General features: G+C 39.6%; 2 protein-coding genes across 2 annotated transcripts; one reads left to right on the top strand and one right to left on the bottom strand.

Annotated features, from left to right (window-relative positions):
* Positions 1 to 10863: 10863 nt before the first annotated feature.
* Positions 10864 to 109523, top strand: LOC308076893 (uncharacterized protein; the record flags this gene model as incomplete). Its single annotated transcript, XM_080417411.1, has 5 exons — positions 10864 to 11293; positions 11947 to 12078; positions 21369 to 21510; positions 109167 to 109305; positions 109506 to 109523. The coding sequence occupies exons 1-5, from the start codon at positions 10999 to 11001 to the stop codon at positions 109521 to 109523; spliced, it is 726 nt and encodes a 241-aa protein (XP_080273537.1). The 5' UTR covers positions 10864 to 10998.
* Positions 109524 to 129337: 19814 nt separating this feature from the next.
* On the bottom strand, positions 129338 to 133191 carry LOC308077263 (uncharacterized protein). Its single transcript, XM_080417884.1, has 5 exons — positions 133160 to 133191; positions 132189 to 132275; positions 131632 to 131714; positions 130893 to 131093; positions 129338 to 129779 (listed from the first exon to the last, which is right to left on the bottom strand). Exons 2-4 carry the CDS (start codon positions 132256 to 132258, stop codon positions 130911 to 130913), a joined length of 336 nt encoding a protein of 111 aa, XP_080274010.1. The 5' UTR covers positions 132259 to 132275; positions 133160 to 133191; the 3' UTR covers positions 129338 to 129779; positions 130893 to 130910.
* Positions 133192 to 144179: the final 10988 nt, after the last annotated feature.

The raw sequence follows: 144179 nt of genomic DNA on the forward strand, positions 1-144179 counted from the left end.
CATTTTATGTCACATCATATTAATGCATTATGTCATAATGTTTTAATGGGTGAAAGAAAGCTAATGTGGGGTTTTGATGAAGTGTTTTTTATAAGCACCATGTTGCATCTTATAGTGATTCTCAAACTGTGGGCTGGGGCCCACTGGTGGGCAGCGAGGGTGTTGCAATTGGGCCCAAAAATAATTGCCAAAACAAAGACTTTAATGATAATTTTTTTTAAAGAACAAAAAAAACTACTGTAAAATGTGTTTTCACCATCAATTTATTGACCATTCAAATAAACATGCTCTGAAAATGTAGATGAAAGCTACACTTTCATGTTTTTCAACCGGGCCCTGATCCATACAAAGACACTGTTCTCTATGACGTTTTTTTTTTATCATTATTTTGTATTTAAAGGGGTAGTTCACCCCGAACATGAATTTGTTTTCTATGGATTAGTCACCCCATGGAGAGTTTTTTTTGTTTTTGTCGCATTCCTAAACCAATAATTTGATGACCGGCAGCGGTTCCGGTAGGAGTCACAAAGAGTCTCCTTTGTATCTCCTACCGGAACCGCTGTCTACCGGTCCGCTGGTAATCAAATCAAAACAGATTATATTGAAAAATATTTATACTTAACTACTCTATAATCTTTGCTGTTGTATGAACATTAGCAAGTGTGACACACTGTAACTGATATTATAATAAATAATACATACTTGTTTCATTTTCCACAGTGAAGGCGAAAGTGGCGTGAGTTGACTGAAAAATATTATGCATCCATAAATTATGAATTACTCATAAATCCATTAAAAAAGCATATTTCACAATATTATTGATGGCATTTATATAATAATTTGATCCACCTTACATTTCAGGAAATATGCGAAGGGTAAGTGCACGTTATGTTACGTAATTTTTTCATGCATTCTAGATTTCAATATCCTTCCTTGGAAACGAGCTATCCTTTTAACATTGTATAATTGTATTGAGAGTCGCTGCTTTTGACACGTTCAAAGAAAGACACTGTGAGAGAAAGTCAGGGTGCGGTTTTGCTAGCCTTAGATCAAGACTATCGTAGATGTGTTTTATCGATTTTTTATTTGTTTTCTCTCTACGAGAGTCTTAGCGTTGTGAGCTTGTAGATCTGCCTTTTTCAAACATTTTTGTACTTTTACTTTTGGTTGCCTACTTTAAGTACATTTTGATGGCAAAACTTTTGTACGTTTACTCGAGTACATTTTTAATTCTGGACTTTAACTTGTAAGGGCGCGCTCCCACCAAGAGTTGGCTGGCCGCTGTTAAACGCAGGTTGTGCGCGGCCACAGTTTTTTGCAGCCAGCGGATTCTAAAAAACGGGAGTGTCGCGCCTGTCACTCACTTTCAGGACCCTCCCCGTAGCCCGCACTGCCTGCTGCCTTGAGCACCATGTTGCTTCCTGAGTCTTGAGACAGTCCGCCTTCCACTCACCCGATTGGACAGAGGGAGAAAATCGGCTCCTGCCTCCAGCAGTTTTATGCTTTGTCGCGGAGAGCAGATAAACGCAAGGTCTGCGCGACAAGCGGAAAAATCTGCTCTTGCGTGAATCAACGCATTTGCATTGACAATGCATTGGCAGATTCTGCAAACAGCGGCCAGCCAACTCTTGGTGGGAGCGCGCCCTAACAGAGTATTTCTATATTGCAGTATTGTTACTTTAACTGAAATAAATAATTTGAGTACTTTTCTAGTGATTAATCTATATGCTTATTTCATTTTTCCACGTATCAAGAACATCCCTGGTAAGTATTCTCAAAACTATACTCTATTAATTCCTCATAAATTCCTTCAAAGAATTTCATTTTACAATATTATTGATACTGTGTGTATTCATAAGATGTGTGTTACATTACATTTTAGGATCTTCCAAGGATAAGGTAATGGCGATATTATATTATGCTATGTTAATGTTGTAGCTCATATACATGTACATGTTTTTTTTTAGAATAGATTAGAGCACAGAATTATAAAGTTCAACTTTAGTTATAGTTAATTTTTAGATTCAGATTTGTATTACTAAACATACATTAACCACTTACGGTCCATATATATTTGAAAAAATATATTTGAAATGGGACATTCTGCATAATGATTACTTTCTACTTTTGGTACTTTAAGTACATTTTGATACCAATACTCTTACTCATACATTAATTGAAAGTTCATTATCTTTTGTACAATATTGTTAATATGTATAACAATATGATCTGCATTACATTTTAGGAAAGAACTTGCAATAAGAAAGTTCAGGCCCTGAAGACAGGTAACGCATCTGTGTCATTTTAACATTTATTTGGCTATTAAAAAATAGCAGATATTCAAGCTCATAGGCGCCATGAGCTTGTAGATCTCCTGTTTTTAGAAATGGTGGAAAATTTGTGCAAATCTTATATATACATTTTTAACTCAAATATTTGCTTCTGGGGGTCCCTGGAACAAAATATTTTGGGATGGGGGGGGTCTCCGTGGACAAATACGTATCATTTTGGGTGGTCCTTGACATGAAAAAAGTTTGAGAAACACAATATTATAGCAACATAAGTAAAAAGAAATATAAAATAAAAACTGTTTTTATTTTACATTGTAGAATCCCCCAAAACAAAGATTTGACTTGAAAATGTTCGCTTTAAAAGAACATAATATATTCAAAGATTTGCACAAATTTTCACGATTAAAAAAATAATAATAGCAGATCTACAAGCTTGTAGATTTGCTATTCTTTGAATAGCCCAAAGTATAAAATAATTTAGATAGCTAAACATCTAATGACACAGTATTGAATGGGTTAATGATAATAAGACATTTATAGGTGTTGTTTGTGTACATTTTCTACAGGACGACTGGACTCTTCCTCCACACTTCAACACCTCACTCACACTCCTCTTCATCATCATCATCGTCATCATCTCTGATCTATCCTGGTTATCCTCATCTTCACCATTAAAGGGATAGTTCACCCAAAAAAATAATAATCTATGGATTAGTCACCCCATGGAGACTTGAATTCATGGATACTTTTTCTGTTTCTGTCGCATTCCTAAGACAATGATTTGATGACCTTGGATTCCAGTCTCCATGTAATCGATAGAAGAAAAAAAAAACTATCCCTTTAATCAATCGGGGGAAAAAATAATAAATCAACATCATGTGATTATTGAGTTGACCTTTCATGATGTGATGTGATGACTGTGTGTCTCAGTGAGCTTATATTAAACTTTACCTGAAGCATTATTTACATGTGATGTGTGTTCAGTGGTGTAAAATAACTAAGTGCTTTTACTCAAGTACTGTACTTAAGTAGAGTTTTGAGGATTATTTTTTTTACTTTACTGGAGTATTTCCAATTTTCAGTACTTTTACTTGTAATAATAATCAAAATCTACAACGATTATTATTACAAAACATGTATTACCCACTTCAGCCCTATATGCAATTCGGCCATTTGAAAATATCACAATGCGTCACATCGCGACGCAATGTGAACTTGTAGATCTGCTATTTTCAAAAGATTTAAATGCATTTGAAAACTTGAAATGGGACATTCTGCATAACGAGTACTTTCTGCTTTTGGTACTTTAAATACATTTTGATACCAATACTTTTGTACTTTTACTCAAGTGAATTTCGATGAGTACTTCTACATTGCAGTATGGATACTTTTATTTAAGAAAAACAAATGTGAGTACTTTTTCCACCACTGTGTGTGTCCACCATGCTCACAGTCACAACCTCTTCAGGGTCAGGGGGGCCCGCACTTGATCATCTCAAAAGTTGTTGGCGGCCCACTCACCTTACCACTTAACCGTGGTGGGCCGCATGCATTTTCATGATCAATCAATCGACATTGTGTCCTGGCTTGTAAAAAGGTCAACGCTGGTAAATCCTAGCCTCGCGTGGCCAGACTATATCACTGCGTGGATATGAGTCTGGTGCTTCTATGAGGAAGATTCTTTTCCAAGGGGCGGGATCGAAATAATGGCTCTGGACACAATTGGTTAGACCCAGAGCCGTATCAGAGAGTTCTGACACTAGCGTCGACTCCCATTGTAAGAATGGAATGCGGAAGTGCTCTGTCTATCTCAATGAGATAGTTCCAATGTTTGGAACTATAGCCTAAAGGAGCCCGCTTTCTCGGCCGAGATCAAAGCGTGTCGTTACTCTCTTTTCTACACTCTGGTTAGACCTACAACCAACTACCAATTACAGTCTCCCATATTTGAATACTGGGCCCTGATTGGTCACCCCAGACTGCGGGAGCAGGAAATGAATTCACAACGGAGCGGGGCCAGTTCTTAAGAGGATATCTCTTCTTAAACCCACTTAAGAAGTTTTTAAGAAGATTTCGGTATACTCCAATGTTTGATCTGTGATCTGTTCTTAGGTAAGAACAGAATCTACACACACTGAAGAGCACTCTTAGGGTGGCCTTTGAGTTCTTAAGTCTGACGTGTTCATGCAAAAATAAATTATTCTCGAAGTTTCTTCAATTCTACAGTTGTATAATATAGGATTTAAATTATAATAATATTTATATCATATCTTTAGAGCAGTGGTTCTCAAAGTGTGGTCTGGGGACCCCCAGGGGTCCTTGAGGGAGTTCCAGGGGGTCCACAGCAAACAAGGAACAGTTTAATCACTTTAACCCTATTTTATACTTTGTTTGAAAATAGCCGAAAAAGCTCAGAACACGTCCCATTACTCCCACACTCCCACCCCCATATCCCCGACATTCGCCACCCCCCCATTTTCCCGTCCCCTTCCTACCTGAAAGTCCCCCTATACCCACCCGTCACACCCATCCCCATACCCCCCACACAGCCCCCTACACCCCTCCTTGCACCACCATATCACCCACCACACCCCTATTTCCACCCCATTACATATTAATGGTGTGTGTGTGTGTGTGTGTGTGTGTGTGTGTGTGTGTGTGTGTGTGTGTGTGTGTGTGTGTGTGTGTGTGTGTGTGTGTGTGTGTGTGTGTGTGTGTGTGTGTGTGTGTGTGTGTGTGTGTGTGTCTTCCTCCTAGCCAAGTCCTAAGCACAAGCACTTTGTTCAGTTTTAGACCTGTGATAATGTAATGCATTGGGTATGTAGGGGTGGGTGACCTCTCACTTGTCTTTTTAGTTTGTTCTCTGTTTTGTTAATTGAAAGTTGGATTTTGTGTTTATTTTGGAAGTTATGGTCCCCACCCTGTAAAATAAATCCTGAACTCTTAGGATTTTAACCCTGTATGGCCTGTCTGAATTGGGAGTTGGGTAGGAGGGAGTCCATTTTTATGTTACACCTGGTGACCCCGAGGCCGGGTCGTAACACAGTGAGGAGACGGGTTGAAGACATCAAGGCCTTTGTTATAGTCCATGAGCCAGACAAGATTTCATTATCGAAAGAGTGGGCAAAACCATACCTATATTAAATTGTTCATAGGGTCAATACGAGTAAATAAATATATGATAACCTCTCCACAGGAGCAGCTTTTTCATGGTTATCACACATTTTGTTATTTTCCCCATACGTACATGACAGGTGAAAAAATTACAAAATTTTAAAAAGAGTTATCATAATGAAACTTCCTGAGTTGATTACTTACATGAAGACAATGATTTATCGTATTACAAGTTTTCTGAAATTGTATATTTAAATATGCAAATTAGGCATTTAGTCCATGAGCCAGAGCCCCAAAATTGAGCCAGATATTGAATATTCCCTTGTTAAAAACCTTTTACTCCAACATCTTAACAAAATTAAATAAGTATGTTGACTCTGGCTTTGTCCAATGTTCCAATGTTGATTCTGGAAAGTTATGCAAATGTGGGCATATTTTCCTAATGCCTAATTTGCATATTTAAATATACAATTTCAGAAAACTTGTAATACGATAAATCATTGTTTTCATGTAAGTAATCAACTCAGGAAGTTTCATTACGATAACTCTTTTTAAAATGTAATTTTTTTCACCTGTCATGTACGTATGGGGAAAATAACAAAATGTGTGATAACCATGAAAAAGCTGCTCCTGTGGAAAGGTTATCATATATTTATTTACTCGTATTGACCCTATGAACAATTTAATATAGGTTTGGTTTTGCCCACTCTTTCGATAATCATTGCTCAATTTTGGGGCTCTGGCTCATGGACTATTAAGGAGTATCGGTCTGATGACTTTTTTTCAAATGTCCCTGGGAGATTCCATGAAGGACTGAATAACTTCCGGTTCAAAAACAAAGTCGAAAAGCCAATGAACATGGGGAGGAAGATGAGGAAGCTGGCTGTGGACATGGACTGCTGGGATGTCTTTGCTGGTCTGAAACCAGTGTTGTAATGTGCACCAAATGTTTAGCTGCATTTCAAGCAAAAATAATTTGCACATCAATGACTTTCTTTTTGGAATTAATGATGACCAATGCAGCAAAGTTCAGTACAAATACGAACACCTTTATTTTTAAGAGAAAATAAAAACTGTAATAAAGAAATCTTAAAGATAATATTTACAGATTATTGACATTTTATTTACATTCAATATCTTTCGAAAAGATCTGTTATTTAACCAATTTGGCTGTCGCAAAATGAACAGCAACCCTCCCGTTCACAAGCATTTTTGTAGTCACTCATGCCTGCAATGTGCAAGTAGTTGAATACACATTTTCTAATGCAGCTTCCAGCCTCTATCTGCTTCAGCATGTCAATGTAATTGCCATCTATGAATGCCTTGCTGACTGAACCTGGGTATAGTATTGTGGTGGCCTTTCCGACGCCACCATCCCTAGCGCAGCGGCCAAGTTCTTGCCAGTATGACAAAATGTCACTCGCCGGTCCCCAGTGCAGGACGTAGCGCACATCTGCCTGGACTCCTAGTCCGAACGCCACTGTGGCAACCACACACCTCACGCTCACATGGCTTTCAGATGAGACGAATGCAGAAAGAATCCTCTCCTGGCTCTCTACATCAATGTGGCTGTGGAACATGTCCACAAACCTGGTGAAAACTGTGTGCTCCTCAGAGCTCCAGGCGTCATTCCCCAGCTGGTCCATTATCTGCCTAAAGGCCGTTCTGACAGCACTCATGGTCCTTTAAAAAAAAAAGAGTTTCATTGATAATATTTGAAGCTGTTATGTTCTTATAAGAAATTATGTGACCTCTGAAGTTTATCCACTTCAATAGTCTAATATTGAAGACAGCTTACAGTTGGTAGGCAAGGTATTCATTTTCAGTTTATTTTATTAAACCATACATATTCAAATTTAAGTAAAATGTCATATACCTGCAGAAGATGATCACCTTCCCAGCCTTCTTTCCTTGCCGTAGGTGAGGCACAAGCCAGTCTGCTGCCTCAGTGACGTCTTTAGACTGCGTTCTTAGTAGTTCTAGGAAAATGTTTGGCCTGTGTGGATAAAACATAGAAAAATATGATTTCAGGTATCATAATGAAAAAAAGTATTATCTAATTTTTGTAAACCTTCAAACTACACTAGTCACACAAAATAATATACATAAAGAAGGTACGTAATGTTAACCCCATTTCCATACCTGTCTGGAAGGGTGGCAACCATCTTCACTTTAGCATGTTGGATACGGAGGAGCATCAGGATCTCTGTCACCATCTTCTGTGTGACTGTGGCCGTCAGTAACAATACTGGTGCATTGCTAATGAGACTCCTCACAGAAGATCTTTAAGTAGTCTTCTCTAAACGTCCCCCTGATTTGGGAAAGAAATATTAAAGTGGACTTTACGCAGCTATTGATCAGGTATATTGGCTAATATTGCACCATGGAGAGACCTGACCCTTCAACATTAAGCCTTAGCCACACAGACTTCTCAGATATGAGGAGATTAAGTTATCTTTCCATCTGGTTAGCTAGTTATATCAACTTCCATCTACTCTACTTTGATCTCCAGGTTGTCCAGTTTTTACAAAATGAAGGCCATCTAGATTTCCCTTAGTATATTGAACTTGAATAATCTTTCAGGACTTTTCAGATCTTACCAACTTGTTAAAGGGATATTTCACTTTCAAAAAAACATTTGGTGATTTTATCGTCTACTCAGGCTTTTGTGAACACCACAGACAGTTTTTAAGTTGCTTGATTCAATATTTAGATATTAGATATTCATTTTATCAGACTTTTTACCCCTTATTACCCCTTCCTATACAAACCCATTGTAACTTCAAACTCCATTTTTAACATGTTAGATTCATCAAAAACACCCGTCCTTGGTTCTGGTGACTCATACCGCCCCCCTAATACGCGAGGGGGCCGTGTTTTTTCAATTATTTTTTTCATTTATTTTTAATATTTTTGGGGAGAAATTAAAATAATAAAATACAATAACAAATTAAAATAAAATAAATGAATATAATTCTCGGAAAAACATGAATTAAACATGAATCTAATATAATAATAATAATAATAATAATGCATTTTATTTGTAACGCACTTTATATTTGAAGCAAATCTCAAAGTGCTACAGGATTAAAAACATAAAAAGAAAGAGAAAACAACAATAATAGTAAAACAGTGAAAAGAATAAACTTCAGATCAAGTCAGCAGGCACAGTAGAAGTTTAAAAAGATAAAACAACTACATCTCTATCTATGCAAATGCCTTGTTAAAAAGGAAGGTTTTTAGGCCCTTTTTAAAAGTGTCAATCGACTGTGGTGCTCTCAGATGGTCCGGGAGGGCATTCCACAGTCGAGGAGCAGCTGAGCAGAAGGTCCGATCCCCCATGGTGCGGAGATTTGTTGTGCGGGGCTCCAGTACGTTTGAGTTTCTGGAGCGGAGTGAGCGGGTGGAGCGGGTGGAGTTCGGGGGTTTGATGAGTTCCTTTAGGTAGGAGGGGGCATTGCTGTAGATGCACTGATGAGACATGGTTAAAATGGAGTTTGAAGTTACAATGGGTTTGTATAGGAAGGGGGCGTGTCTGATAAAATGAATATCAAATATCTAAATACTGAATAGAGCAACTTAAAAACTGTCTGGGGGGCTCACAAAGGCTTGAGTAGATGATACAATCACCAAAAGTTTTTTTGAACGTGAAATATCCCTTTAAGCAGTGGACCTCATCCAGCGCAAAGAGGCAGATCTTCTTTTTGTTCTTGATGAACCAATCCTTCCACTTAATGTCCACTGCTACCTCAGGGGACATGAACACTAGGTTCATTTTGCAGTCCAGAACACCTAAAATGCATATCATATAAACAGATTCAGATTTTTTTTTAAATAACAAGTGGCCAATAATCATATTAATAATACTCACTTACTTTGCTTCTCGTCCTTGGAAGTGTCACTGGTGACTGCAGCACACTTGATGCCAAAGTCTGTCCAGCGGCGCACCTGGTCCATCATGAGGGCCTTCAGTGGACTGATAAAAATTGTTATATGTTGTTGCTCTGGATGCACCTGAAACGTGCATGCATATTACATGAAACAATGAATGTTATTGATCAATTTACATGACAAACATTAGAAAATAATCAAGAACTAATGGTTTGCCAAAAATCATGGAAAAGAAGAAGGAAGTCCGCACACTGTTCTCAAGCTCCAAGAGACTCACTCTTTTATTTTTGCAACGTTTCGACCTTCTAGGTCTTCATCAGGTAAATATTATAATGACAGACAAAAGCATCATATATACACACAAACATTGGCTAATGATGATGTACAACACCTGGGAGTCAGGAGGAGCAAAAAACACCCTACTCCAATCCCAGGGACAAAAAAACCTGTCTACACCCCTCTGGGGAGTGTTCAATGCATGGGCAGAAAATAGACTTTTCACATTTAATTAAACATATTAGACACTAATGCGTTTCAGATTTTTTTTAAAAACAGAGATGATTTGAATCAAATATTTAGGAAAAGTCATGAAAGGGGAACTTCCTCAGAGCTTCATGAGAGAAGATAATCCACTTTAAATTCTCAAAATCGGCCAGAATGACGGGTTAGTCACGCCAGTGTTAATTGAATATAGGACCACAATGGACACAAGTTGAAGTTCCCCTGGTTATCCTTTTAGCCTAAATGTCTGACCCCGTAGATTTTCTGTCTAATAAAGTATTCAATTCAATCAACCAATCAATCAATAAGTTCGATAGTTCTTTTGTATATCACAATGTAACATTTTAATGACAAACCTATCTTAACCACACTTCGCGTCCATATTTTTGGCAAACTGTCCACCACTGTCTAAAAGTGAACAGGAAAAAAAGTTGAAATATGGATATAAAGTTTCTCTCCAATACAACAGAGACATGTACATTTAATTTCATGTCTCTGTTGTTTTTCAAAGGAAAGTTTAAGGCAGTCCATCCATCCATTCATCTAATCTTTATTCAGTAACAGTTACACACCTCCTCCACCAGGTGGCGAAAGGCAACAGTGCCTGGATTCTTATGCGATCCTACTGCGCACGCTTGAAACAGGTTGACACAGGGTAACCTCGCGTCACCAGTCTTTAGACACAGGGAAGTAAATCCGTGTCGTTTATTTACAGCGAAATGGTGGAATTGGGGAACTTCTTTGTTGAGATCCTCAACTTTGGAACAGCTTTACACATTATATAAGTATATTACAGTAGGAACAGAGAGCTTTACACATTATATAAGTATATTACAGTAGGAACAGAGAGCTTTACACATTATATAAGTATTCACGGTAGGAACAGAGAGCTTTAGGAACAGAGAGCTTTACACATTATATAAGTATATTACGGTAGGAACAGAGAGCTTTACACATTATATAAGTATATTACAGTAGGAACAGAGGGCTTTACACATTATATAAGTATATTACAGTAGGAACAGAGAGCTTTACACATTATATAAGTATATTATGGTAGGAACAGAGAGCTTTACACATTATATAAGTATATTACAGTAGGAACAGAGAGCTTTACACATTATATAAGTATATTACAGTAGGAACAGAGATCTAGAGCTTTACACATTATATTACAGTAGGAACAGAGAGCTTGGTGAAAATGTCTCATAAAGGAGGTAAAATGTGTCAAATGGAGTATGTACAGCTGTCGATAAATGAACACATGACGTCGGTGGGTGAGGAGATATTGTGTGTTTTGGAAAAACAGCGTCGTGTTGATGTTTGTAGTGTGAAGCTTAATGTCAGAGTGTTTGTGTTGGAGCGCCTCAGTGCGGCTGCAGAGTTCATGTGCAACCTCTTCCAGAGAGAGATAGAGACACTAGAAACTCTGCTGGAGACACGAAACAAACTGCTGGACGTGATGCTACAGCCACACATCAAACTACACAGAGCAGGTTGGTTCATGTTTCATGTCAAACACATGTTTACATACGTTCAACACGAGTTAACGTGTGTTTTCTCATTTGAACGGGTGCGCGATGTCTACACTTCAGTAGGAATAAACAATATATGTTAGCCACTCAAAGAAACAAAGACGGTTTTAAGGTGTTGAAAGTGTACTTCCCACGTTGGAGAGACTCTCAGACCCCCATCTTTTGTGTAAAATGCAGAAAAGTGGCCAGAAAATAAAATTATTTTACTGAACGGAGAAATGTCACTCCAGTGAGCATCTAGTACAGATCTGTCAATGGCATTTTTCTATTACCTACGCCACCTACGATCTGTAGGTGGCGCACTTGAGTGAATACAACATTTGTCTGGTGGAATATTGTATTTTCTGCCGAAAAAGTAGTAGAGTAGGCTTTCAACACCGTAACGCCGCCATTGTTTCTGTGAGTAACGAACATGTATTGTTATTTTTACAGAAGTGTAGAGTAGACCTGTTCAAATGAGAAAAACGCATACAGACGCATAGGGTTAAGGAGAACTCCTAACGCTATGGACCAGAGCTAGTTCCATACAAGCTTAGCTACAAGTAGCTATATTACTAGCTTAACTACACTTTGAGTCATGGTGCTGATACTGCCTCTTCTGTCTGTGTGTAAAGAGGTTTCATCTGAATCTGAGGAGAGGAGGAGCCCCAGTCTGGTCCAGGAGGAACCACAACCTCCACAGATTAAACAGGAAGAGGAGGCTGCTGAGTCAACATGGACATTGCTACATAGGAACACTCTCTCAGGTAAAATAAATGAATAATAATAATGATAATATTAATAATAGTATAACTTAAGTACTAATCTAACCCCATTATTAGCCCATAGAGGCTGCTCAAATGGGTGTAGGTTCAGAAACAAAGCAAAGTTTACATTTATTTTACACATACGTATGCCCATGCCTACATACATAACAGGTACAATTTAATGAATGTTTATATATCAGAATCAGAATCAGAATCAGTTTTATTGTCACATCACAGGTTTACAAGGTAAAAGAGTGGGTGAAATTCTTTTTTGTACATCGTTCCCATCGCAACGTTAGTTTCCATAGAAAGAAGAGGGGGGGGGGAGAAGAAGAGGGTGGGGGGTAAGTGGGAAGGAGATCAAAACAAGAGAGCAACAGAAGGCCAGACAAGTTATCTACATATTTACAAATTACCTGAGATAATAAAAACTAAAAAAAAACTAAACTAAGGTGCCTGAGCATAGCAGCAATGTATTGTATACTGTGCATGTTATACTTATACTGTGCATGATAGACAATGGACGTTAAGGTGCTTAGAGGAAAAGGAGCACAATAAAAAAAGACCAAAAAAAAGTCAGTGCGTTATACAAGGGATTAAGGTGCAAAAGGTCAGTGCGTGTCCACCTAGAGTGGACTGACCCTAGTATAATCCGCAAGTAGCTCCATGAGAGAGTGCAACAAAAAGTCATTTGTACCTGGTGTAGTCCACAGGTGTGTCCGAGGGGGGGCTAAAGTCCAAGTCATTGTCCCTGGTACAATCCACAGGTGTGTTCAGGAAGAGCCAGAAAAGAAAAGGCTGCTGAACAAGGCCTATGCCTCATCCAGGCTTATTCCCCATTCAGCATTCTGACAGCAGCCGGATTGAAACTACACCAATACCTGGTGGTGGAACTCTTGATACTGCGGTAGAGCCCCTTGCCCGGTCGCGGTCGTTGTAGGGGGTTGAACAGTCTGTGACTTGGGTGGTGCTTGTCCTTGATGATGCGCTTGGCTTTGAGCACGCACCGCTTTTTGTACAGTTCCTGGAGCGCTGGGAGCTCGATTCCCATTATCCGCTCTGCCGATCGCACTACTCGTTGTAGGCTGATCTTTTCTCGGGCAGTGCAGTTCCCGTACCAGGCCGTGACACAGCCTGTTAGGATGCCTTCGACAGAACTGTTGTAGTACAGCCTGAGGATGCGACGTCCTACTCCGAGCTTCTTCAGGCGGCGGAGCCAGTACAGTCGCTGCTGAGCCTTTTTCCTCACGTGTGTGGAGTGCGTCTCCCATTTGAGGTCCTCCTCGATGTGTACTCCGAGGAACTTGAACTCGCTGACCCTTTCCACTGCAGCACCGTCGATGAGGATGGGCGCATGGTCTCTCCGCGGCCTCCTGAAGTCCACGATCAGTTCTTTGGTCTTGTCGACGTTAAGAGAGAGGTTGTTCTCCCGGCACCAGCGTGCTAGTGATTTGATCTCCTCTCTGTAGTCAGACTCGTCGTTGTTGACGATTCGGCCTATCACTGTCGTGTCGTCCGCGTACTTTATGATGGTGTTGGAGACATGTGTGGCTATGCAGTCATACGTGTACAGGGAGTAGAGGAGGGGGCTCAGCACGCATCCCTGGGGTGCTCCGGTGTTGAGGGTCAGGGGGTCGGATGTGATGCTGCCCATTCTCACCACCTGATGTCGGTTGGACAAGAAGTCCTGTATCCAGTCGCACATGCTTGGGTGTAGCCCTAGGTCTCTGAGCTTTTTGTCAAGTATTGCTGGGACAATGGTGTTGAATGCTGAGCTGTAGTCCACGAACAGCATACGTACATATTTGTCCTTCAGCAGCTTGTTGTCCATGTGCGAGAGGACGGTGTGGAGAGCCATGGCAATAGCGTCGTCGGTGGATCTGTTTTTGCGGTATGCATACTGCCACGGATCCAGCGAGGCAGGTAGCGTGGAGCTGATGTATTCCCTCACCAGTTTCTCGAAACACTTGCTGACGATCGGGGTGAGAGCAACAGGTCTCCAGTCGTTCAGGCATGTCACTTTGGCCTTTTTGGGAATGGGCACAATGGTTGACATTTTGAACCCTGCAGGGACCACAGCCAGGGAGAGGGAGAGGTTAAAGATGTCAGCGAAGACACCCGCCAGCTGGTCTGCACATGTCTTAAGGACCCGGCCTGGAATCCCATCAGGTCCGGCTGCCTTGTGGATGTTGACCCGTGTGAAGGCTGTACGCACTTCTCTCTCCGAGATGGTTAGAGGGTTGTCCTCTGCTGGTGCTGCTGATGGCCCCGCTTGGCTGCCGCGGTTGGAGCTGATCTCAAACCGGCCGTAGAAAGTGTTCAGTTCGTTGGGGAGGCAGGCAGGCGGGTTCACCTCGCTTCTGGTTCTTGTTTTGCAGTCTGTCAAGGTGTGTACCGCCTGCCATGTGCTCCTGATGTCGCCATTGCTGAGTTTGTCTTGCATCTTTTTTGTGTAGGCCTTTTTCGCCTTCCTGATGGCGCTGTTTAGGGCCGCGCGCGTCGTGTTGCGCGTTTCCACGTCGCCAGATTTGAAACCAGCATCCCGTTCATGCAGATGTGCACGTACTCCGCTGTCCATCCATGGTTTCTGATTGGGATAGATCCGAACTGTCTTTTTTGGGACTATGTCATCTATGCACTTACTGATAAAGCCAGTGACTGAGTCTGAGAGTTCGTTGATGTTATTCCCAGCGGCGTTCTTAAACATCCCCCAGTCAGTCTGGTAGAAGCAGGATTGTAGCATAGCGTCTGTGTCCTCAGACCAGATTCGGATTTCCTTCTCAACGACCGGCTCCCTTTTTAGCCTCTGTTTGTAGGCAGGTAGCAGCTGGATGGCGTCGTGGTCAGAGCTTCCTAGCGGTGGGCGTCGGAGGGCTTTGTATCCATCCTTGAAGGGCGTGTAGCAGTGGTCAAGAATATTGTCACCACGGGTACTGCAGGCGACATGCTGGTGGAATTTGGGAAAGACCTTTTTTAAGTCTGTCCGGTTGAAGTCGCCTAGGCAGATGACTGCGCAGTCCGGGTGGCGATTTTCTTGTGCACTGATCGCCTGGTGTAATTCCCTCATAGCTGTGTCCTTATTGGCTCCAGGATGAATGTAAACAACGGCTACAATCACAATGCTGAAGTCGCGTGGTAGGTAGAAAGGACGGCAGGCTATGATTAAAAGTTCAAGGTCTGGTGAGCAGTGACTATCTAGGATTTTAACATCTTTGCACCAGTTGTTGTTGATCAAGGCACAAACTCCCCCCCCACGTTGCTTACCGCTTAGTACAGTGTCTCTGTCTTTTCTATACACGGTGAAACCAGGGGGAGTGATGGAAGAATCAGATGCTAACTCCGTTAGCCACGTCTCTGTTAGCACAACAATACAATTGCTCCTCGTCTCTGCGTTGTATTTAACGCGCGCCAGTAAGTCGTCCATAGTGGTCACAGTTCTTGATTCACACAGAGATCTAACGTTCGCTAGCAGGATTGAAGGCAGTGCAGGTTTATATCCACGTTTTGTTGTCCTTACGAGGAGACCTGCTCTTGTCCCTCGACGCCACGGTCTTTTTCGTCGCCTCGGGTAACTTTCTGTTCCTGCCGGAACAAAGGGAACCCCTCCCCCCTCCCAGCCGAGTGGAAGGTTTTCAGCGAAAAAGTCCGGAATTCTGTGTGTAATCGCTGTGCTAATGTCCATAAGTGCTTGTCTGTCATAACTCCTTAGACACGCGACGGTGTAGGGAAAAAGGAGAAGGCTAAAAAATACTAAAAAGATGGAAAAACGTTGCGATGTTACAGAGCGCGTACGGATGCGGCCGTCTTTCATGGCGCTCCCAGTATCCCAGTATATATGAACTCTCCTGAACCGTGCACCATGCAGGTAAAGAAACTACTTGTTGACACTTAAGTTGTAAATGGGGCATGTATATAGCGCCTTTATCCAAGGTGCTTTACATTCATCCATTCACACATACATTCATACACAGCTGGCGGAGGAAAATCTGTTCAGGTGTCTAGTCTCTAGGGCTATCCCTGACTCAGGAATTATCTAGTCGAATTGTTCAGGATTTTAATGTGAATATTCGATTCAATTGCAAGTGTTTCAGTGCTGATTTAGAGCACATTGAAGTGCAACATTTAGACGCAATGAATCCGTTAACTACATGATGGCAGACTGCTTATTTTAAATGACAACAATCCCTCAGACTGCAGACGGTCTACATACAATGCTACTGTATCAAAGAGCTATGTTGCACACCCAGGAGTCGCTGGTGCAAGACAAAATAAATACCAGTAAAGAGAAAAGACTGAAATGTTGTGTACCTGATAATTGCACAGTCAACCTTTTATCAGAGGTACAGCTGCGTGCGAACGTCTCTTTACCACAGCGCTACTTTTGCTAGCGTGAGATAATTAACACTACTCCCCTAATTATTCAAGGTTCAAGGAGTTTAACACACTTCCATATGGTAAACATTGTTTAAGTCACAGGGGCATAATGATAATAAAACTTTATTTGTATAGCACTTTTTAAACAATGTTACAAAGTGCTTGAACAATCAAAACTGCAATCAACAACAACAATACAATCAATAATAGTAATATATTAAGTTTACAATAGAACAGAAATAACGATCAAGATTTATTTCAAGGAGTTAAAAAGGCCATTCTGTAGAAATGGGTTTTTAAGAGCGATTTAAAACTATCCTTACTTTTCTTATGCATTTTAGCTTTTAATTTAATATTAACATTAAAAGTATGTTTGCTGCATTGCAGGATATGTTTTTGTTCCAACAATTACTAGAGGGAGAAAGGGTGAAATAATCAAATATAACAGGGAGATTTAGTCACCCCAGCGCATTAACAGAGACACTTCAGTAGGTCCTCTTTGCTATGACATATACTGTCCCGTGATTAACAACATGTAATATGCTTTAAAATAGCTTTTTTTTTACCTCTGTTGTGCGGCATGACATTGATAAGGCACAAAATCTGGACAAAAGTGATTCAAGTTTTTAAATCTTTTCTGGGTCCAAAATATATTAGAGCTCTTCACAGGTCCCAAACAACGGACCTGAACCGAAATGGACCTGTGAATTCTGATCCGATTCCGAGCCGCTCCGAGATTTTTTTCAAATAACAAAACCAAACCCGGGTGGACCCGTGACAATTTCATCCAATTCCGAGCCGACTTTTTTTTTTTTACGGACCCGGACCCTAATTCGACCGGTAAAATTTGTTCCAAAACCCGGAGATTTTACAGACCCGACCCTGCAGACACCCCTTCAAAAAAGCTAAATAAATATGCTCAGGCGCAGAGGTATTATTTTAATATGCGGGACAAAAGGTTTTCTTTGTAAATAAACGTGACTTTATGAAATAATAGCGGACCTATTGACCAATTACCATTTTATGATTAAAGCTAACAACTCGAACGCAGCTAAATGCTCAGCGTGCATTTTTCAGTGGTGTTAAGTAACTAAGTACATTTACTCAAGTACTGTACTGTAGATACATTTTGAGGATTTTTTTACTTTACTGGAGAATTTCCAATTTTCCGTACTTTTACTCCTACTCCACTACATCTCAGAGACAAATATTGTACTTTTACTCCACTACAATTATATGGAAACTTAATAGTTACTAGTTACTTTGCAGATATAAATTATTACATTATAAAACATACATTAACCACTTTAGCCCAATTTTATACCTAGGCTATTTGAAAGTAGCATCTACAAGCTCACAACGCGACACGTTGTGAGCTTGTAGACTACAAAATTAACCAAACACTTTTTTTTTTACACAATCCGAGTTATATGCTGAGGATTTGGCTGTGCTGTTCATTCATAGATAGCCTTAACCTGTCACCTGAAATTTACCTTAGTCTGTTTCCGTACAGAAAACCGCGCAAAATGTCAAAGACACTTTTATTGATGGTCAGCAACAAAACAAATAGGCCTTCTCTTAGAGTCTAAGAGAAGGCCTACCTTCTCTTAGAGTCTAAGAGAAGGCCTACCTTCTCTTAGAGTCTAAGAGAAGGCCTATTTGTCTAAGACTTAGACAATTAGTGCAAACTTGAGTGAGAATGTATTTTGTGCAAACTTGCATTGTAGTACTGTGGCAAATATCCCAAGACAAAAAGGGGGCACAACGAAAATATCCCTTGCTTGTCTGCACTAAATGTAATAATCGTTGTAAACATCAATACAAAACATCAATAACGAACAATAACATTAATAACTAACAAACAAACAATAATGAATAAACAAACAACGATAACCAAATCAACATTGTAAATGGCATGATTTTAAGCATGAATAGCCAACACCCAACAGGCCAAATACGCAATAAAACTGTAGGTCAGTTAGGTCGCTTAATAATGGCAGTGCGCATTTACAGTAACGTTTGTTGTTAAAAGAAAAAAAATCCTTCATTAATGAATACAATATAGCCTAATTTTAAAATAAATTAACAAATAGAACTAAGCAAAACACACATATATATAAATCAATACCTATTAAGCAACCATTAGTTAGCCTATAGTAGCTACACAATTCACATATTGCTGTTAAGGAACAGTATGGCATTCACACTGGAAGTGCTGAGACAGGTCCGACGATTCTCCAGCGTGCGACCAGTGATACTGAACGCCGATTCACAACTCGCACTCGATGCCGGCACGTAGAGGATTTTTCGTGCCAGTTGTCCCATAGATGGAAACAGATGTTTGTTATGTTTCCAAAAGTCAAGATGGAAACAGATGTTTGTTATGTTTCCAAAAGTCAAGAATGTCTCCATCATTCAGCGTTGTGCTTTACATAGCACTCGACCTTGTCTTGCGCCGTTTCGACGCTGCCATCCTGAATGTCAGCCCACTGGTTGAAGAGCGGCCCTGGCGGTGTTGCTGCTGCTGGTTCTGGAGGTGCTGGCCCAGCGCCAGCGATCTCCTCCACCTCGTCCTCTTCTTGCTGAATGAATGAATGAATTGATTAATCCGTGGCTCACAGTGGCTCACACCTACAAAATAGAATACAATAGAATTAACATAATCAAATAACAACACTAAATAGGCCTAAATATAGGTTCCTAAGTCCCCCAGTCCTACACCTAGAATAGAATAGATAGAATTAACCAAATAACACAAATAAACTAGAAAAAGTGCTCCTCGGTCTCCGCCAGGTCAGGTACGTTATTGTGGCCTCCTGGTGGCCAATGTGAAAAGGGTGCCATTTATTTCACAGCAATCGGACACTGCATTCATGATTTGAGGCATTTTGTTTGTTCCAAACATGTGTTTTGCTAAATTAGACCTGCTGGTGGCGCTATAACAGGCCAATGTGAAAAGGGTGGCATTTCTTCCTCGGCCTAGTGGGAATGAAATGTGCGTATGAAATTTCACGTAAATCGCAAGCTGCGTGCATAATTTGAGGCATGGGTTTTGCACAAATCGGCCTCCTAGTGGCGCTATAACAGGCCTATGTGAAAAGATTGGGGCAGAGTTACTGAATTGGCATCCAGTGAGTTTGTGTGCACAGTTTCGCACCGACCGGGCCAACGGTGCCGGAGATTAGGACGGACGGACGGACGGATGGACGGACGGTGCAAAACATCTCTGGCGGAGACAATAACACATACAGAAATTAGGAATGAGTTAGACATGAAAAGGGATATAGGTTACATCTCACCTGCGCTTCAGTATCTCAAGAGGTACTGGATCAGCTGGGGTGATTTGACAATGGTTGATAAGCGTGGTTTTCCAGAGGGCCACCAAGTTGACAGTAGAATAGTTTGATTCACTAAACTCTTCGGTAGACTGCTTGAAAGGTTGCAGAAACCGTATAAGCATCTGAAGTGTGTCTTTGGATATACGACTGCTTGGTCAATACAGGCTCTTACTTGCTGCACATCTTCCTCGTCATCACCATCACCTTCCGTAGACTTCCTGAATGTGTGCTTCAGCACAGTATTCAACACGTGTGCCACACAGCTGTTGTACGTCCACTGGGCGAGGGCTGCCTGTATATTTGCTGCTTGGTCACTGACAAACATCAGTCTCTTGATCTCTTCTGGGGTAAGACCAAATTCACTCAGTTGCTTGAGCAATTCCCCTTGGGTTTACGGCCGTCTTCTTTGCACCGAGTGGGAATGCACATGTACATATTATGATCTTACTATTAAACTCCCAGTTGTCATCTATGTAATGCAGCGTGATACAGGTATAGCTGACCTTCCTAAAGTCGTCCGTCCATGTCTGTAGATGCCCCACATGCCAGTCCATCGGCTATGGCTTTCTTAATCACTGGCAGGAGCTCTGCTCTGAGACTGTCATATTTCTTCTGTGTGAAACGAGACACTGTCACGCTAGAGGGAAGAAAGTCTTTCACATCACACTGACCTTGTTGTGTGCCTGTGTCCAGGCACAAAGTTATAGAGAAAGATAGACAGACACTCATGGACACTTTAACCTATGGCCTCCCGCCATATTGAGGCTTCGAGCCTATACAGGCCTTGAAACCTCAATAACAGTGAGAATATCAGATCGACATGCTCACGTGGACAATTGTAGATCTGCTATTTTCACTACGTTTGTGCAACACTATTGTGTGATGAATTAGAACATACATTTACATAAAAGTATGTACAGTTTAAATAGAAGAAATAGAAGCTGTTGAACAGAAACAAATGTTGTTGTTTTTTCTCCAAAGTAGCGTCTGAGTTGACAAATGATACCAGACACATGTATGATCTAGGGCTGGGCCTTCATATCAATATCACTATTATTTATACTTGTTTCTCTGCTGCCGGTGCCATGCCTATGCCCCTGCTTTCTTATTGGCTTCCACCTATGGATGGGGGAGGGCCTGCTTTTTTATTGGCTCCCACCTGTAGGTGGGGGAGGGCCTGCTTTCTTATTGGCTCCCACCTATAGAGGGGGGAGGGGCTGGCCATGTTAATTAGGTGTGTGTGTGTGTGTGTGTGTGTGTGTGTGTGTGTGTGTGTGTGTGTGTGTGTGTGTGTGTGTGTGTGTGTGTGTGTGTGTGTGTGTGTGTGTGTGTGTGTGTGTGTGTGTGTGCATTGTCCCTGTTATTCTATAGGGCAAGGGCTGCCCTGTGACAGTAGCACTTGATTGTATCTGTAACTCCTAAATTGTAATTTATTTTCAACACTGATGTTGTTGAATGCACTGAATTACTCGACGACACTGCAAATACGTTTAATTACTCAGTGTAATGTTTTTGAAGAAAAAAAAGGAGTAAAGTAAAAATATTTCATGTTTGCTTTCATATGACCTTTTGATCTAGACTCCCTGCACCTCCCTGTGTGTAAAGAGGAGGTCTCCCCTGAAGAGGAGAGGAGCCCCGGTCTGGTCAAGGAGGAACCAGAGCCTCCACACATTAAAGAGGAGCAGGAGGAGCTCCTTCAAAGACCAGAAGAGGTTGACAGGCCAATGCTGACATTACTAGAAGTGAAAAGTGAAGAGAAAAGTGAAGATGATGATGGTGAGGACAGAGACACAGAGCCTGTAGCCAGCACCTCAACTCAACACATGAAAACACAAGCTGATGTAGAGGACTGTGGGACATCACAACCAACTAGTGATGACCAGCTCCTCTCTTCACACCGTTCTGAATCTGAAATCACTGAAGACAGCGATGAGTGGGAGACCAGTGTAGATCAGTCACCTTTAAACACACTGAAGTCACACAAGACACACCATGTGGAAGGACAGAGTTTGTCTTTGAGCAACATGTCCCAGGACCTGAAATCATCGAAAGAAACTCACTCCATGCAGAGTCACACAGGGAAGAAACGTTTTAGTTGTACAGTCTGTTCCAAACTGTTTAATCTAAAGGGAAATATGAAGAAGCACATGATGACACATACGATGTCCCAGGACCTGAAATCATCGAAAGAAACTCACTCCATGCAGAGTCACACAGGGAAGAAATGTTTTAGTTGTACAGTCTGTTCCAAACTGTTTAATCGAAAGGGAAATATGAAGCAGCACATGATGACACATACAATGTCCCAGGACCTGAAATCATCGAAAGAAACTCACTCCATGCAGAGTCACACAGGGAAGAAATGTTTTAGTTGTACAGTCTGTTCCAAACTGTTTAATCGAAAGGGAAATATGAAGAAGCACATGATGACACATACGATGTCCCAGGACCTGAAATCATCGAAAGAAACTCACTCCATGCAGAGTCACACAGGGAAGAAACGTTTTAGTTGTACAGTCTGTTCCAAACTGTTTAATCTAAAGGGAAATATGAAGAAGCACATGATGACACATACGGGGGAAAAGCCATTTACTTGTGAAGTTTGTGGTCAGGGCTGTATTCACAAGGGCCATCTAAAAGCACACATGAGGTCTCATACGGGGGAAAGGCCATTTACCTGTGAAGTGTGTAGTAAAGTCTTTAAGTACTTGCGGAATCTACAATCACACATGAAGAGCCACACAGGGGAAAAGTCCTTTACTTGTAAAGTCTGTAGCCACGGTTGTTTTCGAAAGAGTGATCTAAAAAGACACATGATGACTCATACAGGCGAAAAGCCATTCACTTGTAAAGTTTGTAGCAAAGGATTTGGTGACAAACATAATCTAAAACAACACATGAGGACCCATACAGGAGAAAAGCCCTATATTTGTACTATTTGTAGCAACGGCTTTCGTTACAGTGGTAATCTAAAAAAACATGTGAGGACTCATACAGGGGGAAAAACCCTTTAGTTGCAGTTTGTGACAAACACTTTGGTCCAAATGCACAGATAGATTCATACTGGAGCTGTTAGTTGAACAGAAAGAATAGTTTTATCAAAGGAGCATCTGAGTTGACAAATGATATCAGACACATGTATGATCTAGGGCTGGGCCTTATGACTTCATATCAATATCACCATTATTCATAACTTTTGTCTCGATTATGATTTACTCGAGTGCCAGAAATAATTAATGAATTAAGTCAGCCAGTGCCAGCATTTTTGAGCATTTGTACTGACCTTTCAAGAGCCATAGAATATTTCGCTCTTGGACGATCGACACACGAGTGTCGGAAAAGACGGAGGAGTGTCTCTGCTTCCATCGGAGACAGAAAAGCGCGTCACCACGAACTCATCATTTTAAAAGAAAAAAAAACATAATAATGAAAATAGCAGATCTACAAGCTCACAACGCCACCATTTTACAATGAAGTATATTAAATTGTTAAGGGGTTAACCTCTTTATATAATTGGTCCTCTCTAATGCTCATTAAAATATGGCACCATTTTTGTCTACTCTGCCTGTGTCTCAGAGGAGTCCTATGGACAGTTCAGAAACCTGCCTAACAGTGGCATAAATCTAAGGCAGGTTTGGTAGGTTCTAATTTCTCAAGACAGATTCCAGAGTGCCGCATCTAAATCTGTCGGCAGGTCCGATTAGAATTTCTCGAGACTGTCCTTTAAGTGGGCGGGCCTTTGACCAGGAAGCAAACCGTGCTTTATACCCAATCAAGTGTAGTGGTCGGGATTTACATGTGTGTGTTCACTGTCTAATATCTTCCCTCTGGAAACAAACCCTCACAGCTGTCACAGGTCCATTTGGTTACACTTCCAGAGGTAAATTAACACTGTAACACAGGAGGGGTCCCTCCCTGTGTATATTTTATAGGGGTGTAACGATACAGTAGCTGTATCGATGCATCAATTTTAATTTCAACAATCCAACTATAATTGATATGCCAACAGTAACGTATCGTATTGGTGTTGCAATGCAAATAATTGATTGTATCGATGCTAAGTACGTGTGCGTTGTATTTAGCACTTTTAAGAAATAAATAGAGAAAGAGGGGTTTAATCGATAAACGTGTGTAGACTCTGTGTTCATGTCAATGTGCGAGTTTGTCCATATGTGCTCAAATACAATTTTCACGTTCTGTCCACTCCACCTGTCTGTTTCTCTCTTTGTCTTAATCCAGTACCTGGCCTGTAGACCTGTTTGCAATTTGGTGTTAGGTGAATTACTCACTTGAACTGAGTCAATGGGTCCATATACGTACATGAAAAATCACAGAGGTGCTTGTCCGTCCGCCATAGTGCCACGAATGGCGCAATGGCCAAATCAAATATGGCCGCCATCGGCTATGATGAAAATACAACTTTTTTGTTTTTTTGTGTATATGCATTATGTAATACCTCCATTTTCACTAATTGAGGTGTGTGGACTTGAAAGGTCATGGTCAAGGTCATTTTGCTATTCCGAAGACCTTGGCCATAGCGTGGCCATTGTTAGGAGTATATTTAAGTTGGTTCTATGTTGCTGCTTTGTGAATGTAATGTAATGAATGAAGTTACCATAAACACATTACATAGATAGTTCACCTCAAACTATCTCTAGACTGAGAGAACGAGCCCAATCGATGGTCTTTAAGGTCCCCCCCGGCCTGTGCACGGAGCACGCTGACGTCACCAAATTTAGAGCGACGCCCCTCTGCACTCTGATTGGTTAGGAGATAACAAGGTCCTAAGACCATCGTTCCTGCATGGCTCCCCCAGGCTTTTTTTCTTTTGTAACAAAAAAAAAAAGCATGGGTTTCCGAGGCTAAACTATCTCTGATATGAAAGTAAAATATACATCTAATTTTCAACGGTCATCACTGCTAACCATTTCTCATGTCCTGCTTTCATTTACATTTACAATAAACAACTCGAGTCATGTCCTTGTGTGGATGAGTCTCTCTCATCTCAATCATGTTATTTAAGCAGAGCCATTAAGATGTATAGGCCATTCAAGTTCCTATTTCACACGATTGCTCCAAATTCCTTCAGAAAAATACAACCTGGTGTGGTAAAGGAATAACTGCTTGCTATATTCTGTTCATAGTCTTTATTGTACATCACAACATCTTCATTTATTTCAAGGTCTTAAGAAATATCTCCCTCACCCACTTCACACCTGCACTGCAACATGCCTTTTGTCTTGTGAATGATCGCTTATCTGTCTTTAGAAAAGGACCTATATCCATGCAAATGTGGTCATTGATTGATTACATGATGTGTCACTGTCTCACCTAACATACATAACATACATTGCAGGTGTAAATCCTAGTGGTGGTGGGCTACTAGATAATGACACATGACTGCTGAAGTTACCATACATAGTTCACCTCAAACTATCTCGGATTTGAAAAGTACAATTTAAACCACATTCAGAACCATTGAAATATATAGGCCATTCAAGTTCCTATAGAAACCTCAACTGTACATGTTATTCATTTTCCGAATTCCTTCAGAACAACAAGCTGGTGTGCTGAAGGAACAATTGCTTGCTATATTGTGGTTATAGGGTGTCATTGTACATAACATCATCTTAATTTATTCGGCAAAATATATCATGTTCTATATAAGTACAAGGTATGTTATTGCTTCCCTAACACCAAGTGTCTTCCATGTGATTTCATTAAATTGCCAGAAACACAGTAAACCAACACATTACAAGCTGCATCTTGACTTTAAATGTATATTACAAACAAGTCAAAAGACACAGCCTACAGAAATAGTCCATTGTGAGTGTATAGAGGGTCCACTGTTATAGATTAGAAGTAGCCACAGTATAGTGGTACTAGTAGTAGTCTACTAGTACTAGTAGTAGCCTACTAGTACTAGTAGTAATCATTCAATTGTTCAACCATTTACTAGTGTGTGCAAACTTTGTTCAGAACACTACCCAATGACTTTGAATGGTCGTTATGACGAGATAAAGATAGGATATATTTGAAAACTAAATTATTGAATAGCATTAAGATCATGTGATGTATAATCACACATAAACAGAATAACAAGCAGTTGTTTCTTCACCAAAGCTGCTTCTACCTGGTTCTGTTGTTCTGAAGGAATTTGGAGCAATCATGTGCAAATGAGGTTTCTACAAGAAAATGACGTAGAGGAGACTCTAACACATATGGACATGAATAGAATTGTTAATTGTACATGTAAATGACAGCAGGACATGTAGAATGGATAGCAGTGTCCTTTACAGAAAAATAAATGTGTAGTTTGGGGTTGTGTTTATAGTAACTATAGTCATAATATTCAATCATCAATCAATCAAGGTTTATTTATATAGCACATTTCACATGACAGAATCAAACAAAGTGCTGTACAGGTAAAAACACACAACAAAGAGCAAACAATGCAAAGTAAGCAGATGTAACAAACAAAGATTAAGTGCAAGTAAAAACAAATCAACCATTAGCACCAGTCGATGGAGAGGCAGGGATACATCAGATGGCACTATAAGCCAGGGAGAAAAAATGAGTCTTTAGTTGGGATTTAAAGGTAGCTAGCGACTGGGCCGCTTTGATATGCAGGGGCAGAATATTCCAGAGCCTGGGGGCAGCCACTGCAAAGGCCCGGTCACCCCTGGTTTTTTTCGTGGGTGTTGCCGGCACCTCCAGCAGTAGCTGGTCAGCCGACCTCAAGGCTCTGAGTGGAGAATGATTGGAAATTAGATCGGCAAGGGACGGGGGTGCCAAGCCATTTCGAATTTTAAAAACGAACATTACATTTTTAAAATCTATTCGAAAACGGACAGGGAGCCAATGGAGTGAGGCTAAAACTGGAGTGATGTGGTCACGCTTCTTTGTCCCAGTGAGGAGACGGGCAGCAGCGTTTTGGACCAACTGCAGGCGCCTCAGCAATGATTGGTCAATGCCTATATATAAAGAATTGCAATAATCCAGTCTTGACGAAATAAAAGCATGGATGACCCTCTCGAGGTCATGTTGCGAGAGATAGGGCTTGATCTTGGCTAGGAGTCTGAGGTGAAAGAAGCTGGTTTTAACGACCGAGCTAACCTGTTTATCTAGTTTGAGTGCTGAATCTAGAGTGACACCAAGATTTTTTACAGAGGAGCGATTATAGGTGCTAAGGGGACCAAGGATGACGGGTGGAGGAATGGTAGAATCGGGGCCGAAAATTATGATTTCTGTCTTGCTGTCGTTTAAATTAAGAAAATTTGAGCTCATCCAAGATTTGATGTCTGCTAGGCAGTCCTGTAGTAATTGTGATGGGTTATGATCTGGGTTATTATCTTTTGGTTTAAGGGGCAGATAAATTTGGATGTCATCGGCGAAGCAATGAAAAGATATATTATGTTTGGCTATGATTTCACCTAGGGGAAGTATATATAATAAAAAGAGTATGGGGCCCAGGATTGAGCCTTGAGGGACTCCACAGGTCAGAGGGGCCATAGAGGATGAGAATTCCCCAAGTTTGACGGAAAAACTCCTATTTGTTAAATAAGATTTAAACCACTGTAAGGCGGTGCCAGTAATGCCTACATTATATTTGAGACGCGCTAATAAAATTTTGTGGTCTACCGTGTCAAAAGCGGCTGTCAAGTCAAGCATAACCAGGACAGCTGGGCTGCCAGAGTCTACAGTTAAAAGAAGGTCATTAAAAACTCTTAAGAGTGCCGATTCTGTGCTGTGACCTGATCTAAAACCGGACTGAAATTTTTCATATTCTACTTATTGCACACACACACCTAAAGATACGGAACATTTAACTATTAAATAGTATAATGTTTAGTGCACTAACTAGTGGCTTCGTCAGACACCAACTTACTGGGATTGTATCAGTATTACCTTGAAAAATCTTCAAATAAGAAAAAAAGAGAAAAAAAGAATCAAGAAGGGTTTATTTGCCACTCACTTAGTACAATAAGTGAAATATTGACAGGGCATGTTCAGAGAAGACAGTGATAACACAACAATGCAATATAACAACTAGGTGTAATGACGTTAGACATGCCATTATATATAAGGAAACAATAACCAATAAGTACAGTTACAAAAGCAGATATGCTAAACCTATTTATGACAGGTATGGCATCTATAGCAGCAATCAGGAATAAATAAGAAGTCAGAAACCATACATATATAAAGAAATTTAAACCTGTAGCTTTTCTAATCATTACTTTGAAAGCTACATGCACTATGTGTGTGTTAACAAATTATTAAATAGTGGTCTTCAAAAGACAAGAAGGTGGCCGCACACACTGGTAGCCAAAGTGCCAATTTAATTATAAGACACAGAGTTCAGACACCATAGTTTTTTTTTGCATCCAATAATAAAACATTGGCACTTTGGCTACCATTGTGTGCTTGTCTCTTATGTATTATTACTATTTAGTTAATTTGCTTTCGTCACCACTACAAGGATTTTGGTGTGAGTAGATTCTCGTGCACAGTGTTAACACACTAGTTTCCACACATCTATAACAACATTATAACGACAACAATGTGCAAATGAAGTTTCTATAGAGAAATGAATAACAAAAGGACGTAGAGAGAGACTCTCACACATGAGGACATTGATAGAGTTAATTGTATACGGATAGCAGTGTCCTTACAGAAAATAAATGTGTCGTTTGGAGTTGTGTTTATAGTGACTACAGTCAGGAATATAGCCATTATATAAGGAAACAATAGCCAATAAGTACAGTTACAAAACCAGGTATGCTAAACCTATTTAAGACAGGCATGGTATCTATAGCAGCAATCAGCAATATAAAATAAGTCAGAAGTCCTGTGTGAATTCTCTGGTTTGTTTTAAGGTTGGACATCATAGAGAAGTGTTGTCCGCACTGGTCTAAGTTTTCTCTCCAGTGTGAATTCTCTGGTGTGTTTTAAGGCTGGACTTTTGAGAGAAGTGTTGTCCACACTGGTCACATCCATAGGGTTTCTCTCCAGTGTGAAATTTCAGGTGTGTTTTAAGGTGGACCAATCGAGAGAAGCGTTGTCCACACTGGTCACATCCATATGGTTTCTCTCCAGTGTGCATTCTTTGGTGTCTTTTAAGGTCAGACATTCGAGAGAAGTGTTGTCCACACTGATCACATCCATAGGGTTTCTCTCCAGTGTGAATATGTCGGTGTCTTTTCAGGTTGGACAATATAGAGAAGTGTTGACCACAATGATCACATCCATATGGTTTCTCTCCAGTGTGAATTCTCTGGTGTTGTTTAAGGCTGGAAATTTGAGAGAAGTGTTGACCACACTGGTCACATCCATAGGGTTTCTCTTCTGTGTGAATTAGCTGGTGTGTTTTAAGGGTGGACATCAAAGAGAAGTGTTGGCCACACTGGTCACATCCATATGGTTTCTCTCCAGTGTGAATTCTCTGGTGTGTTTTAAGGTTGGTCATTCGAGAAAAGTGTTGACCACACTGATCACATCCATAGGGTTTCTCTCCAGTGTGAATTACCCTGTGTCTTTCCAGGCCGGGCATTTGAGAGAAGTGCTGTCCACACTGATCACATCCATAGGGGTTTTCTCCAGTGTGAATTTGCTGGTGTGTTTTAAGGTTGCCCATGTGAGAGAAGTGTTGTCCACACTGGTCACATCCATGGGGTTTCTCCCCAGTGTGAATTTTCTGGTGTTTTTTAAGCTGGTTCCTTTGAGAGAAGTGTTGTCCACACTGATCACATCCATAGGGTTTCTCTCCAGTGTGAATTCTCTGATGTCTTGAAAACTCATGACATGAAACTGAAGTGCTGTCCACACTGATCACAGCAATGTCGTTTTGTTTTAGTCAAGCTTCTTTGTTCATTCATTGCTGGTAGCACCGGGAAGCCAGACTGATGATTCAACACTGGATTGCAGAAATACAAAGGAAATATGAGAGGTGGGAATAGAGTACAAAATGTATAACTTAATTACATTAAGCTGTTCCATAGAAAATTGGAAGTTAACCACCATCCAACCATGAATGATAATGTGTAATATATACACATATTGACAAAGCAGCAATAAAGAGCAGAAATAACCTACAGCAAAGCTACAGGTCAAATTAAAATGAAACACAAAGTATAAGATTGAGACACAAAGTATAAGATTGAGACAAGTAGTGTGGCTGCTTAATTTAAAACTTGAAAAGTAAAGTAATAAAACATTAACCTACAGCAAAGCTACAGGTCAAATTAAAATGAAACACAAAGTGTAAGATTGAGACACAAAGTATAAGATTGAGACAATTAGTGCGGCTGCTTAATTTAAAACTTGAAAAGTAAAGTAATAAAACATTTTTGCGACAGAGCAGGGAAATTAAAACTAGAAAGGAGGTAGAGAAAGTAACACACCATTTTCTTTGGATCCTTCCTGTTCAGAAGAACTGTCCCTGGTTGGGTTGAGAGAGTTCATCTTCCACTGAATTCTGGAGTCCACAGGGACTTGTACCACTTCTTTCGGACCAGAGGACATTATTACACCCCGTTAATACTTATACTACCTGCCAATCTTTAATTTGAGCAAAATACACCTTTTACCCACCACCAACCTACTATTGGAATGACTACTGAAATCAACCAAACAAACTTAATTAATTAGCAAAAAAAAAACACAAGCACAACCGAGCACCCAATTCATGTCATGATTTGGATCCGACCCAAACCATCACATAAATTGGACCGGACGAGCCCCCAAATTATGTTACAACCCGTGAGGTCTAGGGTAAGAGTCGTACCATAATTGACGGAAACAACAACATTTGTAAATATAGTGAATTTATTAACCAAAATATTGGATAAATGTGTGATATAATGGCTTGGACATGAAATAGATGAAACACAAAGTAATACAACACAAAGGAACTAACAGGCTAACCAATAACAAAAGATAACTATAACTAAACAAACGGAGGACTCCGCGTAGGGTTTGTCAAGGCACCATAGTCATTTGGTAGGTGGCGGGGGAAAAGAGGAATGGAACTCCGCTAGCACCTATAGAGTGCAGTTGCTTCCCCCCTGGCTAGCAAAGGTAGACTGAGGCTTTATAGACAAGCACCGGCTGCTCAGCTGGTCGTTGCAATGGCGACAAGGTGAGAGGACCAATCGGTAGGGGCGATCACTCCCCATATGACGATCCGGCCGCAGACCACGCCCCGTGCCAAGGAATGAATGAATGGTTCACTGAGGCTTTCAATGAGGCAATCAAGCCGACGCCCAGCACTCCCATTCATGACCTAAGGACTTTCAACTCCATGGAATAAACACACAGACACACACACAGTGGCAGCACGATACCTTAACAAATAATAACACTAATAACAATAATAATAATACCGAGAGGACAAGTTGCAAGTTGAGGAGGCGCTCAGCTCCGAACTCTCAAAAATCTGTACTTGGCTTACCGATAACAAACTGTCACTACATCTTGGAAAAACTGAATCCATTCTCTTTGGGACCAAACATTCCCTCAGACAGATGGATGTAAATGATTTCAAGGTCAAAGTCGATGGCACAATTATCTCTAGCAAAGAAGAGATTACCTATTTGGGTTGTATCCTTGACAAATACCTGACAGGTGAAAGCATGGCCACAAAGGTGGTCAAAAGAGTTAACCAGAGAACCAAATTTACTCCAACACCTCAGTGTCACTGAAGACTAAGCTTCAAACCTCCAAAACAAACTGATTCGGTTACTCCTCGGATTGGGGCCCATGACACACCTTTCTCCCACCCATTTTGCCAGCCTAGGCTGGCTCAGGGTGGAAGACAGGGTTAAACAACTAAAAATGGGACTGGCCTTCAAAATTGTAAATGCAAATTTGCCCGATATGCCCCCTATTCCTGCATATCTGAGTAAATACCTCCAAAAGGTTAGCGACACCCACAGTCACAATACCAGGGGGAGCGTTAACAACAATTTGGTACCACCCACCCATAAAACAAACATGGGCAAATTCTCCTTCTACAGCACTGCCACCCAGGATTGGAATAGTCTAACTCCATCCCTCAAAAAATGCAGTTCGCTGGGCTCATTTAAAAGAGCCTTAAAAAAAAATCACCTTTCATGTGGCCAAAGGAGGTAGTACCATTTTCCCGTTAGACAGCAGACCCCCCCCTGTTCTTGTACATATCTTTTTCCCCCTCTTTTTTTTTTTTTGTTGTACATAGTGATATTTTTTTTGCTGTTTTTTTGTAATGATATTCGAACTGTGGTGTCACTATATATGTATATGAATTGAATAGCAAGGCCCTCATTGGAAACAAGTCCGCAAGGACTTTTATGAACGGACCTGTTAGACAAAGTATTTTAAATGTAACTGTGCTGTTTTAAATTTTTTGCATTGTCCTTCTGTCGTTTTTTTTTTTACAACTTATCTCCAGTCAAGCTGATTGCAAGACACACGCAGGTATCAACAAATCCTCGTCGCCACTTTGTTGTATCTCCTTAGTACATCCAACACTCTGTATACAACAAATAAGACGGAGCGTTGTTCCCAATGTAATGGTCTTTATTCACCTCAGGTCAGGTCTGTACTGGCTGAGATGCCTTGGCTTGCGTTTGCACCACAGGTGTCAATCATGGTGATTACAGCACCACAGGTGTCAATAATGGTAATGACAGTAATCACAATATATGACATTGTTAATAGTACGTAATATGTAAATGGCAGCAGGACATGTAGAATGGTAAATGGCAGCAGGACATGTAAATTCTTCATACAAGAAAGAAGGAGGACAAAATAATAGAGAAAGTTTTATTTGTTCAGCAAAGACAGTGATAACACAACAATATAATATAACAACTAGGTGTAATGAAGTTAAACATACCATGATGACAGGTATGGACAGAGTACAGAAACCGTAGTTTTTTTGTGTCCTATAATATTGGCACTTTGGATACCACAGTGTGGTCGCCTATTGAAGACCACTATTTAGTTTATTCTGCCGTGGGCCACCACTACGAGGACTTTGGTGTGAGTAGCATTGTCATGCACAGTATTAACACACTAGTGTCCAAAACATCTATAGTGACAATGCTAATATACATGTAATAGGTTCATAACAGCTCAGCAGACTTAATAAACAACTGCTTAAAAGAACAACAATGGGTCATCATGTTGCATGTTTCTGATCCTTTCTAATGAAGCACTTGTCACACTGTTCACAATGAATTTGTACTGATGTGTACATGCATTACTTTTTAGGCTGCTTAACCGAGTAAAATTAATTCAGTGTTGACCAAATTAGGATTTCCCTCCAGTGTGAATTCTCTTGTGTGTTTTAAGGTGGGCTGTTTGAGAGAAGTGTTGTCCACACTGGTCACATCCATATGGTTTTTCTCCAGTGTGAATTCTCTGGTGATTTTTAAGGGTGGACATTTGAGAGAAGTGTTGTCCACACTGGTCACATCCATAGGGTTTCTCTCCAGTGTGAATTCTCTGGTGTGTTTTAAGGTGGCCCATTCGAGAGAAGTGTTGACCACACTGATCACATCCATAGGGTTTCTCTCCAGTGTGAATTACCTTGTGTGTTTCCAGGCTGGACATTACAGCGAAGTGCTGTCCACACTGATCACATCCATAGGGTTTCTCTCCTCTCCAGTGTGAATTTTCTGATGTGTTTTAAGGGTGGACATCACAGAGAAGTGTTGTCCACACTGGTCACACCCATATGGTTTCTCTCCAGTGTGAATTCTCTGGTGTGTTTTAAGGTGGCCCATTCGAGAGAAGTGTTGACCACACTGATCACATCCATAGGGTTTCTCTCCAGTGTGAATTCTCTGGTGTGTTTTAAGGTGGCCCATTCGAGAGAAGTGTTGACCACAATGATCACATCCATAGGGTTTCTCTCCAGTGTGAATTACCTTGTGTCTTTCCAGGCTGGACATTACAGCGAAGTGCTGTCCACACTGATCACATCCATAGGGTTTCTCTCCAGTGTGAATTCTCTGGTGTGTTTTAAGGTGGCCCATTCGAGAGAAGTGTTGTCCACACTGGTCACACCCATGGGGTTTCTCCCCAGTGTGAATTCTCTGGTGTGTTTTAAGGTTGGTCATTCGAGAGAAGTGTTGACCACACTGATCACATCCATAGGGTTTCTCATCTGTGTGAATTAGCTGGTGTGTTTTAAGGGTGGACATCACAGCGAAGTGTTGGCCACAATGGTCACATCCATATGGTTTCTCTCCAGTTTGAATTTTCTGGTGTTTTTTAAGCTGGGCCATTTGAGAGAAGTGTTGTCCACACTGGTCACATCCATAGGGTTTCTCTCCAGTGTGAATTCTCTGATGTCTTTTAAGTTTGGACATGAAACTGAAGTGCTGTCCACACTGATCACAGCAGTGTTGTTTTGTTTTAGTCAAGCTTCTTTGTTCATTCATTGCTGGTAGCACCGGGAAGCCAGACTGATGATTCAACACTGGATTGCAGAAATACAAAGGAAATTTGAGAGGTGGGAATAGAGTACAAATGTATAACTTAATTACATTAGGCTGTTCCATAGAAAATTGGAAGCTATATAGAGCAGAAATAACCTACAGCAAAGCTACTAGTCAAATTAAAATGAAACGCAAAGTATAAGATTGAGACACAAAGTATAAGATTGAGACACAAAGTATAAGATTGAGACAAGTAGTGCAGCTGCTTAATCTAAAACTTGAAAAGTAAAGTAATACAACATTAACCTACAGCAAAGCTACAGGTCAAATTAAAATGAAACACAAAGTATAAGATTGAGACACAAAGTATAAGATTGAGACAAGTAGTGCGGCTGCTTAATTTAAAACTTGAAAAGTAAAGTAATAAAACATTTTTGCGACAGAGCAGGGAAATTAAAACTAGAAAGGAGGTAAAGAAAGTAACATACCATTTTCTTTGGGTCCTTCCTGTTCCCTGGTTGGGTTGAGAGAGTTCATCTTCCACTGAATTCTGGAGTCCACAGTCAGATATGATCAGAAATGATTGATATCCTGGAGGAGTTGTGGATCAACTACAACTACAAACTCTTCTTATACTAGAGAGCCTGGGGTGGAGCCAGTAACTGCTTTGAATGATTGGACAAAGAGAACAATACAGCCACCTCTCCACCAATCACAACCTAACATACTTCTACATGGCTGTACGTGTGCTCCACCCCTCCCCCAGACATCCAACCTTCTAGAAACGGTTGACTTTCTGTTACAAGAGAACCAAGAGCATCCATTTGTGGATGAATTGATTTGTAATCTTCATGTAATTCAAATATGTCTTAATTCCTATAAGATTAATATAAAATTAATGACACCCTGTATTTATTTATTTATTATGAATGCATATATGAAATGCATGTAGAGTAAACAGACGCTCATTATCTTCAAACCTCAACAATGCTGTATTCACTCATGAATTAATATATGAGTGAATTGGAAATATTTCTCTCATCTGGGGTTCATCATGTTCTGCTTATTAACCCTTGTCATGGTGATAGGTCAAGGTGCAACAGCTGACCAAATTAGATGTTTTATTGCAAAGGTTCACATTTGCATTTATCTGTCAAAGTTGTTTTCATTGAAGTATATTTAAGTTGGTTCTATGTTGCTGCTTTGTGAATGTAATGTAATGAATGAAGTTACCATAAACACATTACATAGATAGTTCACCTCAAACTATCTCTGATATGAAAAGTAAAATATACATCTAATTTTCAACGGTCATCACTGCTAACCATTTATCATGACCTGCTTTCATTTACATTTACAATAAACAACTCGAGTCATGTCCCTGTGTGGATGAGTCTCTCTCATCTCAATCTTGTTATTCAAGCATAGCCATTAAGATAGATATGCCATTCAAGTTCCTATTTCACACGATTGTTCCAAATTCCTTCAGAAAAATACGACCTGGTGTGGTGAAGGAATAAATGCTTGCTATATTCTGTGTATAGTCTTTATTGTACATCACAACATCTTCATTTATTTCAAGGTCTTTAGAAATATCCCCCTCACCCACTTCACATCTGCACTGCAACATTCCTTTTGTCTTGTGAATGATCGCTTATCTGTCTTTAGAAAAGGACCTATATCCATGCAAATGTGGTCATTGATTACATGATGTGTCACTGTCTCACCAGGTGGCCCTGGTGTGTGAACAACTGACAGGAATAATGTGATCCTAAATAACAGCCTTTTGTGGATTAACATGGTCATATTTTTCAGAAGAACATATTGGAATGTTAAAGTTACACACATGTATACATGGACTATTTAGGGGAAATCAAGGAAGGGGAGTCATCTGAGAGCGTCATGCTCAAAGTTAAATGAGTTCTGTCAGTTCTGTCAAACATCTTTCAGTTTGACCTTAATGTATTTCACTTCCGTCCTCTTCTCTTTTGGCCTTTAGTCTGGTCTGATTCTCTGCAGAACTGTTGTTATTGTTGTACACAATTGTGTCTCTCACATAACATACATTGCAGGTTTAAATAGTGGTGGTGGGCTACTAGATAATGAAACATGGTTGCTGAAGTTACCATACATAGTTCACCCACATGATTGCTGAAGTTACCATAAATAGTTCACCTCAAACTATCTCAGATTTGAAAAGTACAATTTAAACCACATTCAGAACCATTGAAATATATAGGCCATTCAAGTTCCTATAGAAACCTCAATTGTTCATGTTATTCATTTTCCGAATTCCTTCAGAACAACAAGCTGGTGTGCTGAAGGAACAATTGCTTGCTATATTGTGGTTATAGTGTGTCATTGTACATAACATCATCTTAATTTATTCGGCAAAATAGATTATGTTCTATATAAGTACAAGGTATGTTATTGCTTCCCTAACACCAAGTGTCTTCCATGTGATTACATTAAATTGCCAGAAACACAGTAAACCAACACATTAAAAGCTGCATCTTGACTTTAAATGTGTATTACAAACAAGTCAAAAGACACATCCTACATAAATAGTCCATTGTGAGTGTATAGAGGGTCCACTGTTATAGATTAGAAGTAGTCACAGTATAGCAGTACTAGTAGTACTAGTACTAGTAGTAATCATTCAATTGTTCAACCATTTACTATTGTGTGCAAACTTTGTTCAGAACACTACCCAATGACTTTGGATGGTCGTTCTGATGAGATAAAGATATGATATATTTGAAAACTAAATGATTGAATAGCATTAAGATCATGTGATGTATAATCACACATAAACAGAATAAGAAGCAGTTGTTTCTTCACCAAAGCTGCTTCTACCTGGTTCTGTTGTTCTGAAGGAATTTGGAGCAATCATGTGCAAATTAGTTCTCTACAAGAAAATGACGTAGAGGAGACTCTCACACATATGGACGTGAATAGAATTGTTAATTGTACATGTAAACGACAGCAGGACATGTAGAATGGATAGCAGTGTCCTTTACAGAAAAATAAATGTGTAGGGTTTATAGTAACTACAGTCATAATATTGCACACACACCTAAATATACAGAACATTGAATTATTAAATAGTATAATGTTTAGTGCACTAACTAGTGGCACCGTCAGATACCAACTTACTGGGATTGTATCATTATTACCTTGAAACAAATTCAAACAAGAAAAAAAGAATCAAGAATCAATCAAGAAGGGTTTATTTGTCACTCACTTAGTACATTAAGTGAAATATTGACAGGGCATTTTCAGAGAAGACAGTGATAACACAACAATGCAATATAACAACTAGGTAGGTGTAATGAAGTTAAACATGCCATTATATATAAGGAAACAATAGCCAATAAGTACAGTTACAAAAGCAGATATGCTAAACCTATTTATGACAGGTATGGCATCTATAGCAGCAATCAGGAATAATTAAGAAGTCAGAAACCATACATATATAAAGCAATTTAAACCTGTGCTTTTCTAATCATTACTTTGAAACTACATGCACTATGTGTGTGTTAACACATTATTAAATAGTGGTCAAAAGACAAGGAGGTGGCCGCACACACTGGTAGCCAAAGTGCCAATTTAATTATAAGACACAGAGTTCAGAAACCATAGGTTTTTTTTGCATTCAGACTTAATAAACAACTGCTTAAAAGAACAACAATGGGTCACCATGTTGCATGTTTCTGGTCCTTTCTAATGAAGCGATTGTCACACTGTTCACAATAATGTTTCATTGGTATGTGCCTGCATGACATTTTAGGCTTAACTGAGTAACATTAATTCCAAATTGACCAAATTAGGATTTCAATCCTGTGTGAATTCTCTGGTGTTTATTAAGGGTGGCCATTAGAGAAGTGTTGACCACACCGGTCACATCTGTAGGCTGTGAATTACTGTGTGATTCACAACCGTAAGGTTTCTCTCCAGTGTGAATTATCTGGTGTTTTTTAAGGGTGGACATTGTAGAGAAGTGTTGTCCACACTGATGACACCCACAGGGTTTCTCTCCAGTGTGAATATTTCGGTGTCTTTTAAGGTTGGACAATATAGAGAAGTGTTGACCACAATGATCACATCCATAAGGTTTCTCTCTAGTATGAATTCTCTGGTGTTGTTTAAGGTTGGACAATATAGAGAAGTGTTGACCACAATGATCACATCCATAAGGTTTCTCTCTAGTGTGAATTCTCTGGTGTTGTTTAAGGTTGGACAATATAGAGAAGTGTTGACCACAATGATCACATCCATAAGGTTTCTCTCTAGTGTGAATTCTCTGGTGTTGTTTAAGGCTGGAAATGTGAGAGAAGTGTTGACCACACTGGTCACATCCATAAGGTTTCTCTCCAGTGTGAATTCTCTGGTGTGTTTTAAGGTTGGTCATTCGAGAGAAGTGTTGACCACACTGATCACATCCATAGGGTTTCTCTCCAGTGTGAATTACCTTGTGTCTTTCCAGGCCGGGCATTTGAGAGAAGTGCTGTCCACACTGGTCACATCCATAGGGTTTCTCTCCAGTGTGAATTCTCTGATGTCTTTTAAGTTTGGACATGCAACTGAAGTGCTGTCCACACTGATCACAGCAGTGTTGTTTTTTGTTTTAGTCAAGCTTCTTTGTTCATTCATTGCTGGTAGCACAGGGAAGCCAGACTGATGATTCAACACTGGATTGCAGAAATACAAAGGAAAGATGAGAGGTGGGAATACGGAGAAGCTGTTCCATTATATATATATATATATATATATATATATATATATATATATATATATATATATATATATATATATACAGAGCATGGAAATCAAAACTAGAAAGGCGGTAGAGAAAGTAACATACCATTTTCTTTGGGTCCCTCCTGTTCAACAGAACTGTCCCTGGTTGGGTTGAGAGAGTTCATCTTCCACTGAATTCTGGAGTCCACAGTCAGATATGATCAGAAATGATTGATATCCTGGAGGAGTTGTGGATCAACTACAACTACAAACTCTTCTTATACTAGAGAGCCTGGGGTGGAGCCAGTAACTGCTTTGAATGATTGGACAAAGAGAACAATACAGCCACCTCTCCACCAATCACAACCTAACGTACTTCTACATGGCCGTACGTGTGCTCCACCCCTCTCTCCTCCCCCAGACATCCAACCTTCTAGAAACTGTTGACTTTCTGTTACAAGAGAACCAAGAGCATCCATTTGTGGATGAATTGATTTGTAATCTTCATGTAATTCAAATATGTCTTAATTCCTATAAGATTAATATAAAATTAATGACACCCTGTATATATGAATGCATATATTATGAAATGCATGTAGAGTAAACAGACACTCATTATCTTCAGACCTCAACAATGGTGTATTCACTCATTAATGAATATATGAGTGAATTGGAAATATTTCTCTCATCGGGGGTTCATCATGTTCTGCTTATTAACCCTTGTCATGGTGATAGGTCAAGGTGCAATAGCTGACCAAAATAGATGTTTTATTGTAAAGGTTCACATTTTCATTTATCTGTCAAAGTTGTTTTCATTGAAGTATATTTAAGTTGGTTATTTGTTGCTGCTTAGTGAATGTAATGTAATGAATGAAGTTACCATAAACACATTACATAGATAGTTCACCTCAAACTATCTCTGATATGAAAAGTAAAATATACATCTAATTTTCAACGGTCATCACTGCTAATCATTTCTCATGTCCTGCTTTCATTTACATTTACAATAAACAACTCGAGTCATGTCCTTGTGTGGATGAGTCTCTCTCATCTCAATCTTGTTATTCAAGCAGAGCCATTAAGATAGATAGGCCATTCAAGTTCCTATTTCACACGATTGCTCCAAATTCCTTCAGAAAAATACAACCTGGTGTGGTGAAGGAATAACTGCTTGCTATATTTTGTTCATAGTCTTTATTGTACATCACAACATCTTCATTTATTTCAAGGTCTTTAGAAATATCTCCCTCACCCACTTCACACCTGCACTGCAACATTCCTTTTGTCTTGTGAATGATCGCTTATCTGCCTTTAGAAAAGGACCTATATCCATGCAAATGTGATAATTGATTACATGATGTGTCACTGTCTCACCAGGTGGCCCTGGTGTGTGAACAACTGACAGGAATAATGTGACCCCAAATAACAGGCTTTTGTGGATTAACATGGTCATATTTTTGGAATTTTGGAATGTTAAAGTTACACACATGTATACATGGACTATTTAGGGGAAATAAAGGAAGGGGGGCCATCTGAGAGCGTCATGCTCAAAGTTAAATGAGTTCTGTCAGTTCTGTCAAACATCTGTCAGTTTGACCTTAATGTATTTCACTTGAGTCCTCTTCTCTTTTGGCCTTTAGTCTGGTCTGATTCTCTGCAGAACTGTTGTTATTGTTGTACACAATTGTGTCTCTCACATAACATACATTGCAGGTGTAAATCCTAGTGGTGGTGGGCTACTAGATAATGACACATGATTGCTGAAGTTACCATACATAGTTCACCCACATGATTGCTGAAGTTACCATAAATAGTTCACCTCAAACTATCTCAGATTTGAAAAGTACAATTTAAACCACATTCAGAACCATTGAAATATATAGGCCATTCAAGTTCCTATAGAAACCTCAATTGTTCATGTTATTCATTTTCCGAATTCCTTCAGAACAACAAGCTGGTGTGCTGAAGGAACAATTGCTTGCTATATTGTGGTTATAGTGTGTCATTGTACATAACATCATCTTAATTTATTCGGCAAAATAGATTATGTTCTATATAAGTACAAGGTATGTTATTGCTTCCCTAACACCAAGTGTCTTCCATGTGATTACATTAAATTGCCAGAAACACAGTAAACCAACACATTAAAAGCTGCATCTTGACTTTAAATGTGTATTACAAACAAGTCAAAAGACACATCCTACATAAATAGTCCATTGTGAGTGTATAGAGGGTCCACTGTTATAGATTAGAAGTAGTCACAGTATAGCAGTACTAGTAGTACTAGTACTAGTAGTAATCATTCAATTGTTCAACCATTTACTATTGTGTGCAAACTTTGTTCAGAACACTACCCAATGACTTTGGATGGTCGTTCTGATGAGATAAAGATATGATATATTTGAAAACTAAATGATTGAATAGCATTAAGATCATGTGATGTATAATCACACATAAACAGAATAAGAAGCAGTTGTTTCTTCACCAAAGCTGCTTCTACCTGGTTCTGTTGTTCTGAAGGAATTTGGAGCAATCATGTGCAAATTAGTTACTCTACAAGAAAATGACGTAGAGGAGACTCTCACACATATGGACGTGAATAGAATTGTTAATTGTACATGTAAACGACAGCAGGACATGTAGAATGGATAGCAGTGTCCTTTACAGAAAAATAAATGTGTAGTTTGGGGTTTATAGTAACTACAGTCATAATATTGCACACACACCTAAATATACAGAACATTGAATTATTAAATAGTATAATGTTTAGTGCACTAACTAGTGGCACCGTCAGATACCAACTTACTGGGATTGTATCATTATTACCTTGAAACAAATTCAAACAAGAAAAAAAGAATCAAGAATCAATCAAGAAGGGTTTATTTGTCACTCACTTAGTACATTAAGTGAAATATTGACAGGGCATTTTCAGAGAAGACAGTGATAACACAACAATGCAATATAACAACTAGGTAGGTGTAATGAAGTTAAACATGCCATTATATATAAGGAAACAATAGCCAATAAGTACAGTTACAAAAGCAGATATGCTAAACCTATTTATGACAGGTATGGCATCTATAGCAGCAATCAGGAATAATTAAGAAGTCAGAAACCATACATATATAAAGCAATTTAAACCTGTGCTTTTCTAATCATTACTTTGAAACTACATGCACTATGTGTGTGTTAACAAATTATTAAATAGTGGTCAAAAGACAAGAAGGTGGCCGCACACACTGGTAGCCAAAGTGCCAATTTAATTATAAGACACAGAGTTCAGAAACCATAGGGTTTTTTTGCATTCAGACTTAATAAACAACTGCTTAAAAGAACAACAATGGGTCACCATGTTGCATGTTTCTGGTCCTTTCTAATGAAGCGATTGTCACACTGTTCACAATAATGTTTCATTGGTATGTGCCTGCATGACATTTTAGGCTTAACTGAGTAACATTAATTCCAAATTGACCAAATTAGGATTTCAATCCTGTGTGAATTCTCTGGTGTTTTTTAAGGGTGGCCATTAGAGAAGTGTTGACCACACCGGTCACATCTGTAGGCTGTGAATTACTGTGTGATTCACAACCGTAAGGTTTCTCTCCAGTGTGAATTATCTGGTGTTTTTTAAGGGTGGACATTGTAGAGAAGTGTTGTCCACACTGATGACACCCACAGGGTTTCTCTCCAGTGTGAATATTTCGGTGTCTTTTAAGGTTGGACAATATAGAGAAGTGTTGACCACAATGATCACATCCATAAGGTTTCTCTCTAGTATGAATTCTCTGGTGTTGTTTAAGGTTGGACAATATAGAGAAGTGTTGACCACAATGATCACATCCATAAGGTTTCTCTCTAGTGTGAATTCTCTGGTGTTGTTTAAGGTTGGACAATATAGAGAAGTGTTGACCACAATGATCACATCCATAAGGTTTCTCTCTAGTGTGAATTCTCTGGTGTTGTTTAAGGCTGGAAATGTGAGAGAAGTGTTGACCACACTGGTCACATCCATAAGGTTTCTCTCCAGTGTGAATTCTCTGGTGTGTTTTAAGGTTGGTCATTCGAGAGAAGTGTTGACCACACTGATCACATCCATAGGGTTTCTCTCCAGTGTGAATTACCTTGTGTCTTTCCAGGCCGGGCATTTGAGAGAAGTGCTGTCCACACTGGTCACATCCATAGGGTTTCTCTCCAGTGTGAATTCTCTGATGTCTTTTAAGTTTGGACATGCAACTGAAGTGCTGTCCACACTGATCACAGCAGTGTTGTTTTGTTTTAGTCAAGCTTCTTTGTTCATTCATTGCTGGTAGCACAGGGAAGCCAGACTGATGATTCAACACTGGATTGCAGAAATACAAAGGAAAGATGAGAGGTGGGAATACGGAGAAGCTGTTCCATTATATGTATATATATATATATATATATATATATATATATATATATATATATATATATATATATATATATATATATATATATATATATATATATATATATACAGAGCATGGAAATCAAAACTAGAAAGGCGGTAGAGAAAGTAACATACCATTTTCTTTGGGTCCCTCCTGTTCAACAGAACTGTCCCTGGTTGGGTTGAGAGAGTTCATCTTCCACTGAATTCTGGAGTCCACAGTCAGATATGATCAGAAATGATTGATATCCTGGAGGAGTTGTGGATCAACTACAACTACAAACTCTTCTTATACTAGAGAGCCTGGGGTGGAGCCAGTAACTGCTTTGAATGATTGGACAAAGAGAACAATACAGCCACCTCTCCACCAATCACAACCTAACGTACTTCTACATGGCCGTACGTGTGCTCCACCCCTCTCTCCTCCCCCAGACATCCAACCTTCTAGAAACTGTTGACTTTCTGTTACAAGAGAACCAAGAGCATCCATTTGTGGATGAATTGATTTGTAATCTTCATGTAATTCAAATATGTCTTAATTCCTATAAGATTAATATAAAATTAATGACACCCTGTATATATGAATGCATATATTATGAAATGCATGTAGAGTAAACAGACACTCATTATCTTCAGACCTCAACAATGGTGTATTCACTCATTAATGAATATATGAGTGAATTGGAAATATTTCTCTCATCGGGGGTTCATCATGTTCTGCTTATTAACCCTTGTCATGGTGATAGGTCAAGGTGCAATAGCTGACCAAAATAGATGTTTTATTGTAAAGGTTCACATTTTCATTTATCTGTCAAAGTTGTTTTCATTGAAGTATATTTAAGTTGGTTATTTGTTGCTGCTTAGTGAATGTAATGTAATGAATGAAGTTACCATAAACACATTACATAGATAGTTCACCTCAAACTATCTCTGATATGAAAAGTAAAATATACATCTAATTTTCAACGGTCATCACTGCTAATCATTTCTCATGTCCTGCTTTCATTTACATTTACAATAAACAACTCGAGTCATGTCCTTGTGTGGATGAGTCTCTCTCATCTCAATCTTGTTATTCAAGCAGAGCCATTAAGATAGATAGGCCATTCAAGTTCCTATTTCACACGATTGCTCCAAATTCCTTCAGAAAAATACAACCTGGTGTGGTGAAGGAATAACTGCTTGCTATATTTTGTTCATAGTCTTTATTGTACATCACAACATCTTCATTTATTTCAAGGTCTTTAGAAATATCTCCCTCACCCACTTCACACCTGCACTGCAACATTCCTTTTGTCTTGTGAATGATCGCTTATCTGCCTTTAGAAAAGGACCTATATCCATGCAAATGTGATAATTGATTACATGATGTGCCACTGTCTCACCAGGTGGCCCTGGTGTGTGAACAACTGACAGGAATAATGTGACCCCAAATAACAGGCTTTTGTGGATTAACATGGTCATATTTTTGGAATTTTGGAATGTTAAAGTTACACACATGTATACATGGACTATTTAGGGGAAATAAAGGAAGGGGGGCCATCTGAGAGCGTCATGCTCAAAGTTAAATGAGTTCTGTCAGTTCTGTCAAACATCTGTCAGTTTGACCTTAATGTATTTCACTTGAGTCCTCTTCTCTTTTGGCCTTTAGTCTGGTCTGATTCTCTGCAGAACTGTTGTTATTGTTGTACACAATTGTGTCTCTCACATAACATACATTGCAGGTGTAAATCCTAGTGGTGGTGGGCTACTAGATAATGACACATGATTGCTGAAGTTACCATACATAGTTCACCCACATGATTGCTGAAGTTACCATACATAGTTCACCTCAAACTATCTCGGATTTGAAAAGTACAATTTAAACCACATTCAGAGCATTGAAATATTTAGGCCATTCAAGTTCCTATAAACCTCAATTGTACATGTTATTAATTTTCAGAATTCCTTCAGAACAACAAGCTGGTGTGCTGAAGGAACAATTGCTTGCTATATTGTGGTTATAGTGTATCATTGTACATAACATCATCTTACTTTATTCGGCAAAATAGATTATGTTCTATATAAGTACAAGGTATGTTATTGCTTCCCTAACACCAAGTTTCTTCCATGTGATTACATTAAATTGCCAGAAACACATTAAACCAACACATTACATGCTACACATTACAAGCTGCATCTTGACTTTAAATGTGTATTACAAACAAGTCAAAAGACACAGCCTACATAAATAGTCCATTGTGAGTGTATAGAGGGTCCACTGTTATAGATTAGAAGTAGTCACAGTATAGCAGTACAAGTAGTACTAGTACTAGTAGTAATCATTCAATTGTTCAACCATTTACTATTGTGTGCAAACTTTGTTCAGAACACTACCCAATTACTTTGAATGGTCGTTATGACGAGATAAAGGTAGGACATTTGAAAACTAAATGATTAAATAGCATTAAGATCATGTGATGTATAATCACACATAAACAGAATAACAAGCAGTTGTTTCTACGTGGTTCTGTTGTTCTGAAGGAATTTGGAGCAATCATGTGCAAATGAGGTTTCTACAAGAAAATGACGTAGAGGAGACTCTCACACATGGACGTAGAATTGTTAATTGTACATGTAAATGACAGCAGGACATGTAGAATGGATAGCATTGTCCTTTACAGAAAAATAAATGTGTAGTTTGGGGTTTATAGTAACTACAGTCATAATATTGCACACACACCTAAATATACAGAACATTGAATTATTAAATAGTATAATGTTTAGTGCACTAACTAGTGGCACCGTCAGATACCAACTTACTGGGATTGTATCATTATTACCTTGAAACAAATTCAAACAAGAAAAAAAGAATCAAGAATCAATCAAGAAGGGTTTATTTGTCACTCACTTAGTACATTAAGTGAAATATTGACAGGGCATTTTCAGAGAAGACAGTGATAACACAACAATGCAATATAACAACTAGGTAGGTGTAATGAAGTTAAACATGCCATTATATATAAGGAAACAATAGCCAATAAGTACAGTTACAAAAGCAGATATGCTAAACCTATTTATGACAGGTATGGCATCTATAGCAGCAATCAGGAATAATTAAGAAGTCAGAAACCATACATATATAAAGCAATTTAAACCTGTGCTTTTCTAATCATTACTTTGAAACTACATGCACTATGTGTGTGTTAACAAATTATTAAATAGTGGTCAAAAGACAAGAAGGTGGCCGCACACACTGGTAGCCAAAGTGCCAATTTAATTATAAGACACAGAGTTCAGAAACCATAGGGTTTTTTTGCATTCAGACTTAATAAACAACTGCTTAAAAGAACAACAATGGGTCACCATGTTGCATGTTTCTGGTCCTTTCTAATGAAGCGATTGTCACACTGTTCACAATAATGTTTCATTGGTATGTGCCTGCATGACATTTTAGGCTTAACTGAGTAACATTAATTCCAAATTGACCAAATTAGGATTTCAATCCTGTGTGAATTCTCTGGTGTTTTTTAAGGGTGGCCATTAGAGAAGTGTTGACCACACCGGTCACATCTGTAGGCTGTGAATTACTGTGTGATTCACAACCGTAAGGTTTCTCTCCAGTGTGAATTATCTGGTGTTTTTTAAGGGTGGACATTGTAGAGAAGTGTTGTCCACACTGATGACACCCACAGGGTTTCTCTCCAGTGTGAATATTTCGGTGTCTTTTAAGGTTGGACAATATAGAGAAGTGTTGACCACAATGATCACATCCATAAGGTTTCTCTCTAGTATGAATTCTCTGGTGTTGTTTAAGGTTGGACAATATAGAGAAGTGTTGACCACAATGATCACATCCATAAGGTTTCTCTCTAGTGTGAATTCTCTGGTGTTGTTTAAGGTTGGACAATATAGAGAAGTGTTGACCACAATGATCACATCCATAAGGTTTCTCTCTAGTGTGAATTCTCTGGTGTTGTTTAAGGCTGGAAATGTGAGAGAAGTGTTGACCACACTGGTCACATCCATAAGGTTTCTCTCCAGTGTGAATTCTCTGGTGTGTTTTAAGGTTGGTCATTCGAGAGAAGTGTTGACCACACTGATCACATCCATAGGGTTTCTCTCCAGTGTGAATTACCTTGTGTCTTTCCAGGCCGGGCATTTGAGAGAAGTGCTGTCCACACTGGTCACATCCATAGGGTTTCTCTCCAGTGTGAATTCTCTGATGTCTTTTAAGTTTGGACATGCAACTGAAGTGCTGTCCACACTGATCACAGCAGTGTTGTTTTGTTTTAGTCAAGCTTCTTTGTTCATTCATTGCTGGTAGCACAGGGAAGCCAGACTGATGATTCAACACTGGATTGCAGAAATACAAAGGAAAGATGAGAGGTGGGAATACGGAGAAGCTGTTCCATTATATATATATATATATATATATATATATATATATATATATATATATATATATACACAGAGCATGGAAATCAAAACTAGAAAGGCGGTAGAGAAAGTAACATACCATTTTCTTTGGGTCCCTCCTGTTCAACAGAACTGTCCCTGGTTGGGTTGAGAGAGTTCATCTTCCACTGAATTCTGGAGTCCACAGTCAGATATGATCAGAAATGATTGATATCCTGGAGGAGTTGTGGATCAACTACAACTACAAACTCTTCTTATACTAGAGAGCCTGGGGTGGAGCCAGTAACTGCTTTGAATGATTGGACAAAGAGAACAATACAGCCACCTCTCCACCAATCACAACCTAACGTACTTCTACATGGCCGTACGTGTGCTCCACCCCTCTCTCCTCCCCCAGACATCCAACCTTCTAGAAACTGTTGACTTTCTGTTACAAGAGAACCAAGAGCATCCATTTGTGGATGAATTGATTTGTAATCTTCATGTAATTCAAATATGTCTTAATTCCTATAAGATTAATATAAAATTAATGACACCCTGTATATATGAATGCATATATTATGAAATGCATGTAGAGTAAACAGACACTCATTATCTTCAGACCTCAACAATGGTGTATTCACTCATTAATGAATATATGAGTGAATTGGAAATATTTCTCTCATCGGGGGTTCATCATGTTCTGCTTATTAACCCTTGTCATGGTGATAGGTCAAGGTGCAATAGCTGACCAAAATAGATGTTTTATTGTAAAGGTTCACATTTTCATTTATCTGTCAAAGTTGTTTTCATTGAAGTATATTTAAGTTGGTTATTTGTTGCTGCTTAGTGAATGTAATGTAATGAATGAAGTTACCATAAACACATTACATAGATAGTTCACCTCAAACTATCTCTGATATGAAAAGTAAAATATACATCTAATTTTCAACGGTCATCACTGCTAATCATTTCTCATGTCCTGCTTTCATTTACATTTACAATAAACAACTCGAGTCATGTCCTTGTGTGGATGAGTCTCTCTCATCTCAATCTTGTTATTCAAGCAGAGCCATTAAGATAGATAGGCCATTCAAGTTCCTATTTCACACGATTGCTCCAAATTCCTTCAGAAAAATACAACCTGGTGTGGTGAAGGAATAACTGCTTGCTATATTTTGTTCATAGTCTTTATTGTACATCACAACATCTTCATTTATTTCAAGGTCTTTAGAAATATCTCCCTCACCCACTTCACACCTGCACTGCAACATTCCTTTTGTCTTGTGAATGATCGCTTATCTGCCTTTAGAAAAGGACCTATATCCATGCAAATGTGATAATTGATTACATGATGTGCCACTGTCTCACCAGGTGGCCCTGGTGTGTGAACAACTGACAGGAATAATGTGACCCCAAATAACAGGCTTTTGTGGATTAACATGGTCATATTTTTGGAATTTTGGAATGTTAAAGTTACACACATGTATACATGGACTATTTAGGGGAAATAAAGGAAGGGGGGCCATCTGAGAGCGTCATGCTCAAAGTTAAATGAGTTCTGTCAGTTCTGTCAAACATCTGTCAGTTTGACCTTAATGTATTTCACTTGAGTCCTCTTCTCTTTTGGCCTTTAGTCTGGTCTGATTCTCTGCAGAACTGTTGTTATTGTTGTACACAATTGTGTCTCTCACATAACATACATTGCAGGTGTAAATCCTAGTGGTGGTGGGCTACTAGATAATGACACATGATTGCTGAAGTTACCATACATAGTTCACCCACATGATTGCTGAAGTTACCATACATAGTTCACCTCAAACTATCTCGGATTTGAAAAGTACAATTTAAACCACATTCAGAGCATTGAAATATTTAGGCCATTCAAGTTCCTATAAACCTCAATTGTACATGTTATTAATTTTCAGAATTCCTTCAGAACAACAAGCTGGTGTGCTGAAGGAACAATTGCTTGCTATATTGTGGTTATAGTGTATCATTGTACATAACATCATCTTACTTTATTCGGCAAAATAGATTATGTTCTATATAAGTACAAGGTATGTTATTGCTTCCCTAACACCAAGTTTCTTCCATGTGATTACATTAAATTGCCAGAAACACATTAAACCAACACATTACATGCTACACATTACAAGCTGCATCTTGACTTTAAATGTGTATTACAAACAAGTCAAAAGACACAGCCTACATAAATAGTCCATTGTGAGTGTATAGAGGGTCCACTGTTATAGATTAGAAGTAGTCACAGTATAGCAGTACAAGTAGTACTAGTACTAGTAGTAATCATTCAATTGTTCAACCATTTACTATTGTGTGCAAACTTTGTTCAGAACACTACCCAATTACTTTGAATGGTCGTTATGACGAGATAAAGGTAGGACATTTGAAAACTAAATGATTAAATAGCATTAAGATCATGTGATGTATAATCACACATAAACAGAATAACAAGCAGTTGTTTCTACGTGGTTCTGTTGTTCTGAAGGAATTTGGAGCAATCATGTGCAAATGAGGTTTCTACAAGAAAATGACGTAGAGGAGACTCTCACACATGGACGTAGAATTGTTAATTGTACATGTAAATGACAGCAGGACATGTAGAATGGATAGCATTGTCCTTTACAGAAAAATAAATGTGTAGTTTGGGGTTTATAGTAACTACAGTCATAATATTGCACACACACCTAAATATACAGAACATTGAATTATTAAATAGTATAATGTTTAGTGCACTAACTAGTGGCACCGTCAGATACCAACTTACTGGGATTGTATCATTATTACCTTGAAACAAATTCAAACAAGAAAAAAAGAATCAAGAATCAATCAAGAAGGGTTTATTTGTCACTCACTTAGTACATTAAGTGAAATATTGACAGGGCATTTTCAGAGAAGACAGTGATAACACAACAATGCAATATAACAACTAGGTAGGTGTAATGAAGTTAAACATGCCATTATATATAAGGAAACAATAGCCAATAAGTACAGTTACAAAAGCAGATATGCTAAACCTATTTATGACAGGTATGGCATCTATAGCAGCAATCAGGAATAATTAAGAAGTCAGAAACCATACATATATAAAGCAATTTAAACCTGTGCTTTTCTAATCATTACTTTGAAACTACATGCACTATGTGTGTGTTAACAAATTATTAAATAGTGGTCAAAAGACAAGAAGGTGGCCGCACACACTGGTAGCCAAAGTGCCAATTTAATTATAAGACACAGAGTTCAGAAACCATAGGGTTTTTTTGCATTCAGACTTAATAAACAACTGCTTAAAAGAACAACAATGGGTCACCATGTTGCATGTTTCTGGTCCTTTCTAATGAAGCGATTGTCACACTGTTCACAATAATGTTTCATTGGTATGTGCCTGCATGACATTTTAGGCTTAACTGAGTAACATTAATTCCAAATTGACCAAATTAGGATTTCAATCCTGTGTGAATTCTCTGGTGTTTTTTAAGGGTGGCCATTAGAGAAGTGTTGACCACACCGGTCACATCTGTAGGCTGTGAATTACTGTGTGATTCACAACCGTAAGGTTTCTCTCCAGTGTGAATTATCTGGTGTTTTTTAAGGGTGGACATTGTAGAGAAGTGTTGTCCACACTGATGACACCCACAGGGTTTCTCTCCAGTGTGAATATTTCGGTGTCTTTTAAGGTTGGACAATATAGAGAAGTGTTGACCACAATGATCACATCCATAAGGTTTCTCTCTAGTATGAATTCTCTGGTGTTGTTTAAGGTTGGACAATATAGAGAAGTGTTGACCACAATGATCACATCCATAAGGTTTCTCTCTAGTGTGAATTCTCTGGTGTTGTTTAAGGTTGGACAATATAGAGAAGTGTTGACCACAATGATCACATCCATAAGGTTTCTCTCTAGTGTGAATTCTCTGGTGTTGTTTAAGGCTGGAAATGTGAGAGAAGTGTTGACCACACTGGTCACATCCATAAGGTTTCTCTCCAGTGTGAATTCTCTGGTGTGTTTTAAGGTTGGTCATTCGAGAGAAGTGTTGACCACACTGATCACATCCATAGGGTTTCTCTCCAGTGTGAATTACCTTGTGTCTTTCCAGGCCGGGCATTTGAGAGAAGTGCTGTCCACACTGGTCACATCCATAGGGTTTCTCTCCAGTGTGAATTCTCTGATGTCTTTTAAGTTTGGACATGCAACTGAAGTGCTGTCCACACTGATCACAGCAGTGTTGTTTTGTTTTAGTCAAGCTTCTTTGTTCATTCATTGCTGGTAGCACAGGGAAGCCAGACTGATGATTCAACACTGGATTGCAGAAATACAAAGGAAAGATGAGAGGTGGGAATACGGAGAAGCTGTTCCATTATATATATATATATATATATATATATATATATATATATATATATATATATATACACAGAGCATGGAAATCAAAGGAAATCAGCATGGAAATCAAAACTAGAAAGGCGGTAGAGAAAGTAACATACCATTTTCTTTGGGTCCCTCCTGTTCAACAGAACTGTCCCTGGTTGGGTTGAGAGAGTTCATCTTCCACTGAATTCTGGAGTCCACAGTCAGATATGATCAGAAATGATTGATATCCTGGAGGAGTTGTGGATCAACTACAACTACAAACTCTTCTTATACTAGAGAGCCTGGGGTGGAGCCAGTAACTGCTTTGAATGATTGGACAAAGAGAACAATACAGCCACCTCTCCACCAATCACAACCTAACGTACTTCTACATGGCCGTACGTGTGCTCCACCCCTCTCTCCTCCCCCAGACATCCAACCTTCTAGAAACTGTTGACTTTCTGTTACAAGAGAACCAAGAGCATCCATTTGTGGATGAATTGATTTGTAATCTTCATGTAATTCAAATATGTCTTAATTCCTATAAGATTAATATAAAATTAATGACACCCTGTATATATGAATGCATATATTATGAAATGCATGTAGAGTAAACAGACACTCATTATCTTCAGACCTCAACAATGGTGTATTCACTCATTAATGAATATATGAGTGAATTGGAAATATTTCTCTCATCGGGGGTTCATCATGTTCTGCTTATTAACCCTTGTCATGGTGATAGGTCAAGGTGCAATAGCTGACCAAAATAGATGTTTTATTGTAAAGGTTCACATTTTCATTTATCTGTCAAAGTTGTTTTCATTGAAGTATATTTAAGTTGGTTATTTGTTGCTGCTTAGTGAATGTAATGTAATGAATGAAGTTACCATAAACACATTACATAGATAGTTCACCTCAAACTATCTCTGATATGAAAAGTAAAATATACATCTAATTTTCAACGGTCATCACTGCTAATCATTTCTCATGTCCTGCTTTCATTTACATTTACAATAAACAACTCGAGTCATGTCCTTGTGTGGATGAGTCTCTCTCATCTCAATCTTGTTATTCAAGCAGAGCCATTAAGATAGATAGGCCATTCAAGTTCCTATTTCACACGATTGCTCCAAATTCCTTCAGAAAAATACAACCTGGTGTGGTGAAGGAATAACTGCTTGCTATATTTTGTTCATAGTCTTTATTGTACATCACAACATCTTCATTTATTTCAAGGTCTTTAGAAATATCTCCCTCACCCACTTCACACCTGCACTGCAACATTCCTTTTGTCTTGTGAATGATCGCTTATCTGCCTTTAGAAAAGGACCTATATCCATGCAAATGTGATAATTGATTACATGATGTGCCACTGTCTCACCAGGTGGCCCTGGTGTGTGAACAACTGACAGGAATAATGTGACCCCAAATAACAGGCTTTTGTGGATTAACATGGTCATATTTTTGGAATTTTGGAATGTTAAAGTTACACACATGTATACATGGACTATTTAGGGGAAATAAAGGAAGGGGGGCCATCTGAGAGCGTCATGCTCAAAGTTAAATGAGTTCTGTCAGTTCTGTCAAACATCTGTCAGTTTGACCTTAATGTATTTCACTTGAGTCCTCTTCTCTTTTGGCCTTTAGTCTGGTCTGATTCTCTGCAGAACTGTTGTTATTGTTGTACACAATTGTGTCTCTCACATAACATACATTGCAGGTGTAAATCCTAGTGGTGGTGGGCTACTAGATAATGACACATGATTGCTGAAGTTACCATACATAGTTCACCCACATGATTGCTGAAGTTACCATACATAGTTCACCTCAAACTATCTCGGATTTGAAAAGTACAATTTAAACCACATTCAGAGCATTGAAATATTTAGGCCATTCAAGTTCCTATAAACCTCAATTGTACATGTTATTAATTTTCAGAATTCCTTCAGAACAACAAGCTGGTGTGCTGAAGGAACAATTGCTTGCTATATTGTGGTTATAGTGTATCATTGTACATAACATCATCTTACTTTATTCGGCAAAATAGATTATGTTCTATATAAGTACAAGGTATGTTATTGCTTCCCTAACACCAAGTTTCTTCCATGTGATTACATTAAATTGCCAGAAACACATTAAACCAACACATTACATGCTACACATTACAAGCTGCATCTTGACTTTAAATGTGTATTACAAACAAGTCAAAAGACACAGCCTACATAAATAGTCCATTGTGAGTGTATAGAGGGTCCACTGTTATAGATTAGAAGTAGTCACAGTATAGCAGTACAAGTAGTACTAGTACTAGTAGTAATCATTCAATTGTTCAACCATTTACTATTGTGTGCAAACTTTGTTCAGAACACTACCCAATTACTTTGAATGGTCGGTATGACGAGATAAAGGTAGGACATTTGAAAACTAAATGATTAAATAGCATTAAGATCATGTGATGTATAATCACACATAAACAGAATAACAAGCAGTTGTTTCTACGTGGTTCTGTTGTTCTGAAGGAATTTGGAGCAATCATGTGCAAATGAGGTTTCTACAAGAAAATGACGTAGAGGAGACTCTCACACATATGGACGTAGAATTGTTAATTGTACATGTAAATGACAGCAGGACATGTAGAATGGATAGCATTGTCCTTTACAGAAAAATAAATGTGTAGTTTGGGGTTTATAGTAACTACAGTCATAATATTGCACACACACCTAAATATACAGAACATTGAATTATTAAATAGTATAATGTTTAGTGCACTAACTAGTGGCGCCGTCAGATACCAACTTACTGGGATTGTACCATTATTACCTTGAAACAAATTCAAACAAGAAAAAAAGAATCAAGAATCAATCAAGAAGGGTTTATTTGTCACTCACTTAGTACATTAAGTGAAATATTGACAGGGCATTTTCAGAGAAGACAGTGATAACACAACAATGCAATATAACAACTAGGTAGGTGTAATGAAGTTAAACATGCCATTATATATAAGGAAACAATAGCCAATAAGTACAGTTACAAAAGCAGATATGCTAAACCTATTTATGACAGGTATGGCATCTATAGCAGCAATCAGGAATAATTAAGAAGTCAGAAACCATACATATATAAAGCAATTTAAACCTGTGCTTTTCTAATCATTACTTTGAAACTACATGCACTATGTGTGTGTTAACAAATTATTAAATAGTGGTCAAAAGACAAGAAGGTGGCCGCACACACTGGTAGCCAAAGTGCCAATTTAATTATAAGACACAGAGTTCAGAAACCATAGGTTTTTTTTGCATTCAGACTTAATAAACAACTGCTTAAAAGAACAACAATGGGTCACCATGTTGCATGTTTCTGGTCCTTTCTAATGAAGCGATTGTCACACTGTTCACAATAATGTTTCATTGGTATGTGCCTGCATGACATTTTAGGCTTAACTGAGTAACATTAATTCCAAATTGACCAAATTAGGATTTCAATCCTGTGTGAATTCTCTGGTGTTTTTTAAGGGTGGCCATTAGAGAAGTGTTGACCACACCGGTCACATCTGTAGGCTGTGAATTACTGTGTGATTCACAACCGTAAGGTTTCTCTCCAGTGTGAATTATCTGGTGTTTTTTAAGGGTGGACATTGTAGAGAAGTGTTGTCCACACTGATGACACCCACAGGGTTTCTCTCCAGTGTGAATATTTCGGTGTCTTTTAAGGTTGGACAATATAGAGAAGTGTTGACCACAATGATCACATCCATAAGGTTTCTCTCTAGTATGAATTCTCTGGTGTTGTTTAAGGTTGGACAATATAGAGAAGTGTTGACCACAATGATCACATCCATAAGGTTTCTCTCTAGTGTGAATTCTCTGGTGTTGTTTAAGGTTGGACAATATAGAGAAGTGTTGACCACAATGATCACATCCATAAGGTTTCTCTCTAGTGTGAATTCTCTGGTGTTGTTTAAGGCTGGAAATGTGAGAGAAGTGTTGACCACACTGGTCACATCCATAAGGTTTCTCTCCAGTGTGAATTCTCTGGTGTGTTTTAAGGTTGGTCATTCGAGAGAAGTGTTGACCACACTGATCACATCCATAGGGTTTCTCTCCAGTGTGAATTACCTTGTGTCTTTCCAGGCCGGGCATTTGAGAGAAGTGCTGTCCACACTGGTCACATCCATAGGGTTTCTCTCCAGTGTGAATTCTCTGATGTCTTTTAAGTTTGGACATGCAACTGAAGTGCTGTCCACACTGATCACAGCAGTGTTGTTTTGTTTTAGTCAAGCTTCTTTGTTCATTCATTGATGGTAGCACAGGGAAGCCAGACTGATGATTCAACACTGGATTGCAGAAATACAAAGGAAAGATGAGAGGTGGGAATACGGAGAAGCTGTTCCATTATATATATATATATATATATATATATATATATATATATATATATATATATATATATATATATATATATATATATATATATATATATATATATATATATACAGAGCATGGAAATCAAAACTAGAAAGGCGGTAGAGAAAGTAACATACCATTTTCTTTGGGTCCCTCCTGTTCAACAGAACTGTCCCTGGTTGGGTTGAGAGAGTTCATCTTCCACTGAATTCTGGAGTCCACAGTCAGATATGATCAGAAATGATTGATATCCTGGAGGAGTTGTGGATCAACTACAACTACAAACTCTTCTTATACTAGAGAGCCTGGGGTGGAGCCAGTAACTGCTTTGAATGATTGGACAAAGAGAACAATACAGCCACCTCTCCACCAATCACAACCTAACGTACTTCTACATGGCCGTACGTGTGCTCCACCCCTCTCTCCTCCCCCAGACATCCAACCTTCTAGAAACTGTTGACTTTCTGTTACAAGAGAACCAAGAGCATCCATTTGTGGATGAATTGATTTGTAATCTTCATGTAATTCAAATATGTCTTAATTCCTATAAGATTAATATAAAATTAATGACACCCTGTATATATGAATGCATATATTATGAAATGCATGTAGAGTAAACAGACACTCATTATCTTCAGACCTCAACAATGGTGTATTCACTCATTAATGAATATATGAGTGAATTGGAAATATTTCTCTCATCGGGGGTTCATCATGTTCTGCTTATTAACCCTTGTCATGGTGATAGGTCAAGGTGCAATAGCTGACCAAAATAGTTGTTTTATTGTAAAGGTTCACATTTTCATTTATCTGTCAAAGTTGTTTTCATTGAAGTATATTTAAGTTGGTTATTTGTTGCTGCTTAGTGAATGTAATGTAATGAATGAAGTTACCATAAACACATTACATAGATAGTTCACCTCAAACTATCTCTGATATGAAAAGTAAAATATACATCTAATTTTCAACGGTCATCACTGCTAATCATTTCTCATGTCCTGCTTTCATTTACATTTACAATAAACAACTCGAGTCATGTCCTTGTGTGGATGAGTCTCTCTCATCTCAATCTTGTTATTCAAGCAGAGCCATTAAGATAGATAGGCCATTCAAGTTCCTATTTCACACGATTGCTCCAAATTCCTTCAGAAAAATACAACCTGGTGTGGTGAAGGAATAACTGCTTGCTATATTTTGTTCATAGTCTTTATTGTACATCACAACATCTTCATTTATTTCAAGGTCTTTAGAAATATCTCCCTCACCCACTTCACACCTGCACTGCAACATTCCTTTTGTCTTGTGAATGATCGCTTATCTGCCTTTAGAAAAGGACCTATATCCATGCAAATGTGATAATTGATTACATGATGTGTCACTGTCTCACCAGGTGGCCCTGGTGTGTGAACAACTGACAGGAATAATGTGACCCCAAATAACAGGCTTTTGTGGATTAACATGGTCATATTTTTGGAATTTTGGAATGTTAAAGTTACACACATGTATACATGGACTATTTAGGGGAAATAAAGGAAGGGGGGCCATCTGAGAGCGTCATGCTCAAAGTTAAATGAGTTGTGTCAGTTCTGTCAAACATCTGTCAGTTTGACCTTAATGTATTTCACTTGAGTCCTCTTCTCTTTTGGCCTTTAGTCTGGTCTGATTCTCTGCAGAACTGTTGTTATTGTTGTACACAATTGTGTCTCTCACATAACATACATTGCAGGTGTAAATCCTAGTGGTGGTGGGCTACTAGATAATGACACATGATTGCTGAAGTTACCATACATAGTTCACCCACATGATTGCTGAAGTTACCATACATAGTTCACCTCAAACTATCTCGGATTTGAAAAGTACAATTTAAACCACATTCAGAGCATTGAAATATTTAGGCCATTCAAGTTCCTATAAACTTCAATTGTACATGTTATTAATTTTCAGAATTCCTTCAGAACAACAAGCTGGTGTGCTGAAGGAACAATTGCTTGCTATATTGTGGTTATAGTGTATCATTGTACATAACATCATCTTACTTTATTCGGCAAAATAGATTATGTTCTATATAAGTACAAGGTATGTTATTGCTTCCCTAACACCAAGTTTCTTCCATGTGATTACATTAAATTGCCAGAAACACATTAAACCAACACATTACATGCTACACATTACAAGCTGCATCTTGACTTTAAATGTGTATTACAAACAAGTCAAAAGACACAGCCTACATAAATAGTCCATTGTGAGTGTATAGAGGGTCCACTGTTATAGATTAGAAGTAGTCACAGTATAGCAGTACAAGTAGTACTAGTACTAGTAGTAATCATTCAATTGTTCAACCATTTACTATTGTGTGCAAACTTTGTTCAGAACACTACCCAATTACTTTGAATGGTCGTTATGACGAGATAAAGGTAGGACATTTGAAAACTAAATGATTAAATAGCATTAAGATCATGTGATGTATAATCACACATAAACAGAATAATAAGCAGTTGTTTCTACGTGGTTCTGTTGTTCTGAAGGAATTTGGAGCAATCATGTGCAAATGAGGTTTCTACAAGAAAATGACGTAGAGGAGACTCTCACACATATGGACGTAGAATTGTTAATTGTACATGTAAATGACAGCAGGACATGTAGAATGGATAGCATTGTCCTTTACAGAAAAATAAATGTGTAGTTTGGGGTTTATAGTAACTACAGTCATAATATTGCACACACACCTAAATATACAGAACATTGAATTATTAAATAGTATAATGTTTAGTGCACTAACTAGTGGCGCCGTCAGATACCAACTTACTGGGATTGTATCATTATTACCTTGAAACAAATTCAAACAAGAAAAAAAGAATCAAGAATCAATCAAGAAGGGTTTATTTGTCACTCACTTAGTACATTAAGTGAAATATTGACAGGGCATTTTCAGAGAAGACAGTGATAACACAACAATGCAATATAACAACTAGGTAGGTGTAATGAAGTTGAACATGCCATTATATATAAGGAAACAATAGCCAATAAGTACAGTTACAAAAGCAGATATGCTAAACCTATTTATGACAGGTATGGCATCTATAGCAGCAATCAGGAATAATTAAGAAGTCAGAAACCATACATATATAAAGCAATTTAAACCTGTGCTTTTCTAATCATTACTTTGAAACTACATGCACTATGTGTGTGTTAACAAATTATTAAATAGTGGTCAAAAGACAAGAAGGTGGCCGCACACACTGGTAGCCAAAGTGCCAATTTAATTATAAGACACAGAGTTCAGAAACCATAGGTTTTTTTTGCATTCAGACTTAATAAACAACTGCTTAAAAGAACAACAATGGGTCACCATGTTGCATGTTTCTGGTCCTTTCTAATGAAGCGATTGTCACACTGTTCACAATAATGTTTCATTGGTATGTGCCTGCATGACATTTTAGGCTTAACTGAGTAACATTAATTCCAAATTGACCAAATTAGGATTTCAATCCTGTGTGAATTCTCTGGTGTTTTTTAAGGGTGGCCATTAGAGAAGTGTTGACCACACCGGTCACATCTGTAGGCTGTGAATTACTGTGTGATTCACAACCGTAAGGTTTCTCTCCAGTGTGAATTATCTGGTGTTTTTTAAGGGTGGACAATATAGAGAAGTGTTGTCCACACTGATGACACCCACAGGGTTTCTCTCCAGTGTGAATATTTCGGTGTCTTTTAAGGTTGGACAATATAGAGAAGTGTTGACCACAATGATCACATCCATAAGGTTTCTCTCTAGTGTGAATTCTCTGGTGTTGTTTAAGGTTGGACAATATAGAGAAGTGTTGACCACAATGATCACATCCATAAGGTTTCTCTCTAGTGTGAATTCTCTGGTGTTGTTTAAGGCTGGAAATGTGAGAGAAGTGTTGACCACACTGGTCACATCCATAAGGTTTCTCTCCAGTGTGAATTCTCTGGTGTGTTTTAAGGTTGGTCATTCGAGAGAAGTGTTGACCACACTGATCACATCCATAGGGTTTCTCTCCAGTGTGAATTACCTTGTGTCTTTCCAGGCCGGGCATTTGAGAGAAGTGCTGTCCACACTGGTCACATCCATAGGGTTTCTCTCCAGTGTGAATTCTCTGATGTCTTTTAAGTTTGGACATGCAACTGAAGTGCTGTCCACACTGATCACAGCAGTGTTGTTTTGTTTTAGTCAAGCTTCTTTGTTCATTCATTGATGGTAGCACAGGGAAGCCAGACTGATGATTCAACACTGGATTGCAGAAATACAAAGGAAAGATGAGAGGTGGGAATACGGAGAAGCTGTTCCATTATATGTATATATATATATATATATATATATATATATACAGAGCATGGAAATCAAAACTAGAAAGGCGGTAGAGAAAGTAACATACCATTTTCTTTGGGTCCCTCCTGTTCAACAGAACTGTCCCTGGTTGGGTTGAGAGAGTTCATCTTCCACTGAATTCTGGAGTCCACAGTCAGATATGATCAGAAATGATTGATATCCTGGAGGAGTTGTGGATCAACTACAACTACAAACTCTTCTTATACTAGAGAGCCTGGGGTGGAGCCAGTAACTGCTTTGAATGATTGGACAAAGAGAACAATACAGCCACCTCTCCACCAATCACAACCTAACGTACTTCTACATGGCCGTACGTGTGCTCCACCCCTCTCTCCTCCCCCAGACATCCAACCTTCTAGAAACTGTTGACTTTCTGTTACAAGAGAACCAAGAGCATCCATTTGTGGATGAATTGATTTGTAATCTTCATGTAATTCAAATATGTCTTAATTCCTATAAGATTAATATAAAATTAATGACACCCTGTATATATGAATGCATATATTATGAAATGCATGTAGAGTAAACAGACACTCATTATCTTCAGACCTCAACAATGGTGTATTCACTCATTAATGAATATATGAGTGAATTGGAAATATTTCTCTCATCGGGGGTTCATCATGTTCTGCTTATTAACCCTTGTCATGGTGATAGGTCAAGGTGCAATAGCTGACCAAAATAGATGTTTTATTGTAAAGGTTCACATTTTCATTTATCTGTCAAAGTTGTTTTCATTGAAGTATATTTAAGTTGGTTATTTGTTGCTGCTTAGTGAATGTAATGTAATGAATGAAGTTACCATAAACACATTACATAGATAGTTCACCTCAAACTATCTCTGATATGAAAAGTAAAATATACATCTAATTTTCAACGGTCATCACTGCTAATCATTTCTCATGTCCTGCTTTCATTTACATTTAACTCTCAACTCTCTCACATCTGCACTGCAACATTCCTTTTGTCTTGTGAATGATCGCTTATCTGTCTTTAGAAAAGGACCTATATCCAAGCAAATGTGGTCATTGATTACATGATGTGTCACTGTCTCACCAGGTGGCCCTGGTGTGTGAACAACTGACAGGAATAATGTGATCCTAAATAACAGCCTTTTGTGGATTAACATGGTCATATTTTTCAGAAGAACATATTGGAATGTTAAAGTTACACACATGTATACATGGACTATTTAGGGGAAATCAAGGAAGGGGAGTCATCTGAGAGCGTCATGCTCAAAGTTAAATGAGTTCTGTCAGTTCTGTCAAACATCTTTCAGTTTGACCTTAATGTATTTCACTTCCGTCCTCTTCTCTTTTGGCCTTTAGTCTGGTCTGATTCTCTGCAGAACTGTTGTTATTGTTGTACACAATTGTGTCTCTCACATAACATACATTGCAGGTTTAAATAGTGGTGGTGGGCTACTAGATAATGAAACATGGTTGCTGAAGTTACCATACATCTACACACACTGATGAGCACTCTTAGGCTGGCCTTTGAGTTCTTAAGTGTGACATATTTGTGCAAAAATAATTAATTCTCGAAGTTTCTTCAATTCTACAGTTGTATAATATAGGATTTAAATTACAATAATATTTTGTATCATATCTTTAGAGCAGTGGTTCTCAAAGTGTGGTCTGGGGACCCCCAGGGGTCATTAGAACAGTTTAATCACTTTAACCCTATTTTATCCTTTGTTTGAAAATAGCCGATCTACAAGCTCACAACACGTCCCATTACTGGCCATTTTGAGCTTGTAGATCGGCTATTTTCGAGATATTTTGATAAATCTTGAAACATTTTCCCTGGCAGAAAATATTTTCAGGTGGGGATCTGCAGCCAAATGCATGTCAATTTGGGGGTCCTTGACATGAAAATGTTTGAGACGGGTCTGAAATTACAATCTAACCCAAACGGACCCGGTTGAGTTGAAGCCCAAGCCCCATACCTACCCCATAACCCCCCACCCAACCCACCCTCATCACCCCCCATACCCCCACCCCCATATCCCCCACATTCGCCACACCCCCATTTTCCAGTCCCCTTCCTACCTGAAAGCCCCCCTATACCCACCCGTCATACCCATCCCCATACCCCCCACATAGCCCCCTACACCCCTCCTTGCACCACCATATCACCCACCACACCCCTATTTCCACCCCATTACATACCAAGCAGCTGCTACCTTAAAGACCCTCCATATCCACCCACCAGCTTTCAGTAATAAAATGTTTTATATCCACGCTACTCCTGAACATGAAATATGGATAACATTTTTAACAGCTAATTTCAGCAAATGTACATTGATGTCTAGTGGTGATATGTTGATTAATGTGAGAGAAATAATAAAATACATTAATTAATTAAATAAAACAATTTGCTGTTCACTTCAGAAGTACCTCCACAGAACTATTAATTAATTTATTTTTATGTTTGGAGTCTGGTGTTCCACCATCTGTAGACTTATAGTTTAGGTATTCTTTACTCCATTCTCTCAATTTTATTTGTGTGTGTGATTTCCTGTGATTTCTGTGTGCAGCAATCACACACAGGTGTGACTGCAGGCAGAGCCATGCAGTCATGCCTTATATGGGGATTGGTGGGGCGGCTCCCTATGGTAATTAGGATGAACTGGCACACCCCTTCAAGTTACAAGGATTGGGATTCATCATCATCAAGAACATAGTTACGAACAATTCTGCCTTTTAAGAACGTTTCATGAATCTGACTCAACTTCTCTTAGGAATTCACTTAGGAAGAAATGTAAGAGGAAACATTAGGAACTTATTGCTGCATGAGGCCCATTGTCTCTGCCACGCCTTCGGCCTGGGGGAGACATTAATAATAACAACAACAACTAGGTATGCAGACTGTAAAATGAATACTTACTTCCATCATGTATTCTGTATATAATTTAAGCACAAGATATGCAGGCTGTACAATGAAGCAGTGATTGCTCCTGTATTGATCACATGTAGAAATGTAAGAGGAAACATTAGGAACTTATTGCTGCATGAGGCCCATTGTTTGAGGCTGCCATGTTGTGCAAGCAGAGCTTTGAAAAGGTCAGTCCCTTGTCAGTGTTTTACCTGATGAAAGACCATGGAGAAGTTAAAGCCATGTGACTGGCAAAGCTATCATAATGTTAAAGTTCATTTCAGTTAACTGTTGGATGGGCGTCTTACACACACAGAGAAGGGAGAGAGATCCCTGAGTGCTGAAAGACACATGCATAATGGATAGTCTGACTCTGATTATTAATTATAAGGAGGTGAGATAGTTGTACCCTACCTGAGATAATGACAGTTAACCTACCAGCTAGTGTTAGCTGCATAATAGTCTCCTCATCATCTACATTAATAACACAATCTTTTGAGGATTAGTGACAGATTGCATCCCAGATGTCTGATGGATTTTGAATGGCTGTCAATGCTTCATAAAATCGTTGAAATTGATCCAAACAATATTGTCGTTATCGTGCTTGGTGTGAATGACCCTTTAAATTAACACAGTGATTTTAATGTGTGGTCTGCAGAAACAACAATATTTACCATTGAGTGTGCAACAGGACACACGGACGGACAAGGGCAAAAGCATTGTCTCTGCCACGCCTTCGGCCTGGGGGAGACATTAATAATAACAACAACAACTAGGTATGCAGACTGTAAAATGAATACTTACTTCCATCATGTATTCTGTAGTAATAATTTAAGCACAAGATATGCAGGCTGTACAATGAAGCAGTGATTGCTCCTGTATTGATCACATGCATCATAATGTGATTGTATAATTGTGTTTCCTTTGCTTGATGTTCTGTAAAGTACATTGAATTGCCTTGTTGTTGAGATGTGATATACAAATAAAATTGCATTGCCATTGCCGTGTTCAGATTTTGGAATTATATAAATATATTAACAACACAGATCATAACTTTATTTTATTCACATAGCCGAAGCTGTCCATTTTATTTCGCAGAATAATTTGATAATAACTTTGGAAATAATATCTTGGGGTTTGCTTTCTTTGGCAATGAAAAGTAATCAATTAAGCAAAATACATTGAAACTTGTGGCTATGTAAATGTTTCTCTGACCATGGCCCATCATCATAATCTAGGTGTCTTTTGTTATGGACCTTTCACATTGAAATAGGCCCTGACTGCAGTTAACTGGAGGAGAGCTGGGAGGAGGTGTTTCTCCACTCCAAGACAAAAGGGAGGAGTTACTGCTTTACTACATCAACACAACACAGACGGTCGGACCCCAGAAAACACACAGATACATACAGAGAAGACACCATTATTACCTCAGTTCAACTTTCAGACTGCACTCTTCTTCAAAGTGACCTTCTGAGAAAACATTGGTGTAAGATAAGATATGGATGATAATAAACCCTATGATGTACACACCAGATATATTGCTCTGTGGCTTAAACATTTGTGACACTGCTGCTAAAAATATGTTATACTTGTCATTAAGATGTTTATTATACTGCTGTTCTGCCTGCCTCTACCTTTATTTCTCTCAATCAGTGTTGTTTCTTATTTTATAGAATTATCTGGTATTGTATTGTATTGTAACAGTTTCACTGCTTGTACCATGTATGAGTGTGAAAAATAAAGATTCTAATTGCTTATTACTTATTTGTACTTCACTGCTTTATTTCAACAACTGATTTCTCGTTGCTATTTATCATCACATTTATTACAAATGCACTATAGAAGGAACACGTTCATTGAGAGACTCATAACGCCAACATGTACCACTGGGAGACACAGGAGGTCATTCCTACCTGTGTCCATTACACTTGATAACGTGTAAGGGGCATTTAATCGACTGGATTGTACAAAGTATTATGTGACCAGGGCACCTAGGCCCGGAACAGAATACCAGACTACGCCACCCTGGGAGTTTCACCCAGAGAATACCACAAAATTCACAGTTCTGAATACCAAATGTCAGATTTAAAAGAGGAGCGGAGACGTGTTTCCAGTTCAAAATATATGCCATTTTATTTAGGCACAGGGCAGACACTTTAATAATACCTTCAGGATTTAAGCAAAAATACTTAACCACATGGACACATTCACAGAAATAGCCAATCTAGCGGCGTTAAAACGGACGCCTGCCGTTATGTTTTTCTCACTTTTACTGGTTTCTCACTTGTACTGTAACATATATATTACTGTGATAGAACAGACCACTAGGACATTGGTTCTTGTACTGTAACATTTATATTACTGTGATAGAATAGACCACTAGGACATTGGTTCTCAAACATTTTCAGCTGAGACCGAAGAGATACACATGTATATGTTTCAGACATACAAAAGAATCCATCATGAACAAAATCTTTGAAACACTATTAGTGAACATTGGAAATATCTACAAGCTCACAACGCCTCATTGAAAGTGTTTTTTCTTTAAAAAATCATTGCATTTAACGCCTATTATTTCTACTATTGCTACACATTTCTACAGAACCTGTGGATATCCTTGTCATTCTGGGCTTAAACAAGAAGTTGAATATTTGAATGATATAGCACACATAGAGGAACTGTAGTGGTGAAACCTTTATAAAACAAAACAAAACAAAAACATAATAATTTCCCCCAAGGGATAAAAGGGGATCTGATATTGTAACAATCTAAACAATACACATGTCAACACACAGTGAACAGTTACACAAACCCAGTAGTTTGTCTGCATTTTACTGCACTGTTATTTACTGCATATCAATGAACATAATTATTGCATGAATATGAATGAATATGACTTGCGAAATCCTGATAAATGTGGACAGACACAGTGATGCTCATATTGTACTACCAGTAACTGAATAAGTAAATGAGCTGGAGGGAATAATGCTATAAAGATAAATACATGTAAAAAAAATAATAATAAAAAATGAAATTCCATCATGCTGAATAGAAAATAAGATCCATACACAAGATAAAATAAAAATCCATCACGAGAAACTATTAATGTTTATTTTCTTCAGTCATGTCGATTGTCAGATTATCTCTCTGCTTTATCATTCTCATCCTGGATAAGACTGAATGATCATATATGTGTCTGTGTGACTAACTTAAACTAAAGGCTAGAGGCCCCTGTATGAGTCCTCATGTGTCTTTTTAGATCACCCTTTTGAATGCAGCCTTTACCACACACTTTACAGGAAAAGGGCTTTTCGCCTGTATGTGTCGTCATGTGCTTTTTTAGATCACTTGTGTTAACACAGCCTTTACCACATACTGAACAAGAAATGGGCTTTTCGCCTGTATGAGTCATCATGTGCTTTTTTAGATCACTTGTGCAAACACAGCCTTTACCACATACTGAACAAGAAAAGGGCTTTTCGCCTGTATGTGTCATCATGTGCTTTTTTAGATCACTTGTGCTAACACAGCCTCTACCACATACTGAACAAGAAAAGGGCTTTTCACCTGTATGAGTCATCATGTGTGTTTTTAGATCACGCTTTTGAGCACAGCCTTTACCACAAACTTCACAAGAAAAGGGCTTTTCGCCTGTATGAGTCATCATGTGTAATTTTAGATGAGTCTTTGTAGCAAAGCCTTTACCACAAACTGTACAAGAAAAGGGTTTTTCACCTGTATGAGTCATCATGTGTGTTTTCAGATGACTTTTTCTAGCAAAGCCTTTACCACATACTGAACAAGAAATGGGCTTTTCACCTGTATGAGTCATCATGTGTGTTTTTAGATGACCTTTTTGAGCACATCCTTTACCACAAACTTCACAAGAAAAGGGCTTTTCGCCTGTATGAGTCATCATGTGCTTTTTTAGATGACTTGTGCTAACACAGCCTTTACCACATACTGAACAAGAAATGGGCCTTTTGCCTGTATGAGTCATCATGTGTGTTTTTAGATGACTTTTTATAGCAAAACCTTTACCACATACTGAACAAGAAAAGGGCTTTTCGCCTGTATGAGTCATCATGTGTGTTTTTAGATGACTTTTTCTAGCAAAGCCTTTACCACATACTGAACAAGAAAAGGGCTTTTCACCTGTATGAGTCATCATGTGTTTTTTTAGATCACCCTTGTGAGCACAGCCTTTACCACAAACTGTACAGGCAAACGTCTTTTCCCCTGTGTGAATCAGATGTACCTTTTGATTAAACATTTTGTCACACTCTGGTTGCGTCTTGTGTGATTTCAGTGTGTTTAAAGCTGACTGATCTCCCCTAGTCTCCTCCCACTCATCACTGTCTTCAGTGTCTGATTCAGAACAGTGTGAAGAGAGGAGCTGGTCATCACTAGGCGGTTGTGGTGTTCCACAGTCCTCTACATCAGCTTGTGTTTTCATGTGTTCAGTGGAGGTGCTGGCTACAGGCTTCGTCTCTCTGTTTTCATCATCATCTTCACTTTTCACTGCTACTAATGTCAACGTTGACCCACCAGCTTCTTCTGGTCTTTGAAGTAGCTCCTCCTGTTCCTCTTTAATCTGTGGTTCTTCCTCCTGGACCAGACTGGAGCTCCACTCCTCTTCAGGGGAAACCTCCTCTTTACACACATGGGCGAGCAGGAAGTCTAGGAAAAAAGATACAATGAGACTCTATAGAACTTTACATGATATCATGCAGTGTTCCCTCTGCTGTATGAAAAGATGGCGCACATGTCCAGGTGCAGGAAAGAAAAGTTCAACAAAAAATATATATGAAGCACACTGTATAAAAAAAGCTCAGTTGTTTTAATTGCTTTATTTTCCTTTGTTTTCTGTTTTATGTCTTTAGTAGTTGGAAGAACGTCAGCTGTAAATAAACTCTGCTGCGCTCTGTGCTGAAAATAATGTGGCCCTTTGTTTACATTGCAGCTCATAGAAGATGCAAGGCGAGCTGAATGAGAGGTGGTCCCAATTATTTTTTAATTATTTGTAAATGTTAGATCAGTGAGTCTTTTGATTAGTTAATACTGAAGTAGAATTAACTGCACAGCTTCAGTGAACCCATTAATACTTTTACAACCGAACCACCGGCCCACTTTCACCAATAAAATAAATAAAGAGTGCTTAAAACTTACTAAGATCCAGGTGGTCTTCAGGTTCCTGTTCAAGGTAGTCTTCAGGTTTCTGTTTAATAGAAACAATCCTGGCTGGAGAACTGATCTTCACCTGCAGACTGGACTCCACACACTGATCTGGAATGAAGGAATGCAGCACGAAATTAATAATAAGGACTTTGATGTGACATAAATAAGGAGGAATAGACTATATATAGAGACTATAGATATGTATAATATTAAACTTTAAAAGTAGGTGTGTGAGGTGTGTGGAGGGGGAAGTTAAACTCAGTCATCAAAATGGAACCTAATGGTCGGTCTATTGATCTACACATAATGATCCACAAAAACAGATCTACAACCTAAAAACACTTCACCATGCAAACACTGTGTCATACATGCAGTGTGTAGATTGATGTTGTGTGTGTAACAGACATACCTGCAGTGTGTAGATCCATATCAAAATCAATGTCCAGCAGTTTGTTTTGTTTCTCCAGCAGAGTTTCTAGTGTCTCTATCTCTCTCTGGAAGAGGTTGCACATGAACTCTGCAGCCGCACTGAGGCGCTCCAACACAAACACTCTGACAAGCTTCACACAACCAACATCAGCACCACGCTGCTGTTTGTCCAAAACACACAATATCTCCTCTCCCACCGAAGACATGTGTTCATTTATCTTCAGCCGTACAGACTCCATTTGACACGTTTTTACCTCCTTTATGACAGTTTTTTCACCAAGACCACAACACGCACTTACTTTCGGGTCAACGTGTTTCACACATGCGCATTGAAGGATCCAGGCACCGTTGCCTTCTTAGTGCCTTTCGCCCCCTGGTGGAAGAGATGTGTAAGTGAAGATAGAGCCTCCTGTAGCTGTGTAAAGACAGTCTGTCCTCCCTCACTGTGAGTCCTGAGAGTTTAACTGTGGTGTGTCCTGGAGTCTGAGCAGGAGGACAGAGTGGAGATTTGGAGTGAAAACACCACCTTTTATCTTGAAGAGGAGAAACACCTCCTCCCACCTCCTCACATTCTTCCAGCTCACTGCAGTCAGGGTCCATTTCAATGTGAAAGGCTCATAACAAAAGACAGTGCAATGATGGGCCATCACCAGAGAAACATTTACATAGATGCCAGTTCTTCCAATGTGTTTTGGTTCATCAACATATTGACTGTTTTTTCTTTGCCAAAGAAAGCAAACCCAGACACAAAAAGATTTCACTGACTTCTTTACACTTGTAAACCTGTGATGACACAAAAGTGGATTCTGATTATGTCAAAAGTTAATTTAGAAGTTTAGCTATTGATATTGTATGGAATTGTCCATTCAGATAACAAAATGTTACTTCTCTGTGAAAACAAGTGTGTTTGTTGGACATTACAATGATACGCCATCATGCCACCCTTTTTCGTTTTTGAAAATGTACGGAATTCATGGTTTTATCAGCACTGCACACAGAGCGCTGAGAGTGGGGAGTTTTTACTAATATAATGAATGACCTTGTTTCAGTACATTTTACGTGTGAATGAGTATCATTCTTGAACTAGGTGTAGTTTGAGGTGTAGTTCCAGACTCTATACAGCATTCGGAGATTGTGGAACAGTTGTCTGGCTACGTGAGACTACTTGAGTTGAGCACAGTCCATAATGCTGTTCTGCTGTCGTTACATGAAACACTTCAATGTCCTGTATCAGCAGGTCAGACATTGAAGGATACAAATACAGATACAGACATTGAAGGATACAGATATTTGATCAGCCGCACAGGCTGATCAAATATTAAAGGTGTTTTATTACTATTAATCAACCTGTCAACACCACAACTGACCCAAATGAGTGTAGAAATATTGAGATTGAGAGGTTATTTCAGGAAGTATAGAGTCATAATATATCAGCTACTGTATTATGCTCCTAGGAAGATTTCCTCTCTCTCTCTGTGGATAAACTGACAGAGATTCTTGCCAGCGACCATGTTAATGTGACCAAGGAGGAGACAATGTTTGAGGCTGCCATGTTGTGCAAGCAGAGCTTTGAAATGGTCAGTCCCTTGTCAGTGTTTTACCTGATGAAAGACCATGGAGAAGTTAAAGCCATGCGACTGGCAAAGCTATCATAATGTTAAAGTTCATTTCAGTTAACTGTTGGATGGGCATCTTACAAATAAAATACTTAAGGTTCATTTGGTTCAATGTGTTCACGTTTCTGTGTTCACTCTACTGAGTTAATTCACAGGAAGCACAACTACAGTATAATTACAACGATACGTATGTATCCACACTGATAAAACAGTAAACAGAGGCACCAAACGCTATGCAGTCCAGCTGTGTCAGAGCACACACAGAGAAGGGAGAGAGATCTCTGAGTGCTGAAAGACACATGCATAATGGATAATCTGACTCTGATTATTAATTATAAGGAGGTGAGATAGTTGTACCCTACCTGAGATAATGACAGTTAACCTACCAGCTAGTGTTAGCTGCTTAATAGTCTCCTCATCATCTACATTAATAACACAATCTTTTGAGGATTAGTGACAGATTGCATCCCAGATGTCTGATGGATTTTGAATGGCTTTCAATGCTTCATAAAATCGTTGAAATTGATCCAAACAATATTGTCGTTATCGTGCTTGGTGTGAATGACCCTTTAAATTAACACAGTGATTTTAATGTGTGGTCTGCAGAAACAACAATATTTATTTACCATTGAGTGTGCAACAGGACACACAGACGGACAAGGGCAAAAGCATTGTCTCTGCCACGCCTTCGGCCTGGGGGAGACATTAATAATAACAACAAAAACTAGGTATGCAGACTGTAAAATGAATACTTACTTCATCATGTATTCTGTAGTAATCATTTAAGCACAAGATATGCAGGCTGTACAATGAAGCAGTGATTGCTCCTATTGATCACATGCATCATAATGTCATTGTATAATTGTGTTTCCTTTGCTTGATGTTCTGTAAAGTACATTGAATTGCCTTGTTGTTGAGATGTGATATACAAATAAAATTGCATTGCCATTGCCGTGTTCAGATTTTGGAATTATATAAATATATTAACAACACAGATCATAACTTTATTTTATTCACATAGCCGAAGCTGTCCATTTTATTTCACAGAATAATTTGATAATAACTTTGGAAATAATATCTTGGGGTTTGCTTTCTTTGGCAATGAAAAGTAATCAATTAAGCAAAATACATTGAAACTTGTGGCTATGTAAATGTTTCTCTGACCATGGCCCATCATCATCATCTAGGTGTTTTTGTTATGGACCTTTCACATTGAAATGGGCCCTGACTGCAGTTAACTGGAGGAGAGCTGGGAGGAGGTGTTTCTCCACTCCAAGACAAAAGGGAGGAGTTATTGCTTTACTACATCAACACAACACAGACGGTCGGACCCCAGAAAACACACAGATACATACAGAAAATACACCATTATTACCTCAGTTCAACTTTCAGACTGCACTCTTCTTCAAAGTGACCTTCTTAGAAAACATTGGTGTAAGATAAGATATGGATGATAATAAACCCTATGATGTACACACCAGATATATTAAGCATAATGCTCTGTGGCATAAACATTTGTGACACTGCTGCTAAAAATATGTTATACTTGTCATTAAGATGTTTATTATACTGCTGTTATGCCTGCCTCTACCTTTATTTCTCTCAATCAGTGTTGTTTCTTATTTTATAGTATTATCTGGTATTGTATTGTATTGTAACAGTTTCACTGCTTGTACCATGTATGAGTGTGACAAATAAAGATTCTTGATTCTAATTGCTTATTACTTATTTGTACTTCACTGCTTTATTTCAACAACTGATTTCTCGTTGCTATTTATCATCACATGTATTACAAATGCACTATAGAAGGAGCACGTTCATTGAGAGACTCATAACGCCAACATGTACCACTGGGAGACACAGGAGGTCATTCCTACCTGTGTCCATTACACTTGATAACGTGTAAGGGGCATTTAATCGACTGGATTGTACAAAGTATTATGTGACCAGGGCACCTAGGCCCGGAACAGAATACCAGACTACGCCACCCTGGGAGTTTCACCCAGAGAATACCACAAAATTCACAGTTCAGAATACCAAATGTCAGATTTAAAAGAGGAGCGGAGACGTGTTTCCAGTTCAAAATATATGCCATTTTATTTAGGCACAGGGCAGATGCTTTAATAATACCTTCATGATTTAAGCAAAAATACTTAACCATATGGACACATTCACAGAAATAGCCAATCTAGCGGCGTTAAAACGGACGCCTGCCGTTATGTTTTTCTCACTTTTACTGGTTTCTCACTTGTACTGTAACATATATATTACTGTGATAGAACAGACCACTAGGACATTGGTTCTTGTACTGTAACATTTATATTACTGTGATAGAATAGACCACTAGGACATTGGTTCTCAAACATTTTCAGCTGAGACCGAAGAGATACACATGGTGTCTCAGACATACAAAAGAATCCATCATGAACAAAATCTTTGAAACACTATTTAATAGTGAACATTGGAAATATCTACAAGCTCACAACGCCTCATTGAAAGTGTTTTTTCCTTTAAAAAATCATTGCATTTAACGCCTATTATTTCTACTATTGCTACACATTTCTACAGAACCTGTGGATATCCTTGTCATTCTGGGCTTAAACAAGAAGTTGAATATTTGAATGATATAGCACACATAGAGGAACTGTAGTGGTGAAACCTTTATTAAACAAAACAAAACAAAAACATAATAATTTCCCCCAAGGGATAAAAGGGGATCTGATATTGTAACAATCTAAACAATACACATGTCAACACACAGTGAACAGTTACACAAACCCAGTAGTTTGTCAGCATTTTACTGCACTGTTATTTACTGCATATCAATGAACATAATTATTGCATGAATATGAATGAATATGACTTGCTAAATCCTGAAAAATGTGGACAGACACAGTGATGCTCATATTGTACTACCAGTAACTGAATAAGTAAATGAGCTGGAGGGAATAATGCTATAAAGATAAATACATGTAAAAAAAAAATGAAATTCCATCATGCTGAATAGAAAATAAGATCCATACACAAGATAAAATAAAAATCCATCACGAGAAACTATTAATGTTTATTTTCTTCAGTCATGTCGATTGTCAGATTATCTCTCTGCTTTATCATTCTCATCCTGGATAAGACTGAATGATCATATATCGATGGCCAAAATGCAAAACCTCCTAAGTGCAAATTTCATGATTTTCGGATTTCACTGTGGATGAGGACTATAGGCTATGCTGCACATGCTCAGTCTGTCTGCAAGATAGTCCCGCCCCTCATTTTGTCAGAAAAAGTAATTTGACTAAAACCTCCTATCTTGTTCAGTGCCAATTAGTGCTAAAATGTTGAAGCGCAAAACCTCTTATCTGCACCAGAACTAGTTGAGCAGCAGACAGAGCTGAAACTTGGGAATTCTATGTTATGTAGACCGTCTAAATGTCTTTCAGTTTGTAGTAATCAATTATTTTCAAAATAAAAAAGTGTCTTCCACCCTTACTAGTTAAGTATTTGTTAGTAACTGTCAAGTTAATTGCATTGCCTTGTTGATTGCTAATGATTAGTGTCAGGTGGTGAAACTTTTATCACACCAAGAGTGTGAGTTGATCAAAAATGTTAATGGTATTACTTGTTACAGTACTGTAGAATGTCTTGATCTCAAAATGAGCATTAAAAAAGCATTATTTAACAACATAATGTTTGTTTGTAAGCCTAACTATTTCTAGGTAAAAACCTCCTATGTGCATCTATGTAGATAGGAGGTCATTTTTAGGTATAGATAGGAGGTTTTGGCATTGAACATTTTGAACATGTGGTTAGAGGTTGTCATTGCTGCTTAGATGTGAACGTCCATGTCGTGATTTTTTAATAATTGCAGATCAAAATCACACGTGAACACCGTGGCAGCCAACAAACCTGTGAGAATATTGTGGTGTGTTGGTTGGAGGGTATAGGGTATGGGGGTGGGATGGGGTTTGGAGTTATGGGGTGTGGGAGGTGTGGGGTGGCGGTTGGGGGGTTATAGGGTGGGCGGTGCATGAGGGTTTGGGTGGGTGGAGTTTGGGGGTTGTGGTGTGCTGGTTGGGGGCATGGAGATCGGGGGTTCTGGGAGTGGGGGTAATGGGTTGGGTGGGATTTGGGGGTATGAGGGTATGGAGTGGGATGGGGTTTTGAGTTATGGGGGTTGAGAGGTGAGGGCTGGCAGTTGGGGGGTATGGGATTTGTGGGAGTGGGGGAGTATTGCAGGTGGTGGAGTTGGGGGTATAGGGTATGGGGGGGGGATTATGTTGAGGGGGGCATAGGCCAGTTAGGCCGGATCATATAGGATTGGGTCTTTGCAATGCGATGCAAGAGTGTGGTCTAGCCAACACCAACTCGGGACTCCTGAAGTGGGATGGGGGTTTGAGTTATGGAGGCGGAGATGTGTGGGCTGGCAGTTGGGGGGATGGGGTTTGTGGGAGTGGGGGAGTATTGCAGGTGGTGGAGTTGGGGGTATAGGGTATGGGGGGGGGTATGTTGACGGGGCATGGGCCAGTTAGGCCGGAGCATATAGGATTGGGTCTTTGCGATGCGAGTGTGGTCTAGCCAACACCAACTCAGGACTCCTGAATCGCTGCCCTCCACACTCTCCTATCTAGCATCAGGGTCTTGATCAGGGTCTTGAGCTCTACAGTGTTGTTAGCTAAGCTGTTACGCCGAAGTTCATCTACGTAGGGTGGTGCACTTATTGTCTTTCCTGGCTTTGCCCTGGGTTGGCTCCCATAGTGTCAGTTTGCTTGCCACTAGTTATGGGTGCCTGACGCAGTGCCCTGCCTCATCCTTCTCTCTCTGACTTTGTCTGTGACCCATGGTAAGTTACCGTAGAGGACCACATTTCTGATGTGGTCCGTCCATGTGACTAGTGCCATTCGTAGCATTCTTGTGTAGACTCCATCCAAGGCCCTTTCCTGTTGTGCTGTGACGGTCCATGTCTCAGCCCCATACAGCAGTACTGACACTGTAGCTATACGAACAGCCGCCTCTTGAGGTCTTCTCCCATGTCTGATTTCCACACTCTCCTCATCCCATGCAAGGCATTCTAGTCAAGTACCCCCTGGACCTTCAGGTCCTATTCCATTGAAGCAGTCCAGGCCCAAGTTATTTGAAGTCCTGGACTGCCTCGAGTAGCTTGTCTCCATCATTTGAACCATCTTCTCAGGAACTCAGTAGGCCCAGAGAATGTTCATCAGTTTCCCCCGGTGGATGGTGCCAAAAGCCTTTTGGAAGTCATGAAGGTGATCACCACTGAAAGATTCCGCTCCCTTACTCCTTCCAGTATCCTCCTCAGCACCAGTATCTGCCCGCCTGCTGTTCGCTCCAGGCGGAAGCCGTTCTGCGAGTTTCTCAGTACAGGGTCTGAGATGGGTCTAAAACCTGCGACTTGTGAGCTCAGGCTAATGCCTTGGAGGTGTCTGTCTTGGTGAGGTCGCCTGACTTTGGTACTGGATTGATGATCATTTTGCGCCACAGCTTCGGTAGCTCGCTAGACGTGTGTGCTTGATAAAATCCAACACCACCTCGTCTATGGGCAATGGGCATATACATCACTCCATCCTCCCTGCAGCTCTTGCCTCACTTGATAATAGCCTTGGCCCTCTGGTACTCATCCATGGTGAATGATCTGTCTTCCATGACCTTCCCATACCAGACGGGAACATCGGATCATCCTCTTCTTTGGTTGAAGGAGGATTTCCTAGGAGTGTTTTGAAGTGCTGGTACCATGTTTCAACTCGTTCCTCTGCGCTTTCTCCCCAGAAGTCTGAGAAGAGCTTCTGCCAGAAACGTCATTGATGAGCTTCCAGTTCTTGCCATGCTTCTGGTTAACGTGCACCTCTTTAATGTCCCTGATCTTTTGGGTCAGCTCCTGTTGTTCCAGTTGCATACACGTGGTATAGCTCCTCCTTCTTCCGCTTATATTCCTCCCTCAGACCCTCTCCCTTTTGGTCAGCGACAAAGTCCCTGTGTGCTGCTCTCATCTCCTCCCTGGCTTTGGTGATTCTAGGGTCAAGGCATCCGTCTTTCCTCCTTGCTTATAGGCTCTTTAAGACATTCAATGATCTTACATACTATTCCACTGTCCACACTGGACACAAGGTTGGTGATCCAGTTGTATGAGTTAGGGGAGTTGGAGGGCATGAGGGTTTAGGTGGGTGGGGTTTGGGGCATGTGGTGTGCTGGTTGGGGGGAATGGGGGTTGTGGGAGTGGGGAGGTATTTCAGGTGGTGGAGTTGGGGGGTAGAGAGTATAGGGGGGATTATGTCGAGGGGTGCCTGGGCCAGTTGTTTTGTAGTCCACCTAATTGTATTCCTGTTGTCCTTTTTGTAAGCACTTTTATTTTAGGTTCTTGCTGGGGACTGTTCTTAGCACATTTTTTGTGAGCATTGCCCTGCAAACTTTTTTTCTTTTGTTGAATAAAATAAAAAAGCATTCAATGCAACTCAGTGGTGTGTTCTATTGTGTTACGCTGTATACGCTGTATACAGTGCAGATTTTTTGGGGGAAAAGCGTATACAGTCTACCATTTAATCCATTGAAAAAGCGCTAGCGTATACCCACGACCACGCGCATCTCGTGCAGGGAATGATTATCGTATACCTCCGGGAAAAAAACTAGACCACACCACTGATGCAACTGTTTGCAGCTGTAAATGTATGTATTTACAGCCAGTATTATTTGTCATTATTTAGTTATGCAATCACTTAACATTGAAGTGTAAAAGCTCCTATCTGCAGAATTATCCAGGAAAAGTGGGGAAAAACCTCCTATCTGCATTTGCTATATGAAATAAGTGTAATTAACATATAATAATGTAATATAGTCCAGACATCCAGAAACGGTGTATTATGTGATGGGTTTCATACAAAAATAGCATTGTGCAAAAAAAATACGACATTTTGTAGTTTTCTTTTTCATTTTCCCAACAATGAACATTTTTCAGATAGGAGGTTTTGCGTTTTGGCCATCGATATGTGTCTGTGTGACTAACTTAAACTAAAGGCTAGAGGCCCCTGTATGAGTCCTCATGTGTCTTTTTAGATGACCCTTTTGAATGCAGCCTTTACCACACACTTTACAGGAAAAGGGCATTTCGCCTGTATGTGTCATCATGTGCTTTTTGGGCGGTGAAACCGTCCCTATATGTGAGGTTTGGATATTTGCACACCAAATCCTGAGCGGTGATTGGCCACCAGTGTACCCCCTAACCCTGCACCGTGATTGGCCAATCACAGTCTATTCAGGACTGTGATTGGCTAGGGAAACATGACAATTGTGCATAGCCCTATAAATAGGACTATGCACAAAAAAAATAAAAATATGTTTTTTTTTAAGTTAGGGGTGTTGGTCCACAATATTACTTTTCTTTAAGTGAACTTCCATAACTGTGATGACCACTGTGACCACACTGCCCACTTCACACTGGGTGTGATTTTTTAGATCACTTGTGCAAACACAGCCTTTACCACATACTGAACAAGAAATGGGCTTTTCGCCTGTATGAGTCCTCATGTGTAATTTTAGATGAGTCTTTGTAGCAAAGCCTTTACCACAAACTGTACAAGAAAGTTTTTTTTTACCTGTATGAGTCCTCATGTGTACTTTTAGATCACTTGTGCTAACACAGCCTTTACCACATACTGAACAAGAAAGGGGCTTTTCACCTGTATGAGTCCTCATGTGTATTTTTAGTTCACCCTTTTGAGTCATCCTGGATAAGACATGTGTCTGTGTGACTAACTGAAACTAAAGGCTAGAGGCCCCTGTATGAGTCCTCATGTGTCTTTTTAGATTACCCTTGTGAACACAGCCTTTACCACATACTGAACAAGAAAAGGGCTTTTCACCTGTATGAGTCATCATGTGTGTTTTTAGATCACCCTTTTGAGCACAGCCTTTACCACAAACTTCACAAGAAAAGGGCTTTTCGCCTGTATGAGTCATCATGTGCTTTTTTAGATCACTTGTGCAAACACAGCCTTTACCACATACTGAACAAGAAATGGGCTTTTTGCCTGTATGAGTCATCATGTGTGTTTTTAGACTACTTTTTCTAGCAAAGCCTTTACCACATACTGAACAAGAAAAGGGCTTTTCACCTGTATGAGTCCTCATGTGTAATTTTAGATGAGTCTTTGTAGCAAAGCCTTTACCACAAACTGTACAAGAAAAGGGTTTTTCACCTGTATGAGTCCTCATGTGTACTTTTAGATGAGTCTTTGTAGCAAAGCCTTTACCACAAACTGTACAAGAAAAGGGGTTTTCACCTGTATGAGTCCTCATGTGTATTTTTAGATCACCCTTGTGAGCACAGCCTTTACCACAGACTGTACAGGCAAATGTCTTTTCCCCTGTGTGAATCAGATGTACCTTTTGATTAAACATTTTGTCACACTCTGGTTGCGTCTTGTGTGATTTCCGTGTGTTTAAAGCTGACTGATCTCCCCTAGTCTCCTCCCACTCATCACTCTCTTCAGTGTCTGATTCAGAACAGTGTGAAGAGAGGAGCTGGTCATCACTAGGTGGTTGTGGTGTTCCACAGTCCTCTACATCAGCTTGTGTTTTCATGTGTTCAGTCGAGGTGCTGGCTACAGGCTTCGTCTCTCTGTTTTCATCATCATCTTCCCTTTTCACTGCTACTAATGTCAACGTTGACCCACCAGCCTCTACTGGTCTTTGAAGTAGCTCCTCCTGTTCCTCTTTAATCTGTGGTTCTTCCTCCTGGACCAGACTGGAGCTCCACTCCTCTTCAGGGGAAACCTCCTCTTTACACACATGGGCGAGCAGGAAGTCTAGGAAAAAAGATACAATGAGACTCTATAGAACTTTACATGATATCATGCAGTGTTCCCTCTGCTTTATGAAAAGATGGCGCACATACATCCACTTCAGTGTCCAGGTGCAGGAAAGAAAAGTTCAACAACAAAAAAATATATGAAGCACACTGTATAAAAAAGCTCAGCTGTTTTAATTGCTTTATTTTCCTTTGTTTCCTGTTTTATGTCTTTAGTAGTTGGAAGAACTTCAGCTGTAAATAAACTCTGCTGCGCTCTGTGCTGAAAATAATGTGGCCCTTTGTTTACATTGCAGCTCTCATAGAAGATGCAAGGCGAGCTGAATGAGAGGTGGTCCCAATTATTTTTTAATTAATTGTAAATGAGTCTTTTGATTAGTTAATACTGAAGTAGAATTAACTGCACAGCTTCAGTGAACCCATTAATACTTTTACAACCGAACCATCGTACTGAGGTACACCCTCAGTACCGGCCCACTTTAACCAATAAAATAAATAAAGAGTGCTTAAAACTTACTAAGATTCAGGTGGTCTTCAGGTTCCTGTTTAAGGTAGTCTTCAGGTTCCTGTTTAATAGAAACAATCCTGGCTGGAGAACTGATCTTCACCTGCAGACTGGACAACACACACTGATCTGGAATGAAGGAATGCAGCACGAAATTAATAATAAGGACTTTGATGTGACATAAATAAGGAGGACTAGACTATATATAGAGACTATAGATAAGTATAATATTAAACTTTAAAAGTAGGTGTGTGAGAATAGTTGTGTGGAGGGGGAAGTTAAACTCAGTCATCAAAATGGAACCTAATGGTTGGTCGATTGATCTACAGATAATGATCCCCAAAAACAGATCTACAACCTAACAACACTTCACCATGCAAACACTGTGTCATACATGCAGTGTGTAGATTGATGTTGTAACAGACATACCTGCGGTGCGGTGTGTAGTTTGATGTTTTGTGTGTAACAGACATACCTGCAGTGTGTAGATCCATATCAAAATCAATGTCCAGCAGTTTGTTTTGTTTCTCCAGCAGAGTTTCTAGTGTCTCTATCTCTCTCTGGAAGAGGTTGCACATGAACTCTGCAGCCGCACTGAGGCGCTCCAACACAAACACTCTGACAAGCTTCACACAACAAACATCAGCACCACGCTGCTGTTTGTCCAAAACACACAATATCTCCTCTCCCACCGACGTCATGTGTTCATTTATCTTCAGCCGTACAGACTCCATTTGACACGTTTTTACCTCCTTTATGACACGTTTTTCACCAAGACCACAACACGCACTTACTTTCGGGTCAACGTGTTTCACACATGCGCATTGAAGGATCCAGGCACCGTTGCCTTCTTAGTGCCTTTCGCCCCCTGGTGGAAGAGGTGTGTAAGTGAAGATAGAGCCTCCTGTAGTTGTGGAAAGACAGTCTGTCCTCCCTCACTGTGAGTCCTGAGAGTTTAACTGTGGTGTGTCCTGGAGTCTGAGCAGGAGGACAGAGTGGAGATTTGGAGTGAAAACACCACCTTTTATCTTGAAGAGGAGAAACACCTCCTCCCACCTCCTCACATTCTTCCAGTTCACTGCAGTCAGGGTCCATTTCAATGTGAAAGGCTCATAACAAAAGACAGTGCAATGATGGGCCATCACCAGAGAAACATTTACATAGATGCCAGTTCTTCCAATGTGTTTTGTTTCATCAACATATTGACTGTTTTTTCTTTGCCAAAGAAAGCAAACCCAGACACAAAAACATTTCACTGACTTCTTTACACTTGTAAACCTGTGATGACACAAAAGTGGATTCTGATTATGTCAAAAGTTAATTTCGAAGTTTAGCTATTGATATTTTATGGAACTGTCCATTCAGATAACAAAATGTTACTTCTCTGTGAAAACAAGTGTGTTTGTTGGACATTACAATGATACGCCATCATGCCACCCTTTTTCGTTTTTGAAAATGTACGGAATTCAGGGTTTTATCAGCACTGCACACAGAGCGCTGAGAGTGGGGAGTTTTTACTAATATAACGAATGACCTTGTTTCAGTACTTTTTACATGTGATGTGAATGAGTATCATTCTTGAACTAGGTGTAGTTTGAGGTGTAGTTCCAGACTCTATACAGCATTCGGAGATTGTGGAACAGTTGTCTGGCTACGTGAGACTACTTAATTGTCCAACCTCAGAAACCTCGGGGTTATTTTCGATCAATCTATGCATCTAGACACTCACGTCAAATCAGTCACCCGGACATTTTTCTTCCACCTAAGGAACATAGCAAAACTTAGGTCAATTGTCTCCCTCCCAGAACTTGAAATGATTACACACGCATTTGTCTCCTCACGGTTGGATTACTGCAACTCACTATTCACCTGCCTAAATAAATCAAACATGAACCGCCTCCAGCAAATTCAGAATGCTGCTGCCAGACTGCTGACCAGGTCCAGCAGAAGGTGCCACATCACCCCAGTCCTGGCCTCATTACACTGGCTTCCTGTACACTTTAGGGTCCATTTCAAGGTCCTGGTGCTCACCTACAGAGCTTTGCATGATCAGGCCCCGAAATACATAACCGACCTGGTCCCACGTTATGTGCCAGGGAGGGCCCTTAGGTCTGCTGAAGAGGGTCTGTTAATAGTGCCCAACACTAATCTAGTTACAAAAGGTGACAGAGCCTTTCGGGCTGTAGCTGCCAAGCTGTGGAATGCTCTTCCACTTGCCTTGAGAACTGCACTTTCTGTTGACATTTTTAAACACAATCTTAAAACGCTATTATTTGAACAAGCTTTTACAAATGTTACTTGATTGTATATGTTGTATCATTATTTGCTGTATACTTGAGTTAATTGTACAGGCTTTTTACTGCTCTACTTATTTTAATACCCTGTTTTGTTTTTAATTTCTATGTATGTGAAGCACTTTGTGAGCCATCTCTGTGAGAAGTGCTATATAAATAAAATGTACTTACTTACTTGAGTTGAGCACAGTCCACAATGCTGTTCTGCTGTCATACATGAAACACTTCAATGTCGTGTATCAGCAGGTCAGACATTGAAGGATACAAATACAGATACAGACATCGAAGGATACAGATATTTGATCAGCCACACAGGCTGATCAAATATTAAAGGTGTTTTATTACTATTAATCAACCTGTCAACACCACAACTGACCCAAATGAGTGTAGAAATATTGAGATTGAGAGGTTATTTCAGGAAGTATAGAGTCATAATATATCAGCTACTGTATTATGCTCCTAGGAAGATTTCCTCTCTCTCTCTGTGGACAAACTGACAGAGATTCTTGCCAGCGACCATGTTAATGTGACCAAGGAGGAGACAATGTTTGAGGCTGCCATGTTGTGCAAGCAGAGCTTTGAAAAGGTCAGTCCCTTCTCAGTGTTTTACCTGATGAAAGACCATGGAGAAGTTAAAGCCATGCGACTGGCAAAGCTATCATAATTAAGTGTGCCTGCCATGCAATGGCAGTGGCACACTTGTTGCATTCCGCCATACTTATTAATACAAGTTAATTTCTCCTTGTGTAGTCAGTGGGACTTGGAACCGGTGCGTTTTAGTGGCACCGCCCCTTTAAGAGCAGTATATGAGTCAGCTGGCCAGGCAGAGTGTCAGACTGAGTTTGCCCAGGTTCCCCGCCCACTTCCTTGTTTCACGGCGGGTCGTTTGTTTGTGCTCATAGCGTCGAGGTAAGCCTTTGTTTTAATGATGTAGCGTGATCTGTTTTTAAGTTCATATGTCAACATGCTACAGGTTATTTATGTACATATTTATCTCTTCTTAGACGTGCGCCAGCTAGAGCCCTGTTAGAGTGTGTGTGTGTGCGTTCACACACGGGTCTAGAGGTAGGCTGGCTTTTTGTGTTGCAACAGTACAACTCTTTTTATGAATGAAATGAATGAGTTCTCACGCAGCACGCTGGTGTATTTTGTCATACAGGCGGTGCTAGGACCGAGCGGACCGTTAACACTGACAACCTGGGCATTCCCTCACATGTTAACAGGGTATGTGTTGATTTTAAGGATAAACTTTGTAAAATACATTGAATGCATTTTACTGGTACTTGTGAATTATTGTAGATGTTTAGTTGATGTCGAAGTGGTAGTCAGAATGTGATTCTGATTACAACCAGACATCAACAGAACATCTATAGCAGAGTAGAGCGTGAGACTAATTAAATGTTTTGTTTTTATTACAGCTTGTGCCTGTGTACTGTTGACCGCTGTTCTTTTAACCTTTTTTGTTTTTATGCTTTATGTTGCTACCTTTTATTATTATTTGAGCACTGGTTAGTGAGATCCAGTGCTACAGCCCCTGTGGCTTTAAACTTAAAACAAACTGTCCAACCACAGGTTTAATTAGGCTACGGCCGGAGACAGATACTTGGCTAATAGTTATACTGCAGATTGGCACTTAAAGGGATACTTCACTTTCACATAAAATAAACATTAAAAATATATATTAAAAAAAATGAAAGAAGTTATGGCAAAATAAAGGCCCCCTCACACATTAGTAGGACACTCTAATGCGTGAGGGGGCCATGAATTTTCCATTACTTTTTTCATTTATTTTTAATATATTTTTTAAATGTTTCCCCGGCCCTAAAGTGAAGTATCCCTTTAATTGATTGCTGTCTCCTTTGTGGTGTACATGGCTTTTGGCCTTTTTGAGTGTACATTTGCAGTGGTCTTTAATGCCAAATTACACATGGCTCTGAGTGTTTATATTTTGCTGATTTGCAGTGTTTAACTTGTGTGTGTGCAGATTTCAATAGGTAGGCCTACCTTTTAGTGCAACTATTTGGCCAAGCTTTTGTCTCTCTAGTAGCCCTATGCACTTTACTGGTTGACATTGTGGAAATAGGTTTTAATCATTAAATATATGACCAATACATTGTTTTATGTGAATAAATACATTTTTGCATTCCAAACCGACCAATTCTTTGTTCACTTAAACTGAACACTTACCTTTTGGGGAAGTTGATTGGATATAATAACCTGTACCTCGGGTCTCCCACCCTGTAATTGGGAGTGGCGTAGTCACACTGTGTATAAAGGAGTACTTGGCTTGGTGACTCCATCTGGTTACACTTGCAAAACTTCGATCAGCCAAAACAGCCGCACGGTTTACACTACCGCAACAATAACTACATCAAAACGTGCGGCCAGGTCGGGAATGATGTGCTCGGAAACGAATTTCCGTCACACGTTACCATGGCGACGTTATTAGCGGAAAAACTGCGAAACTCCGCCCCTTTTGGCCGCACGTACCGCGCAAAACGCTACTCCTCCCACACGGTTTACTCGTTAGTGCCAATGTATACATCAAAACGTGCAGGACGACCGGCCCACTTACCGCATTACTTTTTTCACCGTTTCGCGTTACCATGGCGACGTTATAGGCGAAACCACATACTGAACAAGAAAAGGGCTTTTCACCTGTATGAGTCATCATGTGTGTTTTTAGATCACGCTTTTGAGCACAGCCTTTACCACAAACTTCACAAGAAAAGGGCTTTTCGCCTGTATGAGTCATCATGTGTAATTTTAGATGAGTCTTTGTAGCAAAGCCTTTACCACAAACTGTACAAGAAAAGGGTTTTTCACCTGTATGAGTCATCATGTGTGTTTTCAGATGACTTTTTCTAGCAAAGCCTTTACCACATACTGAACAAGAAATGGGCTTTTCACCTGTATGAGTCATCATGTGTGTTTTTAGATGACCTTTTTGAGCACATCCTTTACCACAAACTTCACAAGAAAAGGGCTTTTCGCCTGTATGAGTCATCATGTGCTTTTTTAGATGACTTGTGCTAACACAGCCTTTACCACATACTGAACAAGAAATGGGCCTTTTGCCTGTATGAGTCATCATGTGTGTTTTTAGATGACTTTTTATAGCAAAACCTTTACCACATACTGAACAAGAAAAGGGCTTTTCGCCTGTATGAGTCATCATGTGTGTTTTTAGATGACTTTTTCTAGCAAAGCCTTTACCACATACTGAACAAGAAAAGGGCTTTTCACCTGTATGAGTCATCATGTGTTTTTTTAGATCACCCTTGTGAGCACAGCCTTTACCACAAACTGTACAGGCAAACGTCTTTTCCCCTGTGTGAATCAGATGTACCTTTTGATTAAACATTTTGTCACACTCTGGTTGCGTCTTGTGTGATTTCAGTGTGTTTAAAGCTGACTGATCTCCCCTAGTCTCCTCCCACTCATCACTGTCTTCAGTGTCTGATTCAGAACAGTGTGAAGAGAGGAGCTGGTCATCACTAGGCGGTTGTGGTGTTCCACAGTCCTCTACATCAGCTTGTGTTTTCATGTGTTCAGTGGAGGTGCTGGCTACAGGCTTCGTCTCTCTGTTTTCATCATCATCTTCACTTTTCACTGCTACTAATGTCAACGTTGACCCACCAGCTTCTTCTGGTCTTTGAAGTAGCTCCTCCTGTTCCTCTTTAATCTGTGGTTCTTCCTCCTGGACCAGACTGGAGCTCCACTCCTCTTCAGGGGAAACCTCCTCTTTACACACATGGGCGAGCAGGAAGTCTAGGAAAAAAGATACAATGAGACTCTATAGAACTTTACATGATATCATGCAGTGTTCCCTCTGCTGTATGAAAAGATGGCGCACATGTCCAGGTGCAGGAAAGAAAAGTTCAACAAAAAATATATATGAAGCACACTGTATAAAAAAAGCTCAGTTGTTTTAATTGCTTTATTTTCCTTTGTTTTCTGTTTTATGTCTTTAGTAGTTGGAAGAACGTCAGCTGTAAATAAACTCTGCTGCGCTCTGTGCTGAAAATAATGTGGCCCTTTGTTTACATTGCAGCTCATAGAAGATGCAAGGCGAGCTGAATGAGAGGTGGTCCCAATTATTTTTTAATTATTTGTAAATGTTAGATCAGTGAGTCTTTTGATTAGTTAATACTGAAGTAGAATTAACTGCACAGCTTCAGTGAACCCATTAATACTTTTACAACCGAACCACCGGCCCACTTTCACCAATAAAATAAATAAAGAGTGCTTAAAACTTACTAAGATCCAGGTGGTCTTCAGGTTCCTGTTCAAGGTAGTCTTCAGGTTTCTGTTTAATAGAAACAATCCTGGCTGGAGAACTGATCTTCACCTGCAGACTGGACTCCACACACTGATCTGGAATGAAGGAATGCAGCACGAAATTAATAATAAGGACTTTGATGTGACATAAATAAGGAGGAATAGACTATATATAGAGACTATAGATATGTATAATATTAAACTTTAAAAGTAGGTGTGTGAGGTGTGTGGAGGGGGAAGTTAAACTCAGTCATCAAAATGGAACCTAATGGTCGGTCTATTGATCTACACATAATGATCCACAAAAACAGATCTACAACCTAAAAACACTTCACCATGCAAACACTGTGTCATACATGCAGTGTGTAGATTGATGTTGTGTGTGTAACAGACATACCTGCAGTGTGTAGATCCATATCAAAATCAATGTCCAGCAGTTTGTTTTGTTTCTCCAGCAGAGTTTCTAGTGTCTCTATCTCTCTCTGGAAGAGGTTGCACATGAACTCTGCAGCCGCACTGAGGCGCTCCAACACAAACACTCTGACAAGCTTCACACAACCAACATCAGCACCACGCTGCTGTTTGTCCAAAACACACAATATCTCCTCTCCCACCGAAGACATGTGTTCATTTATCTTCAGCCGTACAGACTCCATTTGACACGTTTTTACCTCCTTTATGACAGTTTTTTCACCAAGACCACAACACGCACTTACTTTCGGGTCAACGTGTTTCACACATGCGCATTGAAGGATCCAGGCACCGTTGCCTTCTTAGTGCCTTTCGCCCCCTGGTGGAAGAGATGTGTAAGTGAAGATAGAGCCTCCTGTAGCTGTGTAAAGACAGTCTGTCCTCCCTCACTGTGAGTCCTGAGAGTTTAACTGTGGTGTGTCCTGGAGTCTGAGCAGGAGGACAGAGTGGAGATTTGGAGTGAAAACACCACCTTTTATCTTGAAGAGGAGAAACACCTCCTCCCACCTCCTCACATTCTTCCAGCTCACTGCAGTCAGGGTCCATTTCAATGTGAAAGGCTCATAACAAAAGACAGTGCAATGATGGGCCATCACCAGAGAAACATTTACATAGATGCCAGTTCTTCCAATGTGTTTTGGTTCATCAACATATTGACTGTTTTTTCTTTGCCAAAGAAAGCAAACCCAGACACAAAAAGATTTCACTGACTTCTTTACACTTGTAAACCTGTGATGACACAAAAGTGGATTCTGATTATGTCAAAAGTTAATTTAGAAGTTTAGCTATTGATATTGTATGGAATTGTCCATTCAGATAACAAAATGTTACTTCTCTGTGAAAACAAGTGTGTTTGTTGGACATTACAATGATACGCCATCATGCCACCCTTTTTCGTTTTTGAAAATGTACGGAATTCATGGTTTTATCAGCACTGCACACAGAGCGCTGAGAGTGGGGAGTTTTTACTAATATAATGAATGACCTTGTTTCAGTACATTTTACGTGTGAATGAGTATCATTCTTGAACTAGGTGTAGTTTGAGGTGTAGTTCCAGACTCTATACAGCATTCGGAGATTGTGGAACAGTTGTCTGGCTACGTGAGACTACTTGAGTTGAGCACAGTCCATAATGCTGTTCTGCTGTCGTTACATGAAACACTTCAATGTCCTGTATCAGCAGGTCAGACATTGAAGGATACAAATACAGATACAGACATTGAAGGATACAGATATTTGATCAGCCGCACAGGCTGATCAAATATTAAAGGTGTTTTATTACTATTAATCAACCTGTCAACACCACAACTGACCCAAATGAGTGTAGAAATATTGAGATTGAGAGGTTATTTCAGGAAGTATAGAGTCATAATATATCAGCTACTGTATTATGCTCCTAGGAAGATTTCCTCTCTCTCTCTGTGGATAAACTGACAGAGATTCTTGCCAGCGACCATGTTAATGTGACCAAGGAGGAGACAATGTTTGAGGCTGCCATGTTGTGCAAGCAGAGCTTTGAAATGGTCAGTCCCTTGTCAGTGTTTTACCTGATGAAAGACCATGGAGAAGTTAAAGCCATGCGACTGGCAAAGCTATCATAATGTTAAAGTTCATTTCAGTTAACTGTTGGATGGGCATCTTACAAATAAAATACTTAAGGTTCATTTGGTTCAATGTGTTCACGTTTCTGTGTTCACTCTACTGAGTTAATTCACAGGAAGCACAACTACAGTATAATTACAACGATACGTATGTATCCACACTGATAAAACAGTAAACAGAGGCACCAAACGCTATGCAGTCCAGCTGTGTCAGAGCACACACAGAGAAGGGAGAGAGATCTCTGAGTGCTGAAAGACACATGCATAATGGATAATCTGACTCTGATTATTAATTATAAGGAGGTGAGATAGTTGTACCCTACCTGAGATAATGACAGTTAACCTACCAGCTAGTGTTAGCTGCTTAATAGTCTCCTCATCATCTACATTAATAACACAATCTTTTGAGGATTAGTGACAGATTGCATCCCAGATGTCTGATGGATTTTGAATGGCTTTCAATGCTTCATAAAATCGTTGAAATTGATCCAAACAATATTGTCGTTATCGTGCTTGGTGTGAATGACCCTTTAAATTAACACAGTGATTTTAATGTGTGGTCTGCAGAAACAACAATATTTATTTACCATTGAGTGTGCAACAGGACACACAGACGGACAAGGGCAAAAGCATTGTCTCTGCCACGCCTTCGGCATGGGGGAGACATTAATAATAACAACAAAAACTAGGTATGCAGACTGTAAAATGAATACTTACTTCATCATGTATTCTGTAGTAATCATTTAAGCACAAGATATGCAGGCTGTACAATGAAGCAGTGATTGCTCCTATTGATCACATGCATCATAATGTCATTGTATAATTGTGTTTCCTTTGCTTGATGTTCTGTAAAGTACATTGAATTGCCTTGTTGTTGAGATGTGATATACAAATAAAATTGCATTGCCATTGCCGTGTTCAGATTTTGGAATTATATAAATATATTAACAACACAGATCATAACTTTATTTTATTCACATAGCCGAAGCTGTCCATTTTATTTCACAGAATAATTTGATAATAACTTTGGAAATAATATCTTGGGGTTTGCTTTCTTTGGCAATGAAAAGTAATCAATTAAGCAAAATACATTGAAACTTGTGGCTATGTAAATGTTTCTCTGACCATGGCCCATCATCATCATCTAGGTGTTTTTGTTATGGACCTTTCACATTGAAATGGGCCCTGACTGCAGTTAACTGGAGGAGAGCTGGGAGGAGGTGTTTCTCCACTCCAAGACAAAAGGGAGGAGTTATTGCTTTACTACATCAACACAACACAGACGGTCGGACCCCAGAAAACACACAGATACATACAGAAAATACACCATTATTACCTCAGTTCAACTTTCAGACTGCACTCTTCTTCAAAGTGACCTTCTTAGAAAACATTGGTGTAAGATAAGATATGGATGATAATAAACCCTATGATGTACACACCAGATATATTAAGCATAATGCTCTGTGGCATAAACATTTGTGACACTGCTGCTAAAAATATGTTATACTTGTCATTAAGATGTTTATTATACTGCTGTTATGCCTGCCTCTACCTTTATTTCTCTCAATCAGTGTTGTTTCTTATTTTATAGTATTATCTGGTATTGTATTGTATTGTAACAGTTTCACTGCTTGTACCATGTATGAGTGTGACAAATAAAGATTCTTGATTCTAATTGCTTATTACTTATTTGTACTTCACTGCTTTATTTCAACAACTGATTTCTCGTTGCTATTTATCATCACATGTATTACAAATGCACTATAGAAGGAGCACGTTCATTGAGAGACTCATAACGCCAACATGTACCACTGGGAGACACAGGAGGTCATTCCTACCTGTGTCCATTACACTTGATAACGTGTAAGGGGCATTTAATCGACTGGATTGTACAAAGTATTATGTGACCAGGGCACCTAGGCCCGGAACAGAATACCAGACTACGCCACCCTGGGAGTTTCACCCAGAGAATACCACAAAATTCACAGTTCAGAATACCAAATGTCAGATTTAAAAGAGGAGCGGAGACGTGTTTCCAGTTCAAAATATATGCCATTTTATTTAGGCACAGGGCAGATGCTTTAATAATACCTTCATGATTTAAGCAAAAATACTTAACCATATGGACACATTCACAGAAATAGCCAATCTAGCGGCGTTAAAACGGACGCCTGCCGTTATGTTTTTCTCACTTTTACTGGTTTCTCACTTGTACTGTAACATATATATTACTGTGATAGAACAGACCACTAGGACATTGGTTCTTGTACTGTAACATTTATATTACTGTGATAGAATAGACCACTAGGACATTGGTTCTCAAACATTTTCAGCTGAGACCGAAGAGATACACATGGTGTCTCAGACATACAAAAGAATCCATCATGAACAAAATCTTTGAAACACTATTTAATAGTGAACATTGGAAATATCTACAAGCTCACAACGCCTCATTGAAAGTGTTTTTTCCTTTAAAAAATCATTGCATTTAACGCCTATTATTTCTACTATTGCTACACATTTCTACAGAACCTGTGGATATCCTTGTCATTCTGGGCTTAAACAAGAAGTTGAATATTTGAATGATATAGCACACATAGAGGAACTGTAGTGGTGAAACCTTTATTAAACAAAACAAAACAAAAACATAATAATTTCCCCCAAGGGATAAAAGGGGATCTGATATTGTAACAATCTAAACAATACACATGTCAACACACAGTGAACAGTTACACAAACCCAGTAGTTTGTCAGCATTTTACTGCACTGTTATTTACTGCATATCAATGAACATAATTATTGCATGAATATGAATGAATATGACTTGCTAAATCCTGAAAAATGTGGACAGACACAGTGATGCTCATATTGTACTACCAGTAACTGAATAAGTAAATGAGCTGGAGGGAATAATGCTATAAAGATAAATACATGTAAAAAAAAATTAAGAAATGAAATTCCATCATGCTGAATAGAAAATAAGATCCATACACAAGATAAAATAAAAATCCATCACGAGAAACTATTAATGTTTATTTTCTTCAGTCATGTCGATTGTCAGATTATCTCTCTGCTTTATCATTCTCATCCTGGATAAGACTGAATGAACATATATGTGTCTGTGTGACTAACTTAAACTAAAGGCTAGAGGCCCCACTTCACAAGAAAAGGGCTTTTCCCCTGTATGAGTCCTCATGTGTCTTTTTAGATTACCCTTGTGAACACAGCCTTTACCACATACTGTACAAGAAAATGGCTTTTCACCTGTATGAGTCCTCATGTGTGTTTTTAAATGATCCTTGTGAGCAAAGCCTTTACCACACACTGTACAAGAAAATGGCTTTTCACCTGTATGAGTCCTCATGTGTCTTTTTAGATCACCCTTGTGAACACAGCCTTTACCACATACTGTACAAGAAAATGGCTTTTCACCTGTATGAGTCCTCATGTGTGTTTTTAGATGACTTTTTCTAGCAAAGCCTTTACCACATACTGAACAAGAAAAGGGCTTTTCACCTGTATGAGTCATCATGTGTGTTTTTAGATCACCCTTTTGAGCACAGCCTTTACCACAAACTTCACAAGAAAGGGGCTTTTCACCTGTATGAGTCATCATGTGTGTTTTTAGATCACCCTTTTGAGCAAAGCCTTTACCACAAACTTCACAAGAAAAGGGCTTTTCGCCTGTATGAGTCGTCATGTGTTTTTTTAGATCACCCTTTTGAGCACAGCCTTTACCACAAACTTCACAAGAAAAGGGCTTTTCGCCTGTATGAGTCATCATGTGGTTTTTTAGATCACTTGTGCAAACACAGCCTTTACCACATACTGAACAAGAAAAGGGCTTTTCACCTGTATGAGTCATCATGTGTCTTTTTAGATGAGTCTTTGTAGTAAAGCCTTTACCACAAACTGTACAAGAAAATGGTTTTTCACCTGTATGAGTCCTCATGTGTATTTTTAGATCACCCTTGTGAGCACAGCCTTTACCACAAACTGTACAGGTAAAAGTCTTTTCCCCTGTGTGAATCAGATGTACCTTTTGATTAAACATTTTGTCACACTCTGGTTGCGTCTTGTGTGATTTCCGTGTGTTTAAAGCTGACTGATCTCCCCTAGTCTCCTCCCACTCATCACTCTCTTCAGTGTCTGATTCAGAACAGTTTGAAGAGAGGAGCTGGTCATCACTAGGCGGTTGTGATGTTCCACAGTCCTCTACATCAGCTTGTGTTTTCATGTGTTCAGTTGAGGTGCTGGCTACAGGCTTCGTCTCTCTGTTTTCATCATCATCTTCACTTTTCACTGCTACTAATGTCAACGTTGACCCACCAGCCTCTTCTGGTCTTTGAAGTAGCTCCTCCTGTTCCTCTTTAATCTGTGGTTCTTCCTCCTGGACCAGACTGGAGCTCCACTCCTCTTCAGGGGAAACCTCCTCTTTACACACATGGGCGAGCAGGAAGTCTAGGAAAAAAGATACAATGAGACTCTATAGAACTTTACATGATATCATGCAGTGTTCCCTCTGCTTTATGAAAAGATGGCGCACATACATCCACTTCAGTGTCCAGGTGCAGGAAAGAAAAGTTCAACAAAAAATATATATGAACCACACTGTATAAAAAAGCTCAGCTGTTTTAATTGCTTTATTTTCCTTTGTTTCCTGTTTTATGTCTTTAGTAGTTGGAAGAACGTCAGCTGTAAATAAACTCTGCTGCGCTCTGTGCTGAAAATAATGTGGCCCTTTGTTTACATTGCAGCTCTCATAGAAGATGCAAGTCGAGCTGAATGAGAGGTGGTCCCAATTATTTTTTAGATCAGTGAGTCTTTTGATTAGTTAATACTGAAGTAGAATTAACTGCACAGCTTCAGTGAACCCATTAATACTTTTACAACCGAACCACCGGCCCACTTTCACCAATAAAATAAATAAAGAGTGCTTAAAACTTACTAAGATCCAGGTGGTCTTCAGGTTCCTGTTCAAGGTAGTCTTCAGGTTCCTGTTTAATAGAAACAATCCTGGCTGGAGAACTGATCTTCACCTGCAGACTGGACTCCACACACTGATCTGGAATGAAGGAATGCAGCACGAAATTAATAATAAGGACTTTGATGTGACATAAATAAGGAGGACTAGACTATATAGAGAGACTATAGATATGTATAATATTAAACTTTAAAAGTAGGTGTGTGCGAATAGGTGTGTGGAGGGGGAAGTTAAACTCAGTCATCAAAATGGAACCTAATGGTTGGTCTATTGATCTACAAATAATGATCCCCAAAAACAGATCTACAACCTAACAACACTTCACCATGCAAACACTGTGTCATACATTCAGTGTGTAGATTGATGTTGTGTGTGTAACAGACATACCTGCAGTGTGTAGATCCATATCAAAATCAATGTCCAGCAGTTTGTTTTGTTTCTCCAACAGAGTTTCTAGTGTCTGTATCTCTCTCTGGAAGAGGTTGCACATGAACTCTGCAGCCGCACTGAGGCGCTCCAACACAAACACTCTGACAAGCTTCACACAACAAACATCAGCACCACGCTGCTGTTTGTCCAAAACACACAATATCTCCTCTCCCACCGACGTCATTTGTTCATTTATCTTCAGCCGTACAGACTCCATTTGACACGTTTTTACCTCCTTTATGACAAGTTTTTCACCAAGACCACAACACGCACTTACTTTCGGGTCAACGTGTTTCACACATGCGCATTGAAGGATCCAGGCACCGTTGCCTTCTTAGTGCCTTTCGCCCCCTGGTGGAAGAGGTGTGTAAGTGAAGATAGAGCCTCCTGTAGCTGTGGAAAGACAGTCTGTCCTCCCTCACTGTGAGTCCTGAGAGTTTAACTGTGGTGTGTCCTGGAGTCTGAGCAGGAGGACAGAGTGGAGATTTGGAGTGAAAACACCACCTTTTATCTTGAAGAGGAGAAACACCTCCTCCCACCTCCTCACATTCTTCCAGTTCACTGCAGTCAGGGTCCATTTCAATGTGAAAGGCTCATAACAAAAGACAGTGCAATGATGGGCCATCACCAGAGAAACATTTACATAGATGCCAGTTCTTCCAATGTGTTTTGTTTCATCAACATATTGACTGTTTTTTCTTTGCCAAAGAAAGCAAACCCAGACACAAAAACATTTCACTGACTTCTTTACACTTGTAAACCTGTGATGACACAAAAGTGGATTCTGATTATGTCAAAAGTTAATTTAGAAGTTTAGCTATTGATATTGTATGGAATTGTCCATTCAGATAACAAAATGTTACTTCTCTGTGAAAACAAGTGTGTTTGTTGGACATTACAATGATACGCCATCATGCCACCCTTTTTCGTTTTTGAAAATGTACGGAATTCAGGGTTTTGTCAGCACTGCACACAGAGCGCAGAGAGTGGGGAGTTTTTACTAATATAATGAATGACCTTGTTTCAGTACTTTTTACATGTGAATGAGTATCATTCTTGAACTAGGTGTAGTTCGAGGTGTAGTTCCAGACTCTATACAGCATTCGGAGATTGTGGAACAGTTGTCTGGCTACGTGAGACTACTTGAGTTGAGCACAGTCCATAATGCTGTTCTGCTGTCGTTACATGAAACACTTCAATGTCGTGTATCAGCAGGTCAGACATTGAAGGATACAAATACAGATACAGACATTGAAGGATACAGATATTTGATCAGCCACACAGGCTGATCAAATATTAAAGGTGTTTTATTACTATTAATCAACCTGTCAACACCACAACTGACCCAAATGAGTGTAGAAATATTGAGATTGAGAGGTTATTTCAGGAAGTATAGAGTCATAATATATCAGCTACTGTATTATGCTCCTAGGAAGATTTCCTCTCTGTTGATAAACTGACAGAGATTCTTGCCAGCGACCATGTTAATGTGACCAAGGAGGAGACAATGTTTGAGGCTACCATGTTGTGCAAGCAGAGCTTTGAAAAGGTCAGTCCCTTGTCAGTGTTTTACCTGATGAAAGACCATGGAGAAGTTAAAGCCATGTGACTGGCAAAGCTATCATAATGTTAAAGTTCATTTCAGTTAACTGTTGGATGGGCATCTTACAAATAAAATACTTAATAGGGTTCATTTGGTTCAATGTGTTCACGTTTCTGTGTTCACTCTACTGAGTTAATTCACAGGAAGCACAACTACAGTATAACTACAACGATACGTATGTGAGCATCCACACTGATAAAACAGTAAACAGAGGCACCAAACGCTGTGCAGTCCAGCTGTGTCAGAGCACACACAGAGAAGGGAGAGAGATCTCTGAGTGCTGAAAGACACATGCATAATGGATAATCTGACTCTGATTATTAATTATAATTAATTAGGTAGGTAGGTACCCTACCTGAGATAATGACAGTTAACCTACCAGCTAGTGTTAGATGCATAATAGTCTCCTCATCATCTACATTAATAACACAATCTTTTGAGGATTAGTGACAGATTGCATCCCAGATGTATGATGGATTTTGAATGGCTGTCAATGCTTCATAAAATCATTGAAATTGATCCAAACAATATTGTCGTTATCGTGCTTGGTGTGAATGACCCTTTTTTTTGACCCTTTTTAAATTAACACAGTGATTTTAATGTGTGGTCTGCAGAAACAACAATATTTACCATTGAGTGTGCAACAGGACACGCGGACGGACAAGGGCAAAAGCATTGTCTCTGCCACGCCTTCGGCCTGGGGGAGACATTAATAATAACAATGACAACTAGGTATGCGGACTGTAAAATGAATACTTACTTCCATCATGTATTCTGTAGTAATAATTTAAGCACAAGATATGCAGCCTGTACAATGAAGCAGTGATTGCTCCTGTATTGATCACATGCATCATAATGTCATTGTATAATTGTGTTTCCTTTGCTTGGTGTTCTGTAAAGTACATTGTATTGCCTTGTTGTTGAGATGTGATATACAAATAAAATTGCATTGCCATTGCCGTGTTCAGATTTTGGAATTATATAAATATATTAACAACACAGATCATAACTTTATTTTATTCACATAGCCGAAGCTGTCCATTTTATTTCACAGAATAATTTGATAATAACTTTGGAAATAATATCTTGGGGTTTGCTTTCTTTGGCAATGAAAAGTAATCAATTAAGCAAAATAAATTGAAACTTGTGGCTATGTAAATGTTTCTCTGACCATGGCCCATCATCACCATCTAGGTGTCTTTTGTTATGGGCCTTTCACATTGAAATGGACCCTGACTGCAGTTAACTGGAGGAGAGCTGGGAGGAGGTGTTTCTCCACTCCAAGACAAAAGGGAGGAGTTACTGCTTTACTACATCAACACAACACAGACGGTCGGACCCCAGAAAACACACAGATACATACAGAGAAGACACCATTATTACCTCAGTTCAACTTTCAGACTGCACTCTTCTTCAAAGTGACCTTCTGAGAAAACATTGGTGTAAGATAAGATAAGGATGATAATAAACCCTATGATGTACACACCAGATATATTAAGCATATGCTCTGTGGCTTAAACATTTGTGACACTGCTGCTAAAAATATGTTATACTTGTCATTAAGATGTTTATTATACTGCTGTTCTGCCTGCCTCTACCTTTATTTCTCTCAATCAGTGTTGTTTCTTATTTTATAGTATTATATGGTATTGTATTGTATTGTAACAGTTTCACTGCTTGTACCATGTATGAGTGTGATAAATAAAGATTCTTGATTCTAATTGCTTATTACTTATTTGTACTTCACTGCTTTATTTCAACAACTGATTTCTCGTTGCTATTTATCATCACATTTATTACAAATGCACTATAGAAGGAGCACGTTCATTGAGAGACTCATAACGCCAACATGTACCACTGGGAGACACAGGAGGTCATTCCTACCTGTGTCCATTACACTTGATAACGTGTAAGGGGCATTTAATCGACTGGATTGTACAAAGTATTATGTGACCAGGGCACCTAGGCCCGGAACAGAATACCAGACTACGCCACCCTGGGAGTTTCACCCAGAGAATACCACAAAATTCACAGTTCAGAATACCAAATGTCAGATTTAAAAGAGGAGCGGAGACGTGTTTCCAGTTCAAAATATATGCCATTTTATTTAGGCAAAAATACTTAACCACATGGACACATTCACAGAAATAGCCAATCTAGCGGTGTTAAAACGGACGCCTGCCGTTATGTTTTTCTCACTTTTACTGGTTTCTCACTTGTACTGTAACATATATATTACTGTGATAGAACAGACCACTAGGACATTGGTTCTTGTACTGTAACATTTATATTACTGTGATAGAATAGACCACTAGGACATTGGTTCTCAAACATTTTCAGCTGAGACCGAAGAGATACACATGGTGTCTCAGACATACAAAAGAATCCATCATGAACAAAATCTTTGAAACACTATTTAATAGTGAACATTGGAAATATCTACAAGCTCACAACGCCTCATTGAAAGTGTTTTTTCTTTAAAAAATCATTGCATTTAACGCCTATTATTTCTACTATTGCTACACATTTCTACAGAACCTGCTGATATCCTTGTCATTCTGGGCTTAAACAAGAAGTTGAATATTTGAATTATATAGCACACATAGAGGAACTGTAGTGGTGAAACCTTTATTAAACAAAACAAAACAAAAACATAATAATTTCCCCCAAGGGATAAAAGGGGATCTGATGTTGTAACAATTTAAACAATACACATGTCAACACACAGTGAACAGTTACACAAACCCAGTAGTTTGTCAGCATTTTACTGCACTGTTATTTACTGCATATCAATGAACATAATTATTGCATGAATATGAATGAATATGACTTGCTAAATCCTGAAAAATGTGGACAGACACAGTGATGCTCATATTGTACTACCAGTAACTGAATAAGTAAATGAGCTGGAGGGAATAATGCTATAAAGATACATACATGTACAAAAAACTACAAAAAAAATGAAATTCCATCATGCTGAATAGAAAATAAGATCCATACACAAATCCATCACGAGAAACTATTAATGTTTATTTTCTTCAGTCATGTCGATTGTCAGATTATCTCTCTACTTTATCATTCTCATCCTGGATAAGACTGAATGATCATGTGTCTGTGTGACTAACTTAAACTAAAGGCTAGAGGCCCCTGTATGAGTCCTCATGTGTCTTTTTAGATCACCCTTTTGAATGCAGCCTTTACCACATACTGAACAAGAAATGGGCTTTTTGCCTGTATGAGTCATCATGTGTGTTTTTAGATGACTTTTTCTAGCAAAGCCTTTACCACATACTGAACAAGAAAAGGGCTTTTCACCTGTATGAGTCATCATGTGCGTTTTTAGATCACGCTTTTGAGCACAGCCTTTACCACAAACTTCACAAGAAAAGGGCTTTTCGCCTGTATGAGTCATCATGTGCTTTTTTAGATCACTTGTGCAAACACAGCCTTTACCACATACTGAACAAGAAAAGGGCTTTTCGCCTGTATGAGTCATCATGTGTGTTTTTAGATGACTTTTTCTAGCAAAGCCTTTACCACATACTGAACAAGAAATGGGCTTTTCGCCTGTATGGGTCATCATGTGTGTTTTTAGACGACTTTTTCTAGCAAAGCCTTTACCACATAATGAACAAGAAAAGGGCTTTTCACCTGTATGAGTCATCATGTGCTTTTTTAGATCACTTGTGCAAACACAGCCTTTACCACATACTGAACAAGAAATGGGCTTTTCGCCTGTATGAGTCATCATGTGTGTTTTTAGATGACTTTTTCTAGCAAAGCCTTTACCACATACTGAACAAGAAATGGGCTTTTCGCCTGTATGGGTCATCATGTGTGTTTTTAGACGACTTTTTCTAGCAAAGCCTTTACCACATAATGAACAAGAAAAGGGCTTTTCACCTGTATGAGTCATCATGTGTTTTTTTAGATCACCCTTGTGAGCACAGCCTTTACCACAAACTGTACAGGCAAATGTCTTTTCCCCTGTGTGAATCAGATGTACCTTTTGATTAAACATTTTGTCACACTCTGGTTGCGTCTTGTGTGATTTCAGTGTGTTTAAAGCTGACTGATCTCCCCTAGTCTCCTCCCACTCATCACTGTCTTCAGTGTCTGATTCAGAACAGTGTGAAGAGAGGAGCTGGTCATCACTAGGCAGTTGTGATGTTCCACAGTCCTCTACATCAGCTTGTGTTTTCATGTGTTCAGTTGTGGCTACAGGCTTCGTCTCTCTGTTTTCATCATCATCTTCACTTTTCACTGCTACTAATGTCAACGTTGACCCACCAGCCTCTTTTTGAGTGCTTACAAAAAAATATATGAAGCACACTGTAATAAAAAGCTCAGCTGTTTTAATTGCTTTATTTTCCTTTGTTTCCTGTTTTATGTCTTTAGTAGTTGGAAGAACTTCAGCTGTAAATAAACTGCTGCGCTCTGTGCTGAAAATAATGTGGCCCTTTGTTTACATTGCAGCTCTCATAGAAGATGCAAGGCGAGCTGAATAAGAGGTGGTCCCAATTATTTTTTAATTACTTGTAAATGTTAGATCAGTGAGTCTTTTGATTAGTTAATACTGAAGTAGAATTAACTGCACAGCTTCAGTGAACCCATTAATACTTTTACAACCGAACCATCGTACTGAGGTACACCCTCAGTACCGGCCCACTTTCACCAATAAAATAAATAAAGAGTGCTTAAAACTTACTAAGATCCAGGTGGTCTTCAGGTTCCTGTTCAAGGTAGTCTTCAGGTTCCTGTAATAATAATAATAATAATAATAATAATAATAATAATAAGGACTTTGATGTGACATAAATAAGGAGGACTAGACTATATATAGAGACTATAGATATGTATAATATTAAACTTTAAAAGTAGGTGTGTGAGAAATAGGTGTGTGGAGGGGGAAGTTAAACTCAGTCATCAAAATGGAACCTAATGGTCGGTCTATTGATCTACACATAATGATCCCCAAAAATAGATCTACAACCTAACAACACTTCACCATGCAAACACTGTGTCATACATGCAGTGTGTAGATTGATGTTGTAACAGACATACCTGCGGTGTGTAGTTTGATGTTGTGTGTGTAACAGACATACCTGCAGTGTGTAGATCCATATCAAAATCAATGTCCAGCAGTTTGTTTTGTTTCTCCAGCAGAGTTTCTAGTGTCTCTCTCTCTCTCTGGAAGAGGTTGCACATGAACTCTGCAGCCGCACTGAGGCGCTCCAACACAAACACTCTGACAAGCTTCACACAACAAACATCAGCACCACGCTGCTGTTTGTCCAAAACACACAATATCTCCTCTCCCACCGACGTCATGTGTTCATTTATCTTCAGCCGTACAGACTCCATTTGACACGTTTTTACCTCCTTTATGACACGTTTTTCACCAAGACCACAACACGCACTTACTTTCGGGTCAACGTGTTTCACACATGCATTGAAGGATCCAGGCACCGTTGCCTTCTTAGTGCTTTCGCCCCCTGGTGGAAGAGGTGTGTAAGTGAAGATAGAGCCTCCTGCTGTGGAAAGACCCTCACTGTGAGTCCTGAGAGTTTAACTGTGGTGTGTCCTGGAGTCTGAGCAGGAGGACAGAGTGGAGATTTGGAGTGAAAACACCACCTTTTATCTTGAAGAGGAGAAACACCTCCTCCCACCTCCTCACATTCTTCCAGTTCACTGCAGTCAGGGTCCATTTCAATGTGAAAGGCTCATAAGGCTACATATTTCTACAGAACCTGTGGATATCCTTGTCATTCTGGGCTTAAACAAGAAGTTTAATATTTGAATGATATAGCACACATAGAGGAACTGTAGTGGTGAAACCTTTATTAAACAAAACAAAACAAAAACATAATAATTTCCCCCAAGGGATAAAAGGGGATCTGATATTGTATCAATCTGAACAATACAAATGTCAACACACAGTGAACAGTTACACAAACCCAGTAGTTTGTCAGCATTTTACTGCACTGTTATTTACTGCATATCAATGAACATAATTATTGCATGAATATGAATGAATATGACTTGCTAAATCCTGAAAAATGTGGACAGACACAGTGATGCTCATATTGTACTACCAGTAACTGAATACGTAAATGAGCTGGAGGGAATAATGCTATAAATATAAATACATGTAAAAACAAAAACAAAAAATGAAATTCCATCATGCTGAATAGAAAATAAGATCCATACACAAGATAAAATAAAAATCCATCACAAGAAACTATTAATGTTTATTTTCTTCAGTCATGTCGATTGTCAGATTATCTCTCTGCTTTATCATTCTCATCCTGGATAAGACTGAATGATCATATATGTGTCTGTGTGACTAACTTAAACTAAAGGCCCCTGTATGAGTCCTCATGTGTCTTTTTAGATCACCCTTTTGAATGCAGCCTTTACCACACACTTCACAAGAAAAGGGCTTTTCCCCTGTATGAGTCGTCTTGTGTGTTTTTAGATGACCCTTTTGAGCATAGCCTTTACCACAAACCTCACAAGAAAAGGGCTTTTCCCCTGTATGAGTCCTCATGTGTCTTTTTAAATTACCCTTGTGAACACAGCCTTTACCACATACTGTACAAGAAAATGGCTTTTCACCTGTATGAGTCCTCATGTGTGTTTTTAGATTATCCTTGTGAGCAAAGCCTTTACCACACACTGTACAAGAAAAGGGCTTTTCACCTGTATGAGTCATCATGTGTTTTTTTAGATGACCCTTTTGAGCACAGCCTTTACCACAAACTTCACAAGAAAAGGGCTTTTCCCCTGTATGAGTCGTCATGTGTTTTTTTAGATCACCCGTGTGAGCAAAGCCTTTACCACAAACTGTACAGGCAAATGTCTTTTCCCCTGTGTGAATCAGATGTACCTTTTGATTAAACATTTTGTCACACTCTGGTTGCATCTTGTGTGATTTCAGTGTGTTTAAAGCTGACTGATCTCCCCTAGTCTCCTCCCACTCATCACTCTCTTCAGTGTCTGATTCAGAACAGTGTGAAGAGAGGAGCTGGTCATCACTAGTTGGTTGTGATGTTCCACAGTCCTCTACATCGGCTTGTGTTTTCATGTGTTCAGTTGAGGTGCTGGCTACAGGCTTCGTCTCTCTGTTTTCATCATCATCTTCACTTTTCACTGCTACTAATGTCAACGTTGACCCACCAGCTTCTTCTGTTCTTTGAAGTAGCTCCTCCTGTTCCTCTTTAATCTGTGGTTCTTCCTCCTGGACCAGACTGGAGCTCCACTCCTCTTCAGGGGAAACCTCCTCTTTACACACATGGGCGAGCAGGAAGTCTAGGAAAAAAGATACAATGAGACTCTATAGAACTTTACATGATATCATGCAGTGTTCCCTCTGCTTTATGAAAAGATGGCGAACATACATCCACTTCAGTGTCCAGGTGCAGGAAAGAAAAGCACACTGTATAAAAAAGCTCAGCTGTTTTAATTGCTTTATTTTCCTTTGTTTCCTGTGTTATGTCTTTAGTAGTTGGAAGAACTTCAGCTGTAAATAAACTCTGCTGCGCTCTGTGCTGAAAATAATGTGGCCCTTTGTTTACATTGCAGCTCTCATAGAAGATGCAAGGCGAGTTGAATGAGAGGTGGTCCCAATTATTTTTTAATTACTTGTAAATGTTAGATCAGTGAGTCTTTTGATTAGTTAATACTGAAGTAGAATTAACTGCACAGCTTCAGTGAACCCATTAATACTTTTACAACCGAACCACCGGCCCACTTTCACCAATAAAATAAATAAAGAGTGCTTAAAACTTACTAAGATCCAGGTGGTCTTCAGGTTCCTGTTCAAGGTAGTCTTCAGGTTCCTGTTTAATAGAAACAATCCTGGCTGGAGAACTGATCTTCACCTGCAGACTGGACTCCACACACTGATCTGGAATGAAGGAATGCAGCACGAAATTAATAATAAGGACGTTGATGTGACATAAATAAGGAGGACTAGACTATATATAGAGACTATAGATATGTATAATATTAAACTTTAAAAGTAGGTGTGTGAGAATAGGTGGGAGGGGGAAGTTAAACTCAGTCATCAAAATGGAACCTAATGGTTGGTCTATTGATCTACAAATAATGATCCCCAAAAACAGATCTACAACCTAACAACACTTCACCATGCAAACACTGTGTCATACATGCAGTGTGTAGATTGATGTTGTTACAGACATACCTGCGGTGTGTAGTTTGATGTTGTGTGTGTAACAGACATACCTGCAGTGTGTAGATCCATATCAAAATCAATGTCCAGCAGTTTGTTTTGTTTCTCCAGCAGAGTTTCTAGTGTCTCTATCTCTCTCTGGAAGAGGTTGCACATGAACTCTGCAGCCGCACTGAGGCGCTCCAACACAAACACTCTGGCAAGCTTCACACAACAAACATCAGCGCCACGCTGCTGTTTGTCCAAAACACACAATATCTCCTCTCCCACCGACGTCATGTGTTCATTTATCTTCAGCCGTACAGACTCCATTTGACACGTTTTTACCTCCTTTATGACACGTTTTTCACCAAGACCACAACACGCACTTACTTTCGGGTCAACGTGTTTCACACATGCGCATTGAAGGATCCAGGCACCGTCGTTGCCTTCTTAGTGCCTTTCGCCCCCTGGTGGATGAGGTGTGTAAGTGAAGATAGAGCCTCCTGTAGCTGTGGAAAGACAGTCTGTCCTCCCTCACTGTGAGTCCTGAGAGTTTAACTGTGGTGTGTCTTGGAGTCTGAGCAGGAGGACAGAGTGGAGATTTGGAGTGAAAACACCACCTTTTATCTTGAAGAGGAGAAACACCTCCTCCCACCTCCTCACATTCTTCCAGTTCACTGCAGTCAGGGTCCATTTCAATGTGAAAGGCTCATAACAAAAGACGCAATGATGGGCCATCACCAGAGAAACATTTACATAGATGCCAGTTCTTCCAATGTGTTTTGTTTCATCAACATATTGACTGTTTTTTCTTTGCCAAAGAAAGCAAACCCAGACACAAAAACATTTCACTGACTTCTTTACACTTGTAAACATTTGATGACACAAAAGTGGATTCTGATTATGTCAAAAGTTAATTTAGAAGTTTAGCTATTGATATTTTATGGAATTGTCCATTCAGATAACAAAATGTTACTTCTCTGTGAAAACAAGTGTGTTTGTTGGACATTACAATGATACGCCATCATGCCACCCTTTTTCGTTTTTGAAAATGTACGGAATTCAGGGTTTTATCAGCACTGCACAGAGAGCGCTGAGAGTGGGGAGTTTTTACTAATATAATGAATGACCTTGTTTCAGTACTTTTTACATGTGAATGAGTATCATTCTTGAACTAGGTGTAGTTCGGGTTTAGTTCCAGACTCTATACAGCATTCGGAGATTGTGGAACAGTTGTCTGGCTACGTGAGACTACTTGAGTTGAGCACAGTCCATAATGCTGTTCTGCTGTCCTTACATGAAACACTTCAATGTCGTGTATCAGCATGTCAGACATTGAAGGATACAAATACAGATACAGACATTGAAGGATACAGATATTTGATCAGCCACACAGGCTGATCAAATATTAAAGGTGTTTTATTACTATTAATCAACCTGTCAACACCACAACTGACCCAAATGAGTGTAGAAATATTGAGATTGAGAGGTTATTTCAGGAAGTATAGAGTCATAATATATCAGCTACTGTATTATGCTCCTAGGAAGATTTCCTCTCTCTCTCTGTGGATAAACTGACAGAGATTCTAGCCAGCGACCATGTTAATGTCACCAAGGAGGAGACAATGTTTGAGGCTGCCATGTTGTGCAAGCAGAGCTTTGAAAAGGTCAGTCCCTTGTCAGTGTTTTACCTGATGAAAGACCATGGAGAAGTTAAAGCCATGCGACTGGCAAAGCTATCATAATGTTAAAGTTCATTTCAGTTAACTGTTGGATGGATATCTTACAAATAAAATACTTAATAGGGTTCATTTGGTTCAATGTGTTCACGTTTCTGTGTTCACTCTACTGAGTTAATTCACAGGAAGCACAACTACAGTATAACTACAACGATACGTATGTGAGCATCCACACTGATAAAACAGTAAACAGAGGCACCAAACGCTGTGCAGTCCAGCTGTGTCAGAGCACACACAGAGAAGGGAGAGAGATCTCTGAGTGCTGAAAGACACATGCATAATGGATAATCTGACTCTGATTATTAATTATAATTAATTAGGTAGGTAGGTACCCTACCTGAGATAATGACAGTTAACCTACCAGCTAGTGTTGGCTGCATAATAGTCTCCTCATCATCTACATTAATAACACAATCTTTTGAGGATTAGTGACAGATTGCATCCCAGATGTCTGATGGATTTTGAATGGCTTTCAATGCTTCATAAAATCGTTGAAATTGATCCAAACAATATTGTCGTTATCGTGCTTGGTGTGAATGACCCTTTAAATTAACACAGTGATTTTAATGTGTGGTCTGCAGAAACAACAATATTTATTTACCATTGAGTGTGCAAGGACACACAGACGGACAAGGGCAAAAGCATTGTCTCTGCCACGCCTTCGGCCTGGGGGAGACATTAATAATAACAACAACAACTAGGTATGCGGACTGTAAAATGAATACTTACTTCCATCATGTATTCTGTAGTAATAATTTAAGCACAAGATATGCAGGCTGTACAATGAAGCAGTGATTGCTCCTGTATTGATCACATGCATCATAATGTCATTGTATAATTGTGTTTCCTTTGCTTGATGTTCTGTAAAGTACATTGAATTGCCTTGTTGTTGAGATGTGATATACAAATAAAATTGCATTGCCATTGCCGTGTTCAGATTTTGGAATTATATAAATATATTAACAACACAGATCATAACTTTATTTTATTCACATAGCCGAAGCTGTGGAAACTTTGGAAATAATGTCTTGGGGTTTGCTTTCTTTGGCAATGAAAAGTAATCAATTAAGCAAAATACATTGAAACTTGTGGCTATGTAAATGTTTCTCTGACCATGGCCCATCATCATCATCTAGGTGTCTTTTGTTATGGGCCTTTAACATTGAAATGGACCCTGACTGCAGTTAACTGGAGGAGAGCTGGGAGGAGGTGTTTCTCCACTCCAAGACAAAAGGGAGGAGTTACTGCTTTACTACATCAACACAACACAGACGGTCGGACCCCAGAAAACACACAGATACATACAGAGAAGACACCATTATTACCTCAGTTCAACTTTCAGACTGCACTCTTCTTCAAAGTGACCTTCTGAGAAAACATTGGTGTAAGATAAGATATGGATGATAATAAACCCTATGATGTACACACCAGATATATTAAGCATAATGCTCTGTGGCTTAAACATTTGTGACACTGCTGCTAAAAATATGTTATACTTGTCATTAAGATGTTTATTATACTGCTGTTCTGCCTGCCTCTACCTTTATTTCTCTCAATCAGTGTTGTTTCTTATTTGATAGTATTATCTGGTATTGTATTGTATTGTAACAGTTTCACTGCTTGTACCATGTATGAGTGTGACAAATAAAGATTCTAATTGCTTATTACTTATTTGTACTTCACTGCTTTATTTCAACAACTGATTTCTCGTTGCTATTTATCATCACATTTATTACAAATGCACTATAGAAGGAACACGTTCATTGAGAGACTCATAACGCCAACATGTACCACTGGGAGACACAGGAGGTCATTCCTACCTGTGTCCATTACACTTGATAACGTGTAAGGGGCATTTAATCGACTGGATTGTACAAAGTATTATGTGACCAGGGCACCTAGGCCCGGAACAGAATACCAGACTACCACCCTGGGAGTTTCACCCAGAGAATACCACAAAATTCACAGTTCAGAATACCAAATGTCAGATTTAAAAGAGGAGCGGAGACGTGTTTCCAGTTCAAAATATATGCCATTTTATTTAGGCACAGGGCAGATGCTTTAATAATACCTTCAGGATTTAAGCAAAAATACTTAACCACATGGACACATTCACAGAAATAGCCAATCTAGCGGCGTTAAAACGGACGCCTGCCGTTATGTTTTTCTCACTTTTACTGGTTTCTCACTTGTACTGTAACATATATATTACTGTGATAGAACAGACCACTAGGACATTGGTTCTTGTACTGTAACATTTACAGTTTACATGGGCGCAGCTCTTGCAGCGACCAGCAGCAGGTGGTGGGGGCTCCGTGTTTGTTTTATGTTTGTGGGCTTACGTTTTATGTTGTCACAAGATCACGTTAAGTTTAGCTACGTTAGGTGTCCAGTGAATTGGCCTCCTCGCTAAGAGGCTGATTAAAACAGCAACGTTACTATGAAGCGATTGCTAAACATGGATCTTGTCACTATGCTACTGTTGTGGCTAGTATGCCACCTGGCTCGGGGTATCGAGGACTTTCTTCCGTCCTCAGATCTCCCCACACGGATCCAGTACAGCCGAGAGTTTCTTCTCCATCTGGAGAAAGACTGTGATCCTCCATTGGACTTTAATCCACCCAATTTGGATTATTTCCGGAGCATGGATATGGACCCGCGATTGAGGGATTCTGCCGGTGGATCACGGCGCATTCCAGGGATTAGGAAGCGGGGGAGGAGAGGTGGCGCATGGTTAAAGGTAAAGAACCAGCCCCTGTCACGTATACCTCTTCCCTCTATTATCCTTTCTAACGTCCGATCCCTGCGTAACAAAACTGGGATACTGCAGGCACGGGTCAAATTGTGCCATGAATTCAGAGATGCGTGTATCCTAGCGTTAACTGAAACTTTTCTGGAAGAAAGAGACACAGATATGGAACTTAAGATCGACGGATCGAGACGCTGTGATCACGGACAAGTCGACGGGCGGGGGTGTGTGCCTATATATAAATGAGCGGTGGTGTAAAAACGTGATTATAAGAGAGAGGATCTGTACAGCTGATCTGGAGCTGCTCTCCGTCTCACTACGCCCTCAGTATCTGCCACGCGAATTCCCCCAGCTGTTTGTCACTGTCGTGTATATCCACCCGAAAGCAAACAGGAGTAATGCATGTGAACGGATTCACCAAGTAACCCAGAGGCTCCAATCTATATCTCCCGATGCCCCTAATATTGTTCTTGGAGACATGAATCACTGTACATTGTCAGATACTCTGCGAGACTTTTATCAGTATGTCACGTGCCCGACCAGGTATGAAAACATACTGGACTTGTGTTATGGCAACATTAAGAACGCTTATAAGTCCATCTCGCTCCACCCCTTGGGATCTTCTGATCACAACTGTGTGCATCTCATCCCTGTGTATCGCACCGTGCTGAAAAGGGAGAAGGTACAGACAATCCGGGTAAAGGACTGGAGGAATAATGACGCCTGTCTGTCTCTACAGGGTTGTCTGGACTGCACTGATTGGGACATGTTTAAACAGTCGTGTAATGACATTGATGAACTCACTGATGTTATTTGTAGCTGGATATCTTATTGTGAGAACACAGTGATCCCTGTCAAAACTGTCAAGATTTATCCTAACAGCAAGCCATGGGTATCTAAGTCACTTAAAGGGCTATTGCAAAAAAAGGAAAAGGCATTTAAAGAAGGGAACCTTGTAGAAATGCACAATATAGAGAAAGAGATAAAACGAGAAATCAGGGCTGGAAAAATGAGGTATAAAGACAAAATAGAAAATCAGCTCAGGATGAATAATCTGGGTTCTGCCTGGAGTAGTATGAAAACTATTGTAGGACTTAAAGAAGAGGGTAGGACTAATATACAGCTTAGTGGTTATAATTCAGATCTGCAGCTAGCAGAGGAATTTAATGAGTTCTACACCAGATTTGATGTGCATGATTTCAAAGGGCAACATTCTGAGCTTAGGAAGGGGTTGGTGAAATCTAGGGTTCATGACCTCTCCTTTGATGAACATAGTGTGACCACGTGTTTTAAAAGGTGTAAACCTAAGAAAAGTCCAGGCCCAGACAATATAGGTGGCCGTCTGCTTACTGTCTGTGCAGAACAGCTAGGCCCTATTTTCTATTTTATTTTTCAGCTGTCTCTTACTCAGCAGAAGGTGCCATCTTTATGGAAGCGATCCATTGTGGTGCCGGTTGCCAAGGGTCCTCGTCCCAAAGCTCTCAATGACTTCAGGCCTGTGGCCTTAACCTCTTTGGTTATGAAGTCATTTGAGAGGCTTGTTAAGGATGAGCTCTTGGCAAAAACTGAGTGTTGCCTGGACCCCTTGCAATTTGCATACAGGGCTAAGAGAGGAGTGTCCGATGCTACCATCACCTTACTGAACCTTCTATTTTCACACCTGGAAGTTAGCAAAACACATGCTAGGCTGCTTTTTGTTGACTTCTCATCAGCCTTTAACACTATTCAGCCACACATACTAGTTGAAAAATGATGATTCTGTGATTGTTAGTCTTTTGAGTGCTAGTGAAGCCAGTCATGGCCCAGTTGTAGATGACTTTATTTCTTGGTGTGAAGATGCATTCCTACAACTGAATGTCACAAAGACTAAAGATATGTGTATTGATTTTAGACGATCTCCACCAGCTCCTCAGAGTAGTGTCATAAATGGCCAGACAGTGGATTTGGTAACCACTTATAAATATCTCGGCTCCATTATTGACGATCGTCTGAAATTTGACTTCAATACTGAAATGGTGTGTAAGAAAGGTCAACAGCGCCTCTTCTGTTTAAGGAAGCTAGCCAAATTTCAAACAAGTCACTGATGATTTTATTCTACAGAGCTTTCATAGAGTCTGTTATTTCATTTGCTGCCATTTGTTGGTATGGAAACCTTGGCATTAAACAGAAAAATGCCCTTAACAGGGTTGTGAGGGGGCCAGCAAGATTGTGGGGGCACAATTTAGCTGTCTGAGTCATATATATGACCAGCAGGTGCTTAAGAAAGCATCTTCTATTATGGCAGACAGCTCTCACCCCCTAAATCCTGAATATGAATTCTTGCCTTCCGGCCAAAGGTTAAAGACCCCTGTAGCTAAAAACAATAGGTACAAATTCTCATTTGTACCTACTTCTATTCGTGCCATCAATAACAGCAGCAGGAGGAGGTAGCTATGAGTAGCTATTATTATCTGGATCTTGTGATTATGTCTATGTGTGTCTTGTGTATGTATGTTTACTGTGTGTTGGAGTTTCTTACTTTCTCACTATCTGCTGTAACATAAGTTGCCCAATTTGGGACATAATAAACTTGAACTTGAACTTGAACTTTATATTACTGTGATAGAATAGACCACTAGGACATTGGTTCTCAAACATTTTCAGCTGAGACCGAAGAGATACACATGGTGTCTCAGACATACAAAAGAATCCATCATGAACAAAATCTTTGAAACACTATTTAATAGTGAACATTGGAAATATCTACAAGCTCACAACGCCTCATTGAAAGTGTTTTTTCTTTAAAAAATCATTGCATTTAACGCTTATTATTTCTACTATTGCTACACATTTCTACAAAACCTGTGGACATCCTTGTCATTCTGGGCTTAAACAAGAAGTTGAATATTTGAATGATATAGCACACATAGAGGAACTGTAGTGGTGAAACCTTTATTAAACAAAACAAAACAAAAACATAATAATTTCCCCCAAGGGATAAAAGGGGATCTGATATTGTAACAATCTAAACAATACACATGTCAACACACAGTGAACAGTTACACAAACCCAGTAGTTTGTCAGCATTTTACTGCACTGTTATTTACTGCATATCAATGAACATAATTATTGCATGAATATGAATGAATATGACTTGCTAAATCATGAAAAATGTGGACAGACACAGTGATGCTCATATTGTACTACCAGTAACTGAATAAGTAAATGAGCTGGAGGGAATAATGCTATAAAGATAAATACATGTAAAAAAAAACTACAACAAAAATGAAATTCCATCATGCTGAATAGAAAATAAGATCCATACACAAGATAAAATAAAAATCCATCACGAGAAACTATTAATGTTTATTTTCTTCAGTCATGTCGATTGTCAGATTATCTCTCTGCTTTATCATTCTCATCCTGGATAAGACTGAATGATCATATATGTGTCTGTGTGACTAACTTAAACTAAAGGCTAGAGGCCCCTGTATGAGTCCTCATGTGTCTTTTTAGATTACCCTTTTGAATGCAGCCTTTACCACACACTTTACAAGAAAAGGGCTTTTCACCTGTATGAGTCATCATGTGTGTTTTGAGATCACGCTTTTGAGCACAGCCTTTACCACAAACTTCACAAAAAAGGGTTTTTCGCCTGTATGAGTCATCATGTGTAATTTTAGATGAGTCTTTGTAGCAAAGCCTTTACGACAAACTGTACAAGAAAAGGGTTTTTCACCTGTATGAGTCCTCATGTGTACTTTTAGTTCCCCATTTTGAACGTGGCCTTTACCACATACTGAACAAGAAAGGGGCTTTTCACCTGTATGAGTCATCATGTGTGTTTTTAGATGACCCTTTTGGGTACAGCCTTTACCACAAACTTCACAAGAAAAGGGCTTTTCGCCTGTATGAGTCATCATGTGCTTTTTTAGATTACCCTTGTGAGTACAGCCTTTACCACAAACTTCACAAGAAAAGGGCTTTTCGCCTGTATGAGTCGTCATGTGTTTTTTTTAGATCAGCCTTGTGAGCACAGCCTTTACCACAAACTGTACCGGCAAATGTCTTTTCCCCTGTGTGAATCAGATGTACCTTTTGATTAAACATTTTGTCACACTCTGGTTGCATCTTGTGTGATTTCAGTGTGTTTAAAGCTGACTGATCTCCCTTAGTCTCCTCCCACTCATCACTGTCTTCAGTGTCTGATTCAGAACAGTGTGAAGAGAGGAGCTGGTCATCACTAGTTGGTTGTGATGTTCCACAGTCCTCTACATCAGCTTGTGTTTTCATGTGTTCAGTGGAGGTGCTGGCTACAGGCTTCGTCTCTCTGTTTTCATCATCATCTTCACTTTTCACTGCTACTAATGTCAACGTTGACCCACCAGCTTCTTCTGGTCTTTGAAGTAGCTCCTCCTGTTCCTCTTTAATCTGTGGTTCATCCTCCTGGACCAGACTGGAGCTCCACTCCTCTTCAGGGGAAACCTCCTCTTTACACACATGGGCGAGCAGGAAGTCTAGGAAAAAAGATACAATGAGACTCTATAGAACTTTACATGATATCATGCAGTGTTCCCTCTGCTTTATGAAAAGATGGCGCACATACATCCACTTCAGTGTCCAGGTGCAGGAAAGAAAAGTTCAACAACAAAAAAATATATGAAGCACACTGTATAAAAAAGCTCAGCTGTTTTAATTGCTTTATTTTCCTTTGTTTCCTGTTTTATGTCTTTAGTAGTTGGAAGAACTTCAGCTGTAAATAAACTCTGCTGCGCTCTGTGCTGAAAATAATGTGGCCCTTTGTTTACATTGCAGCTCTCATAGAAGATGCAAGGCGAGCTGAATGAGAGGTGGTCCCAATTATTTTTTAATTACTTGTAAATGTTAGATCAGTGAGTCTTTTGATTAGTTAATACTGAAGTAGAATTAACTGCACAGCTTCAGTGAACCCATTAATACTTTTACAACCGAACCATCGTACTGAGGTACACCCTCAGTACCGGCCCACTTTCACCAATAAAATAAATAAAGAGTGCTTAAAACTTACTAAGATCCAGGTGGTCTTCAGGTTCCTGTTCAAGGTAGTCTTCAGGTTCCTGTTTAATAGAAACAATCCTGGCTGGAGAACTGATCTTCACCTGCAGACTGGACTCCACACACTGATCTGGAATGAAGGAATGCAGCACGAAATTAATAATAAGGACTTTGATGTGACATAAATAAGGAGGACTAGACTATATATAGAGACTATAGATATGTATAATATTAAACTTTAAAAGTAGGTGTGTGAGAATAGGTGTGTGGAGGGGGAAGTTAAACTCAGTCATCAAAATGGAACCTAATGGTTGGCTATTGATCTACAAATAATGATCCCCAAAAACAGATCTACAACTTAACAACACTTCACCATGCAAACACTGTGTCATACCTGCAGTGTGTAGATTGATGTTGTAACAGACATACCTGCAGTGTGTAGTTTGATGTTGTGTGTGTAACAGACATACCTGCAGTGTGTAGATCCATATCAAAATCAATGTCCAGCAGTTTGTTTTGTTTCTCCAGCAGAGTTTCTAGTGTCTCTATCTCTCTCTGGAAGAGGTTGCACATGAACTCTGCAGCCGCACTGAGGCGCTCCAACACAAACACTCTGACAAGCTTCACACAACAAACATCAGCACCACGCTGCTGTTTGTCCAAAACACACAATATCTCCTCTCCCACCGACGTCATGTGTTCATTTATCTTCAGCCGTACAGACTCCATTTGACACGTTTTTACCTCCTTTATGACACGTTCTTCACCAAGACCACAACAGCACTTACTTTCGGGTCAACGTGTTTCACACATGCGCATTGAAGGATTCAGGCACCGTTGCCTTCTTAGTGCCTTTCGCCCCCTGGTGGAAGAGGTGTGTAAGTGAAGATAGAGCCTCCTGTAGCTGTGGAAAGACAGTATGTCCTCCCTCACTGTGAGTCCTGAGAGTTTAACTGTGGTGTGTCCTGGAGTCTGAGCAGGAGGACAGAGTGGAGATTTGGAGTGAAAACACCACCTTTTATCTTGAAGAGGAGAAACACCTCCTCCCACCTCCTCACATTCTTCCAGTTCACTGCAGTCAGGTTCCATTTCAATGTGAAAGGCTCATAACAAAAGACAGTGCAATGATGGGCCATCACCAGAGAAACATTTACATAGATGCCAGTTTCATCAACATATAAACCCAGACACAAAAACATTTCACTGACTTCTTTACACTTGTAAACCTGTGATGACACAAAAGTGGATTCTGATTATGTCAAAAGTTAATTTAGACGTTTAGCTATTGATATTTTATGGAATTGTCCATTCAGATAACAAAATGTTACTTCTCTGTGAAAACAAGTGTGTTTGTTGGACATTACAATGATACGCCATCATGCCACCCTTTTTCGTTTTTGAAAATGTACGGAATTCAGGGTTTTATCAGCACTGCACACAGAGGGCTGAGAGTGGGGAGTTTTTACTAATATAATGAATGACCTTGTTTCAGTACTTTTTACATGTGAATGAGTATCATTCTTGAACTAGGTGTAGTTCGAGGTGTAGTTCCAGACTCTATACAGCATTCGGAGATTGTGGAACAGTTGTCTGGCTACGTGAGACTACTTGAGTTGAGCACAGTCCATAATGCTGTTCTGCTGTCGTTACATGAAACACTTCAATGTCGTGTATCAGCAGGTCAGACATTGAAGGATACAAATACAGATACAGACATTGAAGGATACAGATATTTGATCAGCCACACAGGCTGATCAAATATTAAAGGTGTTTTATTACTATTAATCAACCTGTCAACACCACAACTGACCCAAATGAGTGTAGAAATATTGAGATTGAGAGGTTATTTCAGGAAGTATAGAGTCATAATATATCAGCTACTGTATTATGCTCCTAGGAAGATTTCCTCTCTCTCTCTGTGGACAAACTGACAGAGATTCTTGCCAGCGACCATGTTAATGTGACCAAGGAGGAGACAATGTTTGAGGCTGCCATGTTGTGCAAGCAGAGCTTTGAAAAGGTCAGTCCCTTGTCAGTGTTTTACCTGATGAAAGACCATGGAGAAGTTAAAGCCGTGCGACTGGCAAAGCTATCATAATGTTAAAGTTCATTTCAGTTAACTGTTGGATGGGCGTCTTACAAATAAAATACTTAATAGGGTTCATTTGGTTCAGAATCAGAATCAGTTTTATTGTCACATCACAGGTTTACAAGGTAAAAAAGTGGGTGAAATTCGTTTTTGTACATCGTTCCCATCGCAACGTTAGTTTCCATAGAAAGAAGAGGGGGGGGGGGGAGAAGAGGGGGGTGGGGGGCAAGTGGGAAGGAGATCAAAACAAGAGAGCAACAGAAGGCCAGACAAGTTATCTACATATTTACAAAGTACCTGAGATAATAAAAAACTAAGGTGCCTGAGCATAGCAGCAATGTATGTATACTGTGCATGTTATACTTATACTGTGCATGATATACATATGGACATTAAGGTGCTTAGAGGAAAAGAGCACAATAAAAAAAGACAAAAAAAAAAAAAGTTATACATGGGATTAAGGTGCAAAAGGTCAGTGCGTGTCCACCTATGGTGGACTGACCCTAGTATAATCCGCAAGTAGCTCCATGAGGGAGTGCAACAAAAAGTCATTTGTACCTGGTGTAGTCCACAGGTGTGTCCAAGGGGGAGCTAAGTCCAAGTCATTGTCCCTGGTATAATCCACAGGTGTGTTCAGGAAGAGCCAGAAAAGTCTGCACCGCCTGTTGTCAGGCTGCTGAACAAGGCCTATGCCTCATTCAGGCTTATGCCTCATTTAGCATTCTGACAGCAGCCGGATTAAAACTGCACCAGAACCTGGTGGTGGAACTCTTGATACTGCGGTAGAGCCCCTTGCCCGGTCGCGGTCGTTGTAGGGGTTTGAACAGTCTGTGACTTGGGTGGTGCTTGTCCTTGATGATGCGCTTGGCTTTGACCACGCACCGCTTTTTGTACAGTTCCTGGAGCGCTGGGAGCTCGCTTCCCATTATTCGCTCTGCCGATCGCACTACTCGCTGTAGGCTGATCTTTTCTCGGGCAGTGCAGTTCCCGTACCAGGCCGTGACACAGCCTGTTAGGATGCCTTCAACAGAACTGTTGTAATACAGCCTGAGGATGCGATGTCCTACTCCGAGCTTCTTCAGGCGGCGGAGCCAGTACAGTCGCTGCTGAGCCTTTTTCCTCACGTGTGTGGTGTGCGTCTCCCATTTGAGGTCCTCCTTGATGTGCACTCCGAGGAACTTGAACTCGCTGACCCTTTCCACTGCAGCACCGCCGATGAGGATGGGCGCATGGTCTCTCCGCGGCCTCCTGAAGTCCACGATCAGTTCTTTGGTCTTGTCGACGTTAAGAGAGAGGTTGTTCTCCCGGCACCAGAGTGCCAGTGAGTTGATCTCCTCTCTATAGTCACTCGTCGTTGTTGACGATTCGGCCTATCACTGTCGTGTCGTCCGCGTACTTTATGATGGTGTTGGAGACATGTGTGGATATGCAGTCATACGTGTACAGGGAGTAGAGGAGAGGGCTCAGCACGCATCCCTGGGGTGCTCCGGTGTTGAGGGTCAGGGGGTCGGATGTGATGCTGCCCATTCTCACCACCTGATGTCGGTTGGACAAGAAGTCCTGTATCCAGTCGCACATGCTTGGGTGTAGCCCTAGGTCTCTGAGCTTTTTGTCAAGTATTGCTGGGACAATGGTGTTGAATGCTGAGCTGTAGTCCACGAACAGCATACGTACATATTTGTCCTTCAGCAGCTTGTTGTCCATGTGCGAGAGGACGGTGTGGAGAGCCATGGCAATAGCGTCGTCGGTGGATCTGTTTTTGCGGTATGCATACTGCCACGGATCCAGTGAGGCAGGTAGCGTGGAGCTGATGTATTCCCTCACCAGTTTCTCAAAGCACTTGCTGACGATCGGGGTGAGAGCGACAGGTCTCCAGTCGTTCAGGCATGTCACTTTGGCCTTTTTGGGAATGGGCACAATGGTTGACATTTTGAACCCTGCAGGGACCACAGCCTGGGAGAGGGAGAGGTTAAAGATGTCAGCGAAGACACCCGCCAGCTGGTCTGCACATGCCTTAAGGACCCGGCCTGGAATCCCATCAGGTCCGGCTGCCTTGTGGATGTTGACCCGTGCGAAGGCTGTACGCACTTCTCTCTCCGAGATGGTTAAAGGGTTCTCCTCTGCTGGTGCTGCTGATGGCCCCGCTTGGCTGCCGCGGTTGGGGCTGATCTCAAACCGGCCGTAGAAAGTGTTCAGTTCGTTGGGGAGGGAGGCAGGCGGGTTCACCTCGCTTCTGGTTCTTGTTTTGCAGTCTGTCAAGGTGTGTACCGCCTGCCATGTGCACCTGTTGTTGCCATTGCTGAGTTGGTCTTGCATCTTTTTTGTGTAGGCCTTTTTCGCCTTCCTGATGGCGCTGTTTAGGGCCGCGCGCGTCGTGTTGCGCGTTTCCACGTCGCCAGATTTGAAACCAGCACCCCGTTCATGCAGATGTGCACGTACTCCGCTGTCCATCCATGGTTTCTGATTGGGATAGATCCGAACTGTCTTTTTTGGGACTATGTCATCTATGCACTTACTGATAAAGCCAGTGACTGAGTCTGAGAGTTCGTTGATGTTATTCCCAGCGGCGTTCTTAAACATCCCCCAGTCAGTCTGGTAGAAGCAGGATTGTAGCATAGCGTCTGTGTCCTCAGACCAGATTCGGATTTCCTTCTCAACGACCGGCTCCCTTTTTAGCCTCTGTTTGTAGGCAGGTAGCAGCTGGATGGCGTAGTGGTCAGAGCTTCCTAGCGGTGGGCGGCGGAGAGCTTTGTATCCATCCTTGAAGGGCGTGTAGCAGTGGTCAAGAATATTGTCACCACGGGTACTGCAGGTGACATGCTGGTGGAATTTGGGAAAGACCTTTTTTAAGTCTGTCCGGTTGAAGTCGCCTAGGCAGATGACTGCGCAGTCCGGGTGGCGATTTTCTTGTGCAATGATCGCCTGGTGTAATTCCCTCATAGCTGTGTCCTTATTAGCTCCAGGATGAATGTAAACAACGGCTACAATCACAATGCTGAAGTCGCGTGGTAGGTAGAAAGGACGGCAGGCTATGATTAAAAGTTCAAGGTCTGGTGAGCAGTGACTATCTAGGATTTTAACATCTTTGCACCAGTTGTTGTTGATCAAGGCACAAACTCCCCCCCACGTTGCTTACCGCTTAGTACAGGGTCTCTGTCTTTCCTATACACGGTGAAGCCAGGGGGAGTGATGGAAGAATCAGATGCTAACTCCGTTAGCCACGTCTCTGTTAGCACAACAATAGACGTGTTCCTCGTCTCAGTGTTATATTTAACGCGCGCCAGTAAGTCGTCCATAGTGGTCACTGTTCTTGATTCACACAGAGATCTAACGTTCGCTAGCAGGATTGAAGGCAGTGCAGGTTTATATCCACGTTTTGTTGTTCTTACGAGGAGACCCGCTCTTGTCCCTCGTCGTCCTGGTCGTCTTTTTCGCCGCTTCGGGTTTGTTCCAGCCGGAACAAAGGGAAGCCCTCCCCCCACCCAGCCGAGTGGAAGGTTTTCGGCAAAAAAGTCCGGAATTCTGTGTGTAATCGCTGTGCTGATGTCCATAAGTGCTTGTCTGTCATAACTCCTTAGACACCCGACGGTGTAGGGAAAAAAGAGAAGGCTATAAAATACTAAAAAGACGAAAAAACGTTGCGACACTCCGGAGCATGTACGGAAGCAGCCTTTCTTCATGGCGCTCCCAGTGATTCAATGTGTTCACGTTTCTGTGTTCACTCTACTGAGTTAATTCACAGGAAGCACAACTACAGTATAACTACAACGATACGTATGTGAGCATCCACACTGATAAAACAGTAAACAGAGGCACCAAACGCTGTGCAGTCCAGCTGTGTCAGAGCACACACAGAGAAGGGAGAGAGATCTCTGAGTGCTGAAAGACATATGCATAATGGATAATCTGACTCTGATTATTAATTATAAGGAGGTGAGATAGTTGTACCCTACCTGAGATAATGACAGTTAACCTACCAGCTAGTGTTAGCTGCATAATAGTCTCCTCATCATACATTAATAACACAATCTTTTGAGGATTAGTGACAGATTGCATCCCAGATGTCTGATGGATTTTGAATGGCTGTCAATGCTTCATAAAATCGTTGAAATTGATCCAAACAATATTGTCGTTATCGTGCTTGGTGTGAATGACCCTTTAAATTAACACAGTGATTTTAATGTGTGGTCTGCAGAAACAACAATATTTACCATTGAGTGTGCAACAGGACACGCGGACGGACAAGGGCAAAATCATTGTCTCTGCCACGCCTTCGGCCTGGGGGAGACATTAATAATAACAACAACTAGGTATGCGGACTGTAAAATGAATACTTACTTCCATCATGTATTCTGTAGTAATAATTTAAGCACAAGATATGCAGGCTGTACAACGAAGCAGTGATTGCTCCTGTATTGATCACATGCATCATAATGTCATTGTATAATTGTGTTTCCTTTGCTTGATGTTCTGTAAAGTACATTGAATTGCCTTGTTGTTGAGATGTGATATACAAATAAAATTGCATTGCCATTGCCGTGTTCAGATTTTGGAATTATATAAATATATTAACAACACAGATCATAACTTTATTTTATTCACATAGCCGAAGCTTTCCATTTTATTTCACAGAATCATTTGATAATAACTATGGAAATAATATCTTGGGGTTTGCTTTCTTTGGCAATGAAAAGTAATCAATTAAGCAAAATACATTGAAACTTGTGGCTATGTAAATGTTTCTCTGACCATGGCCCATCATCATCATCTAGGTTTCTTTTGTTATGGACCTTTCACGTTGAAATGGGACCTGACTGCAGTTAACTGGAGGAGAGCTGGGAGGAGGTGTTTCTCCACTCCAAGACAAAAGGGAGGAGTTACTGCTTTACTACATCAACACAACACAGACGGTCGGACGCCAGAAAACACACAGATACATACAGAGAAGACACCATTATTACCTCAGTTCAACTTTCAGACTGCACTCTTCTTCAGAGTGACCTTCTGAGAAAACATTGGTGTAAGATAAGATAAGGATGATAATAAACCCTATGATGTACACACCAGATATATTAAGCATATGCTCTGTGGCTTAAACATTTGTGACACTGCTGCTAAAAATATGTTATACTTGTCATTAAGATGTTTATTATACTGCTGTTCTGCCTGCCTCTACCTTTATTTCTCTCAATCAGTGTTGTTTCTTATTTGATAGTATTATCTGGTATTGTATTGTAACAGTTTCACTGCTTGTACCATGTATGAGTGTGACAAATAAAGATTCTTGATTCTAATTGCTTATTACTTATTTGTACTTCACTGCTTTATTTCAACAACTGATTTCTCGTTGCTATTTATCATCACATTTATTACAAATGCACTATAGAAGGAACACGTTCATTGAGAGACTCATAACGCCAACATGTACCACTGGGAGACACAGGAGGTCATTCCTACCTGTGTCCATTACACTTGATAACGTGTAAGGGGCATTCAATCGACTGGATTGTACAAAGTATTATGTGACCAAGGCACCTAGGACCGGAACAGAATACCAGACTACGCCACCCTGGGAGTTTCACCCAGAGAATACCACAAAATTCATAGTTCAGAATACCAAATGTCAGATTTAAAAGAGGAGCGGAGACGTGTTTCCAGTTCAAAATATATGCCATTTTATTTAGGCACAGGGCAGATGCTTTAATAATACCTTCATGATTTAAGCAAAAATACTTAACCACATGGACACATTCACAGAAATAGCCAATCTAGCGGCGTTAAAACGGACGCCTGCCGTTATGTTTTTCTCACTTTTACTGGTTTCTCACTTGTACTGTAACATATATATTACTGTGATAGAACAGACCACTAGGACATTGGTTCTTGTACTGTAACATTTATATTACTGTGATAGAATAGACCACTAGGACATTGGTTCTCAAACATTTTCAGCTGAGACCGAAGAGATACACATGGTGTCTCAGACATACAAAAGAATCCATCATGAACAAAATCTTTGAAACACTATTTAATAGTGAACATTGGAAATATCTACAAGCTCACAACGCCTCATTGAAAGTGTTTTTTCTTTAAAAAATCATTGCATTTAACGCCTATTATTTCTACTATTGCTACACATTTCTACAGAACCTGTGGATATCCTTGTCATTCTGGGCTTAAACAAGAAGTTGAATATTTGAATGATATAGCACACATAGAGGAACTGTAGTGGTGAAACCTTTATTAAACAAAACAAAACAAAAACATAATAATTTCCCCCAAGGGATAAAAGGGGATCTGATATTGTAACAATCTAAACAATACACATGTCAACACACAGTGAACAGTTACACAAACCCAGTAGTTTGTCAGCATTTTACTGCACTGTTATTTACTGCATATCAATGAACATAATTATAGCATGAATATGAATGAATATGACTTGCTAAATCCTGAAAAATGTGGAGAGACAGAGTGATGCTCATATTGTAAAAAAAAAAAAATCTATCCATCATGCTGAATAGAAAATGAGATCCATACACAAGATAAAATAAAAATCCATCACGAGAAACTATTAATGTTTATTGTCAGATTATCTCTCTGCTTTATCATTCTCATCCTGGATAAGACTGAATGATCATATATGTGTCTGTGTGACTAACTTAAACTAAAGGCTAGAGGCCCCTGTATGAGTCCTCATGTGTCTTTTTAGATCACCCTTTTGAATGCAGCCTTTACCACACACTTTACAGGAAAAGGGCTTTTCGCCTGTATGTGTCATCATGTGCTTTTTTAGATCACTTGTGCTAACAGCCTTTACCACATACTGAACAAGAAAAGGGCTTTTCGCCCGTATGAGTCCTCATGTGTAATTTTAGATGAGTCTTTGTAGCAAAGCCTTTACCACAAACTGTACAAGAAAAGGGTTTTTCACCTGTATGAGTCCTCATGTGTATTTTTAGACCACTTGTGCTAACACAGCCTTTACCACATACTGAACAAGAAAGGGGGTTTTCACCTGTATGAGTCCTCATGTGTAATTTTAGATCACCCTTTTGAGCACAGCCTTTACCACAAATTGTACAAGAAAGGGGCTTTTCACCTGTATGAGTCATCATGTGTGTTTTTAGATGACCCTTTTGAGCACAGTCTTTACCACAAACTTCACGAGAAAAGGGCTTTTCGCCTGTATGAGTCGTCATGTGTTTTTTTTAGATCACCCTTGTGAGCACAGCCTTTACCACAAACTGTACAGGCAAATGTCTTTTCCCCTGTGTGAATCAGATGTACCTTTAGATTAAACATTTTGTCACACTCTGGTTGCGTCTTGTGTGATTTCAGTGTGTTTAAAGCTGACTGATCTCCCCTAGTCTCCTCCCACTCATCACTCTCTTCAGTGTCTGATTCAGAACAGTGTGAAGAGAGGAGCTGGTCATCACTAGGCGGTTGTGGTGTTCCACAGTCCTCTACATCAGCTTGTGTTTTCATGTGTTCAGTTGAGGTGCTGGCTACAGGCTTCGTCTCTCTGTTTTCATCATCATCTTCACTTTTCACTGCTACTAATGTCAACGTTGACCCACCAGCCTCTTCTGGTCTTTGAAGTAGCTCCTCCTGTTCCTCTTTAATCTGTGGTTCTTCCTCCTGGACCAGACTGGAGCTCCACTCCTCTTCAGGGGAAACCTCCTCTTTACACACATGGGCGAGCAGGAAGTCTAGGAAAAAAGATACAATGAGACTCTATAGAACTTTACATGATATCATGCAGTGTTCCCTCTGCTTTATGAAAAGATGGCGAACATACATCCACTTCAGTGTCCAGGTGCAGGAAAGAAAAGTTCAACAAAAAAAATATATGAAGCACACTGTATAAAAAAGCTCAGCTGTTTTAATTGCTTTATTTTCCTTTGTTTCCTGTTTTATGTCTTTAGTAGTTGGAAGAACGTCAGCTGTAAATAAACTCTGCTGTGCTCTGTGCTGAAAATAATGTGGCCCTTTGTTTACATTGCAGCTCTCATAGAAGATGCAAGGCGAGCTGAATGAGAGGTGGTCCCAATTATTTTTTAATTACTTGTAAATGTTAGATCAGTCAGTCTTTTGATTAGTTAATACTGAAGTAGAATTAACTGCACAGCTTCAGTGAACCCATTAATACTTTTACAACCGAACCACCGGCCCACTTTCACCAATAAAATAAATAAAGAGTGCTTAAAACTTACTAAGATCCAGGTGGTCTTCAGGTTCCTGTTCAAGGTAGTCTTCAGGTTCCTGTTTAATAGAAACAATCCTGGCTGGAGAACTGATCTTCACCTGCAGACTGGACTCCACACACTGATCTGGAATGAAGGAATGCAGCACGAAATTAATAATAAGGACTTTGATGTGACATAAATAAGGAGGACTAGACTATATATAGAGACTATAGATATGTATAATATTAAACTTTAAAAGTAGGTGTGTGAGAAATAGGTGTGTGGAGGGGGAAGTTAAACTCAGTCATCAAAATGGAACCTAATGGTTGGTCTATTGATCTACACATAATGATCCCCAAAAACAGATCTACAACCTAAAAACACTTCACCATGCAAACACTGTGTCATACATGCAGTGTGTAGATTGATGTTGTAACAGACATACCTGCGGTGTGTAGTTTGATGTTGTGTGTGTAACAGACATACCTGCAGTGTGTAGATCCATATCAAAATCAATGTCCAGCAGTTTGTTTTGTTTCTCCAGCAGAGTTTCTAGTGTCTCTATCTCTCTCTGGAAGAGGTTGCACATGAACTCTGCAGCCGCACTGAGGCGCTCCAACACAAACACTCTGACAAGCTTCACACAACAAACATCAGCACCACGCTGATGTTTGTCCAAACCACACAATATCTCCTCTCCCACCGACGTCATGTGTTCATTTATCTTCAGCCGTACAGACTCCATTTGACACGTTTTTACCTCCTTTATGACACGTTTTTCACCAAGACCACAACACGAACTTACTTTCGGGTCAACGTGTTTCACACATGCGCATTGAAGGATCCAGGCACCGTTGCCTTCTTAGTGCCTTTCGCCCCCTGGTGGAAGAGGTGTGTAAGTGAAGATAGAGCCTCCTGTAGCTGTGGAAAGACAGTCTGTCCTCCCTCACTGTGAGTCCTGAGAGTTTAACTGTGGTGTGTCCTGGAGTCTGAGCAGGAGGACAGAGTGGAGATTTGGAGTGAAAACACCACCTTTTATCTTGAAGAGGAGAAACACCTCCTCCCACCTCCTCACATTCTTCCAGTTCACTGCAGTCAGGGTCCATTTCAATGTGAAAGGCTCATAACAAAAGACCAGTGGTGGAAAAAGTACTCAAATTCTTTACTTAAGTAAAAGTACCAATACTGCATTATAGAAATACTCTGTTACAAGTAAAAGTCCTGAATTCAAAATGTACTTGAGTAAAAGTACAAAAGTATTGGCATCAAAATGTACTTAAAGTACCAAAAGTAAAAGTACTAAAATATTTGAAAATAGCAGATCTACAAGCTCACAACACGTCGCGATAAGACGCGTTGTGAGCTTGTAGATCGGCTATTTTCAAATAGCGTATGTATAAAATAGGGCTAAAGTGGTTAATGTAGGTTTTATAAAATCATACTTTATGTCTGAAAAGTAATTAGTAACTAAAGTTTTCAAATAATTTAGTGGATTAAAAGTACAATATTTACCTCTGAGATGTAGTGGAGTAGAAGTAAAAGTATTATAAATTGGAAATACTCAAGTAAAGTAATGATACCTCAAAATTGTACTACAGTACTTGAGTAAATGTACTTAGTTACTTTACACCACTGCAAAAGACAGTGCAATGATGGGCCATCACCAGAGAAACATTTACATAGATGCCAGTTCTTCCAATGTGTTTTGTTTCATCAACATATTGACTGTTTTTTCTTTGCCAAAGAAAGCAAACCCAGACACAAAAACATTTCACTGACTTCTTTACAGTGATGACACAAAAGTGGATTCTGATGATGTCAAAAGTTAATTTAGAAGTTTAGCTATTGATATTTTATGTAATTGTCCATTCAGATAACAAAATGTTACTTCTCTGTGAAAACAAGTGTGTTTGTTGGACATTACAATGATACGCCATCATGCCACCCTTTTTCGTTTTCTAAAATGTACGGAATTCAGGGTTTTGTCAGCACTGCACACAGAGCGCTGAGAGTGGGGAGTTTTTACTAATATAATGAATGACCTTGTTTCAGTACTTTTTACATGTGAATGAGTATCATTCTTGAACTAGGTGTAGTTCGAGGTGTAGTTCCAGACTCTATACAGCATTCGGAGATTGTGGAACAGTTGTCTGGCTACGTGAGACTACTTGAGTTGAGCACAGTCCATAATGCTGTTCTGCTGTCGTTACATGAAACACTTCAATGTCGTGTATCAGCAGGTCAGACATTGAAGGATACAAATACAGATACAGACATTGAAGGATACAGATATTTGATCAGCCACACAGGCTGATCAAATATTAAAGGTGTTTTATTACTATTAATCAACCTGTCAACACCACAACTGACCCAAATGAGTGTAGAAATATTGAGATTGAGAGGTTATTTCAGGAAGTATAGAGTCATAATATATCAGCTACTGTATTATGCTCCTAGGAAGATTTCCTCTCTCTCTCTGTGGACAAACTGACAGAGATTCTTGCCAGCGACCATGTTAATGTGACCAAGGAGGAGACAATGTTTGAGGCTGCCATGTTGTGCAAGCAGAGCTTTGAAAAGGTCAGTCCCTTGTCAATGTTTTACCTGATGAAAGACCATGGAGAAGTTAAAGCCAATGCGACTGGCAAAGCTATCATAATGTTAAAGTTCATTTCAGTTAACTGTTGGATGGGCATCTTACAAATAAAATACTTAATAGGGTTCATTTGGTTCAATGTGTTCACGTTTCTGTGTTCACTCTACTGAGTTAATTCACAGGAAGCACAACTACAGTATAACTACAACGATACGTATGTGAGCATTCACACTGATAAAACAGTAAACAGAGGCACCAAACGCTGTGCAGTCCAGCTGTGTCAGAGCACACACAGAGAAGGGAGAGAGATCTCTGAGTGCTGAAAGACACATGCATAATGTATAATCTGACTCTGATTATTAATTATAAGGAGGTGAGATAGTTGTACCCTACCTGAGATAATGACAGTTAACCTACCAGCTAGTGTTGGCTGCATAATAGTCTCCTCATCATCTACATTAATAACACAATCTTTTGAGGATTAGTGACAGATTGCATCCCAGATGTCTGATGGATTTTGAATGGCTGTCAATGCTTCATAAAATCGTTGAAATTGATCCAAACAATATTGTCGTTATCGTGCTTGGTGTGAATGACCCTTTAAATTAACACAGTGATTTTAATGTGTGGTCTGCAGAAACAACAATATTTACCATTGAGTGTGCAACAGGACACGCGGACGGACAAGGGCAAAAGCTTTGTCTCTGCCACGCCTTCGGCCTGGGGGAGACATTAATAATAACAACAACAACTAGGTATGCGGACTGTAAAATGAATACTTACTTTCATCATGTATTCTGTAGTAATAATTTAAGCACAAGATATGCAGGCTGTACAATGAAGCAGTGATTGCTCCTGTATTGATCACATGCATCATAATGTCATTGTATAATTGTGTTTCCTTTGCTTGATGTTCTGTAAAGTACATTGAATTGACTTGTTGTTGAGATGTGATATACAAATAAAATTGCATTGCCATTGCCGTGTTCAGATTTTGGAATTATATAAATATATTAACAACACAGATCATAACTTTATTTTATTCACATAGCCGAAGCTGTCCATTTTATTTCACAGAATAATTTGATAATAACTTTGGAAATAATGTCTTGGGGTTTGCTTTCTTTGGCAATGAAAAGTAATCAATTAAGCAAAATACATTGAAACTTGTGGCTATGTAAATGTTTCTCTGACCATGGCCCATCATCATCATCTAGGTGTCTTTTGTTATGGGCCTTTCACATTGAAATGGAACCTGACTGCAGTTAACTGGAGGAGAGCTGGGAGGAGGTGTTTCTCCACTCCAAGACAAAAGGGAGGAGTTACTGCTTTACTACATCAACACAACACAGACGGTCGGACCCCAGAAAACACACAGATACACACAGAGAAGACACCATTATTACCTCAGTTCAACTTTCAGACTGCACTCTTCTTCAGAGTGACCTTCTGAGAAAACATTGGTGTAAGATAAGGATGATAATAAACCCTATGATGTACACACCAGATATATTAAGCATGTGCTCTGTGGCTTAAACATTTGTGACACTGCTGCTAAAAATATGTTATACTTGTCATTATCATTAAGATGTTTATTATACTGCTGTTCTTCCTGCCTCTACCTTTATTTCTCTCAATCAGTGTTGTTTCTTATTTGATAGTATTATCTTGTATTGTATTGTATTGTAACAGTTTCACTGCTTGTACCATGTATGAGTGTGACAAATAAGATTCTTGATTCTAATTGCTTATTACTTATTTGTACTTCACTGCTTTATTTCAGCAACTGATTTCTCGTTGCTATTTATCATCACATTTATTACAAATGCACTATAGAATGAACACGTTCATTGAGAGACTCATAACGCCAACATGTACCACTGGGAGACACAGGAGGTCATTCCTACCTGTGTCCATTACACTTGATAACGTGTAAGGGGCATTTAATCGACTGGATTGTACAAAGTATTATGTGACCAGGGCACCTAGGCCCGGAACAGAATACCAGACTATGCCACCCTGGGAGTTTCACCCAGAGAATACCAGAAAATTCACAGTTCAGAATACCAAATGTCAGATTTAAAAGAGGAGCGGAGACGTGTTTCCAGTTCAAAATATATGCCATTTTATTTAGGCACAGGGCAGATGCTTTAATAATACCTGTGTTCGCATAGACGCATAGAAGTAGCAAAAATATCAGATCAAAAGCTTGTAGCCCTGCTGAAAAAACCAGCTTAGACCAGCCTAAGCTGGACCAGCTGGTTTTAGCTGGTCTTGGTGGTTGACCACCTTAAGGTGTGTTTTGGACGTCCAAAACACACCTTAAGCTGGTCTTGGTGGTTGACCAGCTTAAGGTGGTAGGTTTTGCTGGTTTAAACTGGTAGCTGGTTTAAGCTGGTAGCTGGTATTTTTGATGGTTTAGCTGGTTTAAGCTGGTAGCTGGTATTTATGATGGTTTAGCTGGTTTAAGCTGGTAGCTGGTATTTTTGATGGTTTAGCTGGTTTAAGCTGGTAGCTGGTATTTTGATGGTTTAGCTGGTTTAAGCTGGTAGCTGGTATTTATGATGGTTTAGCTGGTTTAAGCTGGTAGCTGGTATTTATGATGGTTTAGCTGGTAGCTGGTTTAAGCTGGTTTAAGCTGCTATCTGGTATTTATGTGTATTCAGGTGTATTCTGGATATGCAGTGACCAACTTTGCTGGAGAGGATGCATGATCATGGTGAATTTCAGCCAGGTGCCCACAGCACGTGGTATATTTAAAAAACAGTAGCCTACAGTAGCCTATATAAAAGTGAGCAAAATCCACAAAGTCATAAATAATCATGTATCAATTTCATACATAACAATAATTTATTAAACACTTATAAAAAACCCTCAAAAACAACATTTAAATAACAAATAAATGTATAAATAAACACATAAATACATGAACTTCAACCTGAGGAACACACTAACACACACACAGTGTTCAAATGACTGGAAAAGAGTGAGAGAATATGAAAAATCGGACAGATCCGTCTTGATTACATGACTATGGAGATACTGTATACCGATGTGTGTGATGTTTGGAAAACATCTGTAAAGTTGCAGCCAAAAATGTGTCTTGCAAAAATCGGCCTGCTGGTGGCGCTATAAAGCATTACCCCCATATCAACCCCCCCCTACACAGACACACAATTTCTTGTCCTTTCTATTGATGTCCTGGCCATGGTCCATGGCCTTCCTCTTTGTGAGAATGTTCTGCCCCTGCAGCCACCAATGGAAACAGTCTGAAAGAAAACAAACAAGAACCCCCAACAATAAAACAAATATAATTAGCAATATACTGCATGGGGTGAGTTAAATGAATTGTGATGTTTTGAGAAAAACTTAAAGTAACTTAAACTTCACCCATTTTCAACCTTATCTTCATATAACTAACTGATCCTCGCTAATGTTCATTATACAATGGCACCATTTCTGTCTACTCGTTCTGCCACTCATTGGTGGAATGTGGACAGTTCAGAAACCTGCCTACCAGTGACATCACCAATGGAGATTCCAAGCTAATAGAAACTACAGTGTGTCTCTACCTGGAAAGTTTGAATGCAGAAGTAGAAGCCATTGTTCTTGCATTAATAATGAACAAATAAAGTTGTTCTAAATGACCAAACCTGCCTACCGATGATGTCAAAGGTAGGCAGATTTCTAAACTGTCCACGACCTATCAACGAAACACAGAGTGAGTAGACATAAATGGTGCCATCTTAAAATGTGTATTAGTGAGGACCAATTATATGAAGATGAGTTGAAAATGGGGTGAAGTGTTTTTTTAACCCCGTGTTTCAGTTCAGTTAGAAAACATGCATTTGAATGAAAAAGGTGGGTGGACAGTGGGCAGGCAATAAGTCAGATGGCTACAACAATTTGGGGGAAAAAGCTACCCCTGCCAAACATGCATGTAGGGCTGCCACTACCAATTATTCTACTTGCGATTATTCTATTGATTACTTTTTTGATCTACAAGCTCACAACACGTCCAACGAGTTGCAAGCTTGTAGATCGGCATTTCTTTCAGCCATAAAATCGATTTTATTACAATAGAGTATTTTCTTTTATGATTGATTAATAAGCTTAATATAATCTCTTTTCCAGAAGGTGACATTCCCGTTTCCCGATCAGTTTTTCATAGCTTCATTTGATTGGCTACAACCAACATCTCCATATGTGTTTCTGGTTGAAACAGTATGCTGCTGAGACAACCAAATGAAGGTATGAAAAACTGAACAGGTAACGCTAACGGGAATTCCACCTTCTGGAAAAGAGAACTACAGTCATGCACAGAGCAGATTGAATTATGAGATCAAGTCATAATGAACCCCCCCACCCCTCAGTAAACATACCTCTTCTGAGTCCTGCGGTCAGGGGGGTTTGGCCTCCCCCTTGCTAGTGGGGCATTCTTTGTAAGGCTCCTGCATGGTCTTCAGGGTTGTTGTCCCCCAAATGGCAACAGCAAGCTCCTTCATGAACAGGGAGTCCTTGGTGTTTGCTGCCACCATCTTCCAGATCTCCTTTTCGAGCCACACACCAGAGCCAATGTGGACCTGAAACAGAAGAAAACAACACATGTTTTAGAAATTAAAAAACATTTTACCATGACATTTCAGACTCATTTTTGACAAAAGCAGGCCCACTTCAAACAGAATTTACTGTAAAGAAATTACATTTTCAAGGACCCCCAAATGTGGACCCATTTAGAAAAGAGTTGGTGCCATGGACCTCCAATAGAGAAGATGTTAATTGTTGGATTACATTTAGTACAGAATTCTACAACTGTCTATACTGTAGGTGGGGAGAGTTGAAGTAATTCTTATACAGTACATTGTCATTGGATTACATTCTAGCTGGTAAAATAGTAGTGAAATTAACCTTTTCCACCCGGCATCCCTATTTTGTTCATGCCATAGGCAAAACTGTTCAAAAATAGTTCAAAAATAGCAAAACATAGCTGATCTACAAGCTCACGATGCATCATGACACGTTGCCTATTTTTGAAATGATAACTGTTTCTTATTTAGCTGGGGACACTGTGGAACCCCACTTTTAAGAACCACTGTCCTACACAGTATGTTTCTTCAATACCTTGTCACCGTTGCCGTCAAACATCCCAGGTGTCGATGCCAAATCGTCTGACTCGGGGGAAGAGGAAACGGAGGAAGTTGCAACTGAAAATGTAGAGAATCATATTTAAGCTCCTTTTGGCAGTATCACAGTACTTATATTGTACACATTGTCACCATTTTCCGTAGAACAGTATCACTGTCTAAACACACCTATGCTGTCACTGGTTTGCTTATCTGCAGCAGGGATGTCAGGCTTTGCTGCAGAGCTATATTGGGGCCCTTCCTCCAGTTTCTGTTTTGCAATCTCTAATTTGTTGCATCTTAAAGCATGAACAGGGTACGGAAAAATAAAAAATAAAAACTGAATTGATGTATGCCTTAGTAGGATACCAGTTTAATAATGAGCCTAGCATCTGTCCACTCCATTTAACATGCTTTCTATATAATGTTTTTTAATATTTGTGGTCAAGATCTAAGTAAAAAAGAACATGAGAACAAATAACCAACATATCGATATATACAAAAAGAGAAGAGCAAACTCATGCAACTGTTTCGTTAACATTAGTCATTGCTTACTTAGTTTTAAGATGCTGTAGGTCCAGCTCCAACTCTTTGGCCTTCTTCTGGGTATGACTGTACTTGACATTTCGTCGTGGATAGCGTCTAAAGGTAGTGCAAGTAATATATTTTGGATAAAACAAGATGTTTTTTGTTAGAAAGTTAAAGTGGAATAAAATGTAATTTTATGCAACCTGTATCGTAGAGTATATTAATACAATATAACTTATACAATCTGTATGTTAGAGTATGTTAATACAAATAATACAATATAACTTATATAATTGGGGTGGTTGTATTTAGTCTCCCTGCTCTTCTATTGAGACATTTAGATAGTGTCAAAGGTCATGTCTCACCTAGACACAGGATCTGACATGAATTTTGATCTGATGGTCAAGATTCAATGTATCACCTGAGCAAGCAGGCAGGCTCTATTAGCTCAATGGTAAAAGGTTACAGCACTTGCTCAGGAAACCGGGTTCAAATCCGGGATAGAAGAGGAAAGTTACATAGTGCAGCTTTAACCCATTAAGACCTGGGGCCGATTCTAAAAATGCTCTCTAAATCCTAAAAGTTTTTTGAACATAAAAGGAAAAAGATTTGAGGTACAAATGTTCACTTTAAAACATATATATTCAAAGATTTTCAAAAATAGCAGATCTACATGCTCATAGCGCGCCACTCGGTGTCGCGCTATGAGCTTGTAGATCTGCTATTTTTGAAGCCAAAGGTCTAGCCAAAGAAATCAAAACAATTACACAGATGCGTTCCTGGTCTAAATGGGTTCAAATTTTGTATGCCCACTTCTTTGTGTCATCACTTCCAATTGTAACTTATTTATCCTGTATCCTGTATGAGTTCTGATTGGTTAAATTTGGTATTCCTGGAAATGCATTTTCGGCTTACTAAAGAGGTGGAGAGTCTGGGAGACCCCTGTTACTGAACAAGCAATGATTACTTTAACATTTAACAAAACAATATCACTTTACCTTCAAACTGTTTTCTTCTCTTTGTGGGAGGGGGGGGGGGGAGGGGGGGGGCATAACACATAATGTTTCTCTCTGGGTTCCTTTTTCTCTTTTAGTAGGGCTGCAAACCATTCATTTTGGCCACTGCAGCCAAAGAAATGTGTAATAATAACAGACAGACAGACAGACAGACAGACAGACAGACAGACAGACAAGGGAATCATTAATGTTCAGAGTTCACGGGATATTAAAACACTCTGTAGCTTCATCACTGAAAGCGTGTGTCCACACACACACACACACACACACACACACACACACACACACACACACACAGACGTCATATTCTGAATTTAGTTTTGAGCGGCACACAGGCAAGCAGTAGTGGCCTATAGTATAAATTATATTGTATATTCCCACTATAATTTATTGTAATTATTGTCATAATCCCTTTATCAAGACAAATTAAATAACTAAACAATGTGTAGAGTTGGGTCATGACATGAGTCACTTGTGATTGACTTCGAACACAGCAGCCTACGCACTTAATTATCAATACAGTAATAGTAGGCTAAAAAGCCTACATAAATAGTATTTCTGTGTGTGACTGTCAACACTCACCTAAAATGTCCGCCACTTCTTCTTCTTTCTTTTATCTTCTCTGAAGCCGGTTTATAATTATTTTTGATGAATCCAAAGCAACGCAATTTATCTAACTTTCTATTGAAGTGAGAGCTCCAGCCTGCAGGCAGCTCGAGTCAGACAGCATTCGTTCTCCCCGCGCATCTCGAGCGGTCGCGAGCATAGAGTTCAAGAGTCGCGAGCCTGCTGAGACAGTGTTGCCAGATTTTGTGAGAGAAATAAGCAGCCAGGTCTGTGAAAAAAATTAAGCCCAAAAGAAGCGACATTTGCACTTTAAACCTATTTGAAAATAGCCGATCTACAAGCTCACAGTGCGTCGCATTTGCAACACATTGTGAGCTTGTAGATCTGCTATTTTCAAAAATAATAAGTGAAATATTTCACTAATATTTACAAGCAACTTTACAGAAAAACAAGACCAAAGTCACTTATAATAAGCAGATATGGCAACACTGCTCAGGGCCCATAAAGGGCCCACTTCTCTGTAAAAACAGATGTACAAGCTCACAACACGTCAAATTGCGACAAGATGTAGATCTGTAGATCTGTTCATTTTGGTAACCATAGCAAAAAAAAGTGTTATTTAGAATCAAACTAGCATGTTATTTGCCAATTGCGAAATTAAGTAAATAAGTTTGGATGAATGTTGTCATGATAATAATAATACATTATTATTATTATTATTATTATTATTATTATTATTATTATTATTATTATTAAATATAATATTTATGTCACATCACAAGCAAAGGACAAGAAATGTAAAGTAAAATACAATGCAATACAATACAATACAATACAATACAATACAATACAATACAATAAAATATACTGTATATACTGGGGGGGGGGCAATTGTAACAGAAGAAAATCTTCACAGTCTAATGGCAGGTATGATGTCTCCCCGGGATCCAAACTAGTTAAAATAGCAGATCTGCAAGCTCACAACGCTTGTAGATCTGCTATTTTCACTGCATGCTTTTTTTTATTAATTGATGGAATTTCTTAGATTTTGTATTTATTTGTTTTTTTATTGATGAAGATTTTAGATTTTTGGGTGGGAAATGTTTTGAAATAATATAGTAATATATTTTTGTAGGAAACAAAAAAAAGGATCTTTCCTCATGATGTGTACATGACCCACAAATGGGCCCCGACCCACTGTTTTGGGAAACACACACGTGATCTAACCCAGTGGTCCTCAACCCTTTCAGGCCGCGACGTCCCAAAATAATCATATTTGAACTGGGGACCCCCCACCCTTAAAGCACTTGGAATGTAGGAGTTGATGCATTACGTTTAGTTTGACTCTATTGTGAAAATAGCAGATCTTCAAGCTCACAACGCCTCGCAAGGAAGGTGTTGTGAGCTTGTAGATCTGCTATTTTCAAAATGTTTTCTTATATTATTATTATTGTTAGACAATTTGGCCAATGTTTGACATTTTTTTATAGTATAGTTTGTTGATTACTTTTGATGCAGTAATGGTGGTTTTTTTAGGTACTAAAAAGGTCTTAAAGGTCCTTAAATTATCACTTCACTGTCATCTGGGGACCACCCCCAAATCACGTGGGGACCCCCCTGGGAGTCCCGATCCACATGTTGAGAACCACTGATCTAACCAAACTTGACCAGCTGCTAAGCTGGTCTTTGCTGGTCTGTCCAGTGTCCAGCCATCTGACCAGCTAAGTCTAGCTGGTAAGCTGGTCTTTGCTGGGCAGTCCACCCATTTGACCAGCAAAGACCAGCTACCAGCTTGGCTTTGCTGGTCAGTCCAGCCAGCCAGCTGGCTGACCAGCAAAGACCAGCAGAATCCAGCTTAGTGACCAGCTAACCAACTACACTGGCAAACCAGCCTGACCAGCCTGACCAGCTTGTCCAGCCTGGTATGCCATCTAAACCAGCTTAAGACCAGCTAAGACCAGCTAATACCAGCTAAAACCAGCTAAAACCAGCAACCACCATAAGCTGGTTTGTGCTGGTTTTTTCAGCAGGGAGATCGGCTATTTTAGCTGCTTTTGTGTGACACTGTAGTATGACAAATTAGGTTAGTAATTTACAAAAGAAAAAACAAGGTTAAAATATGGAGATACGCGGTTTCTGCCTGACAGCAACGATGCGTAAAAAAAGGAAACACAGCTGCTATAATAGAACAGTGAGAATCATGTAGATCTCAGGATTCACATGGGATCGGTTCATCTTTACACCCTCAGTACCGGCCCACTTTCACCAATAAAATAAATAAAGTGCTTAAAACTTACTGGGATCCATGTGGTCTTCAGGTTCCTGTTTAAGGTGGTCTTCAGGTTCCTGTTTAATAGAAACGGTCCTGGCTGGAGAACTGATCTTCACCTGCAGACTGGACTCCACACACTGGTCTGGAATGAAGGAACACAATAAATACTTTAATAATAAAGACTTTGTGACATGAATAAGAACCGCAATAATAAGACTTGATGTGACATCTTGTCTTGAGCAGAACAAATTTCCCTTCTGGATGATAAAGACATCTGATCTAATAAATAAGCACTTTAGGATGGCTTCTCAATCGTGGCACCAGATTCCCATTATTTGGATTCCATATAGTGTGTGTGTGTGTGTGTGTAGGGGTGTCAGTAGGCAGAAAACATAATTTTTCTTTATTTGCTGTGACTATTATTTTGCAGTGTTATTTTTGTGCATGGTTTGTTTTCTACATTTGTTTTCTATATTTTGGAGTTTGTAATTGTTTTGCCTTAAAGTTAATTTGTGTTTCTGCCACGGCACCCTAACAGTAAATAGACGTGCGATATAGGATCATGTGGAGCTCTAGCCCCGGCCAATCGGGAGCCGAGTAGGCAGAGGGGAGGTTCCCCCGAGAGACTGTGGACCAGGTTTAAAATGTTTGCAGCGACACAACAAGAGAGAGCAGACCCAGGGTACGGACGTGCACACGGAGACAATAGACCAGCCAGACCAAACGAGGACACGGACAGGCAGAACGAGGCGATATAAGACGGCGACCACCCCCAGATGACACACGGACCACATCGTGCCTGCGGAGGACCGAGAGAAGGAGGACGCGACCCGAGTACTGACGTGCAACAACCGCATAGCTCTGCCTCGCCGGTAAGTCTTTGATCAGACAAACAGTACTCGTGGTCCCCAGATAGTTAAGCTAAACAGAACTGTGAAATTACTGTGAATCTGTGACTGGCGCGTCCCTCCTTGTCCTTCACAGGGAACCGGAGCTGCTGGCGTGTGTGGTGGTGCCGTCGATGCTGCTGCCCCTCCCCCCTTCTCCTCTATAACTGGCTGGTTTCTCTGTTTTATTGTTTTATTCTATTCTTTTTAGTTTGTTTTTATTGTTGTGTTGGCTGTTTTTAATTTACAAATAAAAGTCCATTGTTCACTTTACCATTTTGCCTCAGTTTTAAGTTTTTGCCTTTTAAACCTCAAAGTTGTCGACAAACCTGTGTTGCCTTTTTAAAGTTTTAACTGAGGACCAGACCTCTCAAAAGGTGGCGTAGTCGGTCCTTTTAAGCTTTAAGCACCCCGCACTTTTACCAAACTCTTAACTTATATTTTATTGTTTAATTTATAAGTACCTTATTTAAAGTATTGGGTGTTTTTAGCGGTGCCACAGGGGGAGCCTACTGGCTGGTCTATTGATCTACAAGCAATGATCGCCAAAAAACAGATATACCTAACAACACCTCACCATGCACGCTTTGTCTGACCTGCAGTGTGTAGTTTAATGTTGTGTGTGTAACAGACACACCTGCAGTGTGTAGTTTGATGTTGTGTGTGTAACAACAGACATACCTGCAGTGTGTAGATTGATGTCCATATCAAAATCAATGTCCAGCTATTTGTTTTGTTTCTCCAGCAGAGTTTCTAGTGTCCCTATCTCTCTCTGTGTAGTGGAACGCAGTGAGCTGGGATTGAACCCAAGGCTCCCACTCGCCAGTCCGACGTGTTACCAGTCATGCCAATAGTGAGCCCAATTGGCAGGTCTGTTGCACGCCGGTCTGGCTAATTTGACTGTGATGAGGAGCCAGAGCAAAAAATCGTTGTAATTTTTGTATTCAAGCAGTGTATGTAGGCTGTCTTGTCAATTGTTAAAGGAGAGATCCGGACATTATAAGTGTTATCTTTGATGTGTCGCTAATCACTCACCATCATTGAAATGGACGTTGACTTATTTCAGAGAGTCCCGTCTCCTGCAGTGTCCCGACCCCCTCCGTTGGCATAATAGGAGCCCGTGTAAGAGTGAAATTCGTCTATTATAACCGATGCAAAGTAATTTTTTTCTCTACTACTGCTCATTGTAGAGTCTCATGATACTCAAACATGCACTGAAAGTCCCCGACAAGCTAACGCTAATGCCGAACGAGCTAACGCTGGTTGCTTGTTTCTCTCCCAGAACCTGGCAATTCAGTGTTGCAGGGATTAAAATGTAATTTTAATGTGTGGTCTACAGTGCAAAAGTTCAGCCAACAAATAGATTTAATTCTATGAAGAAAAAAAAGTATTTTACTGTGCGCTGACCGGGCTCTGCGCTGTAAATAGTGTGGGGGGCGTTGTTTGATACATTGCAGCACTCTCATAGAAGATGCGAGATAAACTGAATGAGAGGTGGTCCTTATTATTATTCTGAAAGTAAATGACTTGTCAATATAAGTTCAGTGAGTCTTCTGCAGCAGGTTAGTTAATACTTAAGTAGAATTAACTGAAAAGTAGGATTAACTGAAAAGCTTCAGTGAACCCATTAATAATTTTACAACCGAACCATCGTCCGATTCATGGTATGTTTAGATAGATGCAGGGGTCCATGCATCGATGTTGTCACATCGTTAATGCTTAAATCAATAACCTATTCATATCGGTTCAGCTTTACACCCTCAGTACCGGCCCACTTTCACCAATAAAATAAATAAAGACATATAGGGATATTTCACTTTCAAAAAAACTTTTGGTGATTTTATCGTCTACTCAGGCTTTTGTGAGCCCACCAGACAGTTTTTAAGTTGCTTGATTCAGTATTTAGATATTTGATATTAATTTGATCAAAAGATTAAAAGAAGGACAATATCAGTCACCAGAACCAAGGACGGGTGTTTTAGATGAATCTAACATGGTTAAAATGGAGTTTGAAGTTACAATGGGTTTGTATAGGAAGGGGACGTGTCTGATAAAATAAATATCAAATATCTAAATACTGAATCAAGCAACTTAAAAACTGTCTGGGGGGCTCACAAAAGCCTGAGTAGACGATAAAATGACAGTTTTTGAACCTTTTTCAAGTAGTCACAAAATATTTTCAGTGATCACCGTCCTCACGGTGATCCCCTCATTACACACATACAGGTCTCGTACAATCGGGGGGAAAAAAATAATAAAAACATTCGGTAATCCGTTCCATAGTTCCAGTTGAAAATAGTTAAATTAACATTGTAAAAAAAAAAAGTACACAGGAGCCGAGATACAGGTTTTTGAAGTCATAAGTTAACCAGGAAGTGGATTGGAGTCTAAATCTTGTAGGAGTGATATATCCTGGTGCTGTGAGGAAAATAAAAAAAATATATGTTTTTTTTTTTTTTTCAAAAACAGTATATATACGGTTTTGGCACTCAACGTTAGTATGGCCAAAACCGTGTATATATACGGTTTTGGCACCCAATGTGTGTAATAAGGACTTAAATAATAAGGACTTTGGTGTGCTATGAATACAAACTTTAATAATAAGGACTTTGATGTGACTTATAGTCTCTATAGTCCTATAGTCTCTATATATAGAGACTATAGACTATAAGCATAGTCATATTAAACTTTATAAACATTCTAACACTCCTGCATAAAACTGAACCAGACCTTTTTTTTAACAATTATAAATCTAAATCTCAAAAGGAAAGAAAATCTAGCAAGCAGTTTTTTAAAATGTATTATTTGAAAGAGCCAACAACTTGAATTGAATATCAGTTCAATAATAGATTTATGATCCTGAAATAGATAACACAAGTAGGTATAATATTGTTGCTGTCCGGTGGAAAACTCTTATGTCCAAAACTGTCACTTTTCAGAATTCTTATTCAAAATGTCGCAAAAATATCAGATCAAAAGCTTGTAGATTGGCTATTTTAGCTGCTTTTGTGTGACACTGTAGTATGATGAATTAGGGCATTAATTTACAAAAGAAAAAAACAAGGTTGAAATATGGAGATACAAGGTTTCTGCCTGACAGCAATGATATGTAAAAAAAAAAAAGGAAACACAGCTGCTATAATAGAACAGTGAGAATCATGTAGATCTCAGGATTCACATGGGAACGGTTCATCTTTACACCCTCAGTACCGGCCCACTTTCACCAATAAAATAAATAAAGACAGAGGGCTGAAACTTACTGAGATCCAGGTGGTCTTCAGGTTCCTGTTCAAGGTGGTCTTCAGGTTCCTGTTTAATAGAAACAGTCCTGGCTGGAGAACTGATCTTCACCTGCAGACTGGACTCTTTTTTAATTTTTTATTCCCATCATTTGGATGGTGTGTGTGTGTGCGTGTGCGTGTGCGTGTGCGTGCGTGCGTGTGTGTGTGTGTGTGTGTGTAGGGGAGTTATACTCAGCCATCAAGGTGAGCCTACTGGCTGGTCTATTGATTTACAAGCAATGATCGTCAATAAACAGATATACCTAACAACACCTCACCATGCACGCTGTGTCTTATCTGCAGTGTGTAGTTTCATGTTGTGTGTGTAACAGACATCCCTGCAGTGGGTAGATTGACGTCCATGACGGGACGCCAATGGCCATTCATAGGTACTGCAGCTCAAAACGGCTGGGGCCACTGTACGTGAACGAGGAAAATGTTTCGAACAATGGGCTCGACTCACGAGCTTGCGCACGGGGCTACGCACCGAGGTGACGCAAAACACGTCACCATTGTGATGCAAAGCGCGTCACAGAAGCCCCAAATAGGCCTCGCCCATCACATTTCACAACCTGGAAAAAGGGGTGATTTCGCCTCACGCGCTGGGTGAGCAACTCAATGCAAGTGGATGGGAGAGGATTTCCGGTGCCCTCTCTATTATTTTTAACTCTATGGCTGGGTGAGCAACTCAATGCAAGTGGATGGGAGAGGATTTCCGGTGCCCTCTCTATTATATTTTGAACTCTATGGTTTACACACACTTAGTACTTCCGGGGCAACAGGTTTCACACATGCGCATTAGGAACTGTTGCTATAATGCCCTTCGCCACCTGGTGGAGGGGGTGTGTAACTGTCACTGAAAAAAGAAAGAGACAGACAGACAGACAGACAGACAGACAGACAGACAGACAGACAGACAGACAGACTGACTGACTCATTGGTTGTTTGTTTGTTTGTTTGTTTGTTTGTTTGTTTGACTGACAGTAAAACGTTTAGGCTAAAAGGATAACACAAAAAACGTCCACTCCTGGGGACTTGTTTCCATTGTGGTCCAATGTATTCAATTCATCAACAGAGCATTGAATATGAACACATTAATACATGTCATATATTTACAGAGGAGAAAAAGGAAAAAAGGTGGCAGTGTATGACCCCTTATTTCAATGGGAATTAATATCTAATAGATAGATATATAGATAGATAGATAGATAGATAGATAGGCCTACATACATGGGTAGAGCCCTACAGAATATAGGAAATGTATGTGTAGCATACAATATATGTTTATTATTTCATTTCTTTCAGCAATGCTGTATTGTTTAACTTCAGCTTTTATTTTGTTAATCAAATTGTCATCAGTGCGAGGGGGTTGGCATATTCTAAGCCAATTGTATAACCTTTTTTGAAGAAAAAAAACAGCAAAAAAACAAGACCGTATATCCTTGTTTTTGGAATACGCCAAAGGAGATGAGGGTTTTGATCCTATTAAAACGAGATTATTGTAGGATTGTGTGGATATCCTTGTCATTCTGGGCTTAAACAAGAAGTTGAATATTTGAATGATATAGCACACATAGAGGAACTGTAGTGGTGAAACCTTTATTTAAAAAAAACAAAAAAAAACATAATAATTTCCCCCAAGGGATAAAAGGGGATCTGATATTGTAACAATCTAAACAATACACATGTCAACACACAGTGAACAGTTAGTACCCAGTAGTTTGTCAGCATTTTACTGCACTGTTATTTACTGCATATCAATGAACATAATTGTTGCATGAATATGAATGAATATGACTTGCTAAATCCTGAAAAATGTGGACAGACACAGTGACAGTGATGCTCATATTGTACTATAGTGATGTGCCGATACCACATTTCTTCAATTCGATATGATACAAATATTTTTGGGGGCTATTTTCCGATACCGATACCGATACCGGAACCGGAACCGGAAACAGAACCAAACCAGAAACGGAACCAGAAATGGCTGTAAACCGGAAACGGAAGTAAAAAAAACGATATATATTTTAATATCGATACCAAACGATATTCAGACAATCAATCGATATATAAAAGTAAAAGTATCGATATGCACATCACTATTGTACTACCAGTAACTGAATAAGTAAATGAGCTGGAGGGAATAATGCTATAAAGATAAATACATGTAAAAAAAACTACAAAAAAAATGAAATTCCATCATGCTGAATAGAAAATAAGATCCATACACAAGATAAAATAAAAATCCATCACGAGAAACTATTAATGTTTATTTTCTTCAGTCATGTCGATTGTCAGATTATCTCTCTGCTTTATCATTCTCATCCTTGATAAGACTGAATGATCATATATGTGTCTGTGTGACTAACTTAAACTAAAGGCTAGAGGCCCCTGTATGAGTCCTCATGTGTCTTTTTAGATCACCCTTTTGAATACAGCCTTTACCACACACTTTACAGGAAAAGGGCTTTTCGCCTGTATGTGTCATCATGTGCTTTTTTAGATCACTTGTGCTAACACAGCCTTTACCACATACTGAACAAGAAAAGGGCTTTTCCCCTGTATGAATCCTCATGTGTCTTTTTAGATGAGTCTTTGTAGCAAAGCCTTTACCACAAACTGTACAAGAAAAGGGCTTTTCACCTGTATGAGTCATCATGTGTGTTTTTAGATTATCCTTGAGAGCAAAGCCTTTACCACACACTGTACAAGAAAAGGACTTTTCACCTGTATGAGTCATCATGTGTTTTTTTAGATGACCCTTTTGAGCACAGCCTTTACCACAAACTTCACAAGAAAAGGGCTTTTCCCCTGTATGTGTCATCATGTGTTTTTTTAGATGACCCGTGTGAGCAAAGCCTTTACCACAAACTGTACAGGCAAATGTCTTTTCCCCTGTGTGAATCAGATGTACCTTTTGATTAAACATGTTGTCACACTCTGGTTGCATCTTGTGTGATTTCAGTGTGTTTAAAGCTGACTGATCTCCCCTAGTCTCCTCCCACTCATCACTCTCTTCAGTGTCTGATTCAGAACAGTGTGAAGAGAGGAGCTGGTCATCACTAGTTGGTTGTGATGTTCCACAGTCCTCTACATCGGCTTGTGTTTTCATGTGTTCAGTTGAGGTGCTGGCTACAGGCTTCGTCTCTCTGTTTACATCATCATCTTCACTTTTCACTGCTACTAATGTCAACGTTGACCCACCAGCTTCTTCTGGTCTTTGAAGTAGCTCCTCCTGTTCCTCTTTAATCTGTGGTTCTTCCTCCTGGACCAGACTGGAGCTCCACTCCTCTTCAGGGGAAACCTCCTCTTTACACACATGGGCGAGCAGGAAGTCTAGGAAAAAAAGATACAATGAGACTCTATAGAACTTTACATGATATCATGCAGTGTTCCCTCTGCTTTATGAAAAGATGGCGCACATGTCCAGGTGCAGGAAAGAAAAGTTCAACAAAAAATATATATGAAGCACACTGTATAAAAAAGCTCAGCTGTTTTAATTGCTTTATTTTCCTTTGTTTCCTGTTTTATGTCTTTAGTAGTTGGAAGAACGTCAGCTGTAAATAAACTCTGCTGCGCTCTGTGCTGAAAATAATGTGGCCCTTAGTTTACATTGCAGCTCTCATAGAAGATGCAAGGCGAGTTGAATGAGAGGTGGTCCCAATTATTTTTTAATTACTTGTAAATGTTAGATCAGTGAGTCTTTTGATTAGTTAATACTGAAGTAGAATTAACTGCACAGCTTCAGTGAACCCATTAATACTTTTACAACCGAACCACCGGCCCACTTTCACCAATAAAATAAATAAAGAGTGCTTAAATCTTACTAAGATCCAGGTGGTCTTCAGGTTCCTGTTCAAGGTAGTCTTCAGGTTCCTGTTTAATAGAAACAATTCTGGCTGGAGAACTGATCTTCACCTGCAGACTGGACTTTGATGTGACATAAATAAGGAGGACTAGACTATATATAGAGACTATAGATATGTATAATA

This window comes from Gymnoscopelus braueri (genome assembly GCF_963280865.1).
Source record: "Gymnoscopelus braueri genome assembly, chromosome: 21".
Lineage (NCBI taxonomy): Eukaryota > Metazoa > Chordata > Actinopteri > Myctophiformes > Myctophidae > Gymnoscopelus > Gymnoscopelus braueri.

Coding starts and splice junctions, on each gene's coding strand:
- LOC308077263 (XM_080417884.1), bottom strand. CDS start 132,258: ATGTCAAGTACAGTCATACCCAGAAGAAGGCCAAAGAGTTGGAGCTGG. Junction 131,715..132,188: donor CTACAGCATCTTAAAACTAA/GTAAGCAATGAC, acceptor CTACATTTTCAG/TTGCAACTTCCTCCGTTTCC. Junction 131,094..131,631: donor TTGACGGCAACGGTGACAAG/GTATTGAAGAAA, acceptor CTTCTGTTTCAG/GTCCACATTGGCTCTGGTGT.